The sequence below is a fragment of the Acanthochromis polyacanthus genome, chromosome 11 (genome assembly GCF_021347895.1).
Source record: "Acanthochromis polyacanthus isolate Apoly-LR-REF ecotype Palm Island chromosome 11, KAUST_Apoly_ChrSc, whole genome shotgun sequence".
NCBI classification, from domain to species: domain Eukaryota; kingdom Metazoa; phylum Chordata; class Actinopteri; family Pomacentridae; genus Acanthochromis; species Acanthochromis polyacanthus.
Window position 1 is genome coordinate 36753407 of NC_067123.1, and position 119488 is coordinate 36872894.

Here is a 119488-nt window from a genome sequence, read left to right on the forward strand (position 1 = left end):
TAGAAAGCAAATCTCATTCCGAAATCGGGCGATAGTCCAAATAATAAATTGGATTAGCGAAGAGGTTTAAATTTGTTACTTTGTCATATTTTAAATATGACAAAAAATATAAAAATAAAGCATTTTGAGACAATTTGACCTGTACTTGGTGTTATATGAATAAAATAGAATTTAAATTGTACGTATCTTGTAATGTTGGAGTAATTCAGCCATATATGTTGAAAAACACATTTTCTTTGTCCATTAATCTGTTGATTTTCTCCAGTAATTCATTTCTTGTTTTGGTTTATAAAATGTCAAACCCAAATATATTCAGTTTACTGTCATAAAAACCAAAAATATTTACATTCATGATGCAGGAATCAGGCAGTTTTTCATTTTTTATCTTAGTTTAGTCAGAAAGATAGTTGATAATGTGTGAATTGTTGCAGCTTGTGAGCCGTAGAAGGTTTTAATCTTTGAGGCCGAGGGTCAGAAAACATTTGGAAACCAACGTCAACTAAACACTGAACAAGGTTTTGAACATCATGAAAGAACATTTATTTCCAACGTAAATGTGTGATATTCATTGTACTGTTACACCCAGTGTGACTCCTGTCCAATAGGTGGCTTGCAAATGACGTCACATCTGCCTCATTACCTGTGCATATCATGAAGTGGTGGTCAGCGGAGCTGATTGTTGACTGCAGCGAGCGTGGCTAACGTTCACTCATCGGTCAAAAATCCCTTTTGCGTGTGTCGTTTTCGGTTGTTCTAATCGATCAAATCGCGAAATTGATAAAGGATACTTCAGGGTTCCTCGTGAAGAGATTAAAAAAGGGCCTCGCACTAAGGATTTTACGAAAAGACGCAGAGAAAAATGGCTCGCTAACATTTCCTTAAGTTCGAAGGGAGCGGAGTCAAAGAATGCCAGAGTCTGTGGCGATCACTTCGTTAAAGGTTAGTGAATTATTATGATATACATGCTTGGAGCCTTTCTGTGTTGGTTTTAAGACCCATTCTTTAAAGATTGGTAACACTAACTACCCACTTAACAAGCTAACGTTCGCTGTTTTTAGCTTGTTTACTGTCACAAAACTGTCACACTGATGGATTATTTGCTAGCTGTGCTAGCAGTTTTATAGCTGATAACCAGAGTGGTATTTGTCCTGATTATGACACTAGATGTAAAGTCAGAGGATCGCCACAGTCATGGGAAGAATATGAACATCTGTGCAAAATTTTGAGCCAATTTTATGTACAAGTAAAGATATTTTACTTGAAATGTCAACAGGACTCATCCAACAATTCACGCTTATACACAATTTCACATCTAGTACCTTTTATACAAAGTGATTGAAACTATTGGAGATTTAGCAGCTTGTATTTGTAATCATGCTACAAAATGATTTCAGGCAGTGCTTGTTTTAACAGATCAGACATTTACACAGACTTTAGTTTACATAGATAAAGATTCCTCTCCCTCTTTAACACCACTTAATGTTACTGCTATGCAGGTTTCTCTCCCTCTGGTTCCACCCCTTCAAGTTCTACTTCCTTCTTGGCCTCCTGAAAAGCAGGAGGATGGTGGACTTCAACCATCAGCATGTAGATCAGCGTTCCCAGCAGTGCCCCGACACATGGAGCCACTATGGGCACCCACCACCAGCCGCCTCCAGCCCTAAACAGAGAGTTCACATTTGTAATCAACGTGGGGGAATAAGGGTTAAAACACGCCCTAAGGGCAGCTACTAACCTGAACACATCCACCCCCCAGCCGGCGATGTACGTGAACAGTCGAGGTCCAAAATCCCTGGCCGGGTTCAGGGCGTATCCACAGTTTGAGCCCATGGAGATACCAAGAACCAGAACAGCTCCTCCCACCAGGACCGGCTGAAGACCATCAGGGATGGAACCGTTCTTCTGGTCCCCGAGAGCCAGGACACATAGCAGCAGGGCGGCCGTGCCTATCACCTGGAAAACATGGAAATAAAGGCAGAAAAGAGCAGGAAAGCTTCATTAGAGTGTTAGAGCTTCCTGGATGGCTTCCAGTTGAGCTGTTCTGTGAAAATGTATTTAACATCTACTGTAGTCAAAATGATACCGTTTTAACTAATCCAAGTGAAAAGAAACTTCCTGTAAATAACAAACTAAACAGGAACTATGGAAAAGAAAGTGTCTAAACTCTGCCTGTACTTGTTAAACTTAACTGGTGTTTTAGTAACTTAGCTATTGTGTTGTCCTCATTTATGGGCACTAAAAATATTGTTTCCTTGTCTGAAAAATATCCAAAAGTTCAACAAAGAAATTCCCCAAATTTCTGAAAATTTTCAAAACCTTCACGAAGAAAATTCCAATAATTCTTTCAAAGTTTTCCTTAAAAAAAATCCCCCAAATGTAGCAAGAAAATTCTTATAAATATTTTCGAAAAAATGAGAAAAAAATCTTCCAAAAAAATCCAAAAAAATATCTAAAGTGATTACATATCTATCAGTAAAACCTCTAATATTTTCTTGAAGAACATTCACATAAAAATCAACCAAAATGTGTTAAGACCTGCGGCTGGGTTTTGAGTCACAGGTTCATATATGTAATATTTTTGTTGATGTGGGTCCGGACAAATGACAAAGTTTCAGGACACAAACTGTCTGATTCTTGGCGATACCGCTCAGCAAGTTCATGCTTATCTTTCACCTCGATGAAGATGATGACTGGACTTTGAAAGATAAAAATAAAAACAGGAAGTGACGGTATCTGACCTGGTCCACGATTCCTCCCCACAGACTGAGGTAGTCGGCTGGGTAGGTGCTGAATATTCCCGCTGTGGCCGTGGGACCCGTTACTGTCAGCTCACCTCCAGTGAACGCTTGGATGGCGTCTGAAGACGTTTCATTTCATCAGACAGACAGCAGACACTCAAAGACATGATTAAGATTCGCTCTGATGTATAATCTATTCTAGATACACCATCCTAGTGCTAGAAATATCAACTGGAGCCTCAAATATACAGTATTAATCCACTTCATTTACTTTAATTTCAGTAGCATTTGCTAAAATACACCCTTTTTAGGAAATTAATGTGTTTCTTCTTCTTTGTTCTCACTGAATTCAAGAAAAGAAGAAATATTAGAGTATTGTTCTTTATGCCTTATCTCTTAATATCAGCCGTCACCTTCTACCTACAGTATGTTTATTCTGATTTCTAAAGCCCTTTGTCACGTACAAATGGCTCTAACTGCAGGTCTCTCACCGTAGTACTGCAGAGCGACTGTGGCTGCAGCCAGAAAACCTCCAAACACCTGGGAGAAGACGTAAAATGGAAGTTTTATCCACGAATGTCTCCCCAGAACACACAAACTCAGAGTCACAGCAGGGTTCAGATGAGCCCCTGGGAAAAAACAAAAAACAAACAAAAAAAAAACAACCAAGAAACAATAGCTTAGGTCTAAAATGAAACATTTTCCAAATTAAAAATGATCCTGTAATTGATTTAAAAGCATGCTTAATACTCTCTGTGTGCATGTTTGATCTGTTAAGAGGTTTCGACCTGCACAATTCATAAATAACTGATATAGTGATGTTATTATTATAGAGCAGGCATTTCTGTTGTTGGATCTTAGAGACAAAAGAGAAATAATCACATGTGAAAACTCCTTTGTAACATACTTCATAATTATACAAATACACACGAGGAGTAACACCAGAATGAAGCACCGATTTGAGGTACTTTATGTGAAGATTTCCATTTTATACTATCAGTCTGCTGCATTTCACATGGAATATCGTACTTTCTATTCAACTACATTCATCTGACAACTATAGTTACTTTTAAGATGCACATTTAAGGTACACCAACGGATAATATAACAACCCTTTAAATAGAACACACTGCTAAAGATCTAACCTGTCTTTTCCAACTTTTTTTCCACTATAAGCTTCCCATTAATGTTCAAATGATGCATTATCTCACCAAAAAACAAGAATTCCAGAGTTCAGAACTGCAAAAGGCTTGTATCAGAACTTTTCTTCTTTCCTCTCCCTCATTTATTTGACACAGCTTCAGATTTATCTGGTGTCTTTGTATAAAAAAAGAGTTCAAGCTGGCTCCACCTGTGGCAGCAACAATAACAAGCTTCTGACACACTTAGACTTCACTGTTAATCGTTTAATGATGCCACTTACTAAGATAATAATTATCAGAGGGATCAATCCAGTACGTTTTGCTGATAATGATCATGCACGTAGGATTTTCAATGCAGGACTTCAATTGTAAGGAGGATTTTTACATTCCTGTATTGGTAGTTTTACTCAAGTAAAGGATCTGAATATTTGTATCGCTTCAGAAAGACAACTTTCAGCTGCACTATGCTGCATGTAAAGGACGCCAGTTCTGTGTCAGAGTTTATTAATGAGCACAGTAATGATGTCAAATTAAAGTTCCTTTTAAATAGAACTCCACTGATTCATTTGTCCTAAAAGATGGACCAAAGTTGATGCTATAAAGACTCTTTTTTTAACACAACCTGACGCCGACAGAACCCATCCATCCATCCATCCATTCTCTACACACCGCTTTATCCTCATTAGGGTCGTGGGGGGTGCTGGAGTCTATCCCAGCTGACTCGGGTGAAGGCAGGGGACACCCTGGACAGGTCACCAGTCTGTCACAGGGCTACATATACAGACACACAATCACGCTCACATTCACACCTACAGACAATTTTAGAGTAACCAATTAACCTCAGCATATTTTTGGACTGTGGGAGGAAGCCGAAGTACCCGGAGAAAACCCATGCATGCACAGGGAGAACATGCAAACTCCATGCAGAAAGATCCCGGGCCCAGGCCGGGACTCGAACCAGGGATCTTCTTGCTGCAAGGCGAAAGTGCTAACCACTACCCCACTGTGCAGCCCCCGACAGAACCCACGCAGCAAAAATACTATAATACTTATCAGTATTACTTATATATTACTACAATTATCAGGTATTTGTATCTGTACTCTTGTTTCGGTACTCAGCTGTTGATTTCTGGTCATTTCTGTAATAGTTAGAGATATGGACACAGTTGAGGTTTATTGGGATTTTTATATCCAAACTCTCAAAAGCCAAAGAGCTAAAGAAAATAATGCAAACTGTGATTAGTTTTTTTTTGTTTTTGTTTTTTTGCACTGAAGCTGGGACTTTTGCAAATCTTCTCAACTCTGAAACTAGGCCCTTATTTTATTCTGTTAACATTTCTTCAGTGATTTCATGGTAATATGAACCAATGGTAAATTAAGGAAAATGGTGCATATCAATGAAAGTCTTGTGGAGGTTTCAGCTTTTCAATAAACATCATCCAGTCAGGATAGTCGTTTCTTGGTTTTCCCTTAATGTGCACAGGATCTTAGTTTTTTTTCAGCAGAAGAGACAGTCGGTCTGATACTGACTGATATCAGAGTCTGTCCAGTGAGGCCAGCTGACAACACTTAGAGTTTCACTCAAAAAGAAACTTAGTATATATGGGTTTATTTATTTTGAACTTGGATCAAAATAAAAACAATACATACATATATCTATAATTTATACATATACAACAAAATAAAATACAGTTGTAGCTATGACAGCATTTTTTTTTGTACTACCAATAATCAATTTCATAATGAGATTTTGTTCAAAAAAGGGTGTAGGAAGAAGTAAAAGCACTTATCTAGTCCCACCCCTTATTCCTTATCAAAATTCATCACAAAATTCACCCTGAAACACTGTTCAGGTCATGGCCAGTCATTAGTTAACAACAAAACAAAAACAGCAGCGAAATCAAAAGAATAACAGCATAAAATACAAACAAAAACAAAAAATAAACAACATCACAGGATACACAACACCCCTGATGTTACTGATTTTACCCTTGTTTTCTATTCTCTTTCCATTCTGTATCTGTTTAATATTTCCGTTTTTAAGATGTATTTCAGCCTACCTATTGTTTTACACAATTTCAGTTCATCACTGCAGCTGTTCCATGGTGTAACTCCTTTTACTGAGACACAGTGAAGTTTCATATTGGTTCTGACTGGTTGTTTTTTGAACATAAAAATTCCTCTGAGATGATATTTGCCTTCTCTCAGTTGAAAAAACCTCTGGATACTACTCGGTAACTGCTGATTTTTAACTTTATACATAACTTGAATTGTTTTATAATTAACCAGATCCTTACATTTTAATGTATTAAATTTGATGAAGAGTTGGTTTGTTGATTCTCTGTAGGTGGATTTGTTCATAATTCTTATTGCTCTTTTCTGCAGGATAAATATAGACCGTGTATTTGTTTTGTATGTGTTCCCCCAAACCTCCACACAATAATTCATGTACGGGAGTATGAAGGAGCAGTACAAAATGTATAATGAAGATTTATTTAGGAAATATTTGACTTTATGTAAAATTGCCACTGACTTTGCTATTTTTCCTTTTATATAGTTAATGTGTGATTTCTCATCTATTATAACACCAAGAAATTTGATTTCAGATACTCTTTCAATCTCTACATCATTTGTTATGAGTTTTTTGGTTGAGCAGGTTGGACGGTTTCCAAATACTATAAATTTTGTTTTGGCTAAATTTAATGTTAGTTTATTTGAATCAAACCAGCTCTTCAATTTTTTTAGCTCATCACCTACTTCATCCAAAAGTTTTTCCAAATTGTCCCCACAAAAGAACAAATTAGTATCATCAGCAAATAGTATACATTTTAATGAACCAGAGACTTCACAGATATTATTGATATATAAAATAAACTACAATGGTCCCAATACTGAGCCTTGAGGAACCCCACACTTTACTCTTAGAAGTTGTGGTTTTGCTGAGCCTATTTGTACATACTGATTTCTGTTATTCAAATAACTAATAATCCATGCAAGTGCTAGTCCTCGTATCCCATATTTCTGCAGTTTTATTATTAACAGGTTGTGATCAACCGTATCAAAAGCTTTTTTTAAATCTAAGAACACTCCCACTGCATATTTTCGTTTTTCTACAGCAGTTGATATCTCTTCCACAAATTCCATGAGTGCCATTGAGGTAGTCCTGTTTCTCCTAAATCCATATTGTTGATCATAAAGTATGTTATGTTTAGTGATGAAGTCATGAAGTCTTACGTAAAATATTTTTTCCATTATTTTTGAAAATTGTGAAAGCAAAGAAACTGGTCTATAGTTAGAGAGAATGTGACAATCTCCTGCCTTATAACAGGGTATGACTTTTGCTGTTTTCATTTTCCGTGGAAAAACACCAGTTTTCAGGGATTGGTTACATACATGCATAAAGGGTTTTACCACACAGTCAATTATTTGCTTAACCAATGACATGTCAATACCATCACAATCTGTAGATTTCTTACCCTTAAAACTTTTCACAATATCAGTAATTTCTTTTTCATTTTTTCCTTTCAAAAACATGGTTTCAGTAACTTGTATGCTTTTACTTTCGACCTCATTTCTGTCACCCGAACTTATAATGTCTCTTGCTAAAGCAGGACCAACACTGACAAAATATTCATTAAATTCCTTTGAGGCCGAAGTCATATCATTTATAATCTCATTTTTTGGGGTTACGAAATAATTTGGATATCCTTTTTTCCCAGCTCTGTTTCTAGTAATTTCATTCAGTAGTTTCCCTGTATGTCTGATGTTATCCTTGTTTTTTTCCAGTAATTTACTGTAATACATCTTTTTGCTGTCTCTTATAATCTTTTTCAGCTTATTTTTATATGTCTTATATTTCAATTCAGCTTCATTTGTTCTCTTCTTTAAAAACTCTTTATATAATAATTGTTTTTTGTTTTGTTTTACATGAACTCAATATGCCGTTTGTAAGCCAAGGTTTTTCAGCAGCTTTCTGGTTTGCTACTTTTGTTACCAGAGGACAGTGTTTATCATACAGAGCAGCTATTATGGACAGAAATGTATCATATGCTTCGTCAACATCTTCCACATAGACTTTACCCCAGTCGTGGCTCATGAGATCTGATTTAAATGAGTTAATTGCATGCTCAGTTTTATGTCTTATCGTTTTGTACTCTACAGCCCGTATCTTTTCACTACTGTGGCTCTGTATAACTGCAAACACTGGCAGATGATCAGTTGTATCATTTATAATCAGTCCACTCTTGACTTCTTTGTTAATTACATTTGTAAAAATGTTGTCTATTAATGTAGCACTCTGTGTTGTGATTCTAGATGGACGTGTTATAGAGGGGTATAGACCTAAACTGTACAGTGAATTTATGAATTCAGAATTTCATGACCTTCAGTATTTTTCCACCCAAAAACAAGTCTCAGTACTTCTCCATTTTTATCATGTGACACAGAAATGCTTCTCTGTCTCTGATACAATGAACTTCCACTGTAGTCTGTTTATGCAGTAAAAACATCCCAGAATCCATACCGGGATTATTGGAAAGACATTGTGAACAGAAACTTGGAGTTGGCCTGTAGTGTGCAGTATTTCTGTGAAGTGTTTGTCAGGCTGCTTTCACCTCCTTTGTTGTTGGATTTGGTGCTAAAACTTTATTAGAGAGAATAAAAGAATAAAGGAATTCCGGGGTGTCCTACGTTTATGGATTTGTGCTCATGTAAAGACTTGTGCAAGGTTTAATATTATACTGTTAAATGGCTGTTAGGTAAAATGCAACTTAGGGAATGCTGTGGACTAATGCAAAGGAAATGTAACAAGTAACATAATACATGACTTTCTGCAGGGAGCAAATAAACACATTAATCAATTACTTTGTTTAAAAAGTAACAATGAATGTGGAATTGTTACTTTTATTTACTTCATCACTGGCCAGTAGTGTCTAGTGTAGCAGAGACTTTTAGATTCAGCTTTGTTGCCTTAACCAACACACTGATTCAAGATTTCATACGAGTTATTGAATTTGTAAAATGTGTAGAATCAGTGGAGTTTCCTGTCAGATATCATGGTTTCTATTAGGATTCAATGAAACCAGTTATCTTCAGTCTCTTACCTGAGACTCCACGAGACGCAAAGATCCCAAACGTGACTCCCAAAGCAAAACCCAGATTGATGGACAGATAGTGACCATTTTTCTCTTGACTTGTGGTCACCTGGGCAACAGAGCCACATCCAAACAGCTGCAAGTATAAAAGATAAAGACGAGTTATAGAAAAGCTGTGATATACATTTATGGAAAAAATGATTAGACCACCTTTGTTTTTTAAAAATTTCTTCTTCATTTTAATGCCTGGTACCACTAAAGGTGTATTACCTGAAGAATAGAATAAACACGATAAAAAATGCAGCTGATTCCATCATACTTTATGTCCTATCTGACATGCTTCAGCTTCATTGTATTCCAGGGTATCTAAGAGGACATTTCATGTCATCAGCAGCACAGCACATGTAAAGGTCTAGAGTGGTTTCCTGCTGACATTCAAGCCGTAGCACAACTCACAAGTTGTCAGCTCTCACATAATGCCTAAAACTAAAGAATTATGTGAAGCCACAAAGGCAGCCATCTTGGTACTGCTGGAAATTGGTTTGAGTGAGAGACAGGTAGCCAAAAAAACTGAAGATCTCTAAGACAGCTGTTCATTACACCAAGAGCAAACAAGTCCAACGTGGTTCTACCAAACTGCTAGCTGGTCAGGAAACGTCTTTCTACCACCAGATGACCGTCACTCATCCGTTCCTGTGTCAGGAATCATCCTCAGACCTCCAGTTATCTTAAAAATGAGTGGACACTGTGGAGAAATGGGACTTGTTGGACAAGGACAGTTGGAAAGCGACTTGTTGAAGCTGGTCTGAAGTCACACAGGGCAGGAAGAAACTCTTCATCAAGGAAAGGCAGAGGAAAGCCCGGTTACTTTTTGCTGGGATCACAAGGATTGGACTGTTGATGATTGTTCTAAGGTTCTCTTCAGGGATGGATCCAATTTTCATTTGATGTCCACTCCAGCCAACTTACAGTTTAGGAGGAAGCCTGGAGAAGCTACAAACCAGACTGTCTGCCCCTACAGTAAAACATGGGGGTGGATCAGTGACCATCTGGGGTAGTTTCAGTCTGGGTGGAACAGGGAGAATGAACCAGGTCATGTTTGGGGCTACTCTTGAAAACAGTCTTCTTCCATCAGCTGGAAAACTTTTTCCTGCCTCCAATGACTGGATTTTCCAACAAGATAATGCCCCTTACCACACGGCAAGGTCAGTTAAAGCCTGGATGGAGAACCAGAACACTGGAACCATGCCTTGGCTGCTCAATCACCAGATCTAAATCCAACTGAAAACCTGTGGAAAATCATCAAATGCAAAATGGAGAACCACAAGCCCAAAAACAAAGCAAATTTGCCAAGACGCATGGCTGCAGTCATCAGGAACAATGGTTATGAATCAGTACTAACTCCTGTGTGGATCATGTGACTAAAACAGACAGAAAAGAAAACATGGAATCCTAAAAGCTGTTTTTGGCAGCACAATGCCATAGCTATTGATGGAAGAACTGAAGCAATTTTAGTTATCAAGAAAACCAAGGAAAATGTCTGATATCAGCTCTTCAATGAAACTCTTATGAGCTATTTTTGCTGCTATTATTATATTTGTCCAAACAAATGTACCTTTAGTTGTACAAGGCTTAAAATGAAGAAGAAATTGAAGAAAACAAGGTTGGTCTAATCATTTTTCCATGATTATTGGAATAGAGCCGGGATGTTCTGATGCACGTAAACGACGACAACACAGCTGTGATGTAATCACCTTTTTTATGAATCTGATTTCCAAGGAACCAGCTTTATGATTTGTGCTGTAAAAGTTCATTGCCTCAGCAGGCCAGATAGTCATCACAGATAAAACAACAGGACTGCAGTCAAAGGAACATCACTGCTCACATTTTACCCCCCAGTTACTGTCACTTTTCTGTCTTAGATCAGGCCAAAGTCCTCCAGAGTTATCCATTGTGCAGATTCAGTCGCTGCTTTAAAACAGGACAGCTGTTAAAGGAACTATTTGGTGTGAATGCTACGGATCCGGTGAGGATTTGAGCTTTATAAAAAAAGTACCTCTTGCCACTAACTACAGTTTAAATACAGAATAAAAAGAGACTCTTACGATGAGGATGTAGACTCCCAGACACTCCGCCAGGCACTCCCTGAACAGCTGGTTCCTGATCTGACATTTCCTCAGCAGCTTCTCCATCCTGAAGCTTTTCTCTGCTCTGTCCGGCCACAGGTGAGTTTTTTTTCCAGGTGAGACTGTGACATGAGGTGGATCAGGCACCGTCTGCCTGGCTGAGCACAGTTTGAACTTTCATACCGAGGCAGCAGCTACGTCACACGTTTTATGGCACGAAGAGAAGCCGGTTTGTGTCCCGAAATTACTGCAAGCTCTGACCTCAGCTGGCTGGAGTTGACTCTGATCGCTGCTTTTGTTTGATTGGTTTCTACATTTTCTGTGCGATTCACTTCTGGTTCGCTACATTTCAAATAATCCAGATTTCAAGAACAACTTGTGCTCTGATTTAGTTCAGTTTGGAGAAACATTTACAGACCTCAAACCTCTATTTGGTAGGAATATTTTAGTTTTTCCTATTCAATCAGTCATAAAATTAAAAGATTTTTGCAACTTTTCTGACTATGTATATCATATATTTTCTATTATTGTGACTTGCAACTAAATATGGTTCAGAAAATATTCCTAGCTGACTTCTGTTTGCCAGCATTTCTGTTAATGTGACTCAAAAATGAGACTTTTCATTTTCAACTCACGTATTATCAGAGGTTATTTGACCCATTTGCCCAATATCGCAGATTATTAATTACGGGAATGATAAGAAATAAATGTGAAAATTCAGGCTTTTCTCTTAAATAGTTTGTGAAATATAAGTTAAACATAGTCTTGAATTTCAATGTGCAAAAACGTAATTATATTTTTTTTTAAAATGCTGAAACATGGTCAAAATTCTAATAAAAGATAGACTGAAATTATTTGATATATCAATATAACATTTAACAGATATAATTTTCAATATCCTTAGTTTTTGAGATGAAATATCTTCTCTGAATGTAAAACTAGATCTGACTCTTACATCACATTTCAGCTACATTTTCTTTTTCTAAAAGGTCTTTCCACAAATTCAAGCAAGATATTCATCTTTCTTATGTCACGACTCTGCACACGTGTGAACTTTGCTATAAACTGAACAGATCAGAGCGTGTTTAAACAGAAAAAAAAAGAGTTCTCTAAAATAGAAAAACTTCACATCCGTTTTAAATCCACTGCAAAATACAAAACATTAGAAAACCTTCCTGGGAGGATTTGAAAAAAGTTTAGTTTTTGATGGCAACAAGGTGCCTCCTCTTTGATTTATTTATTTATTCATCATTCTGATCCTTTTAGCAGGTCAAAGAAAGACGTTACTTGATTTTTGTTGATGCACATAAATCAACGAAAGTATATACAGATAAACAAATATTAACTTCCGTGATGTTACATTCATAAAGGTTCCCATAAAACAAGACATTAGTGTAGACTACTTACATGTCAGACGCAATTGAAAAGCTGCTTCAAATTTATTCTAAAAGGAATAAGCCTTGAAAATAAAGAGAAGCCAAAACTACGTAAATATATTACGTATTTATTTGGTTCATCATTCACTCACATCCATACAGGCTTGTCTAACAAGAAAATACAAAAATAAAATATTTCACTGGGACCTGTTTAGTGTCTGATGTGTCTCGATCTGTCAAACTCACTAGTTTTTCAGGATTGGCAGCTTCTAGCCTACGTGGTCGTTTGAAAATCCCAGCTTCAACATGTTCACTTTGGCAAATCGAAATCATGCAGCTGTCTGTCCACATACATCCTAGAAATATGCAGCTCTAGAGGAACACAACAGCTACAGTCAACCTGCCAGAGAGTCTACTTCACTTCACATTTTATTTAAAGCCGCCAAAGAACTTGGAGAATAAGGAGTCATCGTCTCGCATGTCTGAGAAGCGGTGCTGGTCACCTGAAACAAAGACAAGGAAGACATTAGGATGAGACAGACCTTCCACATTTGTTGAAATACAGCGGTCCCTCGCCATATTGTGGTTCACTTCTCACGGTTTTTTAAACTGCATTTGGTACCGCAGAATTTTGCACAACATAGGAATTTTTATACATTCGTTGTTGTGGCGAGCTGCATTGAAGAACAACGCGGGAGAAAGGATGTCTGCCTCTTATGCACTTTGCAACTGGCAGATGCTTTTATTTTGACACACACAGGAGCAGTAATTTCATAGACTGTATATAAAGTGGACGTAGCATCTGGCTCCAGAATTGAAGCCAACAAGGAAGTGTCAAAAACTTGCAATATCACGCCGTCCGCTAGGGCTGGCTCCAAAAAGCTTTTGCTCCATAGACCCCAATTCATTTTTGGAAAAAATAAAATTTGACAGACTGATGTTCTACAGCTCAGGATTTTTTCCCCGTTAGTTTTCATGGTCAAAATGAGAGATCAGGTGGCCGATCTTAAAATAAATCAATACTGAATTTTAAATAAATCGTTAAAGTTGGCGGAGCCAGGGGGCGTGGCTATACTTGATGGACAGCAACAGAAGCCTCTGCGGTAAAACGTGGGCGGGATAAGAGAGTCCTCAGCCAATCCTGCCCCTAGTTGCTCTCCGGTCCAGTCTGTTTGATGACGCTTTTTACGTCACTGGCTCCAAAAAATCCAAAACGGCGACCAGGAAGTAGCAAAATCCGGGCTTCATTTTCTCGGCGTTGAAACCAACGCCAAAGACGTCACGGTTAGTTTACGCCTGAGTAATTTAGAAAATGTGGCAGGAAGTCATCAACATAACACTTAACCAAACCAACTAGGCTGACTAAATAAAACACAAACACTACCAACACTGTAACACTAACATAAACCACAATAATGACATTTAAACCCCCAACACTCCCATGGTGCACTGCAGCACAACAGTTTAGCGGTAGCAACCGACTCTGCGATCGCTACATTATTTTAAATATTTTTGTGGTAAAATAAGCATTTTGCAGCCTAAAAATTGAAAACAACATAAAAAATAATAATTAAAACATATTAAAAGAATATTTAATTGAAATGAAATGCATAGTGTACAGCGCTGGGCTCTGATTGGCTCAGCGACCGCAGCATCAGTCTCCTCTGTTTGCCCTGTATAGCAGCATTCAGCATCGTGTCCATTTCACAGACGTCTGATCGCTGCATAGTGTTGCTCTGCAGTGTGCGGAGAGTTTATAAAGCCTTAAAATATATATATTTAAATGATAAAATAAACATAGTTACTATTTCACGGATTTTAGTCGCAGAGGGGTTTGGAACGTAACCCCAACAATAGATGAGGAACCACTGTACTCCTTAGAATCACATAAGCTGACCTGGTAGCGCTGGTCCAGTGTGATGCTCTGGTCCCTCCAGGATCCCAGAACCTCCTGAGCGAGTCACTGTGGTTTCCTCGTTGCCCTGACCGTCTCTGACCGTACGCCTCTCCTCTACACTCTGACACAGGAACCAAAGAAACAAACAAAAAATCACACTATTCAAAGTCCTACAGCTGCGGTCCTGAAAATGCAGCCTCTTCTGCTGCAGACACGTCGTTATTAAAATGTGCTGTAAAAGTGGATTAGCATAAAGCTGATAAAAACTCACCCCATCCGGTTTCACCACTTTTGTCACGGTGACCGACTGGAAGAAGGATCGGATTCTGGGCTGGCTCGGTGTCTGACCAGCAGGTGGAGTCAGAATCTGATCCAGGCCACCAGAGGACACTGCTGAGTCCAGATCTTAGGAGGATGAGGGTAGAATGTCAGTCAAGCACGATGCAAAAAAATTTAAAAATCACACATCGCTTTCTTCTGCTGATAGACGGGGAAAAAATGACCTACCTCTGTCTTCTTTGCGCTCACTGTCTGAATGTTTCTGTGGTCCCTGCCTCCAAATATCATTAAACTATTAAGACACAATATGAGAAAAAATATCAAAGTTATTACCAAATAGTAAACAGTAAGTTGTCACAGAAACATAGGAATAAACATCTCACTTACCTTGGAAAAAGGGGTCCAGCCATGAAAGGGCAAACTGGGAACATCTGGTGACTCATATGAAGGCCGGACGTCACCTCGGGGCTCTCTGGTCGGCCGTCGGGCGTCACTGTCAGGGGATTTGAGCATGAAGTCTCTCAGGGGGTTTCCACTGGATCTGCGTCCATCTTCCTCCGCTCTGTCCAGAGGTGGAGGCGGCATGATGCTGGGAACACCTGGTATGAAGATGGACACTGAGTTAGACAGAACAGAGCTGCAGCTAATGATTACATTCACTGTCTGCTAATCTGTCAGTTATTTTCTAGAATAATCATGACAATCAGCATTCTCTAAAGTCCAAAACATTCACAGATGTTTTGCTTTGTCTACAACCCAAAGATACTGAGTTTACCAGGAAATATTCACATTTAGGAAGCTGGAATCAGAGAATTTCAACGTTTATTCTGATTGAATAGTTAATAATTGACTAATTGTTGCAGCTCTTCAACACAATGAGATAAGACAGGCCACAGAGTCGGTGAGAGGAAGTTGTAGCTCAGGTCTTTTGCTGAAGATGAATGCAGTCCTGTTCATATTCGTCTAACAGCTAAAGCTAAACATGCTAAGCAGGTACGGATCGTGGTTCTATATTTATACCAAAGCGTCCAGACTCCTGCTGTTCGTCCCAGTGGCCCAGCTGGGAGAAGATCTCCTCCATCTCCCTGAAGACATGGCCAAACACCGGAGGCTCCTGGATCCTCATCCCATCTGGGCCAAAACTGAAGCCAAACCTCCAGGCGCTGTCAAAGGGGTCCTGCTGGTCCCCCCTGAAGCCGTCATAGTGGAACCCGTCTTCATCCTCATCGTCGTCATCATCGTCATGCGTCATGGCATCAAAGAAGGGGTCCCTGACAGAGCAGAGAAAATGTTAATATAAATCCTGCCTCCAATATAGGCTAACAGGCACATTAATAGACCTTAAAGCACTCAATCGTTTTAATCCCCGGATCGCTCAGAGCCAAAATAAACAACAGCCTTCTCACCTGAGGGACCCCTGTGGCTTTCCTGGCAGAAAAACACTAAGCTTGTCCTTGATGGAGCTGCTTCATTATCTCACTAACTTCCCAGCCTGCAGAGCAGAACTTCTGACAACGCTGAATTTAGCCTCTGATTCAGCAGTTTAGGAACAAATCAGAGGAGATTTAACTCACAGAATTGATTTACTGAGTCTCTGATTTTTACATAATTAATGATGTGAGCTGCCGATGCTGTTTAAAGCCTACTTTCAATTTTGGAAGCCTTTACTGTACTTGTGCAAATGCAAAAAAATAAGAGTTTTTTGTGCTTAGTTTGCATATAGATCACATTAGACCAGGTCTAGATCGAAAACCACCATCTATAAACACATGAAATCCGCACGAGATTACATGAGAGGCTTTTATACAATAATGTAGGGTATTTGCCAAAATACTTAATCAGGTGAACTGAGATTTCACGTATTATTGTAGTGTTTATACCATAATATTGCCTTTAGTAAGGTAAATTCGCATAATTACTAATATTGTCGAGTCTTTACCATATTTACTCAGGTAACGGTGCAAAAAAAGGAATTTTACGTGCTTGGTTTGCATATAGACCACATTAGATCAGGTTTAGACTGAAAACCACCATATATAAACACATGAAATCTGCACTAGATTGTCTAAGAGAGGCTAAACATTGAATAAAACAGTCTCTGATTTTTAAAACCTTAGTTCTATTTATTAAAATGCAATACACACACAGATTTTACTACTAAGTCCAAGTAAAGGACGATAAGATAAGTTTCGAAAAAAAAACCCTCTTCGGATGCTCTAGTTTTAGACCTGGACCTGGACCTGGTCTAATGTGGTCCAGTTTCCAGCTAACTCCTGCTAGCTTAGCTCGCTGACAGCTGCGTACGTGACTCTGACGATAAAAACTCACCTTCGGCCACGATACTGGCCTCCAGGGACTCCAAAGAACCCGCGAAATAAGTCAAAAACGCTCATTTAACGACAGCTTCGGCAGAAAAACTAAACCATAACTTGAAACACACCGGACGTTTAATACAGAGGAGGGAAGCCGCAGTTGTCAACAGAGCCGTAAATCGTTCTGGATAATTCGACGTGACGCAACCTGTCGTAGTGTTACGTTACCGTAAAGATCAGAAGCAACGCGCAGCCACAATAACAGCGACAACTATAATGAAATATGACAGAACTGCTCGGTTATAATTACTCACGTGGAATCTGTGGATTAATTTTGTAGGGTCTTAACCATAATTTTCAATGTAAATTAGACAGGGAATTTGTTGAAATGTACAATATCATGGGTTAAAAATTCAATATTTAGTCATGTAAATTTGTATTTTATATGATAGGATCTTTAACTTACCATTTATTCAGTTAAATTTGTATAATTTATGATATTGTATGGTCCTACAATTACTATTTAAAATGAACCAAGAAAATGTGTCTTTTATGCAATAATGTAGGGTATTTGGCAAAATATTTAATCAGGTAAACTGAGAAATTATGTAATATTGTAGTGTTTTACCAGTAAACAGGGACATTTTCTTTATTAATATTGTATAGGTAATTGTAAAGGTACAAAGTTAGTAATTTTGTAGGATCTTTATCTTAATATTAAAATTAGTCAGGGAAATTCAAAAATATTTTAAGTTTTACTGACATGTATGAAATTACTTAAGATATTTTTAGGATATTTTTGGAAGATTTTTATTTTTTGAAAATATTTACAATTTTGTTTTAAATTTTTGTTTCTTTCAAAATTTGGAGATTTAAAAAATATCAAATGTTAAAGGAAATTTAAGGAATTTTTAGAATTTTCTTCATGAAGATTTTTGGAAAATTTTTTATAAATTTGGGGGATTTTTTTGCTGAATTTTTTTTTAAAATTTTTTTTCAGACAGAGGAACAATATTATTTGCTGGCCATAAATGAGGACAATAGGAGTGTTAAAGTGAATCCAAATCATGAAAACAAAGAAGAAAGTTGTGTTTGGAATCTAATTTAGTGCTGCTGATCCACTGGGGCCTGATGAATAACGCTTTCAGTCGTGCAAAACACTCGATGACAGAAGCTTCTTCTTTCGGTTTGTCCATTGATTGTTCTGCTGATATCGAGCGTTGGTGATTTATCAAACTGTCAGACGAACCGAAAGCAGAATCCACAGAGATAAACGTCAAACCGCTGGAAGAAGTGACGCCGTTGCATTTACAAGCCACATGAGAAATAGAGTTTCTTAAAAGACATTCACATCCAAAATGATGAAAATGTCTTTTTCTTGTTTATTTACTTAATATTTATATATTTTTACAAAATAAAAAAAAAAATATGAAACAAAACGAAACAAAAAAAAAAAGCTAAAGTCTGCAAGGATCGGAGAAGGAAAAGGAGAAAGCCATCGAACAAACAGGGACTACAGTACTTGTGTTTTTTTTATATATGTACAAGACAAGTTTATCCATTTAAATCTTTTTTTTCTTTAAAACGCACAGTACAAAAAGAAAAAATAAATCACTGACAAAAAAAGAAAGAAAAAAAAACATAGTACAATTCTGTCCATCAGTATTCAATGCTGCAGATTTCCATACAATGTCAGGGGACAGGTGGTGGAGCAGGGAGCAGGCGGGGGGGCCTCAGAAACTAAAGAAAACACACTGGAAGGCAGATTGGGCATGTATTGGCCTTGGAAATCACTCTCAACATCTTTCATGAACAGGCGGGACCTTATGCAACATAATTCATGGGAACAGATACTGTACAAGCGCTGGATAATGAAAAAACCCTGTGCTAGGCGGAAAAACAAAGCACAGTACACAACCACGGCCCCCGTGTGTACAAACATGCACGCAGTCACATGACAAACACACTTTTTCCTCACAGTCCAAGCCAGTGAGCTCGCTTATATGTCTTTATATATAATATATCTATATTTGGTAAAAAATAAACTTCACAACTCTACCAATTTAGAGAATTGTTTCTTCAAACTTAAAATGACATAAAAAAGAAGAAGAGAGAAGAAATAAAAAGAAAACATTCAACGGCAAATTATTGTGTTTGGATATTTTGTGAGAGAGGGAACACTCCAGACTAACGGAGTGGGGAGTCGGTGAGAAATACAAAACCAGCCTGTCCCCCCCACCTTCAGATATACTTCATTCTTCCCCTTCAGCAAGAAAAAAAAAGGGGAAAAAGACAAAAAAATAAAAATAAAAAAGAAAGAAGACCATACAGGAAATGTTCATTCTTTTAGAAAACAGTTCTATGTTACATACAAGTGAAAGAAAAGGGGGTGGGGCGGGGGGATTAACACGATACAAATTCCCAACACTCAATATTTCACCTCTTGACGGTGGATTTCTATAACCATTTAGCTCCGACCTCCCCTCTGAGCCCCTCCTGTCCCTCCCACCCGTCCATGCAATCAGGACAGCGCTCGTTCTCTCGGCACAGCACCTCCTCCGACCGGAGCCGGAGCTTGCAGGAGTGCTGGGCCAAGAGACTGGGGAGGGAAATCTCTGCAGGAGGAAGGGGGAGTTTATACGTGGAGACCGTTTGCGGAGGGAGTGAGGAGAGGAGCCCCCTCCCAGCTTGTGGACACTGCAGGGGGGCCCGTCGGTGGATGTTAGTTCGCCCCCCAGTTGTAGCTGTTGTACGCCGACTTGTTGATCTGAGACTTCTGCTGAATGGAGGCGTTCTGGCTGCGCTGTCCGGTGCCGCTCTGTGGACAGACGACAGAGGACAGAGATGGTCTGAGAGCTGCCACTTCATGCTGCGTGTTTACACAAATGCAGGGCAGCTCAATGACACCATGAGTCAACACACACTTCTTCTGCCAAGGACACTTCTTAAAGCACTTCAGAATAAACGTACATCTACAGTTACACGGGTATATAAGTATAATATGCTTTTATCATTTCAGTTGTTTTAACCTGAAGTAAAAAAACAGTGAATTAGCTTAACCTACATAGTTTATATGCAGTGGTCTCTCGTCTATTTTTCCTTTTCTTTATGACTCATGGCACTGCACGTTTGATGAACTTATTAAAAGACATTTAGGAGATCTTTCTACTTCTAGCCATGGTTTCTCTGTTTCCATAGTGTGGCAGGATTTTATACTGCAGTGAAAAATGAGCCCACAGAGAGTAAAAATGTGAAAAAAGTCCAGAAGCTGCTTGGGTTTCAGAGGGTTTATGTAAATAAGCGACCGGTGGCACATGATGATATTTTAGATGGATTCAGCAGATCACAACAACGCCATTAGTTTGGTTAAAATAAACTGGCTTGTTTGGTTTGCACTCTTCAGTGCTGACATAGAGCTGTGAAAATTTAATGATGTGGATGTGCAAGTTTTGGGTGATTTGGAAAGCCAAACCTCTAAGACATTTCTCTGCTGAAGGTGAATTGTGTCCACACAGTTGGAACATCCACAGTTTATTTTGGCAAAAACCTCATTAAAAGGAGTGAAAGTTTGTTTATCCTCTTTCATTTTTAAGGAACACGATGTCTCCTTTGTATTTTTTTTTTATGTGTTGGTCATTATTTTAAAATTATGAGCCTCAGTTACTACTCCATTTATTTCTTAGTGAGGTGTGAAAAAAAAGCAGCACAAAGAAACAGATGGTGATAAAAATAAAAAAAGAATAGAAGAATTTTCGCTACCTGTCCGTCTTGCTGCAGGTGGTGGTGCAGGATCTGAGAGTGGGGTTGTTGGTGCGGTGCCAGGATGTGCATGAAGGGAGGCGGAGCGTAGCCTGCAGCAGCCGGGGGATTAATGGGCCCCCCACTGCCCAGCGCCGAGGGTAGGCTGAACGAAGCGGCCGGCGTCCCGGCGTGGAAACCCTGCTTCTCAAACGACTGAGGGAGGAAGCAGAAGCAAGAACGGTTTCATTTTTGAGAATTTGATTTGTCAAATTATTTCAATCTTCCTGTTGTCCTCATTTACGGGCACCAAAAAATACTGTTTCCTTGTCTGAAAAAAAATCCAAAAATTCAGCAAAAAAAATTCCCCATATTTCTGAAAATTTGCAAAACCTTCAGGAAGAAAATTCCAATAATTCCTGAAAAGTTGTATTTAAAAAAAAATCCCCCAAATTCGTCAAGAAAATTCTTGCAAATATTGTCAAAAGATGAGTAAACATCTTTCAAAAGAAATCCTAAAAGTATCTAAATTGATTACATATATATCAGTAAAACTTGTCATATTTTCTTTAAGAACATTCACAAAAAAATCAAACAAAATCCACCGAATTTTGCGGGATTTTGGTTGATGTTTTTGTGAATATTCTGTGAATTTTTTTTCCCACCAAAAATGTTCAAAGATTTCCCCAAAATGTTGAAAATGTGGACATCAGAATTTTCACTGTGAAAATCTATATTTTTCCCACATTTTTAAAACCAAAATGGCAAAATTTTGACCCACAGGACGACATGAGGGTTAAAGGAATCTCATCGCATGCACGGAGGAAAGCAGCGGCTTTAAATGTTTTTATTCTGTAATTACCTGTGTCTTTGTGTAAACAGACCCTGAAATATCCGGTACTCCCGTGTTGCTTGACGTCACAGAAACTCCTGCAAAGACAGAAGAAACGAGACAAATTCAGCCCAAAATTAGGCAAACGAATGTGTCATGGGACCAACCACAACCAGCCACATGGTCATAATCACATTCTAACCTTCATAACCGTTACTCGCTGAATTAATCATTTACTTAAGAGAAAAAAAAAACAATCAATTTAGAACAAAAGAACGCCGGGAAATTCCAAGAGTGAACATCTATGCATGTCCATAGATGATTTCAGGAGAATTTCCCTCCAGAGAAAACGGCAGAGAGAGATGAAACGGGATGAGATGAAGAGGAGGAGGGATGACAGAAAGATGATGTAGCAGCGGATCAGTTCCAGTCAGCCACAGTGGGTTCAGTCTGACTGTATCTGGTGGCTACTGCTCCGGTTGTTCTGGCACACACTGACCCCCTGTATCGCCACGGAGACGCAGAACAGGGTCAACTGGTGTGTCCAACAAGACAGCACAGCAAAGTCACACCTTCAACACTTCAATCTGGCAGCATTTTCATGACAAAACATTAGTGCATCCAGGTTTCTAAATGTTTAGAGGAAACCTGTGAGGAAGACGACTGACCACATGAAGAAATACCAAAGTGATGACATCTCCCTCAGAGCTATCATCACTGGTAAGGACATACTTTTTTTAGTGCAAACACAACCAAAGGGGGCAGAAGTCGAATCACCAATCGTGTATATTTTTTCAGTGGTTACATTGCAATATATCTTGTAATTACAAATACACTTATTGTCAACATCAGGTTTGCACTGAGTCCTCTTCAGACGTGGAATAAGCACCATTTCTTGTTTCATTTCAGAGCAGGAATGACTCATTGATGAGCCAACAAACTGGAAACCCATGACACTAGTCAGATAATGAATCAACAGCAGTATTTCCAAGCAAACGGTCAAAATTTTGCCAGTTATGTTGACACTACTGCTACTTTTGGATACTGGATTCTAAAAAAAAAACCAAACAAAAAAACACAAGATTTCTGGAGAATTATAATTTTTCAAAACTTAACTGATCAAATGAGCAGAAAAAAAAAGTTGAAACAACAAGTAACAGCTACAAAACTAATGGGGCTGGCCCGAATAGTGGTTTCTGGCCTCCGAATATTCGGGCCCTATTAAAGACGAATATCCGAATATTCGGATCCGTTCGTCGCATATTCTTTCCGCCTGGTAATGTCCGACCGGGGGGTGGGGGGGCGGCGGCGAATATTCGGATGCCAAAATTAATATCCGGATACCGCCGTAGCGAACGAATATTCGGGTCCTGCCCTAAAAACTAATAAAAAATTGTTAGTTGCAGCCCTCATTTATCAGTTAAGATGAGATTAGGAGTCCATTACTTACTGTTCTTTATGCTTGTGTGATATTTGCCATGTGAAGTTGTGGCACTGCTCAAGTGAAGTGGAGAGTAATGATTAAGAAGCAGAGTATTTTGTACTCTTTCACCGGCAGCACACAATTAATGAACCCTGTCAGCTGGAGAGACACTGATTTCTACGTGCCGCCGTTATTATGACAGCATTCAATTCAGACTCGCATCAAAGTCAAACGTTACACAAATGTGCCGAACTAGAGAGATTCTACACTGACAAGGTGCATGTTTTAAAGTGGCTAGAGAGAGGCACTGCCATGAATTCAGCTTCAGACAATCACAAGGAAAGAAAAAACAGTTTCCCGGTTTTTTATCCATCGTCACTACCACAGGACGTGATCTTGCAAGTTGTCGTACTTCTTAGCTGTGGTTGGTGAAAGCACTGGATCAGTGAAATAACTTAAACCCATGTCCTTCAGTTGTCTTGTTAGATTAGTCCTAAAAATGCCAACATGCAACACACTAATTCTACCGTTAAACACACTTCTAATTTGTTTCCATTCAGCTCCCAGGCGGGGATCCGTGCAGCCCGTTGAAGCCCGTTTCAATGAGAAGATCTTCACACATTAAAGCCACACACTCTTTTAGAGCACAGCACAGGTTTTATCAGGTACTGCAGATGTGTTTTAGCCCTTCCCTTTCAGGGTTTGTAGCCTACACAAGACGCCACACTCTGGAGACGGACATACCAGCAATGACAGTATGAGTGAAGAGCCAGCAACACTGAGGGAAAATGGGACAGCATCAACCAGAGCAACCCATAATCAGTTTGCAGCAGCTGTGATTGTTGTAAACTGCCCCTTTTGGACTCTAAACCCGATGATTGCACAGTATAGCCGTCTAAAACATAAAAGCCAGATTGAACTGATGATGAGTTACCCTGGGAGAGAACAGGTAACGGAAAGAATGGCAAACAAGGCTTGTAGGAAATGCAGGCTGCACTGAACTAACTGAAAGCTTATGTAGTGTGACGGGTCTTCCCACAGGCGCAGCTCATCAGCGATGAGGCAAAAGGGACGAGAGCAAAGAGGGGGAGAAGGATGGCTGGTGACACAAGGAGGAAGACGGGAGGGACAGGGTTTTTTTCTTTTAGTTTTAATCTGGCACGTGGCGGCACTCACCGACTCCAGGCCCGGTGACAGAGCTGGCTGGCTTGTTTTGTGCAGAAGCGGCAGCGGCCACGGCAGTGCCGTATCCGCCCTTACAGAAATCCCCACTCCCTGAAGCCTGGCCCACATCCTCATAGCCTGCAACAGTCAGACACACAGCCGCAGCCCACAGCGTTAGACACACCAGGCAGGGGACGCAGACCCGCCTCAGATAGCATTTGCAAACAATCCACAGCGTTTTGTTTGAAAGTTGCACCACATGGACAGATCTCGCCAAACCGTGACAATACAGGTGGTGTCAAGTCCTCTCCTCTGCAATTATCTGAACTCTGACACCAACGGCACCGTCTGTGTGGCAGAGTCTGTCCGTCCGGTCCAACAGGCAGATCAGAATCAACGCCAGCGTCATTTGCAAGTACTATCTGACCCAAGTCTGAGGGGAGGAGGTGAGGGAGGTGAGGGGACAGGCAGGGTGTGTGTGTGGGAAGGGGTGGAAAGTGAGCTTGAGTTGGGTGATGGCAGAAAGCAGCAGATGGTGCAGCTTAGAACAAATAGGTGTGGCACATGTTGTGACCAAAAGGTGGATTCTGAGTGATGGATAAAGTATAAAAACAAAATGCAGCATTACTGAAAAAGAAAAACAAAGAATATGCAGTGATGGCAGTAGATACCAGAAGGCCACTGGGAAAATATGAAACGGCTGGAGAAATACGGGCACAAATGAGAGTAATATTAAGAAATATGGCAAGATGATGGTTTTGTTTTGAATGTGGCTAAGATGAAGGTGTGTGCAGGAGGAGGTCGATGGTAAAGCCCCGGGGCAAACTCCACTTTCTGAAATGAGCAAAGCAAGCCATGGAAGACAGCAGGAAACCCGATAATCTAACCCCCGTTTTTAAACTGGTAACGCTAGGCGCCACTGCTCAGGCCCCTTTCCCTATTCATTTAAACATATTATACCTTGAAACGTCACTGAATAAAATGACATTACATGTTTTTTTGCTTCATGAAACAGATAAATTAGGTGTGTTCCTTGTGTGTACAAAACAAATAAACAAGATGCAGATGTATTTCTACTATTCTGACAGAACTAACCATGCTCAGCCATTAAAAAAATTAAAAAAAACTCCCAACGATTCAAGTAGGAATCAGCAGACAGGAATATTCCATAAACCACAAACAACTGTCTTGACACAAGCATAACAAATGCCGGTACACAAGCACCATGTTTATGCTTGCAGATGCTGCAGCGCTCGAATGAAATATGCACTCCACACCGATAGGAAATCAATGGGCTCTTTGTGACAATCAGCACACAGTTATTGGTATGCAAGTATACAGAGCAGGACCTGCATGACCCTTCTAAACATGCCGTTTCAACATTGTTTAGTCCCTCACCAGTGCTGTATCCATGGGAACCGTAGCCACTAGCCTGCTGGAAGGGGGTGGCTGATGCATTGACGCCGACATTCACACCGTGCTGTTTTGACGAGGTAGGAGCCACCTGGACAAGAACAAAACCACGGAACGGAATCAAGTCAGCAAGCGGAAAAAAGCGACGCCGCACAACCAGAACACACACTAAAATCCAGTTCTCATATTCAGTTTTTATGGCTGGAAGGTCAGGAAACACATTAAAATCTCACAATGGGAGAATCATGAATCATGTTCTCCACTGTGGAACATGAATGCATCAAAATAACAGCATTCAGCTACAATCCGTCTGTTCACGCCCATTTTGTTTATGATAAAGAGGTTTTTGAGAAGGACTTTAAAAGGAGCAGGTGAGTTAGTCAACACACAGATGAATGCTTTCTCACCGGAAACACAGCAGGTCCGTACTGGAAGGTGTTGGGCAGGCCTGGCATGCCAGTGTAGTACGGAAGGCTTGTGTAGCTGTAGCCAGGTGGCAGCGCAGGGTTGAGGAAGGGCTGCTGTGTGGTGTGATGCGTCTGGGTCTGATTCTGCTGTGTCTGAGCTAATGTGGTGGCTGGAGCCGGGGATGACGCATCGCCTCGACCAAACTTCGATAAGTCGCCTGAAAATGCGGGAAAAGGAGGACGACAGGAGTGAGAAATTACTAATGATTAACGTCCATCAACATAATTAAACAAGAACAAACATCGGACAGAAAAATCCCTCCGCTTTGGGCTCGTTACGCCAAATCGATCAGAATACTGAACAGGTCCTCAGAGAGCAGTACTCTGCCAAAGCTGCAGAGTCGTATCATTTCAGACGGCTGAAATCTGGAAAAAAACTTGTGGCAGAAATCACGGCACTATAAAACGTGGCCATTTAATACAGATGTTCCCACACACAAAATGATGTTGCGCTGAGCACAGGCGTGTGTTATGCATGTGTATGTTAAGTACAGATACTGAATCACATGATGTAAATATGTAGTGGACGGTAGGAACTGACAGGACTCAGAAACGCATAACTCCGCCGAGGCTTCATCTCCTTTCCAGAGTACCCAGTCATAAACAATAAGGTTCTATCGCCATCCCACCACTCTCAGTCTCTGTAATTGTACATGCAGTCCTAGTGTCTGACAGCAGAGAAAACTGACAATGGAGGACACTGAAAGCAACAAACACTGGAGTTACTGGCTGGGCTTGTACTCAAAGTGTCACTTCTTTGTTTTTAATTTTTTTATAGTATAGTTTTTAATTATTGTTGTCGATTTTTATGCCTCTGTAAAGAGTCCTTCAGTTCCTTGAAAGGTACTTTAAATAAAACATATTATTATTATTAATAATAGTTTCTTATTCGCTATTAGTGCTGGGTATAATCAGGATTTTAAAGGTCCTGCTGCTCCTAGTCTTATCGGTTGTTTGATCTTTTTAAAGAGGAAACAAAAGAGGCAAAACTTAGAAAATAATGACCATGATATTTCTTTATTTCCTCTTTTTAAGAATGTCCTTTCTTTCATTATTCACTTGAACTGAATTCAAAGCTTAACTTAAAAATATATAGTTACGGTACTTTTCACGACAATTTATACCAAAATTCTGTTAGAGAACGAGTGAAAATGAAGCAAGACGGCAAATCGCTAAATCCCCCTTTGGACCATTTCTGACCGTTGTAAAAACATCCATAGCTAATCATCGCCTGGCTTCTGGTAACTTTGATAACTCAGTGGAAGGGTTGCATCTAACTAGCAAAGATGACATAACTGAGCTAACCAAAGACCAACAGCGAGGAAATGGAAAATGGTATTTTTCTGCCTGTATGTGATGAACTTTCACTTGTTTGTTTCCACTGACATTGCTGCCATTGTCACTAAGAGCTGTTTGTGTGCTGCAGTGTGTCAGAGAGCTGCAAACCACGAAGAGATATCTCTCCTTGGAATTGGGAAATGTGAACGACAAGGTTTATGTAGCGATAATGAATAGGAAATGTATTTAGTATTCAGTCATGTGGCCCCGTTTAATACCACTCTCTGTTTTCCTGGTACTAAATCTACCTACATTTCTTCAAGCTTAATACCTTGCCACATTTTTTGAGGACATCATCTAAAATTTGGGCCACACTGTCATGTTTACCAGACTCTGCTGTCTGAACGTGGCTCACCAGAGTAAGGGTTACTTGTGAGGCTGCCCTCTCTGCCAGTCAGTGCTGTTGTGGGAGTTGCAAAAGGGATGCTGTAATAATCCTGGAAGAGAAAAACATTATTGTAAAATAAAAAGCCACGGGGTAATAAAGTTGTCAATAACGTCTTGTTGCTCATAAACAAAACTGAACTTACCAGCGGTATTCTTGTCTGTAGCATCTGCAGGTCATCGTAGCCGTACACCTGAGGCTGAGAAATGGGTCAGAAAAACCGCGTTAAGACGTCTCTGTTACAGTGCAGGATCTGATAAACACAGGTAAAACTCAGATCATTTAGCTGGAACTTACAGGGTAGGCGTGCAGTAGTCCAGGGGCCATAATGTATGGGTTGGGCAGTAGAGGGGGCACTCCGGGTGGCAGGTTTGGAGGTGCTTTCCCTGAATGCACAAAGCCATGTATAACATAAATTATCTGCCCAACAAGCCAATGCTAAAATAAGTTACTCTCTGCTTAACCTTGCACACAGAAAATACACTAATGTTCACAAGTTTCAGGTCACTTAAAAATGCTCATATTTTTTGGAATAAAAGCATTTTTTTTTTCAACAAAGATAACACTAAATTAATCAGAAATGCAGTCTAGACCTTTTTAATGTGGTAAATGACTATTTTAGCTGGAAATGTTTAATGGAATATCTCCATAGGGGTACAGAGGAACATTTCCAGCAACCATCACTCCTGTGTTCTAATGCTACATTGTGGTAGCTAATGGTGTTAAAAGGCTCATTGATGATTAGAAACCCTTGTGCAGTTATGTTAGCACATGGATAAAAGTGTGAGTCTTCATGGAAAACACGAACATGTCTGGGTGACCCCAAACTTCTGAACGGTGGTGTACATGTTCAAACTATAACATAAACCTAAGGAACAAAGCAGGGCTGCACAATCGCTCTGTAACCGCACAGCTCATACCCACGGTCTGACTGGTACATGAAAAAGATTGTATCACGTTTCAAGAAGGAAGGGCAGATCTATTGCATCAAACTAAGAGTTACAAATTTCTCCCCGAGCTGCATCAATAAATGACAACAAGACTGCATTACATCATGTGACAAACTGCGCACCGACAGAGGGAGCAGAGATGAAAACAGTTTCATTGTGTTTGTGCTCGAGACATAAGGGAAAAAAAAAGAAAGAAAACGCTTCAGAGGAACAACCGAACTGAGAGCGAGATGAGTCAGATCATGGAAACCAAACCAGTGACGCCGCGGAAAACAAAACAAAAAATTTATTCAACCCGAGACAAAACATTACACCCATGCAAAAGTCTCAGCTATAGCCAGAAACTTCCAAAACAATCCGTCGCCACACTTGCATCACTGCAGACTCATGTTGCAAATACATACAAACATCTATTAGCTGATCACAAAATAAATCCCAGAAGTTACGAAGTCAGACAACTCCTTAACCACCAAGTTCTCATAAATAAGTGCGACATCAGACGGAAAATCATTCGTCTCCAGGTCAAACAGACATCGCTAATCAAGACAGTACAAAACTGAGAGATTAAAAGGCGGTCCTCACACCAAAAGACACAATCTACTTAATGCTTTCCTGCAGTTATCTTCCGTTCTTATCCCTAGTGTGTCGTTTCTGTGACAAATCACAGTTGAGACGGAACTGAAACAAATTAATGATCAACTCTCTTGTACACTGACAGCACAGTTTAATCCTCTGAACACAAAACTCAGCAGCAGGTTGGGGGAAAAAAAACTTGCCATAATTGCATTATTTCTCTGAGCCACACACTGCAAAAACAGGAAGATGGACTTTCAATTTTCTCAAAGTCCTTGAAATTAAAAATATAAGCGCATCTAAGCATGAATTGCAAATTTCATCCTAATCACTCTTTTCTACGTCTCATTTAGAATTTACAATAACCAGATTCTGCAAAAAACACAAAAAAAATCTGCCCTTTTTGGTGCATCCATGAAGCAACTAGTGACTCAGCTGAGACCGTGAGTCAAATAATAACAATTCAGGGACTTTTTGGCTGAACTGAGCTGAATTGCTTTTTTCTATGTTTACATGGAGCAGATAGGAGACAAGGATGAACACAAATTAAAGATGTAAAATATCTGTGGTGAGTAGAGACATCATTTCTTTCTAGTATTGGTAACACCTGTAAGAAAAGCTGCACAGGCTGATTTGAGGTCATGTTCGTGCTTGCGTCGTCGAACCTGAGGATGGTGCAGAACTGCGTGTGGATGCGGAAGTTGCTGACGAGGGAATGGTCGACGCCGTGGAGGAGACCGAAACGGGGGCGGCGGCTACAGCTGGGGCTCCCATGGAGGCAGTGTTGAGGCCCATGGTCAGACTGCTGACGGGGCCCAAGCCGGAGGGAGCTGAAACCGTGGCGGAGCCCACCGAGGAGCCCTGAGGAGCCCCTAGAGACACCTGTGCAGCAGCCACAGAGGAAGAGGAAGAGGGGACTGATGAAGACGGCACAGCTGAGACAGAAGAAGGGAAGGATGACGAGTGCAGACTCGAGTCACCGTCTACGCTGGGATGCTGTAGAGACGGAAGGAGGAAAAGAGAAACATGCAGTTAAGACTGATGAGATTACATTTCCATTAGAGTGAATGGACATCTAATGTGTCCATCTACCACCACAGGAAATGCAGCTCTGAAAATGATCACAGAGGAGGGAGATACACTCTCCTGTACAGGCAACTCATGCAATTTGTGTGGTTAAAAAAACCTGCTCTATTAAGGGTCACTAGATCTACTTGACGTGGTCCGATATTCCAATGAACACAAAGAGCTCACCAGTAAGCTTGTGTTGGATGTTCGAACTGACGATGGAGCAAGGCTGTTCTGTTGTGATGGGTGAGAGCTGTGAGAAAGACAAAAAAATATAAAAGCACACGTTACTCATCAGCAGAATCACATCTATTGATACTTGGGTTAACATAGAGGTCTTAGCATAGAAAACTACTAGTCGTGTATAATCTCACTTGTTATGCTGAGGAGGGGGGATGGTGCTTGGAGGCAGGTCTTCATTGTGCCCCAGAGCGCTAAGGGACGTCTGATTGGATGTGGTCAACAAGGAGGCGGGGCCTGAGCTGCTGTCTGCCAAAGTGCCCATGCTGGAGACAGAAGCTGGCGTGACTGAATCGGAGGCCGGCTTGACTGATACTGCAGAGCTTGCTGCAGCTGTGGGGAGGGAGGGGAGATTTTTGGAATAATTCCCAAGCAGAAAACCATATCAGGAAACCATATGTGTGGCAAAGGTCTCATATGATGTCAACGATGGGGAAAAAAAAAACACCCTGTAGTTAAGACACTCACCTTCCACAGATTGCGTTGCTTGTATTGAACTGAAGCCATTCTGTAAAACCAACAATGAAGGTGAGCTCACAGGTTTCTATGGAAACAGGCCATTGATAAAAAGTTGAAGGGTGTTGGGATCAGGGAAACAGTCACCAAGAAGCTTGTTTGATATGCAGAGCATTGTAACCACAGCTCAGGCTTGACACTGCTAGTGCATTACAATGAACGCAGTCTAGTACAACAAAAGGAAAGCTGAAAAAACAAGAGGACAGAGCAAACACACCTTCACTGAATGTGCAGTTCATTAAGAAAAACGGCTCACTTTGCAACTTTAACACTCAAGGGAGCAACACAGAGGCTCCAGAGACATGTATTATAACAAGGATGTCATACATACCAGCAGCGTATGATTATCTTTGTCCTAATTTGCCAATTTACAACTGTCAACCTGTAACTGATGTGATTTGTCTTTCAAAGTTTTTGCCTTACAGGACCAAGTGAAGGTTGAGCTTGTGGTCTACACTGACCTCTCCTCTAAGCATCGTACCAACAACGCAATACTAAATATTTCATCGGCTAAGACAAAAGACAGAAGCTTTGGTCTTCACCTTGGGCTGCATATCCTTCTGAGGCGAGGACGAGACTGAAGGAGGGTAACGTCGTGTCTGAGGTGCTCTCTGATCGTACAGATCCATCTGGCTGGAGTTGGAGAGAGCTGGAGTCGACTCGCTGCAGGTTTTGATGAAATTGACAAGACCAGGTTTAATTTTGTGTGCCACTAGTGGTTCTGACCTGAATACAGATGATAATTAAAAGTTAATTCACTCTTAAAGACTAGACCATGCACTTTAATTGATCACTATGACCCAGTGGTCGGTCCTGAATAAGAAAAAGGGAAATAAAGTTACGGGAAAAACGGTAACAATTATTCACTCTCTATAAATCTTACAAAAAAGCACAAAGAAGGTAAATATTAACTTTATCATTAAATGGTTAAGGCAGTGAGGTTGTTCATTAGTTCTGGAACTTAGCTTGACTAGAAGGGCTTCAGGGATGTTGGTTTTCTTCCAGCATATTAAATTACATTCGGTCACAGGGTGGAACACATTTGCAGCGTTGTGTTTTGAGATGCACCAACCTGCTGGGGCTTGTGTAGAGGCTGTTCTGAACCTGGCTGCCTGGTGCCGTGGTGGTAGGTGTGGACTCGTACTCCGGTAGGACTGGTTCTGACCCAAACTGCAGCGCTCCAAACTGAAGATTGAGGCCTGAGATGTCTGTCGAGCCAGGCATCTCCACCGCCATTGCTGGAATCTGAGGAAGATCGGAGGCATCTTTAGAGTTGTCATCGACACCCTTTTTCTAACTAGAGTCCAAAGATCAAAGGTTTGCTTTCGCACACTTGACACCGCATCCATTAAAAACCATGTCACTGTGGTACCAGCAGAACACAGAAATCGAAACCAGTCATGCAAGGATGAACAGCTTGTTATCACATCCGTTAAGGTCATTTTAAAGTGAGTCAGTGGGTTTAAAAACATTGTATTATAATTGAAATGCTACCTTTGTTGTAATGGAGGTCCTCTTCTTCTGCTGTTTAAGTTTGTGCTGCTGCAAAGGCAGTGGACTCGAACCCTGGGCGTCTGAGGAACTCGGTGAAACCTGCTGACCTAGAGAAGGAACTGCTGCCATTTTGGGAAGGGAGGAAGCAGGGGGAGGCCCCACATGGGGTGAGGATGTTGTCTGTTGCGGTAGGGAAGAAGATGAGGAGACAGAGGAAGGAGGCAGGCCTTTGTCCTGCAGGAAAACATCCAACATGGACGAGGTTGAGGTGGCGGCCTGGTACGGCTGCCGCTTTGTAAAGGGCGTATGGATCGCAGACTCTGGCTGAGTCTTCATATCTGGACAAAAAAGATATTAAAACAAATCAGTTCAGACTGAAGATAAGTATTTTAATAATAGTGGAATTTAGTTCACAGCTGGGTGTCATCTCACCATATTGTCCCAGTGATGAGGCACTGGTGTCCCAGGATGAAGGTGTTGTGTTGGGTTGTCCAGTCTGGGAGTGCTGGGCAGCCAACTGGGCCAGTGCCTGGGCTGTTTTATACTGCTCCAGGAACTGGGATCCAGTGGTCCCTGTGCTAGCTCCTTTAGGGTCCCCCACGTCCCCAAAGCCCTTGCTCAGCATGCTGACCTGCAGTATTGTTAGATCATAACACACTGTTACCACAACGGGGCTAACACTGGAGCTGTACTCATGTAGAAATGTCACGAAGGCAATGGCCACATCCATTTCCTACGAGGTTAGGAAGTGGTTGAGGGACAGAAGTTAGATCATTTGCATCAGTCAGCAGTTAGCGCTGGGGAGCATATAGCTGCATAGTTAGAGAATGCTGCAGTGTTTTTTTTCTTCATAGGTTCTTACCATGCTGTGCTGGGTGTAAGGGGTGCTGGAGGATGTTTGGGAGAGGGGCACCCCTTGCTTGGAGTTGCTAAAAACCAGTGATTGGGACAAAGAAGGGGGCTGGGTGGCCTCCATGGGGGCGTTTTCTGTCTCTGAAGAAGACGATGGTGGAGTCTTCCCCAGAAGCACCGCAAGGTCAATCCTGTGGCAGAAAACAGAAATATTAATCAAGATAATAAAAAAATGAAAGAAGTATTTCAATGCTAGAACCACTAGTTCCAACTGTTGATTATTTGAAGATTATTTATTATCAGGAAGTAGTGAAAAAAGTAGAATCATGTCTCCATATTTCCTTCCCCCCCCCCCAGTGACAGTCCAAAACTCAATATTCAGCTTACAAAAGTGCCAGTAAAGTTTAAAAAAAACAAATCTCCACAACAATTTGCCATTTTTCCAATAGACAACTGATAATCATCCATTCATTTAGTGCTCATTTAAATGACGAACCATTTTCAGCTGACTGACCGAATTTAGTTTATAAAAGGCAAAAAGAAAAAAAAAAAAATCAACTGACTGAAAAACTTGCAGCTCTTGCGAAGAAATAAAACACTGAAACTACGCTGAAAAGCAAGAATTAGGCTAATAAACTGCACAAGCGCCCCACCTCTGTCCTTTGGTGATGGTAACATTCTCTTGAGGCAGAGGCACTGACGCCACACTGGAAGCTGTGAATATCTTGGTCTCTGAAAGCTGCAGAGGAGGGGACAGTCGAGGATGGAAGAAGTTATATTTGGAAAGAAGAAAGTAAACACCCAGAAATAAAAAAAGTCCTCCGTCACTAATGCTGCAATAAAAACCCGTTCCAGCTCAATGTATTCTTTCGTACTGCTCACAGAAGCTCATATTTGCCCATCGGGTTAAACTTACATCCTCATTCCAGTCCTCAGTGCCCCACTCTTCTGTGGCAGACCTCCAGGCACCTGTGAGTCAAAGAGAAACCGTTCAATACTATCAGGTTGGGCAAAGAGAGCTTCAAACAGAATAAGGAATGTATAAAAGCAAGAAGGAAGGCTTACCAGGAGCAGAGTCAAACTTGGGTGGATAATTTGTGCCCTCTCCTGCCGAGTATTCCAACCCTAGAGACAAAGATAGAGGTGAGGTGAGGTGATTGGTAGAGTAATAGGTAAAAATGAGGATTCTTCAGTTGCCTATGCACACAGATATACATCTCGACATAAAAATCTGAGCGCAGTACAATACGTGTGGGAGTTAGGTATTTATATACAGTGTACATGATTCAAGAAGAAAGCTTCCAACACCAGGCATCAAAAAGTGAATATCCTTTGAACACAAGCAAACCTTCCTTTCATCCTCACTGCAGGAGCTTCTTTAGGATGCTGACCATGACTTTTCTATTATTTTACAATTGTTTGGACAGTACACAGACGCTGAAATGATAAGATTAACCGGTCCTATTGGAGGGCAACCTTTCTTAATTAATTAACTTACTAGCTCCCTCCTCTAGCTCCACACTTCCTGTGTTGTTCCAGGTACTGCCTCCTCCATAGTTTTCTTCTGTCTGGGCTGGCTCCGCATAGTCAGCAGGGTTGAACGTTCTGGAAAAGACAGCGATAAGAGTTTACAACTGAGTGTTTGCACTGACGGTTGCCAAAAAGCTAAAAGGGAAGGCAGCACTACCAAGGACTTTAATTATAGCTCGGTACCTGCAAATTAAAAAAAAATCTTGCTCAAATTTTTGAGAGTGAAGCAGAAGCAAACCCCAAATAAATTGTTGGGGTTCAAACCAAAGCTGATTTAGTTGGTCTTCTGCTTGCACACAACCACTTTTTGAATAAATCTGCATTTATTATTACGCTTTTGTCTTGAGATTGTAGCAGGAAAACGCAAAAGAAGAAATCGGAATCCTAAGTAAAACCATTGCCATCTCTAAGAGTCTGCATAGTTCATTCAAATAAGGTTTAAGTGAGCAACTAATTACCATTTTTTGTAGTTTCTTAATAACTTATTGCTGGTACTTTCATTAATTTAACACATTCATGTATTCTGAGAAAATTACAGCTGGTGCAACCTAGCAACATGATCAAGTGCAACACTTTTCAAGCCAAGCTGCTTTCATTATTTGTCTAAGATCCTTCCTGTGCAAATGAAGACGCATTTATGGCCTGTGTGAGTGAGACTTAATCTATTTCACATCCTATTAATAGAATGACGAGTAATATCATCTGTTTTGATACTGTCTTGCGTTACGTCATCGTGTTTTTAGGCACTCAAAAGTCTCCCGACAGAAAGTAAGAATAACAGACACACCAGAGGCGATGCACTCACCTCTCACCTCCTGCAATATCATATCTGGGCCCCTTATCAATCTGGCTTTAGAGGAAAAATAATGGCAACAATTACAAGAAGAACAACAAGTAAAAGTAGCAAATCAAGCTTTTTGTTCCCACACCACAATCCAGAGCAGCAGCGTAAGCAAAATGCCTTCAAGCTGCCGGTGCCAGTACTGTAAAAACCACTCTACTCGCTCTACAATGCAAAGCAAGCCAGTGTGCTTTTAGCCATGGTGGGTCAATACACAGTCCAAGAAACCAACTCACCGGAAGTACAGGCTACACAACGCATCTACAAACACAGCTGCTAGATTATAGTAGCTATACCAGAGAAAATACAGCAATCCCTCTTTTCATTAATGTGCTTTCTGCCAAAAAAAAATCCAATTATCTTTCCTCACAGATCGGCTAAAAGCTACGACTGAACAAACACACATGATACTATTCTCAACGCAATGGTCAGCATTTAATAACGCTTCTATTTTAAGTCATCTCCTCTTCTACTACAAGCTTCTATATATGCTAACATGAAGATGTATAAACAAAAACTACAAAATTGACTAACATTTCCCCACTTGCTTTTTAATATGCAAACTCGACTAGAGAATTCAAAGACAAAGTTCACAAACAGCTTAAAAGAGACACCACGGCAAAATGAGCCAACCAATGCTGTGATACAAGTGAAAACAACCTGCTACATAATAGAGTCGTGTTCCCTCATTTCTAGTCAGGATGTATGATGATATTTGCATCATTATCAACTGATAAAGGCTTTAAAATGAAATGACGGCATCGTTCTAACATTAACACAGAATGACAATGCCTTTCAGGCTAAAAATCTACAGTTTTGCTTTGGAAAATGTTCCATAAAACTAATTTTTCATGCAAGTTTAACTGGTTTGTGTAATTTGCAACAATTGCATACATTTAAAAAGCATTCTATTTTACGTCTGCACTTGCCACTGGGCTATAATGACACAAGTACAAGTAAATAACATGTTAAATAGACTGCAGGAGAGACTTGATGCTCTCTGCAGTTAGGTGCAAGAAAACTGTAAATATACATATATAATGCTATCAGCAATCAGTCATTATCAGTTGAAAAATACCACTATATGTACTCATTGTGCTGAGCAGCTTTACACCAGCTTACATCAGCAATTCATCCAAAAATCAGATTAAAGCTGCAGTAGATAATACAGTACTAATAACTTTGCTGTGATGGATGTGTTGAATAACACCGGTAACGAGCAGCTTCCGTTTTCTAGTTCGTGTGCTAGCCAAGTTAACTAGCTAGCACTACCCTCATTAGACTATTTACAAAATGTTTCCTCATTCCTCCTCTTAGCCACAGAAGGAAAGAGTGAGTGTGCCAATCAGGTTCTATGAGATTGTGCTCAACATGCAATTATCAGCAAGCTAAATTCCCCTCTGGAAGTATTCAAATAATCTCTGTTATGTTCAGATAATATTGAAGTACTTCCATCTCACTCCCAACAACCTAATCATTTCAAGGTATCATACTGCTCCACTATTCAAGCAACTAATTTAACATGCTCCATAAATGTGTCTCAGCTTTTCCAGATCAAAATACTGAAAATATGGTTTATTTTACCACGACTGTATAATCACTGCTAACTTATGTTAACCTAGCTATATTTCAGTTAGCATGGAAATCTGGTCAAATTCACAGTACAGCCATTGTTTTTAAATCATGTGTATGCAGTGTTTGTCAGACAACATTGCAGTTATAAAATCAGTAGTTTAATGTTGCAGAGCAGCATCTTGAAAACTGGTTTGGTTCCAGCAATGCACCCAACCCTTGTTCACAGGCTTCAAACTGGCCTGAAATTTTCCACCATTTCTGAATATCCCTCAGTTTCATCATTTCACAAAGCTCTGACAATCAAAAACTAGTGCAAAACTAGGGATTTTCTTGTTGTTGTAGTGACGCTGACATCACTAATAAAAGTCTGCTGGATGCTGGAAGTGCATGAAGACTCTTGTAGCCTACAGCAGAACATTTGGTTTGACTTTCTTGTGGTTGACATACTTTAGAGTTGGCAGAGGTGGATCTAATAAAAGCACAAAGTTGTTGGACTATAAGGCATAAGGTTTACACCAACGCTGGAACAAACCTCTGATTAGCTTCTTCATTCGTAATGAAGAATGGGACTCATTTCCTTTATGCGTTTCCAATTTGTGCATGTTAGCATCTTCAATTAGGATATACACAAATAGCATCATCTTAACTGCACAAAACACCAGCAATACACACATGCATGCCAACTTTTAGACAACGATCTTATCACATGGTAATAAACTGATCATAGACCTTATCTGCTCTCTTTACTCTTCCCTTTCGGTCACTGAACTAAACCACCACTGATGCTAAACTGGTAAACCGTGTCTGCCAGCAACAAGAAGCAAAAACAAGGACAGAACTAACTGGTATGTGGTTGAGGTGGAAGGAAACATGACATCTCAGCTAGCACCACATGCAACTGTGAGAGGGGTGGCCCCCACCAATCGAGTCACTGAAAGCATCCTTCGTTTAAAATCTGTATGAACCCATTACAGTGTTTGAGACGTGCTGATCAATATCTGGGTCAACACTTAAACAAGGAAACCGATATACCTAAATCTGCAGGACATTTTTACAGGACCTGAGAACAAACCAATAAAGATCCTGCAGGAGGTTATGTAATATTACTGTTTACACCACCACTTGAACAAACATTTCGGAATCTCAAGAAAGCTCTTATAGCTACATTGTAGTTCTCCCAGTAGCTGCTGAAATGCTGTGTACAAACTGATAATTATAGCATTATTACTGTAGGTTTAGAGTACACATTCAGTTTAATATTCATTTTCTGGCCAGGAAGCCTCTCAGGCTTTGATCTCACAATCAAAGGCTACATCATGTCAGGCGTGCTACTTCAGCAGACTCTGAGAAAATGGAAAAACGCATACCTGCAGAGTAATATCATATTTCACCTGACTGTCCAATATCAAATCCAGGAAATTTGCTATGACAACTCAAGTCCCGCTGTGATGTTTCCCATAAAATGAAGATAAAATGAGTCAATACCATCACTGTAAACAAAGTGCTTCCTCTGTTATGTCGCCTCACTGCCAGTGCACAATGCCAACCCATCATCTGACATGTTATTAATTGCCCTCGTGCACACACACACAATGATACACAAACCAGGCACAACACAAACTGAACACTGTGAAAGCCGAGGACCAGAGAGCAGAAACAGTGAGGTTAACCAGTGGGGTCCCTGACACTCCTCTTAGTGGATCAATCCAAATTTAACTCCAAACAAAATGTTTAGACACTGCACCCTCTGAAGAGGGATATTCAGCCCACGCTGTTCCATCCCATTGGCTGATGTATGTCCTCCCTCCTTTGGATTAAGGCTAAACAATAAGCTGGGGTCCTGCTCTCTGGTGACCATGGCAACAGGTAAAAGTGGAACAAAAGGCCCTCTGGATTTAGGCAACGCAGGTATTCCCTTACCCCATGCCCTGCGCCGAAAATCTGCCTCCTCGCCGTCCAGATACTCCTGGAGACACAATGAGAGCTCATGTCAGTTTCTTAGTTTTACAACTGTTGTCACAAGAAAGAAGGCGGCAGATTAGGGATAATGAAAAAACCCACAAGATTTCCCTTGTTTTGATTGGATACACTTCCTGCACAGAGGAGTTCGGCTAAAGAGGATTACTTACCAACAGCTCCCCTTCCTCTGCCTCTTCCCCTTCGGCCTCGCTCTGCCCCTCTTCCAGCCACCCCAGCTTTGCCTCCATCCAAGCCGTTCTCCTGACCACGGACTTGAGTTATGAAGAGAGAGAACGGCATCAGATTTAGACGCTGCACTGCATCCAGAACATCAAGATAACCATTTAATATCAAGCTTGTTTTAGTATATAAAGAACCGACAAAACGAGTGTTGGTGCTGTGTGAGTCTAAGTCGCCCTCCATTTCAAAAGCAAGATGAACGACTAATCTTCTGCTGGCAATAATTTACTATGGATCACACTGTTCCCCCTTTAGGATCACAGAATGAGTGAAAAAAGCGTCTAATGATGTGCTTTAAATCACTAAATAACAGAAAGCATACAAGTAAACAAGACCTTTAACATAAAAATTATTAAATACGCTGCTACTGTCGTCTTGGCAGAGACGGGTCACACAGCAACATTTTGCTACAGCAAGACAGGAGATAATGGAGGTGACTTCTGACACGATAATTGTGTGTTGTCATGCTACTTTGATTAGTTTAACATTTTTAAAAGGCTGTGTACCTTCTTCTTTCAGTAATTTTGTAGCACCTAGCAATTTTTCTATTCTTTCCAGGGCAAACTATCACTATGCAACACTTCTTTGATTTTAAAGTCTTCCATTAAAAGGGACGCAAATACAGCATTTGTTTCAAGTTGTAAAGCATGCCAAGATTCATAGCAGACAACATTATGTCATACTACAGATAAAAGCTTGCAGCTTGATAAAAAAAGGGGGCCCTGGTTTATGATCAGATGAAACAAAGCCATAAAAGCAGTCAAAAATTAGAAGACATGACTTAGAAAAAGTGCAGCCAAGTAATTGTTTGATGAATCCGCTTTAACCATTTAGAAAGATGATGGAAATTTCAGCTAGCAGTAGTACTCAGATGTAGTGAACACTTACACTCTCTTCCCCTGCTGGCCCCGCGGCCCTTGCGTGGAGCTCCACCTCGACGACGTGCTGCATCTTTCTCTCCTCCTTTCTCTCTGTTCTCTTTCCCCTCCTCTCCGGTTTCTGCCTGGCTGGTCTCCTTCTGACCCGACACTCCTTTCTTCTTCCCCACCATCTCCCAGGAGTCCTTAGGAAACAAACAGCGTTACGATGTTGTTCCTTTAAGTCAGTACACTACTCGACTCTCCTATTTTGTACTGAGTCACTTGGATCGAATATACTCCCAGAATAATAAAGTGAGGGTCAGTTAAAGGTTGTCTGATGATCTGGAGTCGCTACAGCCCGATATGAGACACCTCAGTGGTCAGCTAGAGACCCAAAGGGGCACAAAAAAATAGCATCTGGTGGGCCACATCAGACCGCTTCTGAGCTGGATTCCAACGAAGTTCATCACAGACAATACAATTTGTAGTTGTGTATGAAAGCCATGGCGGCGGCTACTCATATTGATCCAGGTCGTTTTCAAATCTTTTCCCTCTCAGCCGATATCTTGACAATCCAAGGAGCTGACAACCTCCTATCAGGTGTGATTAATGTGCAGGCAAGATCCATTTACGGTTTCAATTTCTGCTCATGTTCAACTTGTTATATTCACGTCCAGTCGTGTTTGCAGCTGTGAGATGTGTGTCATAAGGTTGATTTATACACTGTAAATGTTCATATGTCAAATTATCTGTCGATTTGCAGCTCCTGATTTTAATTGAGGTGTGACACTAAGTTTGTTAAAGGACTCATTTGTGCCCGCATGAAAAACTACAGAGGAAGCACAAAAGAATCTGCAGCCGCTGAATATCTTTATGCACCTTTTTACATTTACTTGTAAACTCTGTAATCTCATCCGGCGTCGCACTGATTTCTCCACAATCTGCCCCCTCTTCCTCACAAAACCATTACTCACAGTGTCTGGGCTACCCTCCAGCAACACGTTAATGGCTCTGTTGACATCCCCATTGCAATCATGCAGTGCGATCATAGACTCATCCTGGTCCTTGCCTGTGATGTCGATCAGCTGGAAAAGGAGGAGAGTCATGATGAGACACAGAGGTGACCCCTGGCTGACATTCCTGGCGTCTCATTTGTTTTGAGAAAAGCCATCTTATACATTTATGCAGACTCATGTGAGAAGAAAATGTGTAAAATACGGAGTAGTTTTGGATAATCATTTAGCAATTTCATTAAAAGGTCAGAATACAGGGTTAGCTAGAGAACTGCATGCATGCTGAGATTTAGTAGAGGCTTTAGGATACAGCATCTTTTTTATGGATACTTGAATTACCAACAGAAATCAGCAGTGTGAACACAGGGTTTATTTTATATAAAGTCTGAAATAATACAGTGCCCTCTCTTAGTGTTGCATATTTCAACATTTTAAAGCACAAAAAAAGAGAGAAATAGATCGAAAAGCCCCTCTTCTTTGCCTGTTTCTCATGTTGGAATAAATTGAGCACTGTGCCTTGAAAAAAAATATGGATTTCAAGCATTTTTTCAGACATCACCGAACCTAATTAATAGCCATGAGGACATACATATTCTTGAGACCCATACAGCTGACTAATCACCAACTTTGTGATCTCTTGGTGACATCTAACAAACCAAACATGCAAACCGTAATACAAGAGAAACAAACATCCAATGCAAAACACAGCAGGTGTAATACGATACCGATGTGTCAATAAAACAAAATGCTGCTACCATACAAAGGGCCAAGAAAATCTACACAGTAGGAGAGAAAATATTGCATCTCCTCACCTGTTTGACCTTCTCTTCAAAGTCTGCATCATTGTGGTCTGAAATCATCTGCGCAAGTCGGATCTGCTCTGCGGTGGCCTGTTTCCAGAGGAGCGAGACGTCCAATATTTGCATCGACAAACAGAAGGACAAGATTTGCATTCTTGAGAAAACATTGTGAGATATTCATATTCAGCTATGTATAAAATCTCAAAGTCTTGCTTCAAAGTGAATATAAGTGGACAAAATCCAACAATAGCTTTCCTACAGACGCTGCGCCTAATTCAGACTTACACAACTAATTACTACTTTACTGTCCTTGGACTTGTTTTATGTTTTTATTGCATCTTTTTGATTGTGCGCACAACAGCTCGGAGAGTAAACTATTTCCTTGCCATGCAGAGTTTGTGTTGCAAAGTGAAACTGAATTCTTTATTGAACCGTGACCCACTGGAGATGTGAAAACAATTCCAATGGTCAAATAATAATACGTGACATACATTCTCAACAAATAAGGTTACATGTTGTTTTGTCTGTGGCATAAATGCTAACATCAGGCAATCAGAGTCGGACTGGGAATACTTTTAAGGCCAAATTATCATCAAGCCCTGTGAAACATCTTACAGAATTTCATACTAACTAGTATTTTACATTATACCCACCTAAACTAGTATGCGATAAAACAACACTCTAAAACTGGGAACACAAGCTTTTATCAAGGATAACGCTTCAATAATAAACATAACTATTCCAAGAAACATTGTGTCTCATCGTTCAGGCAAATATAAACAAATAATCACATAATTTGTCTTGTAGAAGCAACACTTTCCACAGCTCAAGTGTATTTGATCAGGAGAAATCTAAAAACGGGTGGTTTAGGCAGCAGCATCCTTAAATGTGGAACTGCGGGGTAAAATCAAAACTGCCAACGTCAGTTTCGTTGACATCATGCTCATGCCTTAATCTCACAAGTATTGTCAAACACAAATTTTTAAAGCACGATAAATGACAGATATGATGGAGACACAATAAAACTCTTTCTGGTGGAGCAACATATTACATGCGAGCCATTAAAGTAAAAGCATGGACACGAGATGAAGGTGATGTTTCTGATCGCAGCGTCATCGTTTTTTTTAGTAACTCCAAAACTGTGAGTTACAGTGACGTTAAACAAAAAAAACTCACTTTAATAATAATAATAATCTGAAGTCCTGCACTTAGCAAGATAAATGCAAAAAGGTGTCAATACTAATTCTTTAAAGAATGTTTTGAGAGAGTCTTATTAATTTCATAAGCACTCCTTAAAGTATTGTTCATGCATAACACGCCTGAAGCTTTGCATGTTAGCTGTTCAACTTACATTAGTAATTGAGCTGATCAGTGTGGCTCAGACTGAAGCTAAATGCTAAAAATCACATTTTCATCTACCAATTGTGAAAATATAGCAACGAAACAGTTGCTATTCTGTTTCCAACTTTAAACCTATCAAAAGTCTTTTAACAGAGCTGGCATCATCGACCATGACCCCTTAGAGCACACATTAGGTTGAGCTATGTATATGGTATTTGAACTTCTGAGGAATATTACCGTCCCAGTTGTTGGTGTGCATTACGTAACTCTGCAACCACAAACTCTGCATAACCAAACAAGCCATGTTTACTTGATGTGCCTATATTCAACCCTGATGTGTGAATCGCGGTGCACCTGTGCGGTGTGATGGGAGGTGAGGGTGGGGGTACCTGAGGCCTCTGCTTGTGCTGTGTCTGGCTCTGTGTCTGGCCCTGTGTCTGCTCCCAGCTGCCCCGGGCTCGGTTCCCGCCCATGGACGTCATCATTTACAGTATATACAAATAACAGTATTTACAAAGGAATAACACCTGAGGAGAGAAGGGCGAGAGGAGCATTACAGAGCTGTGACCCACTTATGTCATAAACACTGAATGGCACACTTGAACACTACTTCCTCAAACTGCCTGGCAGCTTATTGTGTGCTGGTGGGGAGGCTGGCAGCTGGATCAGCTTTGTTCTCAGGGACGCCTGGAAAACGTTGTTTTTTTCTGCCGTGTCTAAAAGCAGGGTTAGCGCGGTTTTGACCCGGGAAACAAGTGTGTCACGGTACAGTAGGATCTGCTGCACGCAAGGCTAACAAGTGCACAGCCAAGTTATTTACCTCACCGGAAAGATGCACAGCTTTACACATCAAAATAGCCTGCGTGCAGTTTAATTAACATATATTATCAGACGATGGAATATGATAACAAAGCCCCTATTATACCGTACTGAGCATCAAATGAGGAAGACGAGGCACAAACACACACTTCAGGCTGTCAAGTCCACCCCTGCTCGATAGCAATTTCTTAACCTTGCTATCGACAGTGACTCCTTAATCTTGCATACGTTACGTAAAACCCTGTTTTGACGAGACCACAAACAAGCCCGAAGCCAGGGCCCGTCGAACGGATCCAATACCACTAGCCAGCCACATGGCCAAAATGCTAGCCAACTAGCTAATACTTGAGGGGAAAGCATCAAGCTTTGAAGTCTCGGTGGGCTTCCGCTTCTCACGGCTTCACCTCATGGCGACAACGAGGCTAACTTTAGCAGCCGCTAGCTAACCAGCTAACTCAGTGCCGTCACCTGGTCGTACAAAGCTGCGCTGCTGGGGTTAGCTCAAGCGGCTTGATAGCCAACAAGTCAATTAGCTCACAAACTGCTAACGGGCGTTGGAGCTTTTGCGTTCAGCCGGACAAACCAAAAAACGCCCATGCCACTCCGCTGCCACTAGTTATCTGCTAGCGACTTGGTAGTCATGCTAACTAAACGAAGTAACGTCGTTTCGCAAAGTTAGGCAGCGTTAGCAAATTAGCAGCTTCAGTTACTGCACCGCCACTTTGCTACATTCACAACCACTATGGTCCCGGTGTAGCCTGATGCCCGGGCTCTCGACACAGAAAACACCGAGGCTAAAGGTAGGCCTGCAGGCCCCTAAAATGAAAATAAATAACAGGCAATACTGACCAGAAACCCGGCTCAATATTACACACTGCAACACAACCACCCGACAAGTGGTCTCGCTTTCGACCTTCAAGTCGGATTTAGGACAGGATTTGAGTCCTGAACCCCAAGTTGATACAACTAAATTGAGAAAATAAAACGAGACGACTCGCTCACACAATAAGCGAGAGACTGTGAATTTACCTGTTTCTTTTCCACTCTGACACCACGGAGAGCTGAGTCACGTGGTTTACAGAGCGCTGCGAGGAAGCTGGACGCGCACCACGTGACCGCGCACTAATGTAGTTTAATATCATCAGAGGAATTATGACATGTCACTGCTGGAGGTGCAGCACACTGAGCATAAACGTATGAAAACACTGATAGATAAGTAAAAAATACACATATCATTAAAATAAACAGCAGTGTTAAACTCACTGCATATTTTATAATTAATGGACAGGATGCACTCTAAAAACAGCTGAAATACTCTAATGAGCAAAGATAATTTACCATCAGACAAATTCTTGGAGTCACTTGATTTGATTTACTAAAGCTAAATCTAAATCGTAAGAACTGAATTTCGATACTGAAAACTGAATGTGAAGATGAATTCGGTTTCAATCTCATCAAAATTATTTTAAATCCAAGTATTCAGGCTGAAAAATAAAATTCTAATTCATTTTTTTACTTTATAGTTTTGACAAAAATATAATACACATGCATAACAGAAATACTGTGATGCAATGCATAATAAACACATGTAAGGAACCTGGACACTACTAAGTGCTACGAGTAGTATATTTTAATATAATATGGTGTTAAATATATTCATGTTAATATTTGTATATTTTTGTATTTGCAATATTAAAGGCTGTACATTGTATTTACTCAAGTACTACTAATGCATTGTCTGTCAAAGCACTTTCAAACCTTTAATTCAAAAAATATTGTTATATAAATAAAGCTATTAATATTAAAATAAATGTAACAATGACGTTATAATCAGAAAAGAGGCAAATATGTGAATGAAAGTTAAGCATGAAAAACTATGAGCGTATTTTAAACTACTCATCATGTTTGCAGATGATTTTGCACATAGTAAGCTACATCAGAACAAACAAAAATACATATCACGAGTCTTTATAGAGCCTTAATAACTGTTCATACTGAACGATGTGTAAATGAAACTACTGGTTTGTTGTGAGTTGTCGTTGTTAGAGTGCCTGTATATCATACAGTATATCATACAGGCACTCTAGTCGTTGTTATACGGTTACTACGGTAATTCAGGTGTCGTAAATCAGCTCTTACTGTCGCACTGAGGGCGCAAAGCTAATATAAGCTAAACTGCGCAATTTCACGTCTGGCACCGATGAGCATGAAGAGTATCATCTGGAAAATCTAGAAGCATCTTTTTGAAGCTGTAAACTGATGAATACATTATCGTATGTACTGCAGTGGTGATTATTTATAATTAAAAAATGAACAATCGACTGTTAGCTTTCGAGCTAATGTAGCAACATAACGTTGGTTTCTTTGCTAGCCAGCTGATTGACCTGTGGATAAACAGTAAACACTGACAGACAGTAATGGCAGACTCTTCGCCGTTATCGGGGGTAAATGTTGTCTTGGTCATGGCTTATGGCAGCTTGGTGAGTAAGTTTCAGTTTCGATTGATAGCTGGTGTGATTTCGTGTGGCTGTGATGTCCATTAAACATCTGGGTTGTGTACAGGTGTTCGTGCTGCTGTTTATCTTCGTCAAAAGACAAATTATGCGTTTTGCAATGAGATCCCGCCGGGGACCCCACGCACCTATTGGCCACAATGCACCAAAGGTAAGAGGACTCTTAGCTTTTACTACCTGTTGTCCTGCCAGAGAGCAGCAGCTGTTCACGTGTCCTGTGTCTTCTGTGTGATTGGATTTACAGGGTTTGAGGGAAGAGATCGACTCCAGGCTGTCCAAAGTCCAGGAGATCCGTTTTGAACCTCGTCTCCTAGCAGAAGAAGATGACAGGCTGAAGCGGCAATCACAAATCAGTATGTCACCTTTCCAACCCATCTTTATGTCAAATAAATCTCTCCTAACTGTGAGGAAAAAATTACTCTCTTTCCCTTTAATGAGTAATTTCCTCACAGCTGTTAGCTAAGAATATCATGCAGGTCGCATCTGTCAACTACATTCACCTTAAATCAAGTTATAGAACCTATAGATCACCTCAAATTTTCCTACATGTTATCACCTTTGGCCTTTATTCCTATTTCCTTTTTCAAAACTGAGGCTGGGAGCACATTCATGCCTTCTCTGCCTCTAATTTGACCCTGAAAATGTATGCTACAATAGAAGATACATGAGAGAGACAAGTGCTGTAGGGAAAAACATGACTTGGTTGAGATTAGATATTGTTTAGTGTGACATTATGGAGTACACAAGTTGTCTCCATATTGGGCTGTAATCTAAATATCCTCCCAACTCAATATATACCCAAGGTTGGAGAGAATCCTCAGAATTGATGCTGCCAGTGCTCACATCACTGTGTTGCTTGTTGCATCACTTCTCCTGATATCAGTAAACCTTATTCTCAACATAAACCATCTGAGTCTAGAGAGTGTCTCTGAATCTGCCTCCTCATTCATCTCTCAACATTACAGAATTCCCTACCACTAACTATCTGTTGTCCTTTTTCAGTAGAATAACAAAAGCCTGTTTTTGTTTTAAAGGTTGCTACAACTATCTGTACAGAATGAAAGCTCTGGATGCCATCCGTGACTCAGGTGAGACAAAAATTTCATGCCCATTTTTCAAACTTTTATTAATCACACACATTGAATCTCTGAAATCCACGTCAGCTATGACCTCCCATGGAGAAGCAACAGTCTTTACATCTGTAAATACGCTAAAATAATGTGTTTTAATGTGATTCTTAAGCCTGCTTTTCTCTCAAACATGTTTCCAGTCATGTTCTTATGCAATGACCCAATGTTAACTTCTTTCAATCTCAGGAATTCCTCTGCAGGAGATAAGTCGCAGTCCCAGTGCGTTTACTGGACGCAACTTCAGGAGCTGGCTGCTGGAGCTGCGTAACTCCCACTCCCTGATCAAGAGCAGCCGCAGCGCGCTCATTGACCGTTTGCTGGAAGGTTACGACAACGCCCGCCACGGGACCGGGGTTAGTGTTCTGTGTGTCGCAGTCATGTCTCATTATTAAACAAAAAATAAAATTCTAATGTGTCAAAGAACTCTGTCGTTAGCTATTCTGACTTTATTATTATTCTGACTTTGTTTTAGGTGTTTGGGGAAGCTGAGTTTCTTGAATACCAACAAGCTCTCAATGAACTGGCTGACGTGTAAGTGCTGCTTTACTGCTCCACACTTGACATTGTTAGTCTTTGTTGGAACAAAAATGGGCACAGGTGTTATTTGAGCATGAGGGAAGACACATTGTGAATGTCCAGCACTTAATTTCCTGTATTCTGGTCAATATTTATGCAATGTGTTTGGTCCTTTTCCGTATTATTGAATACAAATATTTGTATTTTTGAAAAGGGAAACACTAGAATCAGGCACTAGGTGACTAAATATAATGGAATGTGGTCCAATAAGTCCTTCAGTCATTCTGTATTGCCTACAAATATTTATTCTCCTCCAGATAAACTTTTCTCATTTGATATTAGCTCTGCTGAGTCAACACACATGCAGGAATGATTTAATCCACTGTTCGGACAAATAAACGCTTTCATAAACCCCTGGCTACATCTGATGTAAATTTACATGTACATGCCAGTTGAATATGTAATGTTATATGTATGTACACTTATTATTATTATTATCAGTTTATTTAAACAGCGACCATGTACAATATTAAACGTAAATGTTGCCATTTGATGTATTGCACCACAGCTGGCTTTAAGCTAATTTCCATCTGTAGTCCCTTGGCAGGTCACAGTAAAAGCATCAGAATATTAAAATGTCACAAAAAAGCTGTACTTTTAAATGCATGACACAATGAAGCAAAACATTACACACACACACACACACTCCTAAAAGCACATATGGACACACACTCACACACAAATGCAAATTAAATAGACATTAGTGGTTGCAGTTCTGAGTGTGCTTGAGCAGATTTTTCAGTTTGTTTTTAAAACTGCCGATAGAAACCGTTCTTCATGTCGTCAGGCATTAGTTCCACTGAGTCGTAGCTTTTACAGAAAAACCTGACTGCCCAAAGAAAAGATATCCTTGTGGATTTTATGGACTGCACTGAGTGGTACTGAATAAACTGGTACAACAGAGGAGAGGCCAAACCGTTTAAAATGTTAAAAACAAAACACTCATTGGAAAATAACTTAACATTTTCAAAACTCAGAAGATGATTCTTATCTAAAATCCTGCAATGGTGATATTGCATTGTTCTTTGAAGCACAGCTCGGTAGGAAAATACTGGCAAAAACGTAAGCAAAGCGTTACTGCATTACGATATTAATCAGTTTATGTATTTGTACTGGACAACTACAGTAACGACACATAGCTCACACTGAAACACAGCTCGATAAGAAAATGTAGTATAAAGCATCAGAAGAGTCTGACTTAGATTAGGAGTCATGATGAAGTTAGCAAATGTAGCAAAATCCAATGTAAACAAATGCAAACAAAGCCGTCTTAAAGTATATTCATCCACTCGACTCATTGCGTTACGACGTATTCGCCCACTCTGCTCGTGTACTAGTTCCACTGACCCAGTTCTGACATAACAAAAAGCCGTACATTAAACCAAGGACCGACCTGTAATCAGTTCTGACGTAATGGAAAATGATGCAAGTTGAGGACGTCATAAACCGAGGACCTCTTGTAAAGCCCTCTGTATAATATTAAGTCTTTTTCCTCTCGTCTCCCTCAGGGTAAAGGCCTATTCCAGCTCCACCAGCCTGGACCAGCATCACCAGTCTGCTGCCAAGGACCTGACTGGTTCTCCCGTCCGGAGCACCCCCTCCACCATCCAGGTCACCTACCTGCCCTCCACCGGCCAGCGCAGCAAGAGGCCCAAACACTTTCTGGAGCTCAAAAGTTTCAAAGACAACTACAACACACTGGAGAGCACTTTGTGAAACACGGACTGACCAGGCGCTGGTGTGGTGAGCATGTAGCGTCATGATCACACAGTCTGCTGGGAAACAGGAAGTTCTAACTTTGTGTTCAAGTTAAGCTTTAAACCAGCAAATTCATTTTGGGACAACAACTTCTTACACTAAGTTCAGATGGAGATTATTTTTTGTTTTCTCTTTTTTACAGTGAAGTGTTACACTGAGGCCTGTGGTCTTATTTTGGACCTAATCAGTAACTTTCAGAAGACAAATATGATTGTTCTCACCCTGGCAAAGATATGTTATTTTTGTAATAACAGCAAAGTTGATTGCACCTGGATTCATTTTTCCCTCATTGGTTCAAATGTAAATATTGTAACTGTGAATATGTGTTTGTACAGATGTAACATATTTATATGGGTAGTTCTAATTTATATAATTGATTCTTGTTGATTTGGATTTATGTGAAGGTTGTATATTTGTGGTTTGAGATTAAAAAAAAAAAAGCTTTCTTTTCTTCACATTCAGTGTCGTCAATGTCTCCACTAGGTGGCAGTACAAGGTTAGGGAGCAGCGCATGATTCTGAAACAGAACAGCTGATGGGTCCAACAAACGTTTTTTATTAGATTTAAATAAGATTGAACAAAATCTACAATGAAAGGACAAAGAATGAACTTCAGTGGGTCTATCTACAATGTTCACAGTAAAGGGTTACTTTATAAAAATGTTCATCCTGGTATTTTACAGAGAGAAACAAAGTCCACGCAAAGAATGCATGATTATATAAGAAAGTAAGATTATGAGTAAAATCAGCATTATTAAATATGTAACCTTTACACACAAACAGAATATACAACAAGCACGTTGAGGCAACACTTGGCAGAGAAGATAACAATGAAAAGAGCAGGTTAGGGTAGCTCAATAGGTTGAGCGGGTGACCCATAAATGGAGCTTTAAGTCCCCGATGCAGCGATCATGAGTTTAAATTCAGCTCATGGAACTTTGCTGCAAGTCCTTCCTCATTCTTCTCTCACTTTCCCGTCTCTCATCAATAAAGTAAAAAAAAAAAAAAAGATTGAAAAGAGCCTCTAGTAAGTATTTACCAGCACTACTCAAAGATGTCATATATATAAAGTTGTCAGTCTTATATGTTTAACCCACTAACGTCAGAGAAAAATGTATTTAAGTTCGACATAAATCATGTTTCAACCTTGACACGGCTTGCCTGCCGTTGGCAACGTGGTGCAAAGCGCTGAGGAATTTGACCCTGAAGGATTGTAGTCGAGGAGGCCCACAATCACTAAACACATTATCTGCACATTTAACCTGCAGGAATAATAATGGATTTTTAACTGACTTGCGTTGTACACTGACCTGTTGAAACAGCTTATTCAGATTCTGCAGAACGGGGGCTACATTGGGGATGTTACTGAACTCTTGCAGAGTAAGTACAAAATGCGCAGATTCAGTAGATTTCTTTGCATTGCTCTTTCCTCGTTTCCTTTTTAGGATTTCTCCTACCACCAGATCCCAGTTTAGATTCAGTTTGATGCTGAGAAAACCAACAATAAGATATGTAGAACAGCATCAGAAGTAACTACGAGATACTAACAGAAGACCAATGTGCACAATGTCTGTTCATTTTTTTTAAACTCACTGCAGATCTACTTTTTACACACTGGTAGGAGGTTAAATATATATGTACACAGTATTTACTAATGGTCATTGCTTTGGTAGTGACTCCATTCAGGACTTGATTTCGATGACTTTGATGAACGGCAGAGCTTTGTTGGTCTGTGTCGTCGGCATGAGCGTTTTGCTGCACAAAAGAGAAAATGACAAATTATACAAAGGATGACAAACACTCAGACACAATATGAGCAGGATGGAATTAGCTGTGAATACGAAGTGGAAATCAGGAAGTCATCACTCACCTGTAAACAACCTCTGGCTTATTCTCAGTAGACAGTGGTGGAGGCTCCTGGCCTGCCAGGAAGTACTCCATGTGGTCATGCATTTCTCTATTCTGTAAACAGAAATGGGTTAAAGACATAAAATTGAATCCTCTTGCTTGTTTTTTGTGGTTCCAAAGCACAGATGTCGGCAGTAGCTAGTATCCAGGGTAGTAGTCTAGCTTTTAGTCTGCTTGGAAAACTGGGGGAAGAAGGTTTGGTTGTCTCACGAAAAGACTAGAAAAGGCAATCGTCTATTCCATCTATCAACAACTTCTGACATTCATAGCCTCTTTGTGATGCTCAAACCCAAGTTTATTTGTTTCTCATGAAGATATCAATCTTTAAATTGGGCAGTTTCATTTTTAATAAAGGCTAAGTAGTTCTCTAACACAGCTGGGCATCGGGGTTTTAAATGAAACGCACCCAAACAGGAGTAAAAGACGCGTTTTATGTGGACTACTTTCACCCGTGGATGAACACACATTTGGTGAGAGGCTTATGCCCATTGTGGTTAAAGCACATGTAGTCTGACTCACCGGATGTAGGCTGCAGGTACAAACCTGTCTGTGGCTGCTCATTTCAGACAGTTTTGTTCTTCACTTCCCCTTATCCAGTGTTTAACCGTTTTTCAAAATCCCCTTAACTAACTTAAACAACAGCTGGGTCAATATATAATTGCGGGACTTTTTGTAACATAGTTGACAGGTATCTTAGTTTAAATTTTCTGTTCTAGGAAACCTACCACACTAAAATGTAAATTTTTTTAAACAGATCTGGATCACGTCTTCAGTCAGCCCTGCTAGTTTCGCCATTTTAATCTCTTTGTGAGCAAATATTCCACCAAGACAATCCCACCCGTCACGATTTTTGAGAAACAGCAAAGCCACATCCTTGGTCGAGCCCAGTATGTAGTGATGGTGCCCCACAAAAACAGTGGTGGGACATTTACATGCAGATTAAACAGATAGCTCACTGAATAATCCAAATCTTGGGCAAAATTTGCAATTTTCAGTGTTTAGTTCACAGCTGGGTGATTGTTATTGTTTCCCGTCATGGAGGGTCTTCTGAAAATAGTAACACACAGGCAGCAGAAGTCTGAAAATGGCTGGATTAAACCCACACCCTACATCCTGTGGATCAGACTCAGCAGCAGACAACAGAAGCTGAGAGGAATAAGCCATATCAGTAATCTATTAGTAATCGATTAGGATTATGCTAAAGATAAAAAAACCTATAATCTGCTGGCCTTTGCAGAAAAACTTTAGAAAACAAGATGTAATGCAAATAAGTTCTCTAATGAAACTGTGGGAAGGTAATCCAGCCACAGCAATAAGAGTCTGAGCAGAAATGAGCCTTTAATGTTCATATTTTTTTTTAATGAATGCAGCAATTTAAGGCTCCTGACCTCAGCTTCCAGGAACGCCACCCGTTCCTCCAGATCCCTGATGACTCGATCCCTCTCCTGGAGGACGGTCCGGGAGTTCTGCAGCTGAAACAAACAAACAAACACAGACAAACATGAGGAGGCGCTCAGGAGAGAAACACGTCACTTTCTCCACTTGAAGCAGATGCAGCATCACTTATTCATGGCGAGTGAGATTTGTTTCACCGCACGTTTCCGCCTGGCTCCTCTCCCCCCCCTCCCGAATCAATTCTGCTTCATGTGACCGCCTCCTCAAAATCTAATTTCCTCATTAATGGCTTCCTGTGCATTTTGTGGGTACTGGAGAGCTCATTTGACAGAGCTCGTGTGTGTGTGTCTGTGTGTGTGTTTGTGTACCTGCTCAATCATGTGGCGGACCTTCCTCTGCTGGCTCTTCAGCATGTCGTCGAGGTGATGGATCTTTTCCTTGAGGACGGCCACCTCCTTCTCCAGCTCCAGACACCTGCAAAGGCACAAAGGAGAGAACTCTAACTGTGTCTATAGAAAGTATGAGACTGTTCATTAGTTGAAAAAGTTCGGAATGCTGGGAAATAAGATGTTAGAAGAAAAATAAATTCATATTTTAGGATACATTTCTGTTTCATTGGAGGATAGTAAAGTGAAACTCAACAGTATTGCTTTGATTAAACCAACATCTGAACCTGAGCAACATTATTATTTCTATAACTAGTACTTATGTATGTATTTTGGTTTAATTTCTTTTTTGTGCTACATTCTTTAAATGTTTGCATCTTTGCTGCTGTACACTGAAAGTTTCCACAATGTGGGATTATTAAAGGCTTATAAAAACTGATCAAAACTGAGGTTATAAGGTGGGTCAATAAATAAATTAGGGACTTTTAAAGTCCATGTGAAATATCCTGCATGCATTTTTAATAAAAGTAAAAAATATATATATGCTTTTAATGTTTATTATGATCATGTGTTTACAAATTACAGAATTATTTATTATGGAAACAATCAGTTATTAATAAAAAATGACTGAATATCACTAAAATGTCAACTAAATAACCGTCCCAATTTAATAAAAAACACCTTCTAATTAGCTAAACAATAATAAAATGAGTTTATTTTAAAAGAGTTTTGATTGTGTTCTTTTCATTAAGTTGAGATAATCATGACAGATATTTCTTTTTCGCCAATATGTCAAATTTAATTGTATCTGTGTCCAAGAAATCCCTTTCTGCTAAGTTACCATTACAAAAACACATCAAGGAAGTGTGTTAATTCCAGATCACATGACCTGCTCCATGTGATGTAATTTCCTCCTGAAGAAAAGACTGGAAGACTCCAAGGCTTTCTGACTTATTTAATATAAAGTAGTGTGTGAGTCAAGTGTAGATTTATGGTATGTCAACAGGTTTACTACAATATCTTTAGAAATAACTTTCAATTTTACTCATTTTATATATAATATTTAGAAGAATCTTAGTGTAAAAATGCCATGTGGTGTTTGGTTACAGGCGGCCATGTTGATTTTAGGCCTGAAAACAGCAAAAAATGTCAGCTATGATACATATATCATAATCTTACCTTTGCTCGCTCTCCTCCTCGTCCTCTCTTTCCTCTTGAAGCTGCAGAAGCTCCGCCTCCCCTGCAGCCAGCTTCTTTTTGAGGGCGCCGCTCTCGATCTCCATATTTCCCAGCAGCCTCTGCAGCTCCTCCACCTGTTGACCCCTCTCATCCGACTGCTCCTCCGCCCTCTGCAGCCGCTCCGACTGCTCGGCAAGACGGAGGCGATACTCATCCGACTCTGACTATGAAGGGAAACCAGAGTGTGAGAAACTGCTTTGGGGTGATATTAAACAGTTAAAGAAGGACTGTTGGCATCGTTTTGAGAAGACAGCCAAGCTTTCCATGCAAGCTGTTCAGCCCGATCATCCAAACTACTAATCTGAAGGTTACTATCCCTGAAATATTAGTAATAATACATACAGTGGCAAATGCAACAGTAAAACTTGAAGCATATAAAACCTGTTTGATGATCTGACACATATTTTTTGCTCAAATGGACATTTTCAAAAGAAACTTTGTGGCATTCCCAGATCTCAGCAGTTAATTTCTTATATTATTAGATTTCATTTTACTGACTCACAGCATTAAACATGTTTGTGTTGAGGTTGATTTCTCTCTCGAGACAATGTGAGTGCAGATTTTTTGGTCAAATGACAACCAAAAAGGAAAAAAAATGTTTTAAATGTGTTAATTTAACACCGTTTTGGACATTTTCAGTGTCGTTTTGGTTCGTTTGCATTTTATTTGGGACACTTTCTAAATCTTTTATCACTTTGCATCTTGTTTTAGAGAATGAGGACAAAATTACAAAAACAAAACTTAAGTTCTGGGTGAAAAGTTTTCGATATTAATGTTCACTCTCGGCTTATATGAAGGAGAAGACGAACCTTTATATCTTAACGCCGTCTATAAAGGTCATGCGATCCCCGGGAAGCAGGAAAATAGGAGCTGGAAGGAATGACTAGGTTGTATAGGAAAGTTTTTTTGTGTGCGTGTGTTTTTTGTTTTGCTATTCTTTATCCAGCATTGCCTCGGTTCATTATATCATAGGATTAGAGAGTGGGAGCAGAGCGGGTCGTTTGGAGAAAGGAAGAGGAAGTAGGGGAGAAAGCAAATGTCCTGTTGTATCGTGCTTTGTGTCGCTGCTGTGATCACAACAACACTCCCCCTCCCTTCCTTATACAACTAATAAAAACCAAACAGTTTCTACACACCTGCAGCACAGATGTTTTATACATCTTTTTAAAATTGGGCTAAACTGAAATGTCACTCACGTTCTAGCTGGTTCATTAGCACATACTGTATCATAGCAGGATTATTTGCAGGAAATGAGTCCAATTTTTACAAGACACTAATTCAAATAAAATGTAAAATATATAGTGTGATAAATAAGTAACATGAAATATACTCAGATATTAGTACACGTACTAAACTAGTATTACTGCCGTCTGCAAACCAGTCAGGTTTAAGTTTGCATTCATTTCTGTTCAGACTTAACCTTTTGGATATAAACTGTCATCACTTCACTAGTTTATACGACTGTATTAAGCATTTGTGTGTCACTTTCTGAAAATCTTTGACCACTAAAATCGAATCAGTTCATCCTTGAGTCCAAGTTTGTGCCAAATTTGAAGACATTTGGATGAAGGATATGGGCAGAACCCCTCCGAAACACAATGCATCTGACCTCGGAGGCATAAAATAACCCGGGGTGTGTTCCTATTTACACGCTACTACGCTATATAACACAACAGAAAAAGAATAACGAATGCCAGAATACAGACTATGTAAAATCTAGTACACCAAAAATACCTGGTTGTGCTTGCAGTATGTAAGCCAGCAGTTACATCATCTATGTAATGATGTCTCGTGCAAGTATGAACACGCTTGAGCAGCTAAGAATGTGAGGACAGACGGCATCTAATGTTGCACCACAGACTGCAATGGTTAAAGTTTAGGAGGCAATATTATGTAAAAGTCCTAACTGTATGATTCTACATGAGACAGGAGGTACTTGGTGAGTCCAGCTGCAGTACCTGAAGCACTAGATTAGTAGATTTCAAACACTTGAGAAAGCAGTTAATGTGCACTGAAAAGAAGAAGCTGCTCCATAATGGGAACTAACGACGGATTAATTTGAAACAGCTCCAGGAACACGTCCGAAAGCAAAAAATAACTACTCTTCCTCTTTGTTAAATGTAGTTTACAGTGATATTCTGAGGTGTAATCAGCTGGAGTTAAGATTAAAGTAGAACTACATTTGGACAGACAGTCTTTTTAATCAAAGGCTGTCACATCTTTCACGCACTACAAAATTAATATGTTAGCAGATTTAAAAACTTCTACAGCAAAAGCCAAGTATTGGCTGAAAGAAAAACAAGAATGTGCCCATCTATGACATCTATAAGGTCAGACTGAGAGTGGGTTGTGTCATTATGTGTGTGTAATGTAGTTTATAATGTTGTCTGTGCTGTTTTGTTGTTGGTTCTCTTTGTCTGCTTTTACTGAAAAGCCCATCCAGGGACAGGAGTTTAAAATGAGCTTAATGTTACACATTCTATATGTAAGAAATCAGATGTTATCTATGTTAATTGCATGGTCCCTGATCAAATAAATGAATATGTTGCATTGTCTCTTCTCAGTGTTAACATGAAACTGAGTCAGAAACTGCGATGTCTTTGTTGTTGTGACACGGTGGCGACAAGACAAAGGAACAAGTAAATGGTGCCGCGTGTCAGCCTGTCGCATCAATCTAATTTAAACTGGTACAACTAATACAATAAGGAGGGTAAAGGCAAGCCCCATAGAGAGAGAGCACATGACCGATCAGCCAATCATAACACGTTAGTCTGTGGGCAGCGTCCCTACATGCCCCGACAGATGAATGTACCGCCGAGCAAAGACGCAAACAGCAGAGGATCACAGGGGGAGGGATGCAATCCAAAGACAACAGATAATGAGAGTGATTAAAGGAGCGGCAGAGGGATGACTCATAGCTGCAGACAGGAAATGGTTTCGTGTTACTCGTCCCACTGAGACGGACCTGCAGGCTCTCCCTCTCTTCCTGATGCCTCTTCTCCATCTCCGTCAGCTGCAAGTACAGCCGCCTGGTCGCCTCCCTGAGCCTGGCGCTCTCCTCCTGATTATCCTCCACCTGCACAGAAAGTGACAAACCCAATTAGGCGTAAGCTGCTTGAACCTGAGGGCGAGCTAACAAACAGATAAAGTGGGCCACTGACAGGTTGTTTAGCTACGCGTTTAAAAGGTTACTCGGCCTCGCCTGAGGTAACAAAAGCATGGGGACAAAAAGCTCTTTAACTGTGCACAGATAATCTCTGATCTCTGGGAGCTGTCAGAGCTGTTCTTCCCGCCCGGACAAACGGCGCTCTGTGCATCGCCGCCTAATCTGACACCACTTGGAAAGCAGGGTGGCGTAAATCGACTCCTGCTTACCTACACATACAGGTCACCGGTTTTGGATATCCACAGCACACACAGCTTCCCTCCCTGCTACAACACCACTTCCTTCAAAGATGACGGTGTTGTGTTACAGTAGATGTTGTGATGTGCTGAGTCGAGGCTAAAGCGTGGGAAACACAATATGGTGTGTGCGCTCGCCATTAGCCAGGATGGAAGTGAGCTCTGGTGCTGTGGGGGCTTTGTGATGAGCTTGGCAATGTTTTTCTTGCTTCCATCTTTTAGCATTACGAACGACACGCCGGTCATTTGGATATAAATTTGGATGCATTCAAATTGACTCCTGCCATTTCCCATGGTTGACTCGTATTAAACTGACGGATAATCCCATCACAAAAGCCACACAGACGGCTGAACTCACGTTAGAGTCTGTGTCGATGAGGAAGCCGTTGCCGTTGGTGACAGCCGGTTGGTTGATGGGTATGGTGACTTTGAAGCCATTAACTGGATACTGAAAAGAAAAAAGTGGGGTTTTAATTTCTCTTTTTATTCCTAAAATGTACAAATACTACACTGGCATTTCCTTGTTTGAAACACAACACAAGAAAATGCAAGAAGCATCACTCTGACAGGACAAGAAACTGTAGCACGTCTATAGTTAAATTTCAGGAAGTAAAAAATAATTTTTTTAAGGCATTATATAATTTATCTCCACCATATTTCAGCTGCTGAGGCCAAACAGGCTCACCAGGCCTCTTAGGTATTCAGCGGTTTTCCCAACTTAAGGTGACTAAGCCTTCTCTGCCTTGGCTGCTTTCGTCGGTGAGATCAGCAAAGTCTGTTGAGAGTTTTAAGCCTCATCTGCATCCTCTTTCATTCTTCAAGGCATTTTATGGATATATACAGAGTTGTTCTTAACATCTGACTAATTTTGTTGCTTGATTAAAAACATTTCGTCGTCAATATGAACTCATTTTAATCCTTAGGGTAATGAAAGTTTTTAACTTTGTCTTATTCTACCTCCATCTATTCTTGCTTTAGTTGATTTACCTCGTCTTAAAGTTATCTCCATTTATTCTTGATGATTATTTTTATCTTACTTTTTTCCTGTATGCATAAATCTTCAGTTTATTGCGTCTCTGCACGGCCTCAATCTGAACGTAGCTAATCCGTTCAATCAAGGAAATCTTGTTCAGAAAGTACAAATTGCATTCTTATTTACAACCAACTGAGAATGTGTAATGACCTTTTATTTTTTATTTTACTAATAGCTAAACACACCTGAACGAGTCCAGGTGAGACTCTTTACAAGTCCAGGCCCCCGACATCACGCCACCCCTTTTGTTTCTTCATCCAAACTACTTTTGGACCATAATACTATGTTTTGGCAGCCAAACTTGCACCATCAAGCTCCTGTAAAGGGTTTTTTTTTTCTTTTTTTGGACTTTTTTATTTTAAAAAAAACACAGTAAATCACTTTGGAATGCTGATCTTTCAGAAAACTTAACAAAATCTGAGTTCAAAATCACAACATTACATCACAATTTTACATGTCTTGTTTAGAAATTAGCCAAAAGAAAGATTTTTTATTAACCAGATTCTGTAAAAAACAAAAAATGTCAGCTACCTGGGACAACCACCAAGCCATTAGTGACTCAGCTTGGATCAACAGTTACATAACAAAAATTCAGGAACTTTTTTGATGGAGTAGAACAAACTACAGACACAAACGGCTACGAATGGATGGAAACATATTAAAACTGTAATTAGTAAAATGCAGTCCCCATGTTTTTGTTTTTTTTAGGATTTCTGGCATTATGACTTTGTTATGCTGCACAAAAGATGTTATTGTTTTCCTCCTAGCCATGGTTGTGCTGTTTCCATAGAGGTACAGGACTTTAGATTATCGAGAAAAATGAGCCCACAGTGAGTAAAAATGTGATCGGAGCAGAAACAACTTGAGATTCAGGTGAAAAAAATTTAAAAAAAAAAATCACATCTCGAGTCCCTCAAAGTCCAAGATGGCCTTTCAGATTGCTTATCTGTCAGACCAACAGTTAAAAACAGAAACATATTCAATTTACAAGCAGATCCTCTTACTACAGAACATATTTTTGCTAAATGAATACCTTATTACCGTCTATTCACATTCTGTTTATTTCTATAAACACTAAACTCTTTAACCTTCCGGCAGAGGGTGCGTACCTTGTTGTTGTTGTTGCTCTGCCTGGCTGCCATCTGCTCTCTGAGAGTCTTCAGACAGTACCTCACCTAGGAAGGAAAACACAGCGAGCATGAGAAAAATGCAGAAACACGACTATGTCCTTCAATTTATTCAACTCAGACTTCTCCACTGTTCTCTACTAGTTGCTTAATGTCGACTCGTCGTCCATTACCGACCTCCTGAATCTGCGACACTTCGTCCGTCAGCATCCTGACGCTCTCTGCTGTCTCTGGACGGGACTCAAGGTAAACCTGGTCGACACAATCATGGGAATGTGTCAGATATCTCACGAAACTACACTCCAGAGAGGCGAGAAGCGTGAACACAGCTATCCAAACAAACATCATCAGAGCAAAAAACAAGCCCACATACCTTGATGACTTCGACTTTTTCGTCCGTGGGAGTGATGAGTTCAGGTGTTGTCTCCTTCTCCTCTGGTTTCTGTGGCAGCACTACCGCGATGCTGCTCTCCTACAACCGGTCAAAATATCAGATAATGCCTCGTAAAATGTTTATTTCTCTCGATAAACAACATAGAGGAACACAAAGTGAATCCGTACCTTGCTGTTGTGTCGTTCTGCGTTGTATCCCGCCTGATCCTGACCTTGTAGGGCGAGTCTAAGCCGCCTGCACCGCTCCTGAAATGAAAAATGAGAGGATAAGAGGAACTTACAAGAAGCAGTGGCGACTCTCCGGAAAAAAAAAAAAAAAACACCAACCAATGAAGGAGCTGGGCTTAAAATGAAAGTCATAAGTGAAAGAGAAGAGGGTGGAGCAGACAGAGAGAGAGAGAGAAGGGCAGTTTTTGCCATAAAACATCCCCATTTCTTAGGTTCCTCTGTGGATGCCACACTGTTAGACCCTAAAACCTGGCAACCCACAAAGAGCAGACATTTCCACCTAGCTCCCGTTGCCAAGTCTGGTGATTATGACCAAACACTGCTCACTGGAGAAAATGAAACCAGTCGAGTCCAGTCAGTGGGCCAAAAATACCAACAGCAGAAACATGTGGCCGCTTAGTCACTCTGGGTCGCCTTGGCAACAGAAAGTATGGGATAATATCCGTCATGCAAACTTATACAATTTCAGTTTAAAGTGAGTATTTTTAGGATCAACAACGCCACACACAGAGGGGAAGTTCTGGAAGGATCCAGATGTTCTTCACATGTGGTCGTCTATTGTACAGTCTTCTGCTCTGTACTTGTGTTTCTATTCTAGTCATGTCTGTTCTATAGATATGTATAATCTTCAACTGTGTAGATAACTGTTCTATTATACATATGCCCCTTTTACAATACAGATATACATATGTTATCTTGATATGTGTAGGCTTGTGTCTATTCTTTTCTACTCTAGAATTCTAGATTTGCACATACTATTTTACTCTATTCTATGTTAAGCTATTATACATCCCAGCATATATTGCCATCTGTTCTGTAAACGTGTATTCTGTTCCAGCCATGTTCCCTCTATTCCAAATAAATCTAGATTTGTGTAGCATATTCACCTCAGAACCAACACATGCAACTGTTTTAACCGTTATGCATTTGCTTCCACCATGTTTTACTCCAAAGCTTTTTATTTTCTGATTATTTTTAAGGCCCTTCATGATCTCTTTCTTCTATATCTCCGACTTCTTTGTGCTCACTGATATCATGCACGCCGATATGCACTTTGAGATGCTTGCACGGAGGTCTTTTCTTTGTGCCAAGGGTCCTGACTTCTTGACCTTAACTCTTTCCTTTTACAGTTTCCTTTTTTAGAAGCCTGATGATTTTTTTTGACTCTGTTGTAGTGAAGCACTGAAAACTGGCTTCACTTAAACTTTTACATAAAGATGCGAGCCATTATTATTTTATTCTGTTTTATTCTTCTTATCTGGGCTGGAGTGGTGGTTAGCACTTTCACCGGTTTGTGTCCCGACCTTCCCGGGATCTTCCTGCGTGGAGTTTGCATGTTCTTCCTGTGCATACGTGGGTTTTCTCCAGGTTCTCCAGCTTCCTCCCACAGTCCAAAAACATACTGAGGTAAAATGGTGATTCTAATTTGTCTGTAGGTGTGAATATGAGCGTGATTGTCTGTACATGTAGCCCTGTGATAGACTGATGACCTGCCCAGGGTGTCTTTGTTTCTGCAGCTATTTCTGTTCCATTCTTCTCTGCGAGTGAGGTAGGAGGAGTAATTTATGACCCGACATATTCCATAGTACCTTCACAGCTCCTTTATTTGTCCTTCTCTTGAACTGCTGATCTTTGAATGACACACCATATTTCCATATTAACACAGAGACACCCTGATGGTGACTGTACTCTTTCACTGGAAGCATATGTTGCTCTGCATTGATATCAGTCATTAGGTCAAAGTTAGAGCAGAACCGCCTGCTGTGGCTGTTGATTTTTACTTTTACGCAACTAAACACTCCACCTATTCCAACTAAAGACAACTAACCAAATGAATGGAAAGCAAATAATTAAACAAAAATATAGCAAACCAATGTCTTAGCTAAGAAATGTGTCGTTTAATGGGCAAGTTAAGTGAAAAAGTAAAAATGTAATCATACCTGACTCTTCAATCTCCCCCGAAAGCAAACAAACACAAAATTCCTCTGTCTGCACATAATCCTTGCTGGGAACACCCATTTAAGTATGAGACGGTGTGACTGCACATAGATTGTAATGCTTTTTCTGCGATTGTGCAAAGAAAACAAACTGATTGCCCTTTTGACAGATTAAATCCACATCAGGTGGATGACAACAGCGTAATTACAGGCGAGTTATGTAACATCGTCTTATCAGCAACTAATCTTTGCCTCCACGGTGTGTTGGTTGGGTGTGTGTGTGTGTACCCTGCAATAAAGAAGTCATTATTTGGGTTGGAGGTCTATGAAAACGCCTTTATGCTTTGTGGTTCTGCTGGGAGTGTTACCATCATTGGCCTTAATTAAAGCTAGCTTGCATGTCAGCAGCAGAATAAATTGGACGCCTGCACGAATGACATAAAAATAATAGCCAGAAGCATAAATAAATAAAAACCAAATGTCCTGTAGATGTTTGCACTGCAATTAGCTAACTTGCTGGTTTTGTTTTTAGGTGGAAATCCTCAGTGACAACTAAAAAGAGCCTAAAAAAAAAGAAACAACACACCAGATAGTTAGAAATTGGTTGATGAGATATAATTAATTTGTTTTCGTCTCCAGAATACAGCCGTAGTGCACAAAAATACCTGTAATTTTACTACTAAAGTGAATAGTGTCACCCTTCCGGTAGCTGAAAATTTGCTCAAAAACAAACTCGTAAAAATCTTTGTCCCACTTGCGGCTTCTTATTTTCTATCAGAAAGGTATTTTTACGGGGTTGACAGGCAGGTGTGTCTACTGTACGGTACATCAAATGTGAAGCGGGAGAAGAAACAGATGTTTTCCCCCCTTCTGCCTTCGATCACGCAAGAGGACGTCGTGAATCTTCACTTGCATAACAACACATTTAATATCAGCCTGTCTGGTCAGTGTCCCCCATGTAACTACTGAAACATTCATGATGCTCCACACACATTGTACTAAATCTACACCTAACAACGCACCTTACACACCTTTAATTGCTCCCTTTGAGACACTAGAGAGGCACTGACACGTTCACCGCATACCGCAGCCTGTTGTCATCCTTAACGCTGCAGCAATAACCTCAACGGTATGCACACTTATTTGTGACACCATAACAGACCTTGGAAGTGTTTTTAAATCAAGAAAATGACCGGTCACTATGAGAATGCAGAAAGTATGTTACCCAGATCGAAACATTTTGCAGCTGACCCACACACTGTCGATTGCTGCGAGCACCGCGACAAACCCGATTAACCAACCGCTCCTTGTTTCCCGGGAAAAGCCATTAACTGTGCCGAGCTTCCGAGCAACATCATGACACCGCAGACAGCTGGAAACATATTAAGCATCAGCAGCTTGTTTGTGTTCTGTTATCAGGTCACGCCAACTGGAGAAAAACACCAAGCGGCACAACACGGTTTCAAAATGTGGTCGCTGATGCTCGCACGACACGATGGAAGACGACGCACAAGCCACCTACACCATGGATAGCACATGGGCACAGTTATAGTAGGCCTGCTATGAATGTGTTTAGTGTTTGTCAGACTTTACAAAGAGATTGAAAGACGATAGTTAAAAAAAAATACATTCCACTTGTGGAGCTATAACCGTACAGGTCATAAAATCCAAAAAAAAGAGAATATAATTAATCGAAAATGGTAAAATCACATATGAATGGGGGAAAAAACTGTCCACATAGACATTTTTTTTAAATTTAAAATCAGATAAAACAGAAATAATACAAAAAAAATACACAATAAAACTCAAATCACATTGGACTGAGTTGGATAATAGACCCGAAAATGTTAAGACAGACTAGGATTACTGAGCGCTGATCACCGAACAAAGAACAAGATGAGTTCTGCTTTTAGTAGTTTTCTTCTTAATGGGTCCCTAAATAAACCAACATGTGAAGAGGATTATGGCTCTAGAGCGAGTGTGAACATGTCCACCGTAAGTCATACAAAGATATATGTCTTAAAAGAGCGAAGGAGGACAAAACGTGGGGAGCACATTCGGCTCTTTACGTAATCAACCAGTTCTCCACTTTGCAAGTCAAACAAAAGCTAAATGGTTCAACTTGACTGGCAACTCTTTCTGTGTAATCGCGCCGCCCGAAAACCATCAGCTCTGAGGCGGTGACAGCTCGGCCGATATTTCACTCTGACAGCTAAAGGGTTTTTTTCCCCTCCTTCTCTGAGACATGAAGAAGATCGTGGGGCGGATACACCCTGGGCGGAGCTAACTTTACTCTGAAACACAATGTTCTACACCTCAGCACATGCTATTATCTCCTTAAAACTATTTAGATTCCACGCATTTGGCTGACAATCACATCAAAATTAAGTCATCAGAGCTGTAATGTTTCCATAAAATTAGCTATTAGAAAGTCATCTGTGTGTTCTGGCACTCAAATAATTCATAAACTACATATTTGATTTAATCAGCGTATAGTTTGTTAGAACTTGTTCCAAAAGCCTGTGAGATATTTCCCCTTTCCATGGGAAACATTCAGCATGCTATGTGTTTAGAAGCAGCAACAGCAGAGTGTTAAGAAAAACGGGAAAGTCCAGACTACAATAGCAAACAAATAAATGAAGCTAAAAACACACCTGCATTCCATTAAATGTGTCAGAAAACTATCTCAGACGCTGTAGTGGCCTGACTGTGAATGAAAACACGATTGATTTACAGCCACTCCCACACAGAGTGCTTATTATCTGTCACTGCAGGCCAAATGTCCTGCACTGCATCTGTGATCATGTTCCAAGTTGGAATTAAACATGTAATCAATGCATACTTTTGCTGCCCTGGCCTGCCGAATTTGCATCTGTCCTTAAATAAGTCATCCTGATACAACGGCTGTGACGCTCACGCGATGAGAAAAGACATCAGTGAAACGCCACAAAAGCTTCGTACTTCTTCTGCTGTGTTCTAATCCACACGTCCTCGCTGCTGCATGTACAAACTCACACTTTTCTAACGACCCTTTTTTATGTGCTCTGTGCCCATACAATGAAATAAATATCAGTTGTTGAGTTAAAGCCTTAGTGCTGCTCCTTCAGGCTTGTCCATGCTGCTCAGAAAGCACTTAATTTCCATATCTACTGTCTTTTACAACACATTAAGAACCGAGGCTGCGTGACTGTGCATGTTTACAAATAACCACATTTCATAACGCAGGCAGCCTCAGGTTCAATGAATGTAATAAAAATACCTTAACTGATGATATCAGCACCAATGACTGATGTGTTGTTAAATTAGAAAAGATAAAGTCTCCCACAAAGTTACGAAACCACGCTAAACCAAATAGAAAACAAATCCTTTGCATAGCTTTGTCAGTGCAGTAATTTATAAATGTTCAGCTTCATGCTAGTTATCTACAGTAATTCTTCCCGTTTCCATTTTTAATGAAGATTTTTGCAAAAAAAAAAAAATGTATTTGATGAAACCAATTAACCAAGTTTGATGAGTCTGATGAAGAAAATAGCACACCTTTTGCTACAGATACCTTCTAGTGTCACTCCATTCCATTTTGCCCCACAGGTATCCACAATTCTTTTATCTTTTGTTAATTGTTACCGTTTGTCAGACCCCTTTTCTTACTCATTGTTGTCGCTCCTTTTCTATTCATAACTGTTTGCCAGACCCCTTTATTCAATTACTCTTTGTTCTTTTTGTCTTACCCTCTGCCACTTATTAGCAATCATACACAAATTAACCACTATTCACCCTTGTATTTACATACGACCCCCTGCCTACTTTTTGACCATTGCTATAAATTAAGTACTCTGCAAACATTCTGGTTCCGTATGCCGGAATACCAATAAACATCCCACTACGGCAAACTTCGAACTACTAAGAGTGAAATTTCTTCAACACGTCATAAAGTATCGTTTCATTTTCTAATCACCACATAGAGGCCAGAACATCTCCACCTTATTTCACACACCACTGCAGGCCTCCACACTGATAAATAACGTCCAAATTACTCGTGTGAAACTATTACTAAGGAGTTAAAAAACAAACGTGTGAACAATATGGTGGATAATCTGCTACTGGAGACACCTGTCCAATATAGGTCAGCCTTAAAGCTGAGCAGCAGCAGTGAGACCAGAGGGGGAATCCGTTTACATCGCAGTAAATAAAGAAGGAGGAGGACGAAGCGCTGCTGTAGGATGTTTACTGCCTGTCTGTTATTCTGCAAGGTGGGAGGAAAACTCAATGCAAAGTGTAGTAGAGCAAAGAAGGACTGCATAAATCATGAAGAAAACAGATAATTCTGACTGGAACTTGGTGATGTTTGGAATGAAAAACGACTCCAGCATTTGTTCAATTAGCAAAGCAGTTGACTATTATTTTCTATGCTGATTGACTAATTGATTAAAAAGCTGAAAGTTAAGCCCTGGAGTACAGGGACGTGAAACTGAGTTATGTAGTATAATAATGGTTCAGCTCAGAGGAGAGTAGACCTGAAGAGAGTAATGGAGCAGAGTGGAGACAGTATGTCATTATCGCTGACACACTCAGGTAATCAGGGGAAAAAATCAATAACACTGCAGATCACATCATCTGTACTGGATGAGACTCACAGATGATAAGAAAAGAAGCAGGTACAGCCCAACCTGACTCATGTTCACTGGTTTTAGATGACATTAGATCTCAACAGATACTAGATTTATTTTTGGAGTCGATACCAATTTTATGGAGAAAAAGTTTTCCTAATCAGATTTGGGTCTGCTAAGATAGTGTTTCTGCACTCCAGCGACGCATGTATTTGCAAATTTAGCCAATGAACGCTTATTATTTTATAAAGGTAGATTGAAAAGGGAAAAGAATGGGATCCTTGTTTATTAACTTTGCAGCGTCATATTTCACAAACTAGTCTGCATCTTTCTGTGAGAACACCATCTGACTCCGCACCATACTCTACTACATGTGCTGCAAACAATGCTGAGAGTTTGGTAAACAATGGAGTCAGAGCCACTCTGTTGGAAAAGCTGCGTGAGGACTACGTTTCTACTAACTACTCCAACTTGTATCTTTTTCTGTCTTCTGTAAAAAGAAGCTTTCATATTAGTTCTTGAGGGTTCTGAGAGGGATAAGGACTGGGATATTGTTCCTTAACTCCAGCTACATATTTCATCAGCTAGCTTGTATTTTTCTGTACGGACACTATTCGACTCCACACGTGCTGCAGACAGTACTGAAAGTTTGGTAAACAATGGAGTCAGGACCACTCTGTTGAGACTACATTTCTACTAACTATCCCAACTTGCATCTTTTTTTGTATTCTGTAAAAAGAAGCTTTCAGATCAGTGCTTGTCGGACAACGTACACACAGTGATGACATGTATTTGTGAATTTCCGCAGTCAGGAACAACAAATCTTATTGGTACATTTATATTTTGTTAGAGATATATTGACAAGAGATAAGGACTGGGTCATTGTTCATTAACTCCAGCTACATATTTTATCAGCTGGCTTGTTCTGTAAGGACACAACTTGACTCCGCACCATACTCTACTACATGCGCTGTAGACAGTGCTGAAAGTTTTGTAAACAATAGAGTCGAAGCTGTTCTGCTGGACAAACTACGTGAAGACACCATTTCTATACCACCACAACTGGCATCTTTTTCTGTACTGTGTTCTGTAAAAAGAAACTTTGTCGGACAACATATGAGCAGACACTAATATATCTGTGGTGATCCAATAACGGCCAATAAGAGTTGACTGATCCATGTATTAGTCGGGCTCCAGGTGACATCGCTGCTTCATTTCAGTTTCCAGTGACTTCATATGATCAATACAGGACCGTCCACTTCCAGCTATCAGACTACACAATGATGGCTGCTCACTGACTTAAAGATGATTCCACGATGAGTATAAGCTGACTGACGCCAAAGAACAATAAGAAACACCACCAGACATAGCTTTAAATCTGAGTATTAAATCATACTAATAAGCTGAGAAGGGAAAGCTGATGACAGCGCATTCGCTGCCACACACACACACATCTGTAACAACAGAGTTCGCAGCCAAGCGTGAAATCCATCCATCTCTGGCTGCAGTCAAAACACACAAGTTTTATTACCGAGCAACACGACAACACGCGATGTGAAGGGTTAGAGATGCCATAAAACACTTAAAATGATGTGATAACTTGTTGATAACAGCAAGTCTTGCCACACCAAACCTTCCTGTGTGATTAATGCCAACTGCATGTGTCACCAGCAGGATAGACACTGAACCACTTTGCAGTTGAAGTAGTAACTGACACACACAGAGGGGGTGGCTCGAGAAAGTTTTAAAGCCACTTTTACACGATGAAAGTTCAGGTGGTTAAATAAAATATGACCCTATTGAATGCCTCACCTGCAGTATATTGAGAATACAAGAAAGGTTTAAGAATCTTTACATGTTTGCTAGGAAGACAAAGCCAAATGAATCATATAACTCAAACACTTCATCATACAAACTACAACTGCAAGTACCATCATGAACTTCACACTCACTAAAATCATCACCCGTGCAAATCTGTCACCTTATCTCACAAAGATCTCATATCTACCTGAGCAGACAAAAGTTGTCCGGGACGCTTCCCAGTGATGTTCCTACGATCCAGACAGTCTGCGTCTGAGTGACTAAGTGCGTGGGAAGCCGCTTCTGTCTTGCCTTACATGGATGGGTGAGGCTCCACCAGCGGCCCAACCCTTTCTTTCCTCCAGATTGTTCTCCAGTCAGAACGCTACGGTGCCAGCCCGAGTAGGCACACAGCCGTTAGCCTCCCCCTGCAGGACTGTGGTGCCAAATGCACAATGGAAAGAACATTTCCACTGATTAGATTATACACAGGCCTCGAGGGCGATGTTTGTTGACGGCAAATCTAAACTGTGTAACATTTTCGGGGTCATTTATTAACCCTCTGAACACACCAGCAGGTTTGAGTCGCATGTTGTCTTCCAAAAAACACCCAAAGTGCTCCATTTACTCGAGCCAGAAACTGTATAAATAGCAAGAATCAACAGATATTCAACTCTCTGACTGCCTTTGAAGTAGTTATCCGTGACCGTTCTACGGGGAAACTTAACCAAAAATTGTGATATTTCCTAAAAAATTCTTTATTCTATATGCATTGCTTTAAATAATCGCTACTTCCACTAACCATATTCAATAAAAAAACAAAAAAAATCTGTAATCCCCAGCATATTTGAGAGGCCATTAGCAATTAAGCCGCGGCTAACAGTCATGCGACAAAAATTCAGGGTATTTTCAGCTGATCTGGGCTGAACTGCAGGGCGTGTTTCCACAGAGCAAATAGGAAACAAGCATGAATACAAATAAAAAGTGCACGTAGTAAAATATCTACAGCATGTAGAGTCACTGCTTTTGTTCCCGCATTGGTAACACATGCTAGCGCTTTGGGAAAAATGCTTCACATATTGACTGCAAGGTTCTTTGAATGTGTGTGACATAAATAATCCAACAAATTCAACTTTTTCTTTTCCATTTATATGATTTGTGGTATATCATTATCACGCTGCACAAAAGACATTTTTGAGTTCTCTTTACGGAGCAGTAAAAAAAAAAAAAAAAAAGAGCCCACAGTCGGTGAAAAACTTCTTTGGGTTCTGGGGATTAACGGAGCAATAACCTGGCAGGAGAATCAACTCCCATTTTCCTTTCTGTTTTTTTTAGAAAGCTGAAAAACTGGAGGGATGAGCATCAAATCAGTACGTAAATTTTAATCACTCTTAACTCGGAACACTTATGTGAGCCTTGACATGTGGAAATGTGCGCTAATGTGGTGTCTGAGTCACTGAGGACTGTGAGAAAAGATAAAACTGTGGAGTGAAGAAGCCTCGTTTATCTACCACAAGGTGACAGTTGTAGGTAGCAGCGCTCTGAGGAATGTGTGGCGCGAGTTACGTAAGAGAGATTAATGAAGCGTCTTTATATAGCAGTCAGCGGCTCGGTGAGAGTGTGCAGAGTAAACAAAAGTGTGCAAACAAAAAGTCAAGTGGTGAGAAGCCCAAATATGTTCATGCTTGTGTGTCTCTCAAGCTTACATAACTGAAGCTGTCTTTAATATGACAGTCCAATACTCAGTTTGTTTTTTCCATTTCTGTTATTTTTTGTTCTGTCTGAGTAGATTCTTTGTCATCACGTCATGTAATCCTGAGAGTTTCAGCAGAAAGCAATTGGATTCCCGTTTCTGTCCAAAAGACAAGTCCAGCTGCTTTCTACTGAAGCTCCTAGGATTTATTTCCTTTTCAAATTGTTCTGTATTTTTTAATGAATGAATCACTGGTCCACTGAGCGATTAGTAGATAAGCTGGAAAATACTTAGGAGCCTAATCATTTAAAGTCCTTTTGCTGAAGAAAATTCTCCAGTTTCAGTTTCTTAAATGTGTCTTTCAAGAGAGTAAACTAAATATCTTTTGATTTTAGAATGGCGGTTGGAAGAGAAGACATAAGATTTTTAAAATGTTCTGAAAGCTTTTTGATCAAATTGATTAATCAAGGCAGAAATGATGAAAGTGATCATTAGATGCAGTTTTGCTCATAAAATATCAAAAATGAGTAAACTTTTCAGAACTTTTAAAATTCAGTTTAAAGTGATGTTAAAACAAAAGATAAATATTCTGAAATTTAAGAAGATGAAACCTGGAAATGTTTAAATTTTAACTCATTAATTACTTTAACTGCTAATGGATCATCGAATGTGACAAACAGTTTTATTACTTGTGCGTTATAATCTAAATGTAAGACATCACAGTTCCCATTTTTGCTTTAGTGTGTGTTTAAATTTGTGCAGGTGTGTACTGAGTGCTTAGATCTCTGATCAGAAGGTTGTCGGTTCGAGCCCCAGCACCATCAAGCTGCCTCTCCTCTCTGCTCCAGCTCGGCTGTGGCGTTCAGAACCCCGATTAGAATCATGGAATGCAACAGGTCAAAATGGGAATTCTTTCTGCCGACCACTGCGACGTCCCAGCTCCCTTTTCTGGTCCATGCAGTTATTTTTGAGCTTTTTAAGTTTAGTGAGGAGTTAATCGAGGCTCTGCTCGTACCCGGCTGCAGCCATCTCCCGCTGGATGTTTTTGAATGCCGGCTTGGTCCAAGAGGCTCCCTCTAACTTCGACTGAATTTTACATAAAGACCACAGAGCCAAGAAGCACTGGATCTCCTCCTCAGACCACTGCTGCTTGGATTTGGCATCCATATTAACCGGTTTTCAAAACACTAACACTAAACACTACTACTACTCACTTGGTTGTTTAAAAATGGTGGCTCCCCAGCCTGTGATGTACTCGGTTCTTTACTCTGGCCCAGCAAAGAGTTGGTGCCTGAAAAGCACCAGTTTTTGGAGCTTGAAGCTGGTGCTTAGGTGGCGGAAACACAAAGAACTGGTGCGAAGTCATGCACTGGCTCCAAACTAGCACTGGAACTAGCTTGGTCGAAAAAAGGCGCATGTTAGGCCCTTAAATCTGCATCAGGGGCAGCATATCCTGTTCTCTGACACCAACTTCCTAACAAAGCTCGGTTATGTAAAAATAAAGAATTTCCCAGGGCTGTGGTGCATAAGTGATAAATCTTCTTCTTCTGAACATTCTGTTAGTTCTCAAGCTACTTGTATAAAATATATTTACAGCAGCTTAGAAGTGATTTGATGTGTGAGCAGTGCAAACACGCCATTTAACAATGTTTGTGTCGCACACAAAAGGCTCAGAGTGGATCTGTGTTCTGCAGCCATGTAAGTACAACCCGCTGACAGAAAAGGCATTACAATCCGGCTGAGCTATTTTAATAACAGTGTTGCCTGGACGCTTCTCACGCCACGACAGAACACACAATAACTTCAATGAAAGCCTAAAAGTACACGTTTCCCCAGCAGAAAGAGAAAGTTGGGAGGTTTGGAGGACAGGATGCAAAAGAGGTCAAAGCTCATGTTTACCGTGTGATCACAGGACTCACTGAAAAAACGCAGTATTCCTCTAAAGCCATCGACGCCTAATCATGTTTCACTGTCACCATCTTAACCCCTAAAACACCGGAACTTTTTTTATTTATAAATGCCTGAAAATAAATACACAAATAGACAACCTTGGAACCTAAGTGACATTAGGAAGAATTTTTAAACACCAAAAGTCTCTCTGCCATTTACAGACCAGAGTGAGATTTTAAAAACTCAAGCAAGAATTTTAATTTGTATTTCGCTCTAATAAAAACATTGAAGCATAGGAGGAAAAAACAAACTTCTATGAATGACTCTGACGGTGTTGAACATGACTGAATGATTCTCAACTGCAACTCCACCAGATTACTTGCAAAAGAAATGAAGCACAACAATCCATTTAGTCTTACTACTATTACACTGCAAAGAAAAATAAAGTCACTAAATGGTGAAATTCTTGCAGCAAGGAAGTGAAAAAAATCTGAGATGCTGTTATATTCACAAACTGTAAAAAAAAAAGCAAAATTAAACTTAAAAAAGTAAAATAATGGACAGCATTTGTCAAAAAAAGAAGATATATTTCAGATATTTAAATAAAGGGAAATACTATAATTTTATAGTTGCACATTGTGAAAAAGCAAATTACTCTGTGAAAATATAGACTATTCATGTGATCATTATTTACAGTTTAGTCCTGTTTTTTTTTAAACAGTAAACATGCAAAAAAAAATCTGTGATTTTCCCACATATTATAAAAAAATCTATTGAATTTATTGTTTATTGTTTAATTAGGATCCCCATTAGCTGCCCTTTGAATGGCCGCTAGTCTTCCTGGGGTCCTTTAAAAAAAGAAAAATATATAATTTACAATTTACACAAAACATTTTACATGCACATTAATATATACAGTGAAACATATTACATTTAAAACATGCCAAAGACTTAAGTTTTCACATTGTCATCTGCAGAAGTCCTGGCACTAATGCCTTCTTCACTTTATTTTTGTTTTTAATTTTTCGTAAAACAACAATACGCAACATTAAATTATATAAATTATAAATTATTTACCATTGGTAGCAATCCTTAACATACATAATTTTCTTTCAAATAATAGCAAATATCTGTAAAATGGTGACATTTTTAGCTGATTTAAACACAGTAAAAAACATAAAATAAAATAAAACAACCGCATATTTTTTACAGTCAAACACTGTAAAAGATCAAATTTATTAAAATACAGATAGTTGATGTGGAAATAATTTATAATTTTGGCGTGTTTTTTACATTAATATGTGAATTGTGGATTTTTTTCTTAAATTTTACTAGTTATTACCCGTAATCTAACAAAATATGGATAATCTGCATAATAACAGCAATTTGTTTTAAGAAAATGGAGTGAAAAACTGGTAAAGCTGATCATTTTCACTTGTCTTGCCTTTGCTTTTTCATCTAATAACTGCAATTGTTAAAAAAAAAAAAAAAAAAACAGCATTTCTGCACTGAGCTTGACAGCTTTCTCAGGTCGTTTTAATAAAACCCGGTACTCTCAGGGCAGATGTGGTTAAAGACGCAGTCAGAATTACATAACTCAGCTGTATTTACAGATTTATCCTGCCTTGACTTTTTAATCCACTAAATAAACAACTGATCCCCCACAGCTACAATCAAGGACTTTCATTCTAATCATTTAGTTCCACTAAATGTCAGCAGATAAAGAATGATTTTGCACCATGTGTGCATCCATCGGTTCTCTTCCTGCCTCATATCTGTATAAACTAATGATCTACATGTCCCATCATGACGGGAGAAAACACTTAGCAACTCCAGGATTTGGAACAATGACTCTCTTTAACCATAATTACGACTTATGCAATGTTTAATCTTTTCTCCGGCAAAGTGTCACTCATGCTTTGTTAAACTGCCGTTACTCTTTAATATAACAAGGATGCGTGTAAAGAAAATACTGTACGATTGTTTAATCGCCAAATGCAAAGAGAGCGTTTGTATTTAACCAGCAAATGAACAACTTTTGACAAATTCCTAGTGAGTAAATTCCCCATTTCATAATGTACAATTTCCTCAACCGACTTCAACAGAAAGGGTTAAAATGTTGGTTATTTCATAGCAATAAAACGTGGCTGGAGGGTGTGATTGCTGCCGTAGTTTGCCTCTAATGACGTTGGCAGTAGGTGCGTTCAGGCTTCACTTGTTCCAACACATCGGTTTGTTCTGAACGCACCGCTGTACGCTGTGAAAGTTTTCTGTGTGAACTCTGAGGGGAAATATCCTGATAAAAGAAGCCAAATTCCACTCGTGCAACAAGCAGCAGAACAAAGCAGCAGCTACACGAGTTGATACCAGATTTGAGACATAGAACAGATAACAAGCGAGAAGTATTTGTCCTTGTCCATTCAGATAATAGCTTTTATATTCAGGGAGCATTGTACACTCAGAAAACTGAATTCACTTTTTTATATATATTAAAGTTATTTGACTTAATTTCAGCCTTTTCTTCAGGATATTACTCGAGATGAGAGGTGTCAGGGGCAATCAACTTCAGCAAGCATGCACACTATTGGATTTTTCTGATTGGATTGGATAGAATAAGGAATTAACAACATGCTTCCGTCTATATTAGTATATTTTGAGTATTGGGTCATTTTGGTACCACTAATGAAGGTTGTGCAGATGCAGTCCTTCAGCAGCCATTTTGAATCAGAATTTTTGAATTTTTAACAGCCACTACGACGTTTTCACACCGCTATGCACATAAAACTCTTTTTGTGTAACATTTCAAGTGATTATGGACCAGGTTTTTATCATTTTAAGGCAGTTTAGACTGACTTTTGGTGATTTATGGTCAAGATTCTGTGATCAGAGGAGTCCTGCTAATGTGAGGGTCAGGCCAAGCATCATCTCCAGCATGTACAGAACCTACTGTCAAGCATGGTGGAGGCGGCATCATGTTTTAGGGGTGCATGAGGGCTGCTGGTGTTGGTGATGGCAACTGAACCCGGCCAAGTGTTGTGCCATTCTGAAAACCCTCATCCCTTCTGCATGTGCTCTGTTCCGTCAACGTCAAAACTGAGTGTTTCAACAAGACAATGCCCCTTAATGCCCCCTTTAATGCCCCTTGCCACACATCCAGGAGCGGTAGAACTTGGCTGCAGGAGCTCAGCATCCAGGTCTTAGAGTGGCCAGCTCAATCCCCGGACATGAGACCCACTGAAAATCTGTGGTGGAATATCAAAAGGTCTGTTTCAAAAGAGCAAACCAAAGAATTAAAAGCTGAAAGTCAAGAAGAATGGGTCAAGATTAGCCCTCAACAGTGTGAAATATTTGAGGTTGTGTCCAATTTTAAGGGTGTCCGATACATTTTTCCATTACTGTATTCTGTTCGTTTCCTTCCAGCTGCAGTTCTGTCGTAACAGTGAAGTTAAGAGTCTCTCAGCAGGCTGTGGAAGTCGCTAACTGTTCTGCTAACCAACGTGAAGAACCAACCCGGCCTCACACCATGAAAACAGCACGAGTTTCTGCTCAGGGTTTCTCAATTTAAGTGACTTCAGCATCAGCGGTTACACAAGCGTGTTGCCAATCACTCAAAGCAAACACTGTATGACTGGAAACTGAAACATGGACATTTTTAAGGAGTCAGGAGTTAAACCGTGTCAGTGAAAGTAGTTGCAACATGTTGAGATTAATTAGAGTCAAGGTTGTTGGCAGTGTTTGCCTGTTCACATGTCCTTATCCCTGAGAAAAAGCCTTTGTGCACACATTTTCCTGTTCAATCTTGCCATAAAATGCAATAAATAAGTTAAATGATAGATTTTTTGGATTGTTCTAATATAATTCTTGCTGTAAGTAAATGTGTATGAAGGATTAGATTTTAGAGAAAGGGTCCCGTACTGTGCCACATGTTCTCAACGCTACCTGTTCGTCATGATCATTATATCCCTTTATTCTAACTGTAAAAAGGCAAAAAAATGAAAATAAAAATATGGATTTATGTTCTCTTATCCTCATCTGGAACACATTAGACCAGACCCAGACCTAAAACCACTAAGTACAGACTGGTGAAATGTGGAATAAATGAAATAGAGAGGATAAAGATTCATTAAACCATTATAGTATTGGTGAGTGTGCCAAAAGTAGACTCGATTTCTACTTTATGCAAGTTCGATGCGCCGTGCGGCGGTCCAACCCATCGCAAAGCTTTTGTCAAACGTCTAAACTCGCCGTCGGTGAACTAAAACAGGACAGATTTAGCTACTGCATAGCTTATTTCTCACCTCAAATGCTTTCAGAAATACTTTTCGCTGAACTGTTTTCATAACAAAAGAGAAAGTTTGCGACCGAGCCGCCATGTTGGTCCAATTTGACATCCATGTGTTTGTCCAATCAGGGGCAGGATAGTTGGAGAAGAAGGTCGACAGGAGTTGAACACCAGCAACTGTCCTCAAGTACGCTTTACAAGCAGGAAAAACGCATCTAGTGGACACGTAGCATTACCGTCACTCATGCTCAAATGGGAAATTGATCCGGTAGTGGCAGAATCAAACAACTCGACATGGAAGACGCTAAACAGCACGTTGGGCGTCTCGGTGGGGAATGTAAATATATGTACACCCTTCTGCCTTGAGTTTGTTTGCTCATGCAAAATGAAACACAATTAATACAGATTAAAAATTCCCTTACATATGAAAATCACTTATGTGCAATAACAGTTTCAACCTCACCCTCATGTATGAAATGTTCACAAAAAACAAACAAAAAAAATGTTTCTAATTTATTCTTGTACTGCCTTCATATTTTTCCCCCTTTGAAACTGCTGTAACGTTGGATTTCCCCCACTGTGGAATCAACAAAGTTTACCTTATCTTAATGATATTTAATTGTGATTAATCCAAACTAATCCACAGCAACCCTGATTGAATAATTTTAATCATTTGGCAGCATTAATCTGGACTGGAGTGTCCTACAGAGAATTAAAATTCTTCCAATCAGTTTTTCACAAATGACAAATTTTACCAGTAAAACACAAAAGAAAAAGGAAAACTCCAGAGCTTTTTTCCCCACATGGACCCAACACATTAAGGCAGGATACTAAATGCTCTAATTATTTAGCATTTTCACAAATAGAATAAAAGTTTCACAAATTTGAAGGTGGGTTTGAGACTTTATTGAGGGTTAAAAGTGTCTCTCTCACCTCTAAATCGTTAAAACTATTAAAAGTTTACGTCTCCCTTAATTTTTCCCTTAACTATGACTCAGAAGTGAACTTCAGTCTGGTTTGGTACAACGTGTTCTTTGTGTTGTGATGAAATGTAACACAGCAGCATGCTATGACAAAGTAAACACACGGATAAGATAAAAAAAAATCAAACTGGACAAATGGCAAATAAAAAAAGAAATATTTTGATTAATTTTACAGCACATGCGCTGTGAGGACACATTAAATAGCACGTTGTATTATTTTCTGACGTCATGTGATTGGGTCAAAAGTGAATTTCTGATGTCGACAAACATCACTTTTCATTTTTACAAATAAAACTTAACTCAAATGTGAGTCTAGAGGAAAATTAATGTTCAGAAAAGTTCCGTAAAACGGGACAGTGAAATTAAATAACTTCATCCACCACCGCTGTGACACAAACCCGATGAGAAACCGTTGTTCAGTCGCTAATGTAGTTTATGTTATTCCTAAATAGCATATTTTTCTTTTCTAACACATTTAAGTCACACATCACTCACGTTCGTCGTCTCGTCCACTTCTCCATCGTCCACAGTCCGCAGAACTCCGCCGTTCATCTTCTCGGCACCAAGTGAAGCCCAGATATAGAAATAAAAGAGAGATTAGAGCTGTGAGAAGTTTCTGGAACAGACAAATGTCCTCTTTAAACTTCTCCTCCTCGGAAACAACCGCGGCTTTCCACCTGGAGCTGCTCTGTCTGCCTCCTCTTCCTGTCCAGGTGAAATAAAGACCTGCAGCTCTACAGACAGCGGAGGAATGCAGCTCTGAAGCCAGGAGGAGGCAGAAATCCTTACCGGCACGTCGCTCCTCTGACTCTTCACCGGGCTGTTTGGATGCAGAAAGTTGGCGACACGTCAGATACGTCACTTCCTGCATTCTGGTGGATCTTTGCGCACCAATTTTGGTCTTTTACGCGTTAATTTATGGTGGAAAATGTCTGTTTTTACTCATTTCAAGCACCAGGTGACCAGTCAAAAACGTTATCAAACATATTTGGATTTAATTACATTTTTTTCCACAACACATTCTGTCATTCTACACTGTAAAATATCATCTTTTTCCCCCCAAAATTTTATTATTTTACAGATTTTCCCGTTTTGTGACATTGCAGCTGATATTCAGTTAAAAATACTCAACAAGTATTAATTTTAATATTTATTCTACAAAACAAACCAGACTGTAATTAATGTCCTCATCAAAATTTATATTTTTAGGAATGGAAATTTGTCCTTTTTTTATGTCTGACCATAAAATTACACTATTCTTAGTGTATGTGAATGACTAAAAGATCGTGCTATTTTGCAGATATTTGCTACTTTTTGAAATTAAAATATGTAAATTAAGGATTCAAAAAGGGTAAATAGTTCATTGAAACAGTATTTTATTCCCTGTTTTGTGACATTACAGATAATATCTTGAACAATCACAAAGAATATTAATTTACATGATAACAGCATTAAATAAATAGACCAAAACTGTAAATAATATCCACATAAAAAATCCAATTAATTATTTTTCAATGTTTGACCATAAAATTACTTTATTTTCAGTACATAAATCAGCAAAAAAGAACTATTTTATAGATATCTGCTACTGTTTAAAATTAATGTATATATTATTTATATTAGGAGCTAAAACAAATGTTAAATGTTTGTTGAAATGCCATTTTACAGACAGATTTTCCCTGTAATGTATTTAGAGTAATATCAAGAAAGTAGTTTTTGTAAGAATTAATGAATCCAATAATTAATTTGCATGTTAAAGATATTTATTTATTGAACTCTTTTCTTATCTTATCTTATATGGACCAGACATTTCCATTAAAAGTAGAGATGCAACAATCATTATTTTCATTGTCAATCTATCTGTGCATTAATTTCTCAGTTAATCAATTAGTTGTTTAATCTGCATACAATCAGAAAAATGGGAAAATGTCTCCAAAAGCTCAAATGCTTTGTTTTGTTCACAACCCAAAGATATTCAGCAAACAACATTGTTTACATTAAACGGCAAATATTCAGATCTGAAAATCTGACTTTCCCCTAAAATATGACACTGAACTATCAAAACAGAATTAAATCTATAGTCTACTGTAAGTGATTCATTGATAGCAGCCGATAGAAACACTCCACTGTCTGTCCTTTCACAGGCTGTAAATTCATGGTTAATGGCAGAATAAAGTCCACAGTTTAGGAGCAGCAATGACTGATTTGCTCAGTAACAAATGACTGAAACAATTAAACGTTGTCTGACCTCTGAGAAGCTGATGACGCCTGAATCCGGCAGACATTTGATGTGAGAGCTGCTGAACCACGGCATCCTGCTCTCAGTCACCTGCCGGATCTTCTTCCACACGGATCCCATATGCTTCCTCTCTGCATCTGTCTCACTTCAGCCAAATGTATTCGGATCTCTTCTCCATCTGTCTCTCTAACAGCACAGAGAGCCTTCAAGGATCTTCCTCCTCTGCGATATCTGCCGCTAATTCTGTGTCCGTCCTGCAAATAGGATAACAGGAGTCTGGTTTGATCAGCGTCCAGAAGGCGTCAGGTGGATCCACGTCCTGTCAGGCCTGAACTCATTTACTTTCACAAACTCTTTCTGACATCAAGTTTGACACATCGGCCCAGAGAAGCGTCCTACTTTCAGCATGTGAGACAAAGTTTGCTGAATAATGGATCAAAACCAGGAGGAAATAAGCAGCGCACTTAGCAGGGCTTTGATGGAGGGACAATCTAATTTATTTTCTTTTTTATGAGACTGTTAAAACTTTAATCAGCAGTTTAACATGAATATATTATGAGTTTTGAGAGGAGCTTTAGTTTTAACATAAGTGTTTCCATGTTGTTACTCGTGTTAACCTTGAAAGATATAGAAAAAATAAATTAGCAAGAAAAATTTGAACCAAAAAAATGCTAATAATAATAGTAATAAAAACTAACTAACTAACTAACTAACTAATATATGTATGCATATATATACAAACCAACAAAAACAGACTGTAATTAATGTCCTCATCAAAATGTATACTGTTATGAAAGGAAATTTGTCCTTTTTGTTTGCGTGACGATAAAATTACACTCTTCTCAGTGTATGTAAATGACTGAAATATGTTATTATTTTGCAGATATCTGCAAATATTTGAAATTAAAATATGTAAATGAAAGATTCAATGGGTAAATGATTTATTAAAACAGTATTTTATCTCCTGTTTTGTGAAAATACAGATAAAATCTTGAGAAATCACGACAAATATTAATTTACATGATACAGTAGTAAATAAATAAACAGACCAAAAAAATGTAAACAATATCCACATTAAAAAAAAAATCTGCATTCGTAATAAAACAGCCAATTGATTCTCTTTCAATATTTGAACATGAAATTTTTTTACTGTATATAAATCAGAAAAAAAAAACAAAACACAAATATATATAAAAAATTAGCAAAAATGAGCAAAAATAACAGCCATAGAAAGATAAATGATAGTAAATAATAATGAAATTAAAAATGAAGTTGTATTTTTGCAGCAGTGAGTTTTGGAGGTGTGGCCTTAAATAAAATCCATTATAATGTAAAGACGAGCATCTAATCCCCAAATCTGGTTGAACCATCCAGTCATGTAGTTAATTCACCACCATGTTGTGTAATGCAGGCTTACGTCGTGGTTTCAGACCGTAACTTCTGCATTATTTGTTCCGTGACACCCAACAATATAAAAGTGGTCACGTTGTCACTGGAACACAATAAGCTGCTGTAAATAAACACAGAACATCTGCTTTGTAAGAGGAACCGCTTCGGTTAAATGGATTCATAGTAAATACAAAAGACAGATCATTTTAAAGGCACAACCCAAAGTAAACACGCACCAGCTCTGTTAAATAATGGTTTAGCTTTTGTTACATCTTAGTTTGCTGCACAATGCAAAGTGTGGATGTTATTTTAAGCCTTTTTTAAAAGAGTTGAATATGAAAAAGTTCATGTCATTGTTGGATCAATATATAATTGAGGGACTTTTGAAGTCCATGGGATATATCTTGCTATGTCCATTATGATCCCGTCTTTACAAATTCCAGAATTGTTTATTATTTAAACAATCGCTTATTAGGAAAAAATTACAGGATATCACTAAAACATCAACTAAATAACCGTCCCAGTGTAATAACAACCACCTTCTAATTAGCAAAACAATAATAAAATGACCTTATTCAAAAATAGTTTTGATTGTGTTCCTGTTGAGATGTTTGAGTTGAGATAATCATGACAGATATTTCTTTTTTGCCAATATACCACATTTTAGATGGAAAATAACACATTGTATGTGTCTGCGAAATCACTGTCCACTAAGTTCCTGTTACAAAAACACCTCTCAAGGAAGTGTGTTAATTCCAGATCACATGACCTGCTCCACATGATGTCATTTCCTCCTGAAGAAAAGACTGGAAGACTCCAAGGCTTTCTGAGTTATTTAATACAAAGTAGTGTGTGAGTCAAGTGTGGATTTATGTCATGTCAACAGATTTACTACAATGTCTTTAGAAATAACTTTCAATTATACTGAATTGTATATATAATATTTAGAAGAACCTTTGTGTAAAAATACCATGTGGTCTTTGGTTGTAGGCGGCCATGTTGGTTTTAGGCCTGAAAACAGCAAAAATGTCAACTATGATACAAAGAGTCCCACAATTCTATCTCTAAATCTTTCATGTCCTTTCTGAAAGTTGCGCAAGTAGCGTCTTGTGTCGAGCTTACATGCAAATCCAGCCTCATTTGTGTTTTAAGAGTTGTTACGTGTAGAAGCAGAAGACGCCCTGCTATACATGTCGACTGACAACCACATTTCCATCCCACTAATACTTCTGGTGCACCAAATGAAATGATGTGCAGCCAAGTGTGTGATCATCCAAACAAACACGCCACCATTCAGCGTCTGTAATCAGCTTCCATTGATGTAATATTTACATTTATTTTTTTTAAATTAAAGACAACAGAAGGAAACGCTGTGAAGTCGGAGGAGCTGAGGAGAAGCGCTGGGAGGTCGTCTGAGTTCAGCTTGATGTCTTCAGTAATTACAGTAAACCAACTAAGGATTACAGAGTCGGTGTCTCTGCGGGGGAAAACTGAGCCCGAGCTAAAAGGAACTCGCTGCTGATGTGTTCTGAGAAACGCAGAGAGAGAATGAACAAAAAGGACACAGAGGTTTGACATTTTGTAAGAATATGATCAGATCTTTATCATGTTTATCTTTAAAGTCAGATATGCTTTGAAACTGCCGCCATCTGAGCATCTTTTGATTCATTAATCGTCCCCTCAAGTTTACTCGAGACATCTGTGAAACAGATTGTCTCGGCTCAATTCAACTTCTTTTTCTTTTTCTTCTTTGAAATCTGAACAGTTTGTGCCTCGCAGGGAGTGCTTAAAGCAATTTGGATAATCTCCCGCTCAGTTCACGGTATGGAATCACAGGAGTGCCATAACATAAGATAAATCTGTAAAAAAAAAAAAAAAAAAAAAAAAGGAAATAAATGTAAAAATATAAGGAGGAATAAATGAAAAAATCTGTTTAAGAATAAGGAAATAAATGTGTAAATATAAAGAGGAATAAATGAAAAAAATCTGTTAAAAATAAGGAAATAAATTAGTAAATATAAAGAGGAATACATGAAAAAAATCTGTTAAAAATAAGGAAATAAATGTGTAAATATAAAGAGAAATAAATGAAAAAATCTCTTTAAAAATAAGGGAAGAATATGAAAAAATATAAAGATGAATAAATAAAAAACAAAGAAATAAATCTGTTAAAAATAAGGAAATAAATGTGTAAATATTAGGAAGGATAAATAAAAATAAAGAAATAAATCAAATTAATAAATCAATTTCTTTATTTTTTTTAACAGATTTATCTTTTATTATGGCACTCCTGTGATTGAATAAAACTGAGGCACCAAAAAGTCTAAGATAAAATAAGATGAAGAGTAAAATTATTAATAAAAACTGTTAAGTTGGAGTTAAAATGATGATTTTTTTTTTTTTTAGATTTGCTTGGATAAACTTTATTTATGTTGCCATAATTGTCTCCAGTGACCTTCGATGAGGTGAAATGTTCTGTGTTTTCCAGCCTATAACAGCAAGTGAAGGGATTTGGATCTTGTTGAACATATTTCTCATTGTTAGTCGCCTGACAAACTCTGAAACAGCCTTTGTACACCGTCAGGCCTGTTGAATCGGTAACAGGAAGTGCTGTGAAAGCTGCTTTGTAGACAGAAAACTGCAGGACGGCGGCTGGCCTTGATCTTGAATTCTTTGTATCTCTGTGCAGGTGTGAACTCACCTCAGGTTTATTGATTTATTTAAACTGGTTAGTACATGTAAAGCTATGAGGCTTTGAAGCTCAACATTCACACTTGCACACGTTGAATTCTTGCACGAGTTTCAAATCATTCCAGTTTAAATACGCACTGTAAAAAGTGAAATAAAGCTTCTCGAACTCCGAATAATTTGTAACCTGGCTGCCTCAGACTTCCTCAAACCTAGAATATTAAGTTGGGGTACCAAAGATAAAGCTGACAGAATATTTTAATCAACTTTATATGTGAAATTTAATCAACATGTATTTGATTTGTGAGACCAACAAGACATTTCAAGTGGAACAAAATTTAATTCTATTTGTGAGCGCATAAAAAAACTGTAAAATGAACAAACTTCTGTTGAGATTTTACATCAATGTATCATTTTAAGGCAGCCAGGAATATTTAATCTTGCTTGCAATGTGATTTTCATTCAGAAAGTTGAATTTCTATGTTTCTATCTTCTGTTTAAAAAGGATTAATCAGCATCAAAGAATATTCAAAATACACTTTTACTTAAAAACAAGAAAAAGATGAGTGCATCAGTGGATAGAAGAAGGTATACTGGGTGCTCTTCAGGATCTAGTGGAAAAAATCCATTTAAATGTCAAAAAGAAGAAGGAGAAAGATCCGAGGCACTCCGAGTTCCTAAAAGTCCTTTATTAATAAAGGACTTTTTTCCTTCTTCTTTTTGACACTTTTACTTAATTTCCAAACTGACTGTGGCAATTTATCATTCATCTACTTAACATTAAGTCTCTGAACATTGTGAAAAATTACCCATATCTAACATGTTTTAACAAAACTATATGCAAAGCAGCCTGAATACTGACCTTTTACCACAGAACAACTGCCAACGTGTAAAATTGTGATATAATTAGGTTTTCTTTGGCTGAATGATCACCACTAATACCCATGAAAAATGTTGCACAAGTTCAAGCGCGTGTTTGAATCTTTTGGGACAATCTGCGGTAAAGTAGGAAAAAAGATTCATCGCAAAAACTGTACAAGACGCTGCATCTCTGTTTCATCCATTAACAGCTGCATGTTTCTGAATAAAAGCAAGAAATCCAGCCGAATTTATATGATTAGTACTTCTCGTATTGGACTTCCTTACTGGAAGCTTTAGTTTAAGATGAAACACACAATATAGAAGAATAATCTTTTATAGTGTGCATTTATCTTTCACTTTTTTTCACTTCCTTTCTATGCCTGCTAACTAACTCCTCCCTCAGAGACAAAGACAGGTATGATTCATTGGGCGCACCCCTGGAATTAGATGTTTTAGTTAGGTGTTATCATAATTAAAACATACAAAAAACTTTCATTATTGTAACTGAAAAAGCCTCCAGGTTCAAACAGCCAACTTTCATAAATGCGTTCTAGCACGTCAATGAATTGTCCAGAATGCTGCTCACCTGGAGCACTGACCACCTTTTTCTTGAGGAAAATACTCTGTTGGTATGATAAAAATGTAAATTAAAGCTGCAAGCAGCGTTGGTTTGGTCCTCAGCTATCCCACGCATGTCCACCAGGTGGCGCTGTGGCAGAGAGCGTATATCAGCACATGGATGTGATGAAAACTCAACTCCGATCACACACGTAAAGTTTGAGGCTGATTGGAGCATGTAGAGGCTTATTAGACAGCGCTTCCTGTTTGATGGTGACACATCCAAAATGGCCGCATTCCACTGGGCGCCATTTCCACACCCCCAAAACGTCTGCAGAGCATTTTGATAACTTTTGATCACCCATGCCTTCTGTACATCCTGGCCAAATTTAAGCTCTCTCTGGGTTACCCTGTTTGAGTTTATAGCTTTTAAAAATGTCCAAAAATGACACAAATTGTCCAAAATATGACACATAATTCAAAATGACCGACTTCCTGTTGGGTTTTGGGTGTTGGTGCTAGAGGCTTTTTTGTGCATCCTGACGAGTTACATATGTGTAGTGAATTTCGTAGCTGTAGATGAAACGCAGTCCGGCGCTATTGAGTCATTTTGTGTGTCTCATTCCTCTAAAATATAGAATTTTTTGCCGGTCCCGATGTGTTTGGAACGTGGTGCTCGGACCCTAATAAAAGCACTCGACTCCACAGCAGAAATTATACAATTTAGAGCATCATTAAAAATACATGTTTATAATGGGGCTTCCCTGTCTAAGGCTTTAAAATAGGCAAACAGTATAAAAAAGAAAAATCAGACGTTGATCTTTGTATTAGAACAGTTCCTCCTTCTGTAATGATGCGTTCTGTTCATTAGAAGTGACAGGGACAAAATCCACAGTCTCTTGTTTGTATGAAAATACAGCATATTCTTTCATTTCTCTCATTAATCTTTATTTATTAAAGACCAAACAGTGTCAGCAGTAAACAGATGCTTCATTATTTATTTACATGTTGAGGTTTTTGTAGAGTTTCATTCAGATTTTTCCACTCTGTTCATTTTTTCATCTCAGTTTATGAGAAAATTCCTTAATGGCTGTCAATAAATTACTCTTTAGTGGTGGTTCTGCTCGCCCTGAATTCTGTGTAAAAGCAGTTATTTTTCTCTTTTACAGTGTTTTGACCAAATATCTCTCCTATTAAACTTTATATTTAGAATTTCATCTCAAGGTTTTATCACAACTCGGCTATCTGAGTTTGTTAAACCAGGTGGTCAAGGTTTCTGTCTTTTTATACATTTTTCATTTCATGTTTCTTTATTCAGCTGCAGGGAAAGGATAGCATAAAAAAGGAATGTTTTTATTAAAAGTTGATAACTTTGGAAGATAGTCACTGGATTTGTTGAAGTAAAATATTAGCTTCTGAAAAACTTTTTGAACACGAATTAGCTCAAAATATTGACTTTGTCTTCTAGAACTTAAGCCAAAAATGCACTAGGAAGTATGAATAACCGGGATAATTACTGCGCCTAGGAACGCAGCAGTTCGGTGACAATCGCCATACGTTTGTCTGTCCGTCTGTTATTCCGTCTGTGTGCAACATTACTTAAAAACAGACCAACGGATTTGGATGAAATTTTCAGGGAAGGTCAGAAATGACACAAGGACCAAGTCATTAGATTTTGGCAGTGATGCGGCTCATAGTCTGGATCCAGATCTTCTGATCATCAGTAGGTGCTAAAGGGTGTTTTTCCTTGCCACTGTCGCCTTAGGGCCTGCTCTGGGGGTTCAGGCATATGGGTTCTGTAAAGCATCTTGAGGCAATTTGAATTGTAATTGGCGCTACATAAATAAAATTGAATTGAATTAACCTATATTTTCTTTAGCTTTCTGAGAATGTCTTCCTTTATTTCCTGCATCGCCACATGCTTAAAATGTCCCCAAAACAGACCAAAATCCACAAATGAATCAAAATGAAATAATAAAAGAAGTTTAAACAATGAAAAAAATACAATATTCCTCTTTTTATTGTACACGGGGTCCAAAATCTGCCTAAAATTTCTGCCAAAAATTGCTAGTGAAGCTTACAAGGCGCCTGTCAAACGCTACCAGCAGCTTAATAAACACATTTTAAATTTAAATTGTAATTTCCCCCAATGGAAAGTTCAAAAGCGGCCTGTGAAAAACGCAACGACACCATCAAAACGTCATTAGAAGGAATATATTATAACAGAAATGTGGAACGCTTCCAAATCTAAGCTAACGATGCTTCCAGTAGGAATGTACAGAGGCAAGCATATGAAATACTATTTAAATCATTCCAGCAGCAGCCTACAAACAGAACACATGCGGCTACAACATGAAAATACAGACTCTTTAAGGCATCTGAGTGAAGACATGCGCGAGAATCAAGCTTAATACATCCCGATATATTAACCATGTGATGACTTTCACCTCTGAGGAGACACAGTGCTGCTATATTTGATTGTCTGCACAGGTAATAAAAATATAGGCTCAGTTTAAGCAGCCCATACAGTAAAATGTCACATTTAAAAGGTAAAAAAAAAAAAAAAAAATTACATCACGTTCAACACACTTGGAGCTGCTAACAACAACACTGACAGATGTAAGTTATCATGCACGAGCAGGTAAGAAACTGTAAGAAAAATGTCATTTTTTTGGTTTAGAGGCGATTTGAAATCCACCATGTGACCTGAACGTAAACCATGCCACGGGAAATATTCAACACAACAAACACACGGAAAAAGGAGGCGTTAAGTAAAACATTCTCTTCAACATGGCAGAGAAAGATCTGAAGAAAACAAGACAGTAGTGAAGCGATCACAGCTGAAGGCTCAAAAATGCTCATTATCCTGACAGCTCGTCTCCGTTGGGCTAAAAATAAAAGCAAGAGCAACTGTGAGGCGAGTTTGTAAGTGAGGCCCGGATGCCCCGAGCGTATCTATCTGAAAACAAGAAAAGGTGTTTAGTGTAAAAGCTGTCGTCTTCTTCTAGCAGTTGGTGGTCTGCAGGTGACCCTCGTTGAGGATGGAGGTGATGCTGTTGTCGTAGAAACCGTCCTCTTCCTCGGAGCTCAGAGTGGTCGAACCCAGAGCCGTGCGATGTGTGAGCTGAGACTTCCGCCTGAGAGGAGACAGAAGATCCATCAACTCTTCCACGCCTTCATTCATTCAGCGTCCGGCTACTTACTACAGACTGCCCCCTGGTGGTTAGATGCTGCCGACATGGCCTCAATTCACCAAACGCCCCACGACTGACCACCTTCACACTGACGGATTTTATTATAAACTGGTGAATACTGCCCGAGTGGAACATGTGTAAAATAAGACGTCAAAGTTAGTTTTTAAGTTAAAATTCGTAAAGAAATGTTGATGTTGTGCCATTTTTTTCATGCTAATCTGTGCATTAATGTTTGAAGTCACATAATTTGAGAAATAATGCAGCTAGAGGACTGAAATTTGCAGGTTCTCTGATATTTAAATATGGTCTTCAATGGAACAACATTGCTTTAATACAACAATACAAACCAGTTAAATGACGGTTGGTCAAAAAATCTTTTTCAACTCTGATATTCCACCAACCCTAAAACCTTAATTTTTCACTCTAGGAGGCTGAATCTCCTTTCCAGTGATTGGCACCAACAGGAGTTTTTGCATTTAGAGCTAATATTTGAACATGCATTGAGCAGGTTTGATGAATGAACCCACTCCAATGGTCCTAACAGAAGAGTGATATAATACTGTGACGGGGCTAAAAGAAAACTGATGGTTTTCCATTTCATAGTGCTTGAAATAACTTTATCAAAAACGATACAAAATACAAAAGTTCAGGTCTCTTGTTACATTTTTTTTCAAGTTATGGCTCATGAAACATGCTCCACAGATTAGGGAGAAGAAAATTACGCAAAACTCAAGAAAAACCTCCTCAGAAAGTTACAACACTGCAACCATCTACTAACACACACAGAAAAGATGAGATGGTAACGCATGGACATTTTTTACAGTTTTGTAAATTAAGGTGGAATGACCCAATTACGGCTTCTGTGGCTCTTTGGGGTCATTTTGCCTGATAGGTTGGTTTCTACTAAGCGTGGCGCTCCAATATTGATAATGAAGTTTCGTTTTTTGCATTTATGGCCCGCATTCGAACACGCATTGAGCAGGTTTGATGAATGAAACCACTCCTATAGTGGCCCCAAGTGGATGGACTTTAGGGCTGAAGATGAATTATGGTCATCCAGCTTATAGTGCTTTAAATAATTTTATGAAATAAGCAACTTCATTCAGCTCCACAGACTGGAGTGAGGAAAGCGATGCAAAAATCACCATGATCCTTCAGAACTGATGCTACCTGTGAGCCCAGATGTTCCACATGCTCAGCATCATCAAAGACACCACTTAAAATAAAAACAATCAGTCCAGTAGAAGATGGTGTGGGCCAAACTCCTCACTTTCAGTTCTAGTAGTTACCAAGTGACGCTTCTGAATGTTCCTTGGACTCTAACAGACTTTGATAAAACAGCGTTCTCCCATCATGCATCACGGTCATGGAAGAATCTTCAAAAAAACTCTTAAACTAGAAACATTCATGTCCATTAATGAGTTTAAGAAAATTATAAAGAATACAGTGAAGGAGAAATGTCCATGTTTTTCATAAGAGGTCACTGTCTTTGAACAGCTGCCGATCTGATTTATTGTTTTATTATTCTAATGTTTATTTTTTCTATGGCTGCTGCCTTTGCCAGCTCCCTCTTGTAAAAGAGATCTCTAATCTCAGTGGGGCTTCCTGGTTGCATAAAGGCAAATAAATAAAGAAACAATTTGCTGAATGACCCACATATGCCTTTTGTGAAAATCAACATTATGTCATGGAGTTGGGACTTGAATCCTACTTGAGCTCGGCCTCCAGCGCCGTGACTTTGGCCCGCATCGCCTCCTGGAGCTCCTGCTGCTCCTCCAGGTCCCTGAGAACCTTCCGTCGGACCCCCTCCAGACGCTCCACCTCGCCCTCGCTCTCGTCCACCTGACGCTTCAAGGCCTTCACCCGCAGAGTCAGCTGTAAGTGGGGAGAGGAAGGGGGTTAGAGGGGAGACAGAGGAGGCCACGGGTGAGGACAGGTGAGGGGTTAAAGGGTTGGTAGGGGAGCAGCTAGCAACGCTATGGCAGCAGAAAGACGATCGGGGGGGAGGACGGAGAGGTCAGGGAGCGTTCTGGTGACCGAGTGAGGTTGGATCAGGAGGAGCACAGATGAGATCAGTCTTATGTAAAAAGCAGTTAGCTACTGTTTGAGCTGCGTTAATCATTAAACAGCAGGTTAGCTGCACTATTAAAGATGCATCGAGCACCAAGTGTGGAGACTGGAGACGACTACAGTAACGTATAGAACACAAGAACAGAACAGGGAATATCCCATTTTTATTATCATTAACCCTCCTGTTGTCCTGTGGGTCAAAATCGACCCGTTTTAAAGTTTGAAAATGTGGAAAAATATATATATATTCACAGTGAAACTTCTTATGTCCACGTTTTCAATATTTTTGGGAAATATTTGAAATTTTTTTTGGGGGAAAAAAGAAATGTTAAAAATGTTTCTTCATAAAAAAAAAAAAAATCAACCAAGATCCAGCAAATTTCGCTGATTGATTTTATTTAGTTTTACAAGTTGATTTTACAAGTTTTTTCCCCATTTTCTGACAGTTTTTTCTTTATACAACATACAGCAATTTTGTCAACTGGTTATTTTAAGGTGTGCTACATAAATAAAGAAGATTTCAATTTAGAGCTGGTTATACGTTGACCAGCAAAGCTCCGCCTTTATGCTAAGCTAACTAGCCATTTTCTCCAACTGAACTGTAAACACATTAAGAGCAGCACTCCTTCAAAAAAAATGCATCCAGTTTGAGTATTTAACCAGCAAACACGACACATAATTTGCATCCAAAGCATGATCTTTACCTGATCTCTCTGCTCAACATGTTGGGTTCTCTCCTGGTCCAATGTGGCGTTTAGCTCCTTCAGTTTTCTCTCCATCCGTCTCTGAGCCGCCTGGATGCCGGCCTTCTCTCTGCATGGACAAAATCACACAAGAAAAGGGAAATTTAGCACAGCAATCTTTGCGGGTTTTTGAATACATTATGGCAAAAAAAAAAAAAAAAACGTTTTCCCCAGTAATTGCTGGCTTCTTCGAGGATTTCTTGTTATTCTTATTAGTGAGAACAGTAAAGTAGATATCGGTTGGTTGTCATGTGCATGTAAACAAAGCTTTATAGTAAATTTTAATAGAAGCAACTTTAACCTATTAACCCTCATGTCGTCCTGCGGGTCAAAATTGACCCGTTTTAAAGTTTGAAAATGTGGGAAAAAGATATTTCCACAGTGAAACTTCTTATGTCCACATTTTCGGGAAATTTTTTGAACATTTTTTGGTGGAAAAAAGAAATGTTATAAATGTTTCTTAAGAACATTCACAAAAAAATCAACCAAAATTTCACTGGATTTTGGTTGCTTTTTTTGTGAATGTTCTTAAAGAAAATATTAGAACTTTTACTGATATATATGTAATTACTTTAGATATTTTTAGGATTTTTTGGAAGATTTTTACTCATTTTTGGAAAATATTTACAAGAATTTTCTTGCCAAATGTTGGGGATTTTTTTTTAAAGTTATAACTTCTAAGGGTAACTTTTAAGGAATTATTTTAATTTTCTTCCTGAAAGTTTTTGCAAATTTTCAGAAATTTGGGGAATTTTTTTGCTGAATTTTTGGATTTTTTTTGGACAAGGAAACAGTTTTTTTGGTGCTGGTAAATAAGGACAACAGGAGGGTTAAATAGTCCCTAAAAAGTGGACGTTTTTGTTTTTTGACACGTCGTGTATGTTCAGTCCTGCCTTTCTTCGCTGCGTAGTCTCTCCTCCATCTCCTGAATTTTGTTTTCCAGCAGCGTGATTCCGGCTGAAGGTCGAGGCTGCCCCTCCATGTCGGCCACACGAGACTTCCACTCCTTTACCTGCGAGTGAAAGGGAAAGCCTGACGTTAACAAACCACAGATTTTACATGAAGCTGTTTTAAATATCCGTGTGGCTGCGTTAGCACCTGTCTCTCCAGCGCACTCTTGTCCATTTCCAGGTCGTGTCGCGCTGACCGCTCCTGCATCAGCTCTGAGCGAAGCTGGTCCACCTGAGATCACAAAATAAGGATGAGGAGACTTTTCAGCCACATCATTACGAAGAAGTGCCTCTCGCTTATTTGCATGTGCATTCAAATGTCCTCATGCTGCACCTGATCTCTGCTTCGGGTAATGCGGTCGTTCAGGAGCTCCACACTGCTCCTCTCCTCATCCAGTTCGATCTCCAGCGATTTAATTTTATCCTGTGGAGACACACACACTTAACACACTTCCTCTGTTTGTAAAGTGTAAAAAATACAGAGAAGACATCAACTACAGATTGCAAATTTGTAAAACCTTAAATTTAAAATAATTTCTCGACCATAACTTACGTTATTCTTTATACTGCTCCTTGTTATTTTGTCGTTTTGTCTCATTTTTGTCATATTTTATCTTGCTTTTGTTGTTTTCTTGTCTGATTTTTGTTGCTTGTCTCATGTTTTTTTCATTTTGAGTCTATTTTCTTGTCATTTTGTCTTTCCCTTTAGTCTCACTTGCATCCTTTCTCCATTTTTTTGTCACTTAATTTCTCGCTTTTGTTATTTTGTGTCTCATTTTTCAAATGTTTTGTCTTGTTTTTGTTGGTTTTGTCTGATTTTTGTCGTTTTGATCATAAAGTAAAATACTACATTGTTCATTTCCAAGTGGCTAAATGTTTTTTTGCATTTGTAGAGCCTCTGAAAATGTAAAACCCTGTAAAGTGTAAGTTGTAATGTGTAAATGATAAACTGAGGCACAAAAATGTTGAAATTGAAATTAATTTTCCTCAGAAATTTCAAGTTGTTCATAATGTTTTGTAAAAAAAAAACACAACTCCTTAATTGCGAACATTTTCAGAATGTATTTTTTGCACTAACACAAACGGAAAAATTTGGAGTTGTGGTTACGGCAAACGACTCCATTTCCCTGCAGTTCCAGAATAACATACGCTTTCACATGTTTCTGAATTTGTATAAATTCTTTTGTATATATTATTTTGTATGTAGACCACTGCTACACAGCTGGATGGAGTACTGTAAGGGACAATACTTCTGATCTGGTTGATATGTAAACTACCCTTCTTTCTGTTTTTTTATTTTTGTTGCATATGTATTTTGGTTTAGGAATGCACACACACTGAACAGACATAGGTACGAGTGCCTGCTTGTGTTTGCCTCTGTCTGTATTATTATTTTCATTCGTGCTTCTGCCAAATAATTTGCGAGAGCAATACTTTTGTAAATAAATAATAGCGTCTCATATTTCCAACCTCACTGCTGTCACCACACGTCTCCCCATTTGCTGACACATCATCGCATCCCTAATTTACTCTCGTCCATCTTTAGATTCTCCGGGTCGTGGCCTTCGACCTTGACGCCTCACCTCCAGGCCTCTGATCTCCCGGCCACGGTCGGTGTGGGTGCTCTTCTCTGATTCTAGTTCGCTCTCCAAGTGTTTGAGCCGGTTGTTGAGGAGGTCTCTCTCCAGCTGGGCGCCGTCTCTCTCCTCGCTGCAAGTCAGCAGCTCCTTCTTCAGACGGGAAACCTGGAAAAGGAATGCAAGACGTTGTTATTTATGGAATAACAACCCTCCCAATCTTGCAGTACGTTATAGTTTGACGGGCATAAGGGCTCTTTTTTAAACCTGAGCTGCACTTTGAGAACCGTATGTACTTTCCCAGCATGTGAAATATATTTTTCCATATTTCTGTTTAAACTTTCAGCAGCTTACATATCTTGGCAAAGTTTTTTTTTTTTTTTATACATGTTAGCACCTCGCCTAGCCACAGTCACTCTTTGAGATATATAGTGAATATCAGTATGTCCAGGGTTGGTCCAGTATGCTAACCGACAGTGACAACGTTAGCATGTTTAGCAGGTAAAACAGTATATTAGCACCTATATGCAGATCAAATAGATGCTAACGCAATGAGCAGACAGTCCCTGGTTTGATTCCCTGCTGGTTGCACCAATAAAGGCATAAAATGAGCAGAACTTATGAATGTCAGTTGCATCATCTTCACTTAGTGTGTTAGCATGCTAACATTTAATAGCAAAACAAAGTGCAGCTGAAGCTGAAGGGAACGTCATTTTGCTTTGCAGGTATTTAATCATTAACCAAAGCACAGAACAAATGAAAAGTTCCACCTGATGATGGTGCTAAAGGGAGACTCGGGCAATCATCAGAATCACGACCAATCATTCTCTAAAAACCTTGAGCACCTACAGGAACGTCTGCAGTAATCATTTTAAGAGTTGTTGAGATATTTCTGTTGTGACCAAAGTGTTTGGAATTTAAAAAAAAATATTTTCAAACATTCTTTTCTCTAGTTTTTTAAGATTTGGTCTCAGGACAAGTAAATTTACACAACAACTGCATGGTTTAGTATTTTATACATTTATTATTTGAAATTTGATGGGTGGGACTGTTCAGTCATGCCAGAATGATCCAGTATTTAACAAACTTCCACTTAAACTTTATTTACATGCATCGCTTCCCTTCCCTAATTATCATCAGAAGTGTTTTATGTCTCAGCCTGTTCCCCCTCACCTCCTCCTGCTGGGCCTTCAGGTTGCTCTGAGCCCTCTGCAGCTCAGCCAGTCTGTCCTTGCTGTTGCGTTGTGCCTCCAGCAGGTCCTTCCTGGAGCGCTCCCGGTAGTCTTCCAGCTGTGTTTGCAGGGCGGACACCGACTGACGAGAATCTCCCATCATCATCTCCATCTGAGAGCAAAAACAGAAGTGAGGAGAACATCCGCTGAACCAATAAACCCATCAGACCTCCATTCAACGCTCCCTCACCTCTTTGTTAATCTTCTCCAGGGCTCGGTCCAGCAGCCTCTTCTGCTCCTCCAGGTCGCTCTTGCCTCTCCTCAGCGCCTCCCTCTCCAGGTCTCTCTCCTCCAGCCGCCGGGTCAGCTCGTCCCTCTCCTTGCCCAGCCGGGTGGCTCCTCTCTTGGCCTCCTCCAGCTGAGTCTTCAGGGAGCGGTTCTCGTCCTCCAGAGCCTCCACCGCCTCATCCACCTCCGAGCTCCGGGAGTGAAGCCTGGTCTGGAGAGAACAAACAATAAACATAGGTATAGAGCGGTTTGTTTGTGTTTTTGACGTGCAAACCCACTTGTGTTTGTCCATTCTTTCACTGTATGCATTTGTAGGAGGCCTTTGCTTGAAGCTTCATGATCAGAACTGCTGCATTTTAACTCCAGTCTATCTGTATTCTTGATAAACTGCTATGTTTTAGTTTTGTTCCAATTTCTGTGTCCTCACATGAAACAAGAACAAGATTACGGCACTTTGAACATCCGAAACGCGTTACTGTTTCCGTCCACAAGCAGCACAATGGGCGTCTTATTTAAATTTATCTTGCAGGGATTATTTTCTGAGCTTACACGTTCGGAGTTTTTTTTTTTCTTTTGAATGCAATTTACTAAACATCTCTCGGTTGAAAATAGCATCTGTGTGGGAGGAGGTTTCTTTTGTTCTTGTACAGTATGTGTGTTTACAGAATTTTACGTGAGTGTGTGTGTACAGCTGCTGAGTCTCTTTTTTTGTGTGTGTTTTTTGGTGCAGTACCAGTCGGGCCAGCCTTTCTCTGAGGCGAGCGTTTGTCTCCTGGAGCTCCTGGTTGGTTCCATCCACCACTGACTTTCCTGTAGACCCAGCTGACTGTAAAGTGGAGTGGAAAACATGATTTCACTCATTGTGCTGCACTTTTTCTGCAACTTTTAACACCGATCTCATGTGATTTGTACATCAAATCATGCAAGAGGTGTTCCTTTCGTGTTTTAAAACTGTTTATCTCATCAGAGTCGCTTGTTTTCTGTACAAATCCAGATGACGCTTCACCTCCTTCGCCTTCTCGACCGCCTTTTCCAGCTCGGCCTTGTCTTTCTGCGACTGCTCCTTCAGCCTGACGATCTCGGACTTTAGCTCGGCCTCCTTCTCTCCGCTCGCTCTCCTCAGGGCCTGAAGTGCCTCGTTTTTCTCGTCCAGCTCGCCCTTTTGTTTGTCCAGATCGGCGCGAGTCCGCTTCAGGTCGTCATGGCAACGCCGAAGCTCCTTGGGATAAGCAATCAGAGATGAATAATGCGAGTGAGAGGAATGCGCCAGCGTGCACGGCGGCGTGTTAATACGAGGACGGGGGCGTGTCGGTGTGTTAAGTGTTTGCAAGGAAAAAATGAATGTAAAAGAAAGACAAATGATCCACAAAACATCTCGCCGCTCTGACAGATTTAAAAGCTAAAACATGGTGTTAAAAGAAAGGAGATGAGCCGCTGCATTTCACCCACACACTGAGCATAATCTGCGCTCTGCCTCGTGACCGACATGTGAATTACCTCTGCTGAAGAGCGGTTATCGTCAGGCGCTTGTTTCTTCACGGCAAGCACAGAATCCTGAAGATCCTTCAGCGTGCCCTCAAATTCCTCCTTCTCCAAGCGAGATTTTTGCAGCCTGTGGAGAAAGAGTAGATCTTAGGGAAGAAACAGCGGCAGAAGTCGCTTTATGTACATGCAAACACACTGTAAGGTCGTAAGAAACACACATTTGCACACAAAAAGCACGAACATAAAGCCAGGAGATGCTACACCAAACAGCAGCGACAGACAAAGCACAAGGGACTGAAGCTGCTGCTCTAAATCATGGCAGCATCAACACATCTAGAAGGATTTTGTTTGGTTTAAACTGAGATTAAGATAAAAGAAAGTCAAGTTTCATCATTATGAAGGGTGGATGATTTAAAACAAATAATGATTGGTCATAAAAGGGGGAAACAAAATTAAGAAGGCTGTTTTTAAAAGGTTGATATAATTGGATTAAATTAGTGAGGCTTCAGTGTTCTAACGATCAAAACAGACATCATTAGATACAAAATCCACCCGGCCAGCAGCTTTACAGGTGAATTTTAAGGGGAACGAATTTCAATCTCTGATTGAAACCATCAGGCTAAATCTACTCCAATCAAACACAGCCAGACTAATTTTTTCTCTCTCACGTTCGACCGCTGGAGTGCTTCCCGTTCCTGCCAAATGAAAAGTCAAGTGAAAGAGTGCATGCATTAAAAATAACTCAGGAGAAATCTAACGAAAGACACATCTTACAGTGGATTCTAAAGTTTTCAGTGAGCGCTTTCAGATTCTTTGAACCGATTCTCCCGACAGTGAAAATATCAAATAAGACGGAGCGTGTTTGATGCCCGACCAAGGACGAGAGATATCGAACAGCCACAACATTAAAACCAGCCGTCTGGTGCTTGTAGGTTCCCTGAACAGCTCTGACTCATCCAATCATGAACTCCACAGACCCCTGAAGGCGTCCAGGCATCGAGCAGTTTTCTGGAAGTCCTGGAAGTTGCGAGGTGGGGCTTGTATGGGTCGGACCTGCTTCGGCTTCCTTCCACAGTTCAAAGACGTGTCTGACCGGTTAGTGGTGATTCTAAATTGTCTGTAGGTGTGAGTGCGAGCACGTTTGGATGTCTGACCTGTCCAGGGTGAAGCAGGAAAAGGCTTCGGCCGTCTACAACAATCTACAGAATAAAACAGAGGCGGCTAAGCTGTCAAAGGATCCCACATACGCTCCATCGGATTGAAATTTCGGGAATTTGCACCCAGAGTCTTGTACCTCAAATCATTCCTGAGCATTGTTTAAATTGTAGCAGTGAGCATTAACCTGCTGAAAAGATTCACGATTTCTCAGTGTGAAGGATGACACTCCTCACCCGCCATTGCTCTGTTTTCTATCACTGTTGCATTTAAATGAAATGTGGCAGCTTCATTTAGCAAAATAAAAGGATATTAGATGAAAAATGAAGAGCCTAAGATACAATTAGCAGCGTAGTTTATCAAAGTGTTCAATCCAGTAGCATTACAGCATGTTAAAGTGTCACAAAAGTGCCAGAATCTTGAATCTCTAGAACCTTGTGGGTGCAGCTGACAGGTGAGTCGACCCCACAGATGCTTCACTGGATTGAGATCGGGGGAATTCTGAGGGAAATTCTTTGTCGTGTTCCTCAAACCGTTTCTGAGAAATGTTTGCACTGCGGTAGATCATTATCTCTAATATCTAAAAGAGGCCACCACAATCTAAGAAAACCACTGCCATGATGTGGTCTGCAACAATTAACGTCTACATGAATGCAAGGTTCCTCAGCAGGACATTGCTCCGAGCATCACACCGTCTCTGCCAGCTTCTTACTTCCCATAATGCACCCTGCTGCCATCTCCAGCAGGCCACCTTCTTCTATTGCTAATTGACCTTCAGAGATCTTGTGGAGTCCATGTTTTATCGGGTCAGAGCTGCTTCGACAGTAGAAGGGGCACCGAGCTGATGTCTTTACAATAAATACTGATTTATCCACATTTGCAGCCTTTGAACTCCTTTAAAGATACTGAAAATAGACACAGTTTCTGATTTCCAAGCTTACAACGGACAAAAGTCACAAGCTGCAGCAGTAAATAGCGCCTTTTTTGCTCAAAGAAATGCGCCTATATTGATATTTGTTGACCCGTCACTCATTTCCATGTGTTGAAAGAGAGAGAAGACAGGATTTAGAGACACTGACTCCTCTCTGGTGGTGTGCAGCTCCTCTGCGGTGGCCTCCAGCTCCGTCTTCCACTGCTCCCCCTGATCTCTGCAGCTCTCCAGCTCTTCCTCCAGCGTCAACATGGAGGTGTTCACCCGCTGCCTCTCCTCCTCGATCTGCTCCTGGGACTGATCACACAGAAAGGCGAAATTTATTTCACAGTTATGGGATTCTGCGTTCAAAATGTGTTTATTCCTCATATTCAATTAGCCTCCTCATTATCATGACATGTGAAAGCTCAGCGAGTCAAAAAGGAGCCAAATCCATCGCATCTTCTTTTAAGTTCAGCTTCTTTTTTTTGGGCAAAAGTTCAAGCCCGAGGGAATAAAAAACAAGAGATCCTTCAATGCATGCCTTCATCAGCATTCCGCCTCTAAAAAAATACCTCCACATAAAAAATAACACGCAGTTGTCACGAACTGTAATCTGACTACTTTAATCTTCCCCTCACCAAATAAATCACCTCATCAGAAGCAACTGGCAGCTTGTCTGCTTATTCCTGCTCTCGGGCTGCGTGTTACACTTTTTTTTTCCTGACACTGCTGTTACCGTTTCCAAAATCTGCCTGATGATCTATTCCTGTACATACATATATTCGTCTAACTTCCTCTCCACCACGTCCAGAAATAGTTCCACCGGTAGAAGAAGAAACTCTACAATAAGAATTCGACAGAAAAAAGTTTCACATTGTGATCACAAGTAGTGATATTCTCTTTTCTAACTCTGCTCACTGGGCTTAGGCTGACTTTGCGAAACCCTGACTCATAGTTTGAACACTGACTGAATACTGACACATAAAACGGAATGACAAGACAAAGCCTGCATGTTCAATAGGCAGACGCAGCATCAAAGCACGAGCTAATGTCCTTAATCACTGATGCAGGACGCAAACCTGGCTATTTTCCCTCTACACCTGAACAAAGAGAGGGTCTGAAAGGAAAAAATAAAGTTTCTATTTGAAGAGTGCAATTGAACACGACAAAAACAACAAAAAAAATCCTTCCAGTGATTGGAGAATATTTGTTGGGACTGCGGCATTGCAGTTTTTTCTGAAGTCAGTGGGATATAAATCCACGCTGATCAATTATCTTGTCATCGGTTGGATCTTAATGTGACACTGATGCAATATCGTGCAGGAGATTAAGATATAATTAAAGCTGCAAGCAGCGTTTAACGGGTCCTCGTGTTGGTCAGTGAATCCAAGCATGTCCACTAGGTGTAATTTCAGCCTATGGCCTTGCTAATGGCGAGCTATTAACCCTGTCCATCAGGTGGCGCTATGACTGTGAATGTATCTCAGCCTTTGGATGTCATCAGGGCTGGAGTCTGATCACACATGTAAAGTCTGAGGCAGACTGGAGCATGTACAGACCAGTTACACAGTATTTCCTGTTTCATGGCGAAACGTCGAAATTCTGGGCGCCACCATTTCCACGGCCTCAGACTTTTGTAGAGCATTTTGACAAGTTTTGATCACCCATGCCTGGTATACATCCTTGTCAAATCTGAGCTCTGTTGGGGTTACCCTGTTTGAGTTCATAGCTTTTGAAAATGTCCAAAAATCGATCCAAAATCATCCAAAATATGGTGCATAATTCAAAATGGCCAACTTCCTGTTGGGTTTTGGACATATGTGCAAGAGGCTTTTTTGTGCGTCCTGATGTGTTACAGATGTGCACCAAATTTCGTAGCTGTAGGCGAAACATGGTTCGGGGGTTGAATTTTCATTATATTGCAGCCATTTTGCCATACATGTGTGTGTGTTTCCCTTAAAATATCAATGTTTTTTTACCAGTTTAGATGTGTGGGTGCAAAATATTTTTAGGGCCTCAAAAATGCGTTTCTTTCATCCGAAGAAGAAAGCAGAAGAAAAACCCCATGAGTTTCAATAGGTTCCTCGCCCCGTTGGTGCTCAGACCCTCAATATGAGATCTTAAAAGAAAAATGGTGCAATTTCTGAATTTTAATCACAACTGCAGACAAAGACATGCCAGACACTCGTACTGATATTACTCATTTATAAATAACGCTAAAGTAGTTGGCAGAGTTTTGTTTTTTTGAACTGCAGTCAAAGTTTACAGACCTAAGCACCAGTTTGTTAGCCTAGCCGCGCTAGACAACCCACGGCAACGAATTTAATTCTCTGCCAGGGTGGGCCTAGTTACCCTCCATAAGGCTCGAGGCTGGATTCTCCTGAAACTGGCCGGACCAATCACCATGAAGTGTAGAGTCAGAAGGCGGGCGTAACTAAGTGACGACAGAGGCGTGACGATTCTGACAGAAACAACCGGCACACAATAAACAGTTATCTTTCGACTCGGCTTTGGCCACAGCCCTTAAAGATTTGAAGCTAAAATTCAACTTGAAAGATAAACAAAGGACGGCACTGAAGTGTTTCATTGAGAAGAAAGACGTATTTGGACTTATGCCGACGGAATATGGCAAATCCTTAATATACCAGTTGGCTCCACTGGTTGGGAAGCTAATGGGACTTAGCCACAATCCGCCGGCGCTCAAGGAACTCCGTCAGCCTATTCGTTGCGCTGATTGGTTGTATACCTACCCAATTGCTGCAGAGTGATTTGAAAGACAACCTTTTAGCCCGCCTCCCTCCCTGTCGAGCGGCCCTAGACCCTTGTGCCGTCAGAAACATGGGTCGAGTGCGGCTAGGCTACCAGTTTGTATGACTTTGTAAGAACTCTGCAGTAAAACAGAAATGCTGAAAGGGACTCTGTCAAGAAAACACAAACTGTAGCTGGACCATATTTTTAAAGTGGTGTTTACCAGCGTCTTGTATTGACTCATTCATGTTGGTTCAAAGACATAAGAGCCGCTACACAAACAGTTTTAGATTTACGGAGCCTGATAAAATCTCTTATGGAGAGCTTGTCTAGTCAGAAAAACACTGGAACACACCACTATGCTTCTGAATAACTGGACAAAAACTGCAGTGAAAATCCTGTAGTTGGTGACAGAAAAAGTCTGAAATTGAAGCTGATAATCATGCAGAACAACTTGAGTGTCGTTCTGGTGTATTAGTGGCAAATTTTCTTTTATTTTCACAAAATTATTATTCCTGTTGTGTAGCATCAGTGAAGAGACAGTTGGAAACGTCCCTCATGGTCTCAGCTGCTCAGTCTTTATTCCTTTTATCTCTGTTTTCAGTGTTTCTAATTACTTTTGCTAATGATATAACCCTCAAATCTCAAATACTGACAGCTGGAAAGAAATCCTAACAAAACCTTTTTTTTAATTGGAGTCTTTCTGCTCAGTAAACTTGAGGAGATAGGTGACATCCACCTGTGTGACCTGCTCCATGGTTCTCCTCAGGTTGTCCATGTCCTGGCTGTACTGCTCCCTCAGAGCCTCCATCTCTCGGTCGTGACCCTCCACCTCCTCCTTCAGCGCCCCCTTCAGGGCCGTCAGCTCCCGTTCCCGCTGGTGCAACGTGTCCTCTTGGCGCTGACGCAACAAGGCGGCCTCGGCCAGCTGAGCCCTCAGAGTCATCACATCCTGTAGGGAGAAAGGTACGTTTAAGTCGGTGCAGATGGAAGCGTAACGGCGTGTTTGTTCGTGTATCCATGCAGCTTTCGTACAGCCTCCAGTGAGTCTGAGTGGGGGGAGTTTTCCGAAACCCTCCTCAACTCCTCCTGAAGTCCAGCCAGCTGATCTTCCTGCAGCCGCAGACGAGACTCTGCACCTTCTCTGGCCATTCGCTCCTCAGCCAGTCTGCACAGAAACACATTATCGATAATGCAGCAGCCCTCTCAAACCAACAAACCAATCAGATAAAATGATCCCAACAACCCACTGAAAAAATAACTGGGTCAATATATAACTGAGGGACTGTTGAAGTCCATGGGATATATCGTGAATACATTTTTTTTATTAAAAGTAAAAAAAAAACATGTTTTTTATGTTCATTATGATCATGTCTTTACAAATTCCATCGTTATTTATTATGGAAACAATCACTTATTAATAAAAAAATGACTGGATATCACTAAAATATCAACTAAATAACCATCCAAATTTAATACCAACCACCTTCTAATTAGATAAACAATAATAAAATGAGTTTATTTAAAAAAAAGTTTTGATCGTGTTCTTAGCAAATTGCATCTGTGTCCGAGAAATGACTTTCAACTAAGTTAATCATTACAAAAACACCTCAAGGAAGTGTGTTATTTCCAGATCACATGACCTGCTCCACATGATGTCATTTCCTCCTGAAGGAAAGACTGACAAGACCCCGAGGATTTCTGAGTTATTTAATATAAAGTAATGTATGAGTCAAGTGTGGATTTATGGCATGTCAACAGGGTTACTGCAATATCTTTAGAAATAACTTTTAATTTCTAATTTACTCAATTGCATATATAATATTTAGAAGAATCTTTGTGTAAAAATGCCATGTGGTGTTTGGTTATAGGCGGCCATGTTGATTTTAGGACTGAAAACAGCAAAAATGTCGAGTATGATACAAAAAAAAAAAAAAAAAATCACACAATTATATATTGACCCAGCTAAGTCGTTCCACAAGTTCGCATCTTACCATCTTATATTTGTCAGATTTTTTTCTCCTGTGTATACATATGTTATTAAGCAAAACCCTTAAAATGCTTCTTTTTGAGCTAAAAATTCTTTAACAAGGTGGGTTCATGTTTATTTTTGCGACATTTTCTTTGCACCAATCTGTGGAGTAATGTTTGAAGTGCCATAACTTCAGAAATCATGTAGCCACTTTTCAAGACTTTGAAGCACTACGAGTTGGAAAACCAGGATTTTTCTTTTAGCCCAGAAACAGTATACATCTCTTCCTGTTGGGACACTATTAGAGTGATTTCATCTCTCATACCTACTAACTGATTGTTCTAATATTCCTTTGAATGCAATAAATATAATTTCAGTGTTTCTTTTCTTGTAAAGTATGCCTCTGGCTGGCACCATAATACATTTTTAAAGCTCTTTTTGGAGCCCATCACAAGAAAAAAATGCCTCTTAAGGTAAAAAAAAAAAGGTTTTATGGTGGGTGGAATATGTGAATAGATAGAAACAGTTTTTGACCAAGGTAGTGTCTACAGATACGGACCCGTACCCGTAGCCTGTGGCCTACGGATACGGCACTTTCCATTTGCCAGACAGATACGGACCCATACGCAAGTCTCGCGAGTCAAGAAGCTGCTAACCACTGCAAACTGTTGAAAGGTAAGCAAAGGTTAAGGTTAGGGTTAGTGTTAGGGTCAGGTTTAGGGTCCGTACCTGTAGTACCGATGCTACGGGTCCGTACCTCCAGCGTCTACCGGGAGTCACGTGACCAGATCTCGCGTATCTGATTGGCAAATGGAAAGTACGAGTCCGTACCTCTAGCAACTACCTTTGACCAAATTTGCACCATCATATAACTGGTTTGTATTATTCATTCAAAGCAGGGTTGTACCACTGAAGACCACATGTACATATCCATGCAAATTTTCAGGACTCTAGCTATTATTCCTCAAGTTATGCCACTTCAAACACTGATCCACAGGTTGGCAGAAAAAAAAATGGCGCAAAAATCAACACCTTGTTTAAGAATTTCTAACTCAAAAACTAATGTTACCTGTGAGCCCTGATTTTACACATTGGCCGGCTCAATTAATATTCACCACTTTTTAATATTTTTTAAAAATGTTTCATTGCTTTTATTGTTCGTTTTATGGCGAACGCTTCTGTAGCTGCTGCATAACAAATCGCACTTCAAGGGACAAATAATAAAGCTGAAGATAAAGTTGAAAAAAATCAGTCAGATTAAGATGATTGGGCGTTGGGGCATTGAATGACCCAACCATAAGCACACTGCTGGCTGTTTAGTGCACACACTGTAAACTCAAAACCAAACCTCCTTACTCATCGTGCGCCTGCTGCAGGTCTTTCATGCAGCGTCTGAGCTGCTCCTGAAGCTCCTCGAGGCTCAACTTTTTGAGGCTTCCATCAGATCCTCCTTTCTGTGTGAAACACAAACACACACAAAGGATGAGGCACAGCCAAAAAAGGGACCAAAACTGGAAATATTGCCACTGTCGACCTTGCAAATGCATTATGCGCTCTGTATTATCTTAAACTGTAAAAGAAGAAAAAAAAACAGAGAGAAGCCTGGCTTGGATTTCTTGGCCTAGTTTCTGACAGTCAAAAAATCTTTGGGAAAACAAGCCCTTGCCAGTGCGCTCAGACATCGTCAGAACACAAACATCTCTTCTCTGACAGGCTGCAGGGGAGCAGAGCCGGAGAAGCTCGTCGCCCACATCCACTCCGCCGTTCGGAAAAGGCTCCGTCTCATTGAAAAGGAGCTACGAGCAGCAGCCAGCCCATGAAACCTCTCTCATCCTCCTACACACTCATTACAGGGACGCACACACACAGACGCAGAAGAGCGAGACAAAGCGAGGATCACGGATGGTTCTGCTCCTCCAGGGACCTCACATTTCTCTTACTTATCACTGATGGATTGTGAAGATATATTTTGTGCAGATTTGTTTCACTTTCTTCTCGTCCCCCGCAGGACAGTTTGTAGATAATCCCGTTCTGGGACATTTTCAGTTTCTCTCTGTCCTCACAGAGAGATAATTAACAGAAGATAACATAACTGGGAATAAAGCACGGGCTCATTTGAACACTTTGTATGAATTGCATCAGCTGTGTCCTGATGTGTATTAACAATAAAAGAGACTCTCTGTCCATACTAAATACATCTGCAATATTTCCTGAATTAGAAATGGAAAGCTGGTCTTGTACTTCTTATAAGCTCTTGTCCAGAGGTTATCCAGCAGTAGTAAAGCAGAAAAGATTTTCTTCTAACCTTTGATGTATTTTTTTGCATGAATTACAGGATAATTTACCCTCCTCAGGCCTCGAGAATGTACAGAGCTGCTACGTGAATGAAAAAAAAAGGTTCCTGAAATATTTTTTTTTCCAAAATAAGAGTTTTAAGTTGTTCCCTGACACCCAGTGTGATATATTGTTGCTTTTCATTGGATGTAAAAGATCTGCAAACTTACAGAGCCCAAAGTTCAGGCCAAGAGGATTTATTTACTCCCACAGAAAACTCTTCACCTGCCTGAAACAACTCGTTTGAAGTGCAGGCTTTTCTATCGTCACCCATTTACATCATCATGTAACACAATTAAGTAAAGGAGAAAGAAGAGGTGCATGGGACACCCTGGACAGGTCACCAGTCTATAACAGGGCTACACACAGAGACAAACAATCACACTCACATTCACACCTACAGACAATTTTGATTTACCAGTTAACTTCAGCATGTCTTTGGACTGTGCAAGAAAGCGAGAGAACCCAGAGAAAACCTACACATGCACAGGGAGAACATGCCAACTCCATGCAGAAAGATCCTGGGAAGGCCGGAACACGAACTGGGGATCTTCTAGCTGCAAGGCCAAAGTGCTAACCATCAATCCACTGCGCAGCCTTCGAGCAGAATATGTTTAAGTTCTACAAAATGTTCAATTAGCAGCATAGTTTATCAAAGTGTTCAGTCCAGTGGCATCACGGCATGCTAAAGTGCCACAAAAGTGCCAGAATCTTGAATCTCTTGAACCTTCATTCTTTTTATGAAAATGCAAAAAAGGTCACTGTAATTAGGAACTATCGCTGCCATTAAACGGTGTGAGACAATAAAGCAGGTAGAGCTTTTGTAAGAAGAAAAATTAAAGAAATTCAACTGTAATGTTTCTTGTTTTTATATAATTAATGGGATTTTAACTGTCCTACTTCATGTAAGACATCTTTTCAGTTCCCTTCTAGCAATGTTTGTGCTGTTTCCATAGAGGTAGTGGACGTTATATTGCAGTGAAACCCAGAAACTGCCTTTGTTTCTGAGGTTTAAGGCATGACGAGATAACTATCATTGAAGAATTTTCTTAATACGTAACTTTGATACATGTAGAGGTGTTTTAAATCAATGACCGGAGAGGAACTTTAAATGAAATATGACCATCAGTTGGTTGAACAGGTAACAACATATAAACATCCTTTGTTGCTCTGAACAACAAACAGCTATCACTGTTGACTCCCTACACAAAGAAGTATACAATACACCAGCTACGTTAGACACACCAGTATCTGATCCTCCATTAAGCAGGGCCACAAAAGGCTGTCGTTGCATTGGCTCCATCACTCTTCCTTTTGACACACATTAACCAGTCAAAACACACCACAAGCTCTTAGAGAGAGCCGCACACATTAGTGGTGCTGAAGGAATGCGACTGAAATAAAAGGCAAAGCATTTGCCGGTTTATTAATCTGGACCGTGGCTGAATCACAAATAAACCCTAAAGGAGCCCTTGGGTGTACAACACACTCATCCGACTCTGCTCTGAACTTCTGCTTTGCTTTAACACAGACAAAAGTAATATTTTAGTTCAGAGGCAGAGCTGGAGAAGAAATAGCCTCAGGCGAAAAACAGGGTACATTTTTTTCTTCCTTGTGGCTTGATGATGTTGATTTTTTTCAGTAATAACACTTCTAAAGCGCCTAAGATGATTGCTGGGCTAGAAATAAGCCGGTAAAATGGACAGCGTGGTCGTGACAAAGGAGGTTTTGTACAACAGGTCCTGTCGGAGAAGGATCTGTCCCATCCAGCAAGCCAACCCCCAGCTGGTGCAGGGTTCCACTCCAACTCAATTATTGATGCCTCTCAATGACGGCGCCCTCAAACACACTGAGCCTTCCTCTGCAGGTGCAGCGTTGCCAAGAGACAAGACGGGCAAATAATTCACAGGCACCCGTGGTCACAAACACAGACAGAAGTACATAACAAGGGATCATCATACATAATCAAGAGTGTGTAATATGAGAAGGTAAGGACACAGAGGAATAACTTCTGTATGTAGATTTATGCAAAAGAATGCAAATTTAAAATGAAGAGTGCGAGCATTCTTATAACTGTGGCTCAATCTCTTTCAATGAGGTGTCGCAGGAGGACAAAGGAGCAAACACGGCACTAATAGAGGAAAATGCAGCATGCATCTTAGATTTCATGTTTTTTGGCCTGCTTAGAGAGGATCCTTAGTGACAAAATGAATGAAACACAAGCTGCATTTCCTCAAAGGATGGACTGCCAACCATCTGTTAGCTTCATTGCTGCACTAATGAGAAAATGACTCCCATGGACAAACACTGACCAACATGTTGGACCTCCAAACCACAGCAGCTAAATAGATGAAGCACAAATACAGTAAAAAATGAGTGAAAAGTGTTAGTTTTAGTACTAATTATACTTCTTACACGTTGCAGTAGTTAAACATTTTAGTAAAAATGCTCATTTACTTTGTTGCAGAGCATTAGGTGACAAGTTTGGTACCGCTCTTAGCTAGTTAGCTTAGCGCATTGTAAAGACTGGAAACAGGAGCAAACGGTTAGCCTGGTGCTAAAAGACGAACTGTGACTAAATAGATTAACAAATACAGTAAAAAAAATGAGTGAAACGTCTTAGTTTTAGTACTAATTATACTTCTTACAGGTTTAATAGTTCAACATTTTTGGGAATATGCTTATTTACTTAAAGCTACAGCTAGCAGCTAGTTAGGTTAGTTCATTGAAAAGACTGGAAACAGGAGCAAACAGTTAGCCTGATGCTAACAGAGGTTGAGAACTAACTTTTGTGCTCACATTATTACTATTCTCTGGTTCTGTTACACTTAAATTACAAAGTTTGACTAATCCTAGTTTTTCTATTCCACAAGAAGAACTCAGTATGCATACATAGATGTAAAGATACCTCATATTTTCTGTGAGAAAACTTTGCCATACCTTGAAACTGCTGCTTGTGTCATAGACAAGGTTGACTTTTCTCTTGATGGGTCCTTCCCTCTCACTGGTGCTGATGAGGAAACGTTGGACAGAAGATTAGATCAGGGAAACAACCTGCCTCCATATAACTGTGACACTTAACTATTCCTGTATATGTCACTCTTGTTTTTCTTTCACTTACTCGTCTTTGAAGCTGTTATAAACAGACTGGTTGAAATGAGCTTCTTGACTCGAGACTCTCGTGATGTCTGTGCTTTGACTCCTCGGCAGGATCTCCTTCAAAGAGTAATACGGTAAGAAAACAGACACAAAACAAAGAAACAACTTCGTATCTGCAAATAGCTCATCGGCTCCCCCGTTGCTGGTACTTACAGGCTTTTTTGGCACAGCTGGATGGGTGTCCTTGGCAACAAACTTCTCTGGTGACTTGTAGCTCGCTTTGGGGGCCTCAAGTGCTGTCACCTTGGCAACAGATGCAGGGCTCTTTCCCAGGTTACCACTTGCCGGAGCAGATGATATCAATAAACTGGAGGAGGCAGACAGGGGAGCAGCGTAGGGATTCAGAGTGGGAGAACTGGGAGGGGGAATGGAGGTTTCTGGCTGAACTTCTTTTCGAGCATCAAGGCTTCTGGACCTCCTGCGATCATCAAACTTGAGCCGCTGCCTTGCTCCGGGGCGGCCTCTGGTCTGCGGCGCGCTGCCCGGTGCTGCACTGTTAAACTTACTGATGAGCTTGTTAATGGGAGCCAGGGAGTTGGTGTCGATTGCAGGTGCAGGCTCCTCAGCAGTTGGCGCTGGAGGATTTGGGAATGGCTGTGAAGGGGAATCGGTGCTCGATTTCTTGCCGTTGTACTTCCCCAAAGAGCCAGAGAAACCAGAGGCAGTTTGCTTAACCCCTTTGGGTGCTGCTGCTGTGTTTAATTTGACAGGTTTCAGCCCTGCTTCGTTATACTCCTCCTCACTAGTCCGATTTTTCTCTGTTGTGCCGACTGTTGCTTTGGGTTCAGCTTTGGGCCTCTCTGCCGGTGTCGCTCCACCTTCCTCCTCACCCTGTGTTCCTGCCTGACCGTCACCTGGAGGTCTTTTAAGAGGGCTCCTGAAAATTTCCCCATCCTCATCCTCAGCTGGAGAAACAGGGGAGCGGGATGTGTTCACAACAGGGCCATAAGGGTTTACAAACTCTGCTGGTTCTTTGTTCGTTTTGGGGGTGGTGTTGTACGGTGAAGGTGGCCCCGAGCTGGAGGTGGGGGTATTTAGTTGAACACCGTATGAGTCGCCTTTCTCTCCATCTTTCAGAACCACATAAGGCTGTCCAGAGATTCCCTGAACCCTCACAGCAACACCATATTTGTTGGAAGGAGCCGTCGTACTGTTGCTCCCTTTGGCTTTATCGGGGTAGCTGCCGCCGGTGTCGTGGAGGTCTTTGATGAAGCGGATCTGGACGCCATAATCCACGGGTGGCTTCCTGTCGGCGGAGAGACTGCTCATGTTCACTTCCTGGTTTGCGTGCAAGCAGCCTGTGGAGGGAAAGAGCAGAAATGCAAATCAGGCGATTCAGTGAGGTGAGTTACAAAAGCATTCGGTACATCGAAGTCCAGCTGCAAGGACCGTGTTTTGATCTATTCCACTAGATGTGCAGAAGATTCAGCTCTCTTTGCTTTATTTCCTTGTTTACTGTTTAAACCTCCTACTTTTTCCTCAGGTGGAGTCACCATGACTTAGCTAAAATATCAGATTGCTGGTATATCTTGATGGAGCTGTCATCTTCTCATGCTGCTCACCAGGTTCGGTTTCTTCCCAGACAGAATGTATTGTATTCATGTCATGCCAAATATGCCACTGGGGCACTGAGAGCCTCTTTGTACAGGTTGAGGCCTACTTTCTTCCAGAGGGCGTGGACGGAAGGAAGGAAAAACACAGCGGGAGTGGTTGAGTATGAAACTCCTTACACCATAAAAGATCGATTTGTTGCCTCTTTTTAACCCGGACATGCACTAATCCAGCCATTGTTGAAGAAAAGACAAGACCTAACAAAGGCCATTGGGTATATTTATGCATTCAAACAGCTGGATAGAGGGCAAAGCGGCGTCTAAATATACTTTGACATTAACTCTGGAAAGACAGGTGTCAAAGGTAGCTATAGTATTTGCACTACTGGTGGCCACGCTGGCAAGTAAACCCTTGGCGCTCACACAGTTTGTCCCGAAACATAACCTATAATACTGTGTTTTCCACGAGTTTTACACATGAAGTCATGAAAGGTAACACTCAGCCCACAATAAGACTTACATAATGTCTGCTGGGTTGCTAGAGGAGCTTTCTAAAATCAGAGAAAATAGTCATGATGATGTCACCAGGGTTATCTCAGTTTGGACTTGCAGATTAATAATTTATAAAAAGACAAAATGGGATTTTTAAAAGGCGTGAGTGTTTACCAGGTAGAGAGGGTCAAACAAAAGGATGTGTTGCTTAATGGAAAATGTAGGAAGCAGCACTTTTAGAACTTGAACCATACTGGTACGACAGGTGAGGGTGTCTCTAACCCTAACCCTCTGCTGCTTGCTTCCTTTCATAAAGTTTGCTTTTTCTGAGTCCTGAGGAACATTTGACGTTACATGCATTGTCATTTGATGTACAGTTTTTTCTTGCTTTCTTGGTTACTCCTTCAGAATATAACTAGGGCTGGCCCGAATAGTGGTTTCGAATATTCGGATACCAAAATTAATATGTGGATAGTGCCATAGCGAACGAATATTCGGGATATTCGGGTCCAGCCCTAAATGTAACAACATCCAAATTAACTTTTTGAGTGTTTTATTGAATCAAATTTGTTCAGACTTCAAAGATAATCGGTATATTATATATGACAACTACAACCACCACTTTGATGATCCTGTTACAATAAGAAGTCTTGCTGAGAAACCTTGACCTCTGACCATAACTAAACTACAGAATAAAGACACCCTCTCCAGCAGGATAATGCACCTCACCGCATCACAAAAACTCTTCAAGAATAGCTTGAGGAACATGACCAAGAGCCCAATGATCTCAGTCTGATCAAGCATCCATCAATGGCTCCACTTTTCAATCAACAAGACCCAAAAGATATCCTGGCTAACATCCTTGTAGCAGACACAAGACACTCTCAGAAGTGTTGTGTTCATGGCCCTGATGGGTCAGAACTGTTCTGGCAGCACGAAGGGAAGCTGCACACTATTAGACAGGTGGTTCTGATGTTGTGGTAGATCTGTATACGTGAGAGAAATGATTAATCGACTTTTAACGAGATACATTTTCAAATTACAGACAAAATCTTAACAGATGTTTACAGTAAGTGCTACAGGGAATAATCTAATAATTGCATATTTGCTGACTGTTAAATTAATCACCAACCACTCTGTCAAAATCCTCTGATTCCAGCTTCTTAAATTTGACTATATTCTGGTTTCTTTATCCCTATGTGATGATAAACTGATTACTATGAGGAACATCAGGCTTCATCTGCAGTCCTGGATAAACTAGGCTGACTGAGGAGCACATTGACACACTTGTTTTGTTGGGTAAGAACCTTGAAGTGGTCCAAGAAAATAACTAGCCAGAAAATAAGTCAGTCAGGGATGGGATAAGGGAGCGAAAAGAAAAAAAACAATCATGTTCTGGTTTTGTCCGTGCTGCGTGACAGAAGTCTGTCTACTGTGAAGATAAAAGCACTTTAGGTTCCATGTTGTCTCCTCTGTTTATCTATTACTTTCCCTGATGTTAAGGTTTTGTTGTGGTAGCATTTCAATATTGATTTATTTACACATTTATCATAATGAAGTCAAAATTAGGACTAATGAGGATGTCATCCTGGGCTTTGGGAAACACTCATCAACATTTTTCACCATTTTCAGACTTTTTATACATCAAACAACATAAAATATTGGTCAGAGTTTTAATAACATCGCTATAGGTGCAGTCCTGTTAGTAGTTTAATATAAGCATGTCCTCCTTCTATGCTCTGAAAATGAGCTTGCTGGATACTCCACCCTTTGTCCAGGCTCTGTGGAGCATTAAACACTAGGGGCTATGTCAGGAATGGGCCTCCCCTCGCTGCCTCTCTGCTGCTGCCAGTCTCCCCAGCCACCAAACTTCAGAGTCGAGCCACTCAGGCGTGGACGGTTTACTTTGCTGTGCAGACACACACACACACTCTACCTCAAGCATGCACATGTGTGAGGGTGCACACACACACACACACACACACAAACACACCTGCTGTGCATTTCCCATCTGGTAGTAGCTGATCTAATAAGCATCGCTCCTTTTAGTTTCTCTGCAAGTGGCGAGAAAAAGCTAATCACGCTTCAGTCACATTATCATATAAAAGCGAGTGTTTCTTCTTTTGCATACATCGGTTTTGGTATTCCAGCTCTCCTAATGTTGACCTTTACTTCACAGAGCTCACCATCGTCCTTCAGCTCGACACCGCTCCAGCTGTAAATTCCCACAGAGTGACTCTCGCTAGAATTAAAAAGTAACTGACTGCTGGTTATAGAGTAACGCGCAGCACCTCCACCAGCACTGAGGCTAGATTAGTGGATCAAAGTCAGACTTTGTGTTTCCTAAAAACATTCTTAGGATTCCAGAGGTTCCCTTTCAGCATTGCGCATGGTTTGCATTTGTATAATAAGGACAGATTAAGAGGAACCCGAGAACTAGGGCAGCATCAACTGTAAAGCCTGCACACGCAGAAAACTGTCGACATAGGCAGTAAATAAAAAGTGAAGAGACTAATTAAAAAGACGACAAAACCGGAGACCAGAAATATGGAGCGAAAAAAATGAATTCTCCCGTCCTAACATAACACCGTGTAAGTAACCAGGTTTGGAGAACATGTTCCACATCAAAACAGTGTGTGAAGGTTGAGTTGTGTTTGCAGATGTCTGTGTGAGTGTTGTGAAGCTCCCAGGTGTAAATGTGTTCCTTGGGTAAATACAGATTTCTAACAAAGGTTCAGTTGTTGTACAGCGACCAGTGGCTGAGCTCTGTTTAATGACAACTGGTTAACCTCCTCCTTCTCTTGTCGCTCGTCATGAGGAATGGCCATGTCAATAGAAACAGGAATGTCACCAAACCGGCCCATCAGCCATCGCCGCCGGTCCAGTTCTTCTTACCCAGCAGCCACTTCTTCTCTCTCCTCTGTTCCTGCACTCTCCTCTGCTTCTTACTGCAATGTCTGATGTTAAAGTTTGTCTCACAGTTTCTCTCGCCCGGAGGTATCAGAACAAGACCTGCTTTGATACTGAGAAATCCAGTGATGTGGTTGAAATGTTACATCCCACTTCTATTTATAATGAGAATCTCATAAGTAGGGCTACACTGATTAGTCAATTAGTTGTTGAATTTGTCATTAATCGCTTACTTATTATGTGGATAATCAGTTCAATAACAACACTAAAAAAAAAGCCAAACTTCTTTGACTAAAGCTTCATAAATTTGAATATTTTCTGCTTTCTTTCCTCCTCTTTGACAGTAAATTGAGTATTTTGGGGTTTCTGGTGGACATTTTTCAGCATTTTCTGACATTTTAAATGACAAACAACTAATCAGTTACTTGAGAAAACAACTGACAGATTAATCAACACTGAAAAAAAAATTCCTGCAGCATCAATCACAAGTTAAACACGTAGCTAGATGATAAATGAATAAACAATGAAATAACTGGAAACTCTAAATATTAACTGTTTCAACCTTCTCTGGTGGGAAATGCGTTGCTTTCTCTATTTGCAGTGTTAATTTGATATCACTGGATGTGGTAGTGTTGGCTGTACAAATCAAAAATGTTTGCAAGATTGTCCATTTTTCACTATTTCCTGACATTTTACTCGATGAACAGAACATTAATGCATTAATAAATAATGGAAACAATCACTAGATACAGCCCTAAACAATGTTTAAGTTTAATCATCTACTTTTCTGAGGTTTTTAATACAACTTGCTTGTAAAAACAGAAGAGAATGCCAGTAAAACCACCACGAGAGCAAATGAATCACAATGAATAACCGAGCTCTTTTTAATACCCGGAGCAGCAAATTTTCTGGACCATAAAAACCACACCTTCCAAACCAAACTAACCCAGATGTCAGTGTTATGGGCTGTGTGGCTGAAGCAGGGGCAGGTTGGTCTTGTCTAAAATAGCAACAACATGCCCCTCATTAAAAAGGCACATGTTTACCCAAACAGCTCAAAGTGAGCTTCAAGTGTGGCCTCAAGCATAAATATCAGCCCAGGACTGTCCTGAGTGGAGCAGTTTATTTAAATCCAAATGCAGGGACACTACCTGAACACCAAGAGCTGGAATAATCAACTAGAATAGAATGCTGACAAGGGTAGGAGGGGATAACAAGAGGCTTATCTGACTTTATATGTGGGCAGCACAAAGCCTGCTGTGTCTCATTAGTAGACTTGAGATTATTTACTCAGAATTTAAAGAAATGCACTTAAAAACTGGTGCCAATGCGTAAAAACATCGCCGCGTTGGGTCGGAGAAGCCATGAAGGTCTCCCTTTACGCACCTGTCTGCTCCAGTCGGGATTAATTGCGTCACACCCACCTATCCGGTCAGTCAGTATCGGTGTGCGTCGAAACCACCGGTTTGTTTACCGGGAAGCCATCTGGGACCACGATCCGGAGCAACAAGACAAACAAGCAGCGACTCACCTGCCCCCCGTCCTATTTGAAGCTGCTGTAATAACCGCTCATACCCTCTTTACGCAGCGCAGTCAGATCCAATTATGCACACACGCGCACACACACAAAAACACACCGAGATCTGCATCCAGGAGCCTTTAAAAAACAGACAAAAAATGGCTTCTTCCACTTATATTTGTTTGGGTAGAGCTAAAGAAGACGGCGGTTCGGTCCAATCACAAAGCCACAGGTGTCCATCTCCGCGTATCCAAATGTGGTGTCGCCTTAAAACGCCTGATCGGGCTTTTCCAGCGCGACTTTCACCCACTTCTACACCCAAAATCCCATAAATACACGGTAAACAGTGCGTAAAAAGCGCTCCCACTACGGTGTTCAGTTACTGTACCTGCAGAGGTGATCAGAGGTCCAGCATGTGTCCGTCCAGCAGCGGCTCCGTTCAGCGCTGATGGGATGAGGAGATGTTACTCAATGGAGGGAGGACATCCGTAAATTCTCCCCCCCGCCGCCGGAGCAACCTGTTGCCTGCATGGCGGAGAGTCGTCGTCCCGCCTCAGCACCGACTCCATTGGTGGGAGGATCCCCGGGAGGCGGCGCCTGCTGCGGGCTCAGTTTCATCTCCACAGGGGTCAATACAGCACGGAGCAGAGTGACCCATTTCTGTAGTGGTAATGAGGAATCACATCTCAGTTATCAGTTTGAAAATGTTTCTGAAATTCTTCTTTTTATCATGAATACATGGACCCCAATAAGAAAGCGTATCTGAAGAGAAAACTGAAAGACAAGGCATCACAAAGGTGGCTCGTTGGTCTAGAGGTATGATTCTTGCTTAGGATGCGAGAGGTCCCGGGTTCAAATCCCGGGCGATATAAAATGTGTCTCAAGCATTGTTGTTAGGCATCAGTGGGTACAGTGGCCAACTTGTAATTGGAAGGTTGCTGGTTCGATCCTCGACCCCTAATTGCTCCTGGTGGGTCGTGGTTAGTGCCATCCAGTGTGTGTGAATGGGTGAATATTACATATCATGTAAAGTGCTATATAAATACAACCATTTACCAAAAAACCAAGGAGAAGGACAGCTAATGTCACCAAATTACTTCTATGATTCAACAAAGATAAAACAGTTGAAACTGAAAATGTTTACAGTCTTGTTTGATCACATATGTCCTTATCTTAACCGTCCTTATCGTGGTTTTTATATTCCATGTTGTCACAGGACTTTAATTTCCTCATTCATTGTTTATTTTTATTGTTAGCACATGATACTTCATGGTGCATTTTTCAGTTTAGTACGTTTTTTTTTATTCATAAAAACTTCTGGTAACTTTCCTCTTTCTGCCGGCTACTGTAACAGCACCATTTCAATGAAGCCACATTGAGTTTAGACAAACATTTAGTCAAATTTAGGCTGTCGTTGAATGTTGGATCGGATCTAGTTCACTGAAGTTTGAGTCAAGACTGTGTCTACATGGAGTCATGTTTTGAGTTTAGACAAACTCTACATTAGGTCAAGTTTGGGTTGAACAGTTCTCATCAAATTTAGGGATAGGATTGGACATAGATCAGCAAAGTCAAGACTGAGTCCAAATGGAGTCTCGTTTTGAGCTCCAAAAAAAGTCTACCTGTGGGAGAAATAGACTCCAGGTCAAGTTTAAATCAGAGTTTAAGTCTAGTAAATGTACAAATATCATGCTGATATTGACATAACTATTAAGTAAAAGTGCAAAAGTATTGACATCAAAATATATTTAAAGCACCAAAAGTAAAAGTACTTGCAGAATGGCATATTTCAGAATAAAATGCAGGCCTATTATTGGATGGCATTTATCAACATCTTCATCTCTTCAAAGATTTAACTACTATAAACAGTTTTACGGTTTATCTGCTTGGGATCAGTTGAACTTTATGACATTAGTTTAATTCTTGTTTGTTCTTTTGCATTGTTAACCTAAAGCTGCAAAGTAATTCAAGTTATCAAATAAACATTGGGGAGTACAAAGTATAATATTTGCCACTGAATTTTAACGTACAAGTAACTCTTAACTGTACTTTAATGCACTTTGCTGTAGTGAGAATGCCAGATTACAAAAAATAAATCTACAAAAGAATAACAACATAAAAGTGGAAATGTAAGAATGAATTAAAAGAGGAAAAAATATTCCTACTTACATTAGCCTTTTCTTTATGGCTTCATTTTTGATTAGCATTGCTTTATATTGTGATATTTATTAGCACATTTCTTTTTCTACTTATTTTATTTATTAGCCTTTTCTTTTATAGATTCATTTTTTGATCAGTGTTGCCTTATATAACAACATTTATTTTCATTTTATTTATTCATCTTCATATTTCTACTTTTATTTGCTCATTCTTTTATAGATTTATTTTTGTAATTTGGCACTCATTACTCCATACTTGCCACCCCTCATTAAATATAAATAAGAATAAGACAGTTGACATGATCATTTACTGTCTCTGTGTATTTGTGGAACAATTCTAACTGTGAAAACGGAATCTTAAACCTTGCTGACACTCAACTTTTACTTGAAGGACACTTGACAGCAACTCACTCAGCTTTTCTATTTTGTTCTCCAAGTAACCTGTGATGAATCAGCGTAACTCTACACTCCCGACAAACCTGTAATTATGTGAAACCGTTAAGATTAATGAAGGAATCCGTCATGTGAATAAGTTCAATTATTTACTCAGACATGTGCATAACAAATGCAATGCAAATCAGTTTCTGAGAAAATGTTTGCTTTTTGAAAGGACTCTCAGAATACTTTAAATGTGCAAAAAATCACCTAATACTGTTTTGGAGGTTTTCCGGAAAGACCGGCGCTAATTAG

At 40.0% G+C, this 119488-nt stretch overlaps 6 protein-coding genes across 17 annotated transcripts; 1 reads left to right on the top strand and 5 right to left on the bottom strand.

Annotated features, from left to right (window-relative positions):
* Positions 1-1405: 1405 nt before the first annotated feature.
* aqp10b (aquaporin 10b) lies at positions 1406-11195 on the bottom strand. The gene is made up of 6 exons (XM_022219686.2): positions 11079-11195; positions 8983-9109; positions 3230-3367; positions 2739-2857; positions 1736-1953; positions 1406-1660 (listed from the first exon to the last, which is right to left on the bottom strand). Exons 1-6 carry the CDS (start codon positions 11163-11165, stop codon positions 1489-1491), a joined length of 861 nt encoding a protein of 286 aa, XP_022075378.1. The 5' UTR covers positions 11166-11195; the 3' UTR covers positions 1406-1488.
* Positions 11196-12587: 1392 nt separating this feature from the next.
* Positions 12588-17164, bottom strand: hax1 (HCLS1 associated protein X-1). The gene is made up of 7 exons (XM_022219685.2): positions 16980-17164; positions 15672-15922; positions 15039-15250; positions 14880-14943; positions 14644-14777; positions 14373-14493; positions 12588-12978 (listed from the first exon to the last, which is right to left on the bottom strand). Exons 1-7 carry the CDS (start codon positions 17042-17044, stop codon positions 12905-12907), a joined length of 921 nt encoding a protein of 306 aa, XP_022075377.2. The 5' UTR covers positions 17045-17164; the 3' UTR covers positions 12588-12904.
* A 1313-nt stretch (positions 17165-18477) lies between these two features.
* Positions 18478-45523, bottom strand: ubap2l (ubiquitin associated protein 2-like). Of its 5 annotated transcripts, none has more exons than XM_022219683.2 (29): positions 45424-45523; positions 43965-44102; positions 42247-42324; positions 41396-41506; positions 40450-40624; positions 39492-39593; positions 39283-39328; positions 34915-35021; positions 34482-34541; positions 34333-34385; positions 34070-34155; positions 33427-33607; positions 32997-33195; positions 32565-32902; positions 32143-32315; positions 31613-31733; positions 31023-31062; positions 30689-30887; positions 30501-30567; positions 29912-30242; positions 28021-28109; positions 27869-27922; positions 27694-27775; positions 25941-26158; positions 25519-25624; positions 24133-24258; positions 21564-21631; positions 20723-20917; positions 18478-19781 (listed from the first exon to the last, which is right to left on the bottom strand). In XM_022219683.2, the coding sequence occupies exons 2-29, from the start codon at positions 44058-44060 to the stop codon at positions 19686-19688; spliced, it is 3597 nt and encodes a 1198-aa protein (XP_022075375.1). In that variant the 5' UTR covers positions 44061-44102; positions 45424-45523; the 3' UTR covers positions 18478-19685. The 5 variants fall into 5 exon arrangements, with proteins under 5 accessions (XP_022075375.1, XP_051812190.1, XP_051812192.1 ...); XM_051956230.1 differs by having other exon boundaries at positions 31023-31098; XM_051956232.1 differs by lacking the exon at positions 45424-45523 and adding an exon at positions 45244-45404 and having other exon boundaries at positions 31023-31098.
* Positions 45524-46525: 1002 nt separating this feature from the next.
* On the top strand, positions 46526-50826 carry LOC110969571 (protein C1orf43 homolog). Of its 2 annotated transcripts, none has more exons than XM_022219674.2 (8): positions 46526-46667; positions 46766-46874; positions 46957-47058; positions 47152-47260; positions 47942-47995; positions 48224-48390; positions 48510-48568; positions 50122-50826. In XM_022219674.2, exons 2-8 carry the CDS (start codon positions 46812-46814, stop codon positions 50327-50329), a joined length of 762 nt encoding a protein of 253 aa, XP_022075366.1. In that variant the 5' UTR covers positions 46526-46667; positions 46766-46811; the 3' UTR covers positions 50330-50826. The 2 variants fall into 2 exon arrangements, with proteins under 2 accessions (XP_022075366.1, XP_022075367.1); XM_022219675.2 differs by having other exon boundaries at positions 46528-46667; positions 46770-46874.
* Positions 50827-50906: 80 nt separating this feature from the next.
* Positions 50907-81047, bottom strand: tuft1b (tuftelin 1b). 5 transcript variants are annotated; one of them, XM_051955758.1, is made up of 13 exons: positions 80922-81047; positions 79169-79225; positions 61422-61499; positions 61234-61332; positions 61038-61112; positions 60843-60908; positions 59059-59148; positions 58264-58374; positions 55239-55462; positions 54042-54147; positions 53667-53750; positions 52241-52332; positions 50907-52125 (listed from the first exon to the last, which is right to left on the bottom strand). In XM_051955758.1, the coding sequence occupies exons 1-13, from the start codon at positions 81030-81032 to the stop codon at positions 52053-52055; spliced, it is 1266 nt and encodes a 421-aa protein (XP_051811718.1). In that variant the 5' UTR covers positions 81033-81047; the 3' UTR covers positions 50907-52052. The 5 variants fall into 5 exon arrangements, with proteins under 5 accessions (XP_051811718.1, XP_022075363.1, XP_022075364.1 ...); XM_022219671.2 differs by lacking the exon at positions 80922-81047 and adding an exon at positions 79351-79492; XM_022219672.2 differs by lacking the exon at positions 80922-81047 and adding an exon at positions 79463-79486.
* Positions 81048-88410: 7363 nt separating this feature from the next.
* On the bottom strand, positions 88411-117204 carry cgnb (cingulin b). 3 transcript variants are annotated; one of them, XM_022208432.2, is made up of 20 exons: positions 117028-117204; positions 110322-111466; positions 110131-110225; positions 109950-110019; positions 106032-106129; positions 103739-103871; positions 103443-103655; positions 100122-100270; positions 97900-98014; positions 97409-97621; positions 97136-97228; positions 96365-96613; positions 96116-96286; positions 94949-95110; positions 93700-93789; positions 93514-93597; positions 93309-93427; positions 92377-92485; positions 91314-91477; positions 88411-89545 (listed from the first exon to the last, which is right to left on the bottom strand). In XM_022208432.2, exons 2-20 carry the CDS (start codon positions 111435-111437, stop codon positions 89413-89415), a joined length of 3576 nt encoding a protein of 1191 aa, XP_022064124.2. In that variant the 5' UTR covers positions 111438-111466; positions 117028-117204; the 3' UTR covers positions 88411-89412. The 3 variants fall into 3 exon arrangements, with proteins under 3 accessions (XP_022064124.2, XP_051811796.1, XP_051811797.1); XM_051955836.1 differs by lacking the exon at positions 117028-117204 and adding an exon at positions 116652-116778; XM_051955837.1 differs by lacking the exon at positions 117028-117204 and adding an exon at positions 116507-116608.
* Positions 117205-119488: the final 2284 nt, after the last annotated feature.

Coding starts and splice junctions, on each gene's coding strand:
- LOC110969571 (XM_022219674.2), top strand. CDS start 46,812: ATGGCAGACTCTTCGCCGTTATCGGGGGTAAATGTTGTCTTGGTCATG. Junction 48,391..48,509: donor ACGCCCGCCACGGGACCGGG/GTTAGTGTTCTG, acceptor ACTTTGTTTTAG/GTGTTTGGGGAAGCTGAGTT. Junction 48,569..50,121: donor CTCAATGAACTGGCTGACGT/GTAAGTGCTGCT, acceptor CGTCTCCCTCAG/GGTAAAGGCCTATTCCAGCT.
- ubap2l (XM_051956230.1), bottom strand. CDS start 44,060: ATGATGACGTCCATGGGCGGGAACCGAGCCCGGGGCAGCTGGGAGCAG. Junction 40,625..41,395: donor TGGAGGGTAGCCCAGACACT/GTGAGTAATGGT, acceptor TTGTTTCCTAAG/GACTCCTGGGAGATGGTGGG. Junction 31,099..31,612: donor AGAAGGATATGCAGCCCAAG/GTGAAGACCAAA, acceptor CTGTTTCCATAG/AAACCTGTGAGCTCACCTTC.
- aqp10b (XM_022219686.2), bottom strand. CDS start 11,165: ATGGAGAAGCTGCTGAGGAAATGTCAGATCAGGAACCAGCTGTTCAGG. Junction 2,858..3,229: donor AGTCGCTCTGCAGTACTACG/GTGAGAGACCTG, acceptor AAACGTCTTCAG/ACGCCATCCAAGCGTTCACT. Junction 1,954..2,738: donor GGGGAGGAATCGTGGACCAG/GTCAGATACCGT, acceptor CATGTTTTCCAG/GTGATAGGCACGGCCGCCCT.
- cgnb (XM_022208432.2), bottom strand. CDS start 111,437: ATGAGCAGTCTCTCCGCCGACAGGAAGCCACCCGTGGATTATGGCGTC. Junction 110,226..110,321: donor CAGCTGTGCCAAAAAAGCCT/GTAAGTACCAGC, acceptor TACTCTTTGAAG/GAGATCCTGCCGAGGAGTCA. Junction 106,130..109,949: donor ACACAAGCAGCAGTTTCAAG/GTATGGCAAAGT, acceptor TGTTTCACACAG/AAAGGAGGATCTGATGGAAG.
- hax1 (XM_022219685.2), bottom strand. CDS start 17,044: ATGAGCGTTTTTGACTTATTTCGCGGGTTCTTTGGAGTCCCTGGAGGC. Junction 14,944..15,038: donor GCTGGACCCCTTTTTCCAAG/GTAAGTGAGATG, acceptor GTGTCTTAATAG/TTTAATGATATTTGGAGGCA. Junction 12,979..14,372: donor CACTGGACCAGCGCTACCAG/GTCAGCTTATGT, acceptor TCTTTGTTTCAG/GTGACCAGCACCGCTTCTCA.
- tuft1b (XM_051955758.1), bottom strand. CDS start 81,032: ATGGGATCCGTGTGGAAGAAGATCCGGCAGGTGACTGAGAGCAGGATG. Junction 79,226..80,921: donor GCGTCATCAGCTTCTCAGAG/GTCAGACAACGT, acceptor GGTGCCGAGAAG/ATGAACGGCGGAGTTCTGCG. Junction 60,909..61,037: donor AAGTGTCGCAGATTCAGGAG/GTCGGTAATGGA, acceptor TTTCCTTCCTAG/GTGAGGTACTGTCTGAAGAC.